Source organism: Lethenteron reissneri, chromosome 7 (genome assembly GCF_015708825.2).
Source record: "Lethenteron reissneri isolate LAM-NWPU_2019-01 chromosome 7, ASM1570882v1, whole genome shotgun sequence".
Taxonomy (NCBI): domain Eukaryota; kingdom Metazoa; phylum Chordata; class Hyperoartia; order Petromyzontiformes; family Petromyzontidae; genus Lethenteron; species Lethenteron reissneri.
Window position 1 is genome coordinate 13650397 of NC_083785.1, and position 144179 is coordinate 13794575.

A 144179-nucleotide genomic window follows, 5' to 3' on the forward strand; every position below is an offset into this window, starting at 1 on the left:
CTTTATGTTAATATTTTTTTCTTATAATTGCTAATATCTATTTTCATTTGCCTTTTCAGATGAAATTAAAAAAATGGAAATAAAACTGGTGAAAGGTGAACAAGTGCAATTAGTTATTATATATGCTTTTTATATATGCAGCTGTAATATTTTAAAAAGTCCTAATTCATTTCAAAATAGAATTCATGCACGCGTTGATGTGAATGGAAGTCAATTTGAACGTTTGTTAAAATAAATATAATAACCTTGTGTCCTAACTTTTGGGCCACCCTGTAACTCCGATTAACACAGTTGGCTATGTACGGTGCGAAAGAAGTTCAACATACATACATAACACTGCGTGCTCATGTGTGTGTGTAGAGCTACACATCTAATCGTACTTGAGGCGAAAGCGTAGCCCTAATAAAGCAATTGTACAGCATTCATTATCTCCTTTTGCAGCTCTGCCTTGTCGTGGCAATACCACATTCCCATAGTTAGGATCAGATCTCTCTCGGATGACCACCCACTTTGTGGGCTTCACACAATGTGGGATACTTGGTGTATTGACCCAAGAGAGATGATGGGTTTAGCTGACCCCCAACTTGGAATTGATCTCACAACTATCCCATTGTGAATTGTTTCGTCCAATTATGTAAGCCAGATACAATATATCCACTGTGGGATGAAGGACTCCCTAATCCAATGCCATATCTCACGGCCTAGCGATATAACAATCTGATTCCTGCACGTGAGCTGATTTCATCATTTCATTGTGCCCTGGTGTCCTCTCAAGTATGTAGGTGGAGGAAGTTGCAGAGGTAGTGATGGGCAAGACCGTGGATGGATTTCAATGCGAGGACAGGGATCTTGTAGTCCACACGCTCGTGGATGGGAAGCAAGTGAAGTGAGGCCAGGACTGGAGTGATTGGACTGCAAGCAAAGAGGGCATTGGATACATCTATCCTGGATGTGATTAAAGTATGGACCAGGGCCTAAACAGCAGTTGGGGTGTAGTAAGGATGGAGGCGGGCAATGTTGCGGAGGTGGAAGCAGGCGGTCTTGTTGACTGAGCAGGAAGTAATCTCAGCTTGGGGCGCAATCTTTAAATCATTCTTCTAAAACCGACTTGAATCACAAACCGATTAGCTTCTTATTGCACACAATTCATTGTTCATGACAAACATTTAGGAACCATACAACAGACAATTGAGAGGTCAACCAACTGCCACAAGCAAGCTGGATGAAGGACATATTTCTCTACCATCAGCCACATTCAATCAATCAAATTCTGGAGAAAAACGTGATGAATGTGAAATGCCATCATACCTGTCCTTTGCAGCAGGCTATGAAACAGGCATTTGACAAAGTAGAAATTGATGCGGTCTTACAAGCTCTCGAAAGGCAAGATCCATTAATATATGTTAGTGTGTATATATGTGTTAGTTTCTATCGACAGATGGTTTGTCTGATTTGACTCTCTAATGTTAAATGCTCATGATGTAATCATATGTATGATTTTTGTGAATGTATTTTGCAAAATCTAACATTATTTTTTATTTTGCAGTGTTCGTTATGTTATTTAAAAGAACAATAATTATACAGGACGTAAAAAGGCTTAAAAAATGTAAACTAAATAGAATAAATGTACACACATATCTACCAATATGTACTGCGTTCACAACATAAAAGCAGCAACGTCGCACTTATATAATGAGCACATAGATCTTGACTTAAAGCTCTCGTGACTGTAGGAATTCAAATTCTTGGGTCTTTCGGTAAAATCACGTTGATAGAGTTTTGATGAGGGAAATCTTTTGGGATGGATAGTGGTGGGAGTCAGGTTTTAGGTAGGCATCCGTATGGGTGGCTTTCCTGTAAACATTGTCCCTTTGAGCCATCTGGTCTCTTTTCGATTAAAACATCCAAGAATGGTAACTTGCCATCCTTTTCCACCTCCATGGTGAATTTCAAACTTGTGCTTTCTTCACAGTTGCTTCGTGCGCCGACCCCGTGGTTACGGCGCTGCAATCCTCCATTAACATGCTAATCTCTCTTCAACATGCGAATTTTCACCTGGCAGCCCTTTGATTGGTGGAAAACGAACCACCGCCGGGCTGGCTGCCGAACACTTACATTATCATTGATTGCTGACATTTGGGCTACGCTCATTCCAAACCCTTATAAAGTTTCTCTTGGAAGCTAACCCCCCTTTTCCTGAAGACGACCGCTTGCGTTGCGATGGAAACGTAGTAGTTTTTTAGTTTTTTCTTTGAACCTATCTACGTGACTTTACCGAAAGACCAAAGACTATGAGCACATATATGTTTTAAATGCAGTTGCATGTACATATGCTACAGTTAATGTTAATGCACATGCTATGCATATGCTGCATATGCTATGCATATGCAGTATTCCCTCGTTATTCGCTAGGGGATACGTTCCGGAGATGCCCGTGCATAGCAGATTTTACGAATAATGATATTGGTCTAAGAAAATATATCTTTCTCATAAATTACCTTCCATAAATAAATATGCAAATAATCTATTAAATACGTGAACATTATTGTAATAAAAAAATGTTATAATAAACAAGGTAAATACAATGTAATATTAAAGTATTAAATAACAGTTAATAAATAAACTTAGCTTTAAAAAAATAAGGACATCGAGAAATTGCTTTATCTCATCACTTAATCTCATCACTTTCTCTCTCCTGATACAATCGTGTAGAATTGCAGATGCGATTCGCGGATAACCAAAATTGCGGGTTGCAAGTTTGTGAATAACGAGGGAATATTCACATTATGCCATTCTGTGTATGAATGTAGAATAGTATTGCTACGTGCAAACAAACAATTGAAAAACACCATTATCAAGTTGCATATCAAGCCATGGCCAAAAATGCAACCATCATGTTTTCAATACATTAATACGAACAAATAATAGACCGCATGTAAGCACATCGAGAAATTGTTTCCTAAGCAGAATAGCCTAGTGCAAAAACGGAGCATAATGCAAATGACAACACGTCGGGAATTCTAAAAAAGAGATGCAAATTGCAAATGCGTGGCTATATATCACTGGAGACCCACCGGATTCAAATTGCGAAAATGACACGACAAAGTACATTGCTATTTAGTTTGACATGAGCCTTCGTGACAGATATGTACAAGTTTTAATTTAACGTTTGAATGACTGACCTACAGGACTTGCATACAGTCACGATACAAACACAATTTATTCCATTTGTAAATTAAAATGAGATTCTGAAATTTCAGCATCCTTGTTCCATCTTCATAAATCATTTTTATTCGGACACTTGGTTTGTGAGTACCTATCTGACCGTATAACTTTTTAATTATTCAACTTTTCATAGTCTACATAAGTCAGGTACAATGGTATTGCAATGCATTTATCCTTTATTCACAATCTGATTGATAGGATGTATATGTCTAATGATATATATTTAAAAAATCCACTTATATATCCAGCTTTATTGCTTGGGTGGCTGCCCGCGGAAATGCTGATTCTTTCATGTGATTATTTGCATGGTAATGTACCTTTATAAGAAAGTCTAACCATTACACCACAGCGACATCCAACGTAATTTTATCACAAGTAAATTTAAATAGTACTAATAATTAATTGTGTTAGGAAATTAACAAAGAAGTTGTTTCTATGTAAGTAATGAAAAAAATATTCTGCTTAAATCCACGATGGGAAAATAAATACAAACACTTACCTACGTGCTCAGGAGGGTGTTCGTCGATTCATTGCAAAACCATTTTGAAGAGGGAATCAGTGTGATATATTGCCATGTGCATATCGTTGAGAATTGCGAGTCACGTAGAGAGCCACTAGAGTTTGATCTTTCTGAAAATTCGCACTGCAGTCAAAACCATAAAAAAGTCACAATCGTGCACCCTTTTAAGGTCAGGGCAACACCAGCCCAGCGCATCAACAGCAGTCCATCTTTCGCACACCCTTAAATCAATATATGCACGCAATTCTCATTGTCTGCTCACTCTTGTGTATAACTCAGTGGTGGTCAATACACCAAACGCTGTAATCCATTTTGAGGCGCCTCCTTCCCCCTCCTCGGCGTCAACTTACAACCCTCACTACAAAGGCAGAACCCTCACGTCACGTGATCTCCGTAACGCTGTTGAGACATCAAAGTAAAAAGGACGTCATGATGAACAAGGGGTTATAACCTTTAAATGAAATAAGTCCGTGTCACCGCGCCCTTACAAATTGCACACGAATGGATGCAATGAATACCACGTCGCGATCTGCTTTTCGCTTGCAAGTTTCAGATTTACTGCAATAAACCCGTCCTTGGACGGGCAAAAGGCTAGTTCACAAGATTAACCCAAAGCCCACATTTAATAAACAAAAACTACTGTATATAATAAAATTACTGTTCCTATATTACTATACATATAGGTCTCCATTGAAAAATAATTCACATTATTGGCCTCTCGTCTCATCATAATATCATCACCTCATTCATGGCCATGACCAATTCACCAAAAAGTTACAATTTCTTGACATAGCTCAGCTTTCAGCATCATTTTTTTGTTGGTCCCAGTTCACAAACCCACACATGTGGAACAATGAATTAACAAGAAGGGCTGTATACATACATATGCGACTTTAATCTGAACTTTACTGTGCTTGGCAAAGCCTCGCTGCCCAAAATAACACCTGAAATTACACTAAGCTAAGAGGGGTTTCCCCCTTTTCTCTGGCAACAAAACTGACACCTTTTGCAAGGAATCATGTTCACATTGACCACAATACTTGCAGTAAAATGCAAATAAAAAACAATACTCTGATAATTTATGCATTGTCCTTGAAACTGATTGGTCCACACCAGAGATAGCAAAAGGGGAAAAACCCTATTAGTATATTTTGGTACTGGCAAAGGAGGCCTCATGATGTTTACACTAAGCTCTTCCTGCTCTGAATAAGGCTTCTTCCTCACATTTTTTTGCATTTATGGTAACTAAATCTGCGACAGACAAACTGCACCTATCATCTTTCTACGGTCAATTAAATTAATATCACATGCTGAGAAGTAAACGGCCATTGTTCTATGCAGAGCCTGGTTCCAAATTACAAGAATGTATGGAATTCTCACCAATGGCTCAATTGAACCTTCATTGTTCATTTCAGTGGGAAGACTTGTATCAAGATAATTTTAAGATTGCATAAAACCACGGGCTGCTTTTCAGAGACATAAAATAAGCTAATTCACAGAATCAACTGATCTCAAAGAATCAAGTTAATGCAAGTCAGCATCATAGCCAAAGTTTACTTTAAAATTTTAAAACCAAATTTAATATTATTCCTTGGTGTTGAGTGGGCACGGCTTTATTAGATGTAAGTATAACCATCGCAGATGGATAATACGAGAATAAAAATTTATTATATTTATAATAGAGGTTGTTTTGGGTTAGATCACGATCTAACACAAAAAATCTCTATTATGGATGATATTGGTCGCGAAAGCCTGTGTTAAATTACATTTAAATAGCTTTTTATTTGCCTGTAGTCCTGTGGGGAAATATACACATTCCCTTCTGGCGAAAATGTTAAAGTTAATAATTATATTGCATCACACATGTCAAAATTGAGTCTGTGGCTTTATGTAACACGCAAAATAGATAATGAACCAGTTTAATAAGAATAATGGTTTCTTTTATAAAGCATTTAAATGCAACGGCTACTGCCTTCTTGCAATAGTTAGTACACTGCACTTACGATCTCGAGGTTGGTGGTTCAATCTCCTAGTGTGGCATTTAAAACGATGCCATTTTCTTAAATTCCCACATCTCTGTCCACCCACCTGTATAAATAGGTACACCACATTCAATCTATCGGCAAATCCCGTGTGTTGCAGTGAGGTGCGGTTACTCCCAGTTCTTTCAAGACGTCTGGCCCAACTGGTAGAGTCAGCCAAAATACCATGTACTGGTAGTAACCACATGGTTCCACCAGCCCACAGGGGATTATTGTGTCCGTCCGTCGTGCATCCAAAAATGGGAGGGGTCGGGCTGGGTGTAAAGGGGCGGGTGGGGAGGGGCTGGGTGGGGATGGTGGGGAGTGGCTGGGTGGGGAGGGGGGGGGTGGGGAGGGGCTGGGTGGGGAGGGTGGGGCTGGGTGGGGGGTGGGAGGGGTGGGGCTGGGTGGGGAGGGTGGGGCTGGGTGGGGGGTGGGAGGAGTGGGCTGGGTTATGAGGGGCTGGTCACCCCGTGGTGCCCTTATAAAACTCAACGTTTAACCTACTCACGCCGGCTTGTGCCCGCCCTCACAGTCGGGCATATTTGCGGAATACACCACGCCGCAGTTGACCCTGGCCATTGACCGAGCAACCCAACGTTCCTACCAGCTCCCTCCGTAGGAATGTGTTAAAGAGGCTCTCTCTGGAGCTTCTTATAGTGGAGGCCCTTCTGCCAGGAATGGCATGAGAACATTATTTCAGGGCACTGAACAATAGAATACATTAAAAATACTTTTTTTAAACACGATTTTATGAAATGTGCAAAAAAGTTTAAAATAAATATTTTCTGCTCAAGTACTTTGCATTGTACATGCTTCACATACTCTTGTTGTAACTGACTCTAAATAAAAGCGTGGAGCGTACGTACTATTTTTGAGCAAGTATGTCTGTATTCACAATGGGAAGTTAGTGTTCATGTCTTGTGAATATGTTGTAATTTGAACGTAAAGGTTTTCAGCCGTTTATTTTTGGAAAAGTCTGCATTGAGAATGTATTGTAACTATTCATATGTAGTGAATATCGTATTATTGTAACGTACAGCTTTTCATGTGTTGATGTTTGTGAATGTCTGCATTGACAATCGCAAGTAACTCGTGATATGTTGGTCATATGTTGTAATGTAAACGTGTAAGTTTTTAAGCCGTTTATGTTTGTGAATGTCTGCATTGACAATCGCAAGTAACTGGTCATATGTTGGTCATATGTTGTAATGTAAACGTGTAAGTTTTTAAGCCGTTTATGTTTGTGAATATGTCTGCATTGACAATGGAAAGTAACTGCTAATATGTTCTTAATATGTTGTCATTGAAACGTACAGTTTTGATGCCGTTTATTTGTGTAAAATATGTGTGCATTGACAATGAAAATAACTGCTCATGTTTTTAATATGTTCTAAAGGTAACATTTTTAAGCCCTTTATTTTAGTGAATATGTCTGTATTGGCAATACAAAGTAACTGCTCATATGTTGGTGATATGTTTTAATATAAACGTCAAAATTTTACGGCGTTTATTTATGTGAATATGTCTGCATTGGCAATGGAAAGTAACTGTCATATATTTTGGTAATGTGTTGAAAAGTAAACGTTAAGTTTTTATGGCGTTTATTTTTGTTAATATGTCTGCATTTAGCAATGAAAATTAACTGGTCATATGTGAATAAGTTGTAATTGAAACGTTAAGTATTTAAGCCGTATATATTTGTTAATGTCTGAATTGGCAATGTAAAGTAACTGCGCATATGTTGTTAATATGTTCCAATTACAAGGTAAAGTTTCTTAAGGAGGTTTGTTTAGTAAATATATGTGGATTGACAATAGGAAGAAACTGCTCATATGTTGGATTTGCTACAGAAAGTTTTCAAGGCGTTAATATGAGCGCCCCACGCTTTTATTTAGAGTCAGTTACAACAAGAGTATATGAAACATATCTACATATATATAAAAGGCAAAGTTGTGATTATGTGTGTCTGTTTCAAAATGTTTAGCATACTTCCCAAACTTGAAATTTGCCATGTGGGTACTTTCCAGACTGTACACCATGCTAAAATTATGAAAATCCACTTTTATTTTTTTGGGGGGGCGGAGCTCAATAATGCATATATTTTTTGCACGGCAAGTGAGCTGTGACGTCAAATCTGTCACGTGACCCGCGCACGTGGAAGCGTAACGCATTGTCGTGAGTGGTTCGCGCGCGACGCTACGAACCCGGCGACCCGAGTTCGATTCCCGCTCACGGCCACCACCAGTGACGATTATTTCAACCGGTCCTGGGCCTCCCCTAGGTCGACTCAGCCTCAAACGAGTAACTCGTGTGGTGTGAACATCACCACTGGGGAGACAAAGACGGCCGGGCGTGATGGATCCAAGTCCCGGGCGAAGCCGGGTAGTACAGCTAGTACTGTATAATGCAAAGTACTTGAACAGAAAATATAAAATAAATAAAATATTTTATTTAGTTCTTTTTAGTGGCATCGAAAATTGTTACCAAATTATATTTGTCAAATTATGTACAAAAGTTAAAACATTTACAAGTATTAAAGCATTTGAGCGAGCATCTATGAAAGCTGACAAAGCACCACCCAGTACAACACTTAACACAGTACCACCCAGTACAGCACCCAACACAGCACCACCCATTACAACACCCAACACATCACCACACAGTACAACACCCAACACAGCACCACACAGTACAACACCCAACACAGTACCACCCAGTACAGCACCCAACACAGCACCACACAGTACAACACCCAACACAGCACCACCCAGTACAACACCCAGCACAGCACCACCCAGTACAACACCCAACACAGTACCACCCAGTACAGCACCCAACACAGCACCACACAGTACAACACCCAACACAGCACCACCCAGTACAACACCCAACACAGCACCACCCAGTACAGCACCCAACACAGCACCACACAGTACAACACCCAACACAGCACCACCCAGTACAACACCCAACACAGCACCACCCAGTACAACACCCAACACAGCACCACACATTACAACACCCAACACAGCACCACCCATTACAACACCCAACACAGCACCACACAGTACAACACCCAACACAGGACCACCCAGTACAACACCCAACACAGCACCACACAGTACAGCACCCAACACAGCACCACACAGTACAGCACCCAACACAGCACCACCCATTACAACACCCAACACAGCACCACCCAGTACAACACCCAACACAGCACCACCCAGTACAACACCCAACACAGCACCACCCAGTACAACACCCAGCACAGCACCACCCAGTACAACACCCAACACAGCACCACACAGTACAACACCCAACACAGCACCACACAGTACAACACCCAACACAGCACCACACAGTACAACACCCAACACAGCACCACACAGTACAACACCCAACACAGTACCACCCAGTACAACACCCAACACAGCACCACACAGTACAACACCCAACACAGCACCACCCAGTACAACACCCAGCACAGCACCACACAGTACAACACCCAACACAGCACCACACAGTACAACACCCAACACAGCACCACCCATTACAACACCCAACACAGCACCACACAGTACAACACCCAACACAGCACCACCCATTACAACACCCAACACAGCACCACACAGTACAACACCCAACACAGCACCACCCAGTACAACACCCAGCACAGCACCACACAGTACAACACCCAACACAGCACCACACAGTACAACACCCAACACAGCACCACACAGTACAACACCCAACACAGCACCACCCATTACAACACCCAACACAGCACCACACAGTACAACACCCAACACAGCACCACCCATTACAACACCCAACACAGCACCACACAGTACAACACCCAGCACTGCCGACTTGTCATCCCATGAATCCCCGCGTCTCCCCGCACCTCCCCCCCGGCCAACTCCGAGCTCCCCCTCCCCGTGCTCCCTCCCCCATCGCCCCTCCCCTCCGTCCACAACCCCCGCCCCTCAGCGAGCCACACTTGGCTCCGCACGAGCCTCTTTACAGGCTCCGCGTGTCCCGTGTCTCCACCACGCCATTAAAAACACAATGAGTAATATTAATTTTTTTTTAAACACGCTTTAATGAAATGTACCGTACTCGTAATGGTAGAACTCCACGACTCCAGGAAGTGGCCCCGAAGCTTGGCACAACGTAAGGGTTCGTGATTATTTATAGCCAACGTCAGTTGAGCGTGGACAATTAGACCCAAGCCGAAACATAACATTAAAAAATAATGTTTAATTTTTTTTTTCATTTTGAATTATAGAATATAGTATTGTCATCAGTATGACATACGTATACCAAGTTTGCAGTCGATACCACATTGGGAAGTGGCTTAAAATTGAGTTATAAGATTTGGGGATACGACGACAACAACAGACAGCGTGAGTTAAATAAAAGCGCGTAAAAATAAGGGAACAAATGGGAAAACAATGAAACGGGGGCAACTTCACGACACAACCCAGGGCTAACGAGGAGGCACAGCAGTAGCGAGATGTTAACTATCTCGCCAGGCATACATGAGGTTGTGGGTTCGAACCCAACTGTAACGCCTGTATATTTTATCCGGGTCCTCTGGTTTTTCCCTTCACATTTAGCAACATGCTATACATTGGAACCTCATTTGCCAGTAAAAATATGATAATTGTTTTTTTACCCTTCTATCTGGCAACAAAACTGACACCTTTTTTTACGAGGAGTCATGTTTGCATAGACCACAATACCTGCAGTCATAATGCAAACAAAAAACATAACTCTGATAATGTGCACTATCCTTGAAGTTGATTGGTCCACACCCGAGACAGCTTTCCTTCGAGCCTAGTCTCACATGGGTTGGACCAGATGACTGCAGGTATTGTGGTCTATGCAAACATGACTCCTCGTAAAAAAGGTGTCAGTTTTGTTGCCAGATAGAAGGGTAAAAAACCAATTATCATGCTATACATTTGTAATAAAAGGACTCAGACACTTCTTTCTGTCTTCGTGTCCTTTATTGGGTTCTTGTCTTCTCCCACACGGCACTCTGTGATAACACTGTATTTGTAGCCCCCGGCTGTTGACTCTCTTTTATAGCTTCCTTTCTCTTCCCGCAGACTCTCTGCTTCATCTACCGTAACCTCCGTTCTCTCCCTGCAGACTCGCTGCTACCCCTTTATGCAGACCCTCTTGGCTGCTACTGTATGCAGACCCGCTGCTGACTCTGTATGCAGCCCCGCTGCTGACTCTCTATGCAGCCCCGCTGCTGACTGCAGCCTCCTCGCTGCTTCGGGTCGGTCACCGCTGGCCAACGGTGCCGATCCTCGCTCCCCCGTGTTCGTGGCGATCTCGCCACCCTCTGCTTCGCCCTTCGTGGCCTCTCCCTGTTCCTGGTTCCCCGTCACTCCCGCTGCTCTTCCGGTTCTCCTCCTTCTATAGCTTAACCCCTCTCCCCCCACGTGACCTAACTCCTCCCCTCATGACGTCACCTCCGGAGGGCCGTTTACGCCCGCATTACATCACCCTCCCCCATAAAGAAAATCCAGCCGACCTCGGCTGAATTGCAACCTGACAAGCAATGCGGGTGTAAAGGACCAACACGTAAAAAGACACGAAGCATGCAACAACAATATAACAAGAACACAACACAACACAATTTTAACGAAACGTGAGGGATTTCGAGCGAGTACGGGTAGCCGGGCCGTCCCGGACGGTCGGCAGCCCACCCGCTGAGCGGGAACGTGGAAGGGTTTTAAGGGCGACGGGAGCGAGTTCATCCGTCGCCATTGGAGGCCCGCCACTGTCCCGGTCGCGTCCAGAGACATCCCGTAATCGCGTCCGCGGAGGGATAGGAAGAGCTGCAGGTCCCGTAGGTTCAGCGGCTCCGGTCGGCATCCCACGAGCGGAACGTCCTCCTCCCTGCGGCGTCACGGCCGGCTTGTCTGTGCTGGAGGGTCTTTCTTTGGGGCGTCCGCTGTCGAGGCCTCCTGCTGGGGCGGCCCCGGAACCCGGGCCCAGCAGTCCCTGGCATAGTGGCCCCGACGGCCGCAACGGAAGCAGTCGACGTCGGGGCGGCGCGCAACGGGCACCCCGTCCCGACGCGGCCGCACCGGCGGCGGAGCCCGCGGCCCCGGCCCGCTCCGGCCCGGCCACGGAGCAGAGGCAGCCGACAACTCCTTCTGGCCGGTCGCATCCGGCACGTACACGGCCTTTGTAGGGTCCCACCCTACGGCCCCCCCATCGACAACAGGACCGCCCGTCCACGCCGTGACCTGTTTCCAGCGGCGGAGATTGAACTGGGCGTCAAGACACTTGGCTGCGGCCCGGGACGTGAGTTTTTCGTGACCGCACGCTGGCATAGGAATGCCAAGATCTCGGGACAACTCCAACATCTTCCCCAAGATGAGAGGTTCCAGCAGGTCAGGCTCCGTCTCCGGGTAAGCGGCCATAGCGAGTTCCAACACGGCGCCCCTGTACGCCACAGGTGACTCCTCAGGTGCGCGTTGCCGCTGCACGAATCGGCGATGGGCGTCATCCGGTGGCTCGTACGCGTCCGCCATTTCCTCGAACACCCCTCGCAGAGTTTTCTTCTTCGCAGCTTTTATAGAGCGAAAAAAACGAACGGACTCATCATCAAGAAGAGTCGGGAGCACCTCCAGTGCCTCAGCGTCCGTCCACCTTGCCGTACGTACCGCCGCCAAAAATCTACAGGCGAACGCACTCCAATCGCCCCGATGGAGAATTCTTTGACGGTTGTAAGGTGACGACTGCGACTCCTTGGCTTGCTTCCGTCCGTCGCTGACTCTTCCGGCGGTAAGTTCAGCAAGGCGTCGCAACGCGGTGTCGCCAAGATGGCGGACGATCCTCGCGGCGGCCCCAAAATGGCGGCTTCCCGCCTTCCGTGGTGCGCCACGCCCAAGATGGCGTCTTCACGCCGCGTGGCCGATGGCGGCGCCATCGAAGACACTCCGGGCTCCTGCCGATCACCACCCTCACCTTCCAACGCCGCCCTTGGCGTGACAAGCTCACACAACTCAGTGATGACGTTTTTGAGAGTTGCCAGTTGCTCCGCCATCCGAGTCCATCTTAAATCCTCGTCCTTCAACGCAGATGGGTCGGACGAAGCGGCAACCTCCTCGACACCCGGGCCCTCACGGATCTCTCCCTCCGCCGAAGTGAAGCCGACCGCAGGAGGAAGATCGTCGTCGTCCGAAGATGAATCCGACGCCGGAGATGGAATATTCTTTTTCCTCAATTGTTTCGCCATGCCGTTTCACTTCTGACTCCAGTGTAATAAAAGGACTCAGACACTTCTTTCTGTCTTCGTGTCCTTTATTGGGTTCTTGTCTTCTCCCACACGGTACTCTGTGATAACACTGTATTTGTAGCCCCCGGCTGTTGACTCTCTTTTATAGCTTCCTTTCTCTTCCCGCAGACTCTCTGCTTCATCTACCGTAACCTCCGTTCTCTCCCTGCAGACTCGCTGCTACCCCTTTATGCAGACCCTCTTGGCTGCTACTGTATGCAGACCCGCTGCTGACTCTGTATGCAGCCCCGCTGCTGACTCTCTATGCAGCCCCGCTGCTGACTGCAGCCTCCTCGCTGCTTCGGGTCGGTCACCGCTGGCCAACGGTGCCGATCCTCGCTCCCCCGTGTTCGTGGCGATCTCGCCACCCTCTGCTTCGCCCTTCGTGGCTTCTCCCTGTTCCTGGTTCCCCGTCACTCCCGCTGCTCTTCCGGTTCCCCTCCTTCTATAGCTTAACCCCTCTCCCCCCACGTGACCTAACTCCTCCCCTCATGACGTCACCTCCGGAGGGCCGTTTACGCCCGCATTACACATTTCTAGATATTAAGTCACTTCGTTGAACTATCAATTGTGGCAAGGTCACTTTTGAAAGAGAGCAATATAGCTCACCTTACCTGATGAAGTAGAAAACTAATATGTAGACTCGGGCAGAAGCCAGAAGTACCTCCTATCTGGCTGGAGCAGGAGTTGGGCGACAGGGCCTGGAAGGGCAGCAAGCAATGCGCAGAGTCGTACCCAGGCAGGTGACAGCTGGCCCTTTGAGCGCACAGCAACAGCAGCAGCAAAGTCCAGGAGCCCAGTATCAGTGAGGCCCCATGGGCCAAATGCTTAGAAGGTCTATCATAGATGAGGCCCAGAGGCACAATTAGGGTTGCTACCGCTTATGTACAAAAAAACTTGCAAGAAGAATATTTCACAAGGTTACAAGAGGCGATAACTACCAAGGCCTTGAAGGATGATTTTTTTTAATGGAAAAGGAATTTGGGGCACTATTGCAAATTACGAGCTTAATTCAGATATTCACATTGTATTAGAGAGTATGTATCTCAAGAGAGACAATTGCAATAACATAATGTTCAGTGATTACGGCACACAAATTAGACATTTTTAAGTCGTGTCATTAAACGGAATAAATAGGCATTTTTTATTCATTTTTTTTGCACGTCATAAAGTCGCTATTCTACTGCAATGTTGACACATCTGTTATGCTTTGCTCAAATATTTAACAACAAAAAAATCCTAATTTACTGCAGAATATCTCAATTGAGTCTCAAACCCTTAATTAATCTTAATCCTGGGAGGAATTTTACACCAACTCCTTCATGAATATTTTTCAAATGAACAAAAGTCAGAGTACCGAGTGAAAACCCATTCATTCGAGGGGATAACAATGAAAAATACACACACCTAATCCATCAACATGCTAAATTTGCTTTGGATGTGGGAGTCTATGGTTAACACCCCTGAATATCTCACAATACCGGAATAGGGGATAACTATGTGTCAATGTATTTTGTTGAGTGGTATATTATTAGATAACCAACAAAAAAGACGCGACTTTTTCCAAGGCCTTGGAAGACGTTAACAGATTCCCCACGACAGCTGCTTCAAAAAGATGCCCCTGAGGAAACCAAGACAGGTGGTAGCCCTAGGCGCATTGCCAATGAGATCGAATGCCTACAAAGACTGGAGACCAAGCTCAAATGAAGCCAACGGCAGGCAATGTAAGTGGCAACAAGGACCAGGGAGGTGGAGAGAGGGCCAGGCAAGGGTTGGGATGTGCTGAGCAGACAGGCCAAACAATTGAGGGAAAAAAAATACAAAAGAGGAAATAATTGGCAAAAAACGAAATAAAGCGTTAGAGAGGTGACTGTAAGAATTAGGGAGAAGGTTGGGTTTGACAGCAGCAATATATTCAACACTTAATAAGCTCAACCCAAGTGGAAGATGGCAGACATTTCCTGCAGTTAGCATTAAAGAAAGGTGTATAAAATGATGGATCACATAACGACTCGCATACTTTGCATTAGACATTTGTCGTTGTCAGAAGTCAGTAGTCAATGATGTTACTCCGACGCCAGTTTCACTGTTGATGCTTCAATTCCTGCAGCTTTCCAAAATGAAAGTAAATGCCTCAAGCAGTCGGCTATCAACTAGCTGTTACAACTCGTATGGCATTATTGCTCGCAAGCCGACAATGTCTTTTGTATCAAAGTGCATTCTCCAAATTAGAAAAAAACATCCACAGTTTCATAGATCTAACAACTACACAAATTGCCATTATTAAAATGCCCTCCACAATAGCATAATATAGCAGGCAATGTTCCTTTTTCAAAGCAGGAAAGGCCATTGAATTTTAAAAAAATCCCATCACTGTTTTTAAGTAACATTGCCATTTCCAAAATGCATGTATGTGTATCAAAGGACACTTCACACGTTTTCCACTAAGCAAAACAAAAACCCGAACCCATTTCCTACAGATTTCGCCACATACCAATGACTGTAAAATATTGGGGGAACATTTTGTCATCAAAAGATTAAACAATGCAAAGAAAAATAAGGTTCTGCGCACGAGTTGAATTAGCGCATATACCGTTAGAATGTGTGCGGTCGATTAGATGTAAGTTTTAGTATTTCTCGGAAAACATTTTGTTATTCCATCAAAATCTCTAAAAAGAATTGGGGTTCTCTTATTGGACAGACTCATTATCATCGTCCAGGGTCTGTCTGAAGGCCTCCTCATTACAGTTACCATCCCACATCATTCTGTGATGGCACAATCCATCTCACTCCAGATCATGAGCCGATCTCATTCTTTCTCTTCTGTGGTGGCTGTCCTCTCAGGCATGCTTATCACCCTTGATTTCCATGGCCATTACCATTTTCGTCCATTGGCTATCATCCCTTCTGTCCACTTAATTTACTTAACAGATTGAAAACGTTCTTCTTCACGCACCATCACATTCATTTTTCTGAAAGCACGTAATTTTCCTCTTTATTACTTAATAATATATATCCTAATCAAACATCAATCATTGCCTAGGTATATATTTTCTGCTGTGCCTTCTATGTGTGTCCCTCCAACAATTATTATGTTTGGATATAGAATTAGTGGTATATTAAGTTTGATTTGCTCTTATTTATCTAAAGCCTAACTTTTCAGACAAAATTTTTATGCTTTTCAATGATAGCAATTTTATGACTGTAGGTAAATCTGAGATGAATATTTTTTCGATATATATTTGCAAATGTTGTGGATTTCCTGTGGGCTGGAGTAGTAACTAATTGGCGCATTGTTTACATGACAAACCTTACTGGCTGTGTCGGGTGGTGGAGGTTTACGACACATTTATACTTACGCGATCTAACTCAAAAACCTTTATTATGAATAACAGTGGTCGTGAAAGCCTACGTGTTAATCAAACACACACCAGAGACAGCTTTCTTTATGGCATTGTCTCACCAGTGTTTGACCAGGGAACGCCAAAAAACGAACAGTACAAAGACAATGCAAGTATAAGAACACTTATAGCTCGGGTCGAGCAGTTATATCTTTGGGATCTTTTTCCCAGTATCCAAAATAATTAAAAATAAGAATGCATTTTACCCTTTCTGGCAATAAAACAGGTGTTAAAATGTTCAAACACTTTTTTGCAAGGCATCAAGTCTGCATTAACCACACATACTTGTGGCAAAACATGCAAGGAAACATGCTTTCAAAAAGGTCCCATAGATTTAAATTAAATTGATATCCTTAGTCATTCCATCTGGTTCGAAGCGCTTTTTTTTTATCTTTCATACAGTGAAGAGCAATGGTGGCTTCTTCAAGTGTGACATCTCGAACCTCTTGTTTTTTAAAATGAAGATCTGCATAGCCTTCCTCCCACATTTTCACAAACATGTCTCTAATCGTGAATTATGGTTCAATCTGGCGAAGGAATATTTGTGATTTACCAATCACTAACTTCCTTCTTGCTGTTCTCATGCGCCTCCATTGCTTGTTATGACATCTTCAATTATTTTGGTGTTGTTTTTCTCAAGATTTTTTGCCTTTTTTTCAAAATGGTTATACAGAGTTCTGTGAATTTCTTTTATTTCACATTTCCATTATTTTGTTGTATGTTAATATATTACTTTACCCTGCACCTCGAGTGCACTGTCTAAAACAATGATAGTTGTTGAATTATTTCTAGTGGTGACATCCATTTCGTTATTTTGCTTATCTATAGATTTGAATCTATTGCTAAATCTAACTCTACATTATACTACCATAGTGTTATGTTTAGTTTGAAGATTATAAAACAATACTTTGTCGTGTGTGTATATATACGAACTAATAATGTCAAATGCCATGAGCATGCTTTGCTTACACTGGAGAATGGCAATTAATTCCACAGATAATAACGTTTGGAAATTAACTCTGGTATTTGTGACCAAACGATAACAATCAAATTGTCCACACGGTCACAGTGTGAATTGGAAAGTTTATGATAGCCACCCTTTGTATCTGTACTTACTAGATACGACTTCAGCATCTGATAAGGCTTAAAACATAGGCCAACACACACCATTATTGGATACACACAAACACAAATTTGCTATCGAGCCATGTTATGTATGCAATTTAATATCTGGAATATCTTCTTTTTCACCACTGGGTATAAATGACACATTTGAAAAGTGAACAAAATAATATTTGAATGCATAGTTTTACATTTCAATAAGTTAAGCGTGTACTTCGTGTTTATAATCTTTCATTGATAAAATAGCATAATTTCTGGTATAGCAAATTCTGTGTATATACCAGTTATCGAAAGCAGAGATACTACATAGTGTGTGGTACCTACGGTCTTTATGGAGATGGGCAGTATCAACATTCTAAGTAATTTAGATGTATCATTTATTTAATTTGTATTATTATTACGCCTGTTTTTTTCCAGGAAAGCCTCACTGAGTCTCAAGACTCTTTTTTAAGAGGGTCCTGCCAAGTTTTCACAGTAGGGGGACGATGTTGCTCCGTGTACTCCAAATTGAGTAGTTTAGAGGCGATATTTCAGCATTTAAATGTTTGGCCCATGCCAGTTATATTGTATCTTTATTTTTGCTATGGGAGGAAACCAAAGAATACAGAGGAAAGCCATGCAGAATTGAGAGAGACCATAGCAACTCTATACATAAAGTTGCCCAAGTCGGGAATCCCAGGCCCTTCTGTGAGGCTGCAATGTTACCGTCGCTTCACTCTACTGCCCTTATACATTTGTAATTTCTTTTAAAATGTAATTTGTATCTAAAATAAACACGAAAAACGAATTGGCAATTTGTATCCTCATTACACAATACACGGTTAATTCGTATCTCCATTACATGACTCTTGTCATGTTAATTTGATTGTATTTTGCTACGGAGCATAACAATGAAAGGTGGTATGCTGGGCTGGCACTGATGTTTTCCCTTTAAATATATATATTTAACTATACTCTCGTTCCATACCTTGTTACCATGAGCCTCCCAGTTTAAATGTACAATTAAATAAACATTCCGAGGCTAGATGACCACAGGCTCCCAGCGAGCGAGCACAGGTGGGTGAGGTCTCCGATGTGTTTTTGAGTTGTACCGAGTGTTTGTTTGGCAAGATGTGCAATGTTTCGCTCTCCGGAACTGAATAAGCTTCCAGCACAGGGTAATGAAACGTCCAACATGATGCAACAACGTGCGGTAAAACTTGAAAACACATCAGACATCATGTGGTACGCGTCAACAGTAGCAGGTGGCAAATAGGTGTTTGAGTCACAGCAAATAAACAAACAGACACATGGGATCAAATGATCAATTTCAGTCATCGGAATAACAGCAAAAAAAGGAATTGTGATTGAACGGATGTGAAAGCCAGGTATACACAGATAGCAACATCTAATCATGGCAATTCGAGCAAATTCTGGATTCGGAGTGGATCAAAAACATGGGTAAAGATAGTGAGGATTAGGATTATGGAGAAGATGGGTGAGGAAGAACGGATGGGTCTGTTAAGGGAATTAATTATGCGATGGGAAATGCTGGGTGGCAGTTGGGAGATTTGGATAAAGAGGATGACGCGTTTAAATGAGTGCAAGGCTGAGAGAATGAAGAAGACTTTTATTTATGTCCTCAATTTTGCGAGGGGTTCATATGTGTGTATATACGTTGAAGTAATGCAACTTACAATTGTGTTCCTTGTAAAGGCAACACATGCTAATCAAATGTGATTAACAATCTATTGTTATATAATTACAATAAGCCCCTCCCCCCGCTGCTCTCCGCACCTGATGGGTTCACAGCGATGAAGTCATCTTGCTCTATTTAAGATCGGAAGCAGGTGGATTGCTTCACTATTCTGGCAAATCGCCCGATTATGCTGTATGTAATTACCAGCGAAACGTCGTACTACTCAAATTGTAAATGTTGGGGGTTTACTCTTCAACACACCGGTGGGCTGAAGTAGTAACTAATTGGCGCGTTTTGTTTACGTGACAAACCTTACTGGCTGTCTCGGGTGGTGGAGGGTTACAACACATTTATACTTCGGAGATCTAACCCAAAAACCTTTACAGTGATACCTCGGTTCACGAACTTAATTCGTGAACTGACTCTGGTCGCGAACCAAATTGGTCGTGAACCGAGGCACATTTTCCCATAGGGTTCAATGTAAATCCGGTTAATCCGTTCTGACCTTTTTTTTTGGTTTTTGAAGCACAAAAATATGAAACAAATTACAATACACATTAGTACTGTACAGTATAGTAATGTATAAAGAGAGAACACTAACCTTGCTTGAGATGACTTCAGTAAGCACTCAAACGGGTGAACTGTACAATACAGTAAGTACAGTATTGTACAGTACAGTACAGTAGTACAGTACTGTACTGTATGTGCTAAAAAGCACACCAAAAAGCAAAAAGTCACTGAAAGTGTCTTCACAGTACTCACAGTACTTCTTTCTGTGTCTCTTCTTCTCTCCACGATCTTCCTACAGGAAGTCACGACCATGTGATAGCCTGGAAATAGTATTAAAATGGCCGCGGCTCCTGTTCGTGAACCGAAGCGGAGTTCGTGAACCGGAGCATATTTTTTATGAACTTTTCTGTTCGTGAACCGAGTTGTTCGTGAACAGAAGCGTTCGTGAACCGAGGTATCACTGTATTATGAACGCTGAACTCCTTTCGAACCCTTCGTAGCCAACAATGCAAATCGTTTGGCTAGGTACGGCTTTTTACACGAGCGGCATATCTCGCAAAGCCCTTGAGTGTAATGTGGAGGCTATCGTCTTCATTAGAAGCTTCATGTTTGAAAAAAAATGGCATGATTAAGTAAATGAAAACCCAAGCTGCCAACCCCATGCAATCGTGGGTGGGACTTTGGGCTAAGAAGTGGAATTACTGTTGTTATAGTTATAATTGTAATTAATAATACATTTCGGGTACATTATCAATCCACTGCTGGATACAGGTCCTAACCACACATGTCCGTCATTGGGATTGTTTGACCATACTTCACAATTCTGGTCAGTATGGGTTAATGAAAGGTGGGGGGCGGGGGCGTGAGGACGTTCAGGACTGGTTCAGATTTCACTTGCCACTGATGTTAGCCGTGGAGGGGGAATCGAACTCATATAAACTCTCCCTCTATGAGGTCGCCACTATTCAGAAGGATTACTTCCGGTATTCTCCCGATTCCTTCTTACCTTGCCAGCAACTCTATTTTACACGCCTGGGGGCACAACTGCAGTGATTACAGGTTTCCCAGGTAATCCTTGCAATTACATTTTCAGAATATCTCCTGTCCTCATTTTCCATGTTCTGCTGTGTACAATGTGAGAGACCACTACCTTGATCAGGGATGCTCACTGTTATGTATGGGTATGTTCGCCTGAGGGGACACGGGCTGCGCTCTTGAGCTCTGCTGGCTGAACAAAAAATTCCCTTCACAGGAAGCAATTTTCCCTAGGGTTATGTCAAAGCAGTAATCACAGTTGCCCAGTCACCTTAAGGGATGTTAATGTACCTTGCGGGTTAGTTTGTGTGTATGTCAATCATAGTGATTTGAGCACTGTGTTAATTATTTAACTTTTTATTTTACCAGGTAAGGTCAACTGAGCTATGTAGGTCTTTTTCAGAAGCGAACTGGCCACGAATTATAGCTTAACGAAGTGGCTTATCACATGGAAATGTATAACGTCTGACTACTCTAAGGGCATGTTTCTAAGTGTGGAGTGAAAAACTGGAGAATCCGGAGAAAATCCACACCACCACGGGGAGAACATGTAAATTCTAAATATACAGGTGCTAGGGTCGGGACCGAACCCAATGTCTCCTGCAGGCCAGGCGAGGCAGATAACATCTCGCCACCATGTTTGATTCCTGGACAAGAACATTCGTGGCAAGTGAGATCTGAGCCGTACTTGGGCCGCCTATATGGCAAACTTATCCTAAAATAATCTCTGATATCAAGAGTCAAAATCCACATTGGAGAGACAAAGGTGGCTAAGTGTAGTGCTGGTTACGCCACTTAGTTGTGGTCTTAACAGGTGCTTGCTAACAAACACATGTACCAGTAGTCCATAAGGTATACGTGGAATAATTTGACTTGTGTGCACATACAGGGATGCTGCCGTGGTGCAATAATGGTTAGCACACCAGATTTTCGTTGCAGAATGTCACCGGTTCATTCTACAGTTGACACAATTGGAGAATGTCTTAAATCCCCCCCACCCACCGCTTCTGTCCTCGCAGCAGTAAAAATGGATACGCCGCAGTCAGACAGTCAGTCGAGAAGGTTGTGTATGTATGTGTAATGGGTTGATAGAGGCGCTTACACTCGTGTGGAGGCAACACTTTATTTAACACAACTGAAATACAACTGCAACACACCCTACACATAAGGTGGTGACCACCGTCCTACTCTCGCTAACACTCGGGTACTATGATAATTGTTTTTTTACCCTTCTATCTTGGAACAAAACTGACACCTTTTTTACAAGGAGTCATGTTTGCATAGACCACAATACCTGCAGCCATAATGCAAACAAAAAACATAACTCTGATAATATATGCACTGTCCTTGAAGTTGATTGGTCCACATCCGAGACAGCTTTCCTTAGAGCCTAGTCTCAAATGGGTTGGACCAGATGACGCCAAAAGGCGCACAACTCAAAGACAATGCACCATCAGAGTATGAGAGCTCGGGGTAAGCATTTCCAATAGTGTAAATACTCGGGTACTACTTGGCGTGGCCAAGCCAGGTGGGCTTCTGCTTGGCCACCATGACTAGAGGCTTCTTTCTTCAGGGTCTTCATGAGACGGCTTCATCCCAGGCACCAACAGCCCCGCTCTCCGTGCTGAGCCCGCTTATAAGCCTCTCTGGTCTGGCCGGCCACACCCTGGCCACGCCCCCCTTCTCGAACCCACGAGAAGGCTCCACTCCCCAACCACGTGACCCCCAGTGTCTCCCAGGCACCCCGGCCCTCTCCTGGATCAGGTCACGTGCCCATCCGGGGTCACTTGGAGTGCCACGGCCTGACACAACCCCCGTGGCACCCATCAACAGCCTCCATACCAAACTGACAGTGACGTCACGTGTACAGACCCAACATAGCAGTGTCTTCATGTGTATACAGACCCGACACAGTAGTGACATCATTTGTCACGACATATGTATGTTGAACTTCTTGCGTACCGTGTGTTTGGTGGGGTAAAATGTGGGTACTCCCACCATTTTCCAAGATGATTGGCCATTCTGGAAGAGTAGGCAAAACATGCCTGTGCTCCATCTAGTGTAGACATTCCTGCCAGTAGTGGCCTAAGTAAGCAAGCAATTGCGTTAAGAGAGGAGGAATGAAGGGATAGGGTTTACAAATTGGATATACAATAACGTATGTGTGTGCATTTAATAGTGTATGCTCAAAAACCTATTGATCGCCCTTCATGCCTGGGTTAATGCCGAAAGCGCATTGCCGAGCAGTTCTCAGACTTCCCCAGCAGTACATACTATGCTTTCATGTAGGGATTTCAAGTTCAATACTGCATCAACCATCAGCTAAATATGTCAATTTATCTACTCAATTATGCAATTAATTCTACGATAATATTTTAAGAAATTATTACAGATATTAAAATAGTTATCGATGTTTTTACAATTTTTTATGTATCTTAATACAACTTCTTTTTAAGTCTTTTTGGGTTAATTTGTTTTAAAGTAACGACATCCAGTGGGTTTAAGTTACATGGTATTTATCGTTCATTAACATCACTGGGCTGTAACGCATACATCTGCAAACACGTTTTTGTTGGTGGCGCAATGGATCATTTGTTGTGATTTGAACACAAGAAATAATGATGATGACAATGATAACGAATGAATGAAGATTATGATGATTATTAAAGTAGCCACGATGTTGGCGATGCTCGTTTGGAATGGTAAGAAAGCCCTGAAACCCTGTAGCGCAGTGTTCTTCATTACAAGGCCCGTGGGCCACTGGCGGCCCCTGGTGGCCTTTAGGGGCCGTCCATAAATTACGTCACGAACCTGGGGGGGGGGGGGGGGAGTCAGACATTTGTGACGATGTGTGACGAGGGGGGGGGGGAGTTGAGAAATGTGACGTCACATCAAAATGCACAATTTTAAATAAATATAGAATTGTTATAACAACACTAATTTTGATTAATTATCATTATTAACCAAGGCCGTAATTATAATATATATTGGGGGACACACCCCCCCCCCCAATATTCAAATATGCTCAAAATTGTCCCCCCCAATATATTGCTATAAAAAAATTGCTATGCTATGTAAAACAAACTAACAATTTGCTAAACCTTGGCCACAATATCTGGACTTGTCTTCATATAAATCAATGCATAGATTTCTGTTTATATGATTGTGGTTATGGTTGTACTTTATTAATCCGTAATCTTTGCCATTACATACAATGAAACAAGAAATGGTAAAAAAAAGTAAAAGCAGAGCAATGTAATACAATACACTATTACACATTATTGTAAAAAAAAAGTCTATCCCGTGTGCTAGTAATTTTTTTAAAATATTAGGCAGGAAATTAGTTTTCTAATTTAGATATTCTAGGTTGGGACCCTGGAAGATTTGGTCCCCCCCCCAATGTTGACTCCATGGCTACGTCCTTGTTTTTTTCTTCGTGGTTCTTGTCGGTACAGTCACGTAGAAGGGAAGTAATAAAATAATAAAAATAAAACATAATAAAATAATTCTCACGACGTTTCGGCTACAACGCAAGCAGCCGTCCTCAGGTGAAGAATGAAACACTGCATAATGCACGGGCATAATATTAATTTGAAACCCCCCCGCCCACCTCCTACGCATTTTCCATATGCTAAATTCCTCTTGATATGCAAATTATGTTGTCAAGGCGCTCTTCTTCCCAACCTTCCCCCCTCCAACCCAGCTTAAATATACGCTCCAAGCTTGGTGGTGTTTCATGCTTCACCTGAGGACGGCTGCTTGCGTTGTGGCCGAAACGTCGTGAGAATTATTTTATTATGTTTTATTTTTATTATTTTATTACTTCCCTTCTACGTGACTTTACCGAAAGAACCAATAAGATGAATCCCTGCAGTCACGAAAGCTTTAAATCGAAATTTAATACGGCCTTGTTATTAACTATTTGGTTATTAAAATTTACTAAGGTCACCTTTTATTTATTCCATGAAGGAGCATTTTGCTTCTCCATGGGAGAATGGAGAAGCATACATTTTGAACATTTTTTGATGATTGTTATTCAACATTTTGACTCTAATGATTCTCCCAAGGCTTTTCATTCTGTGGAATAAATATGTGCTTGTGATAATTGTACTCTCAATTTTGCTTCGTTTTACTACAAAGCTTCAAGTATTTTTTTAATAGTTATAATTACTTTTAATATTTTATAATTATAAGATAATTTCAATATAATTTTCTGAACATCTGCAGTTTTAGTTAGACGAATATTTTCAAGTGAATTTTATGCTAAATTTAAGCTTTCCAACGCCTCCTTTTTAATGCGTGTTTTCTTCTACAACATCAGAGTGCAGCGCCACATGAAATACACACTACAATGACAATAGTTTAAAGCGATTTAAAGCATGTTTTATTTTTAAAATGGAAATATGGTTTGGGGGGGGGCAGAGCTTTGTGACATCATATTTCAGAGGGGGTCTGACTTTGTGTGACGAGGGGGGGGGGGGGGTAAAAAATCGTCCAAAATCGCGTGACGTCATTTATGGACGGCCCCTTAGTGCGGTCCCTGACGCGAGGCCCCCGACAATACACAACAAATCGTGGCAGGGTGGCGTAGCGGCCCTCACACTGATGATGTCTTATCGGCAAAAGTGACGCCCCTCTGATAACGAGTGAAGAACACTGCTGAAACGGGTCCATGTTTAAAAGGGCGACATCAACAGAGTCGATGTTAATCTAAATTTCAACAAACGTTACACTCCCAACTGGTGAACGCTGCAGAAAAACCGTCACTGGTGTTAATTACGATAGTGACATTTTTTAATATGGGGACTCAGCCACCATACAGTACCAGCCCCCTCCCTGCTCCCTGCTGCCTGTCATGCAAAGAACCCCCAAACGAAGATTCCGAGCACCGCGATGAGCAGCGCATTCATGTCGGCCACACGTCGCCACGTCCGCGTCTCGCGGATGGACTCGGGTCCGACGACAGCTCTGGGGTCATCCCCTCCGCTGGACGGGGCCGTCGAGGACCCTGAGAGGCCGCAGAACCACGTGCCGGCGTGCAGAAGCCACCTGGCCACTCCTGGGGGGTTGGGGGCAATTGGGCGGGAAAGCGCAGCGTGTAGCAATAGTGACCGATATGGTGGAGTGATGGTGATGGACAAAATAGGGGTTTGGGTAGTGATGGTGATGATCACATGGGTGTAGGGTGGTTTTGTAGTGTTGGTGATTGAGTAAATGGGAAGATAGGTAGTGATGGTGATGATGGTGGATACAGGGGAGTTATGGTAATGGTGAGAGGGAGTAGTGATGGTGGTGGAAGTGATGATTATTGTAGGCAGGGCTTAACTTCTCACTCAATATTTTATGGAACGCCGCTCGGCTGGTTTGGAGTAGGAACTATCGGCGTAAGGTACTACAACTAGAGTGCACTGTACGACTACCCATAATAATTCTATATTATTATATCCTACATTCCTAAAATCCGATGAACAAGTTTATAAAATATAGTTGGAGTATCATGAAAACAAAGTAAGGCGAGATGGATGGGGTATCCACAAATACTCCTGACTGTTCTGGCTCATGACTGTTCTGGCTGACATTAAGCACCCTGAATAGGGGAGTCGCAATGGTGCCAGAGGTAGTGGTATTTGTGGTGAAAGTGGTGTCAGCGGTGCTGATTACGGTGAAAATGGTGATGGTGAAAGTGGTCGTGGTGATAGTGACGTCACCACGGCGCCTGTGCCAAGTGCACCTGGCCTGGCACAGTCGCCGTGGTGACGTCACCGTCACTTAGTGGTGAATGGCGGTTATTGTTATTGATGATAGTGCGGCAGTGGAAGTGGTGGTGGTAGTCAAGGTGGTTATTGTGGAAATTAAGGTGTGAAGCTCGTGTTGGTGGTAATGATGGTGGATGTGGTGGTGGAGGTGGTGGAGGTGGTGGAGGCAGTGACAGTGGTGACAATGGTGGTGGTGACAAACTCAAATGACATTTTTCCCACCTCTATCCAACTTTTCACATCTGAGAACATACAAATAGCTCTCAGGGTGAAACTGTGTGTGGTCAGAGCAATCAACCGACTTTTAGAAAGTTGAGAAGTAAATAAAAAAAACTGATTTGGAGTCGACGTAAGACACCATCATCATCAAACAAAGAAAACGATCCCCCGTGTAGACTTAACAGACTGTTGGGGCAAGTGCTGTTAGCAAGCGCCTCGGAAGGCCTGCATGGTACTCGAGGGGGTGGGTGGCCAGCACCACACCCCAGTGGTGATGTTTACACACCGCACCAGGTGCTCATTCGACCTAGAGGAGAGCCTAGGACCAGTTTTAGATAATCGTCACTGATATTGGCCGTGAGCGGGAATTGAACTCAGGTCGCAAGGTTTGGAGTGCATCTCGGTAACCACTACACTATACCTCCATCATCATCATCACCGCTTCTACCACCAACACCATTATCATCGCCACCACTACCACCGTCATCAGTAAAAATAACCTGTGGTCAATCAAATAATAAGTGGAAATCCAAAAGTGGTTGTTCCATGGACACATCTGTTAATGGGCTGGGAATGTGGATTATTCACTTCTGGCTCAGGTGCTACCAACAGAAGTTATTACAAACCCCCACACATGTTTGAGGTTTGCATTCTGTTTAAGAGGGTTTTTATGTAAATCTGATGATGACAGTGGCAATGATGATAGTGATAATTATTACCTGGTCGGCTCTGCTTCCCTTTGTCGGTGTCGGCATCTGAGTGGATGCTCAGTTCGAGCTCCTGCTCTCCGAGGGTCTCCCGGTCTTTGCCGTTGTCCTGTAGGTGAGCTGCCGAGCCACTCACGTCCATCGTGAATGTGGGGTTGTCATCGCCATCCGTACGGCCGGGAGAGTCCTTTCCAGACGCGTCCGCAGAGGTGCCCGCACCTACATTCCATCGGCTCCACCATGTCAGACCGGCCAGCTGCGAACACAAGGCACACTTTACAGAAATCCTTGCACATTGAGTGATTATTAAAAATGATATACATTTGTATGAGAGTGTAGAGAAACAGATGGATTCATATTTATATTTCTAATAGCATACTTGGTGTACTGACTTCTACTGGCCATCTCTAAGCCCCTGCGAGTGTATATTTGGTGGATTGCACAAACATTGTTCTGTATGCGTGCCCCACCAACACCTCGCCTAAAGCTCTGGATTACAGGCTTGCAATTCAAGTGGTGTTGTGGATTTGAGTGGTTCACTCACAATTCTAAGGTTAAGGCTTCAAATCCAAATCATGGATCACTTCAGCCTATTATAAAATGAGTGCCACTCTGTGGGCCATCCACAATCATTGTCCCAGAGAACAGAGTGGTCTCTGCCATGGAAAGGTGTAATTTCTACCAACACTGACCGAGGGTCACCAGAAGGGAAGAGTGCCGCCTCAAACCTCATTCGAGTGCAGATTAATTCTGAAGGTGCGGCTTTAATAATGTGGACTATTTTATGAACCATCACTGCACAAAAACAAATGTACATTTGTCATGCTCCCATAGTGTAACAAACGTCTTAAAGCAAATGCGTTTACGTGCATGCATTAGAGTTGCTACCTGTCCTGGTGTCACATGATCATTCTCATTTTGACAGAGCTGCCATGGTAAATCTGTAAGTCGTCTTCCTATGACATTTAAAAGTCCTCTTTTTGTCAGTTGCATAACAATGCACCACTCGAGACGATGCGTTAACTTGTAGTTCTCCCTGCTTCCAGTGCTGCGAGATATTCACATTCCCACGACGTGGCCCAGATGTTTTTGAACCCCAGCGGTGGCAAAACGCAAGTGTGCATTGCGTGGAAACGCACGCTGGGTGACTCACGTCCCTCTTCGTTCCCGCCGATCGCCGGGTAACAAGCGACACGGCCACCATCACGGCGCCCACGAGAACGAAGAGCAGCACCGTGAAGTGCAGGAAGTGCACGCGAGCCAGCACAGGAGGCCGCGGATCCGGGTCGCCACACGCCGGCGTTCCGTAGCCAAAGTCAAGCCCCATGCGGATGACGCCCGTCAGAAAGCCAGCCATGAGACCCCAGAAGGCGCCCTGCCACATGGCAATGACACAAAAATAGAAGATTTAACACGTTCGTCAATGACACTGTGTGTGGCCTTAAAAGGAAAAACAATTAATAGGTGACAGTTGTTTCATTAATTATTTTACCCGAGGTGTCCTCACATGGCCCTTACATACGTGGTACAGGTGACATACGGGCAGATATAAGTAAAATATGGCCGTACGATAATGGTTTGTCGAGAGAAAAACTGTGACGCACGATGGCCATCTGGGAAAGCAACAGCTTCACGTGTGCAAGCTGTGAATGCTGTGACGCTGCACAATTTGTGACCCATTGTAAAGCGTGCCTTTTTTTAAAATAAAAAAATATCCAATCACAGTATGGGTCATGTTATGTCTATTTAATCATGTGTTACTTGGTAGATGGATGAACACAATGTTGTTACATGTGCATTCTCACATACCCCCTCTGCTGTACTGTCTGCTAAAATAATCATAACTATGAATACTGTTGTTCAGTGGTTTTACAGAATTGCATATTTCGATAAAAGTGTACAAATGTTGAATCTCTAGCAAAGGGATGCTTTAATCACAAATGTGTATATATCTATGTCAGGCTATATTCACTGATTAATTAGGTCTTCCAATGTGGGCAGCATTGTCTATGGTCTTTTGACACTGCAAATTACAATGAATCCCGTGTGTGTATATATACGCATGTGTAGTGCACATAGCAAACACCTTTTTGGTTTCATCTGTCATTGAAAAACTCCTCACGGTTTAATTTTGATCTTCATATAGTGAAGCGTGATTAGCACATTGCACTATGAACCCTGTAATATGAATTCAATTCCCTGTCACGGCTAACATTATATCTGAACTGGTCTTTCCTGCACCTCCGATTCGCACGGTAGCTGTGAAAGAAATTATACATACATGGCCTTGCACCTAACCTCCCTTTAAGCAACCCACACAGCTTAGTGAAGTAGGGTTCAACAACCAGCATGATTGATATTGCCTTCATCCAGCAGTCAATTGACAAAGGACAGCATATTATTTCAAATCTTTGATAATGTCTCTATAATGCTCATAACATTTAAAGAAACACATTACAAATACCATCTGGTAATGTAGTTAATCTGTAAAAATATATCAGATAAAAAATTACGCAAAGGCTTTGGAAAAATGTCCTTTTTCATAACGTCCTATTTCAGTCGAAGTGAATCAAATGACTACAAATTATCGAATGGTACATTTAATGATGTATACAAGTTCATAATGACAGAGCACATTTGTGTTTTCATAAATACCGCGTCTTAAAATGTAATGGAGCCTCAGCAGTATTTGGGCATTGTGAATGAGATGAATGGTTTCAAGTTGTCGTAGACTTAGCTGCCACTTTGCTCATACGATCCATTTATCCTCCGCTAAAAAAAGCAGAACAGTGGTGGATCTACAGCAAACAACTTAGGTCAATACATTCAATCTCAGTGGCTGCATTTCAGAAATATCACCTATTGAGCCAGCCCCTCCAGAATCCTGCTTTCACCCTTCAAATTTAGAGATTGAAAAATGTTTTACGAGTACAGAGTTTGACGGCCTAATCCAAATGCTGACAACCATGCACACACGTTTGCACAAAGAGCACGAACCTGTCTTAACTGTTCCACTGACCACTCACTCATGCTCAACTTTAGAGCCATAGCTGGATACTTTGGCACTGCAACGGCCCCACCACAATTCGAGCCTCTAACCGCCACTGCTTGTTTGGTCCAACACAGTGGTCGGGAACCTATGGCTCGCGAGCCATATATGGCTCTTCCAGTGACGGCATATGGCTCCCAGACAATTTTGAGTTGAAAAAAATAATAATAAAAAAATAAAAAATCAGTTTGGAACTGATTTTAAAATACTTGTGATATTGTTTCATACTACGGTGTCATTTTAAAGTAAACAGAAATTAGTTTTGAAGATAAATTTCACGGGTCACGCCTGCATGAAGCTCAACCTCACCACGTATGAACCAGACAACAAGGCCATCAGCAAAACCATATAGCACCAGAAGTCGCATTAAAAGTAAGACATATTTAATTTATTATACGTTAAAAATACTATATGGCTCTCAATGAAATATATTTAGAAATATTTGGCTTTTATGGCTCTCCCAGTCATAAAGGTTCCCCCGACCCCTGGTCCAACAAATCTGGCTACACATGAAGACGGTGCCCCACCAAAAGGGTGTCCGTCCAACTGCTGCCACCCACCCACTCCACCTCCGCCTTCTGTCTCCCCTCTGTTGTTCAAAATCAATGAGCAACAGGATTCAGTCTAGTGCTCCAAATTGGTGTAGCAGGGTGACACGCGCTCTGAATGTATGAGCTAAACAAGCTATCATTGACTTTGTAACGTGAGAAATTGTGCAGTGAGCATGCAATTGCTACCTCCGAATTGGGCCTGCTGGTCTCAAAGTTTGTGCACCTTTAATTGATTGGCCCTCGCTCACAATAATCAATTCAGTGATTCTAATAAGCTAGGGGCACATGCATCTGCAGGTCTATACTTCCATACCTCGGTCACCATCTGTACTGATGTGTTTGTTATGACAGAATGCATTCTCATGATCATCATCGGCCACAGGATTCCACTGCTTGGATGAAGGCTCACCAAGCCGCCACCATGTCGCAAGATCCTGCGATGTAATAATCCACGTAACACCTGCACATAAACTGATTTTATCGTTCCATCTCGTCGATGGCCGTAGTTCGCGGCTGTATTCCATTGCAAGGATTGGTTTTACTTTTGATTAGTGCACATTTTTTTTACGACACGTGAAGATGTGTCAGTTCGTTCCGTGATGATGTTATTCACGGCACCATTTAAGGCATCATTGATGCCATCATGAAGTGCTTCTGTGCGAGAATTCTACCTGAGCTATCATACACATCAATACTTGTTTTATTCAGAAATGTATAATGTAGCGAAGCATTTATACAGTGTGTCTCAAACTCCAATTATCTCCACCCAACTACATTTTACTTCTTATTTATCCAGGAGAGCCACACTGACTTGCCAAACTTTTTTTGAAATTTAAGTCCCGCATTGACTGTTTTATTTTACGATGTATTTATACAAATGTGAGGAAACCGGAACGCCTGGAGAAACCCCATGCGTGCAAGGGGCAACACTCTTTCCCTGTACAGATGGAAACAGATGGCGATAAGTCCACTTGCTGCACTGCCTTGTCCTGGCAGGCCAGGGTATGGCACCTTGCTGCACACGGGAAGGAAGTTTAATAACACTTGTGCGATCCACCGACCCTCGCCTCTACAGTGCTGGATTACAGGCGTGCGCCGCTACCACCAGAGCCGGCCCAGCCACTAAGCGACCCTTGCAATTGCAAAGGGCCCCGTGGCCAGCAGAGGGCCCTCTAGAGTCACTGCTAGTTAGTGGGTGAAAAAAATCATACATCAAAGGGGCCTCCAACCAAATTTTGCTTAGGGCCCCCAAAGGTCTAGGGCCAGTTCTGGCTACCAACACTCGCCTTTCCGAATGAACGGTATTATCCATATGTACGCAATTCGATCCGATACGTGTTGAACACGCCTGGTGAATGGTAGCTGCGCCATGGGCAGGGTGCAAGGAAACGATGTAATACTTATAATGTACTTGTGGCACATTAGGAATGGATCACTCTTTTAAGTGTGTCCTTGTGCAGCAAGGGAGTACAGTGTGGTTCTGTGAAGGTCCTGATGTGCTGTGCAATGCATCAATGCATGTGTCTACAGCAGCATGTAATGTCTGAGTCGGGCCTGTAGGTGGCTGGCAGGGTTAATGAATAACCGCACGTGTAAACCAGCCACACGGTTAATGGCGTCTCGGAAGGATTGCTGCGTGTAACACGCGCTGTTGCATTTTACAGAGTGACGGTGCTGTTCTTCCCAAGATTCATATGAACCACAATAAATAAATGTGCTTGCCCTCGATTTGGAGCACCTGCCCACGTCCTTCATCTCGAGTGTGCAACATACTAGCTTTACTACCCGGCTTCGCTCGAGAATGGATTCTTGTCTTGGATTAATACACGGCCTACGCGGAGGGTGGGGGGGGGGGGGGTGACGTCAGCAGGCACACCGCGTGACGCTGCCTCATGCGGGTGACATCACAGATGTGACGCACCTTTAACTTGCCGTGCAAAATATATCCATTATTGCGCCCCCCCCCACCCCCAAAATACAAAAGTCTCTTTTTATACTTTTTGCATTGTGTACATTCTGGAAGCTACTCACATGCCAAATTTCAAGTTTGTTGCATGTTGGAAAGTATGCTAAACATTTCGAAAAGACAAACATTAACACATTTCCCTTTTATATATATAGATAAACAGCACACTGGACTTGCAATCCAGAGGTAGCTGGTTCAATTAGCAAGTTTCTTAAATAGCCCCACCTCCGTCCACCTACCGGTATAAATGGGTCCACCGCAATCAGATGATCGGCAGGTCGTGTATGGTGTTGTAAAAGTAGACCAAATAAACCCTTTAGAGGGAGCTCTAGAGAGATCCCTCTAGAGAGGCTCCCTAGAGCTCCCTTTCGTGGAGACCCTGTTACCGGTAGTGGTGTGAGCCAGCAATTGCAGGGATGAACCTTTTCCCTTTCTTACTGACATAGTCAACGCATGCATGCATTAATTCATTCATACTGACAGTCCACAAACCGCAGCAACCGTGGTAACAGACCTGCTCATTGAATCCCTCCCAGAAGATGGAGAGCAGGTAGACCATGAGGATGGGTGGAGCGAAGTATCCTGTCACAGACTGGATGTAGTCAAAAAGCTGCCCGCTCTGTGAGGCTTGCAGCACGGGGATCCACGCGATGCTCAGCCCCACCAAGACCAACACAAAGACCCTGCGGGGAGGTGGAGGAACAGCGCCGCTTTGTTTGTCAAACGTCAAAGTGTCTCCCTGTTCAAACGAACATTCGTGGCCCAAGGGGTCGAGTTGGGCTTTGTGAAGCTGAGGTTCCTACTGGGAGCACGAGCCATGTCGATATTGGCTTGGGTGGTTGGGGGTCTCAAATCAGTGTATGTGATTGTGTTGCAAATTAATTCAATAAAAACAAAACTGTTTCTGGTGACTGCCTCCTATTGTGACAGTATCACCATCATCATCTGCAGCAGCGGAAGCAGTCGCAGCAGCATTTTATAGCACTCACTTGTCCACTTCATGGGTCAATTCTGCTCGGTTCTCAGACAAATCTGGTCGCGGGATTTAACTTGTAAAAGATGCAGACACCTTTATAGGCCAATGGAGCACTCTCCTTTCTTAAATACATTAACGAAACATTTCTCAGTCTCATCTCTCATAACAGAGCTCAGCATGAGCTGAAAGGATTTCAAGGATTTGAAACGTTTCTGAATTTGTTTTGCACATAGCATTCCTGACTGCATGTTTGGGTATAATTTTCCTTTTATACATTTGTAGTGGATTTAACTGAGTCGCAAACATACTTCTTGTAGGCAACACATATTTATGAATACCAAAACATAACACAAATGGGTTACTGCTCCTTTTCCAGATAACCTATGGTGGTGGACCACCAGGCTAACTACGCTAGTTACTGGGAGTTGCTACAACGGACAGGACCCTCGCTGGGGTCCTCGTCCACGTGTTAAGGACTTCTTCTTGGACGTAGAACCTACATCGTAGATCTTCAGATGACGGCAGCAACGCTGACCCCCAGTCCATGTGCGGACCCCGGTTTATATGCTCCCGGGTCGTGGCTGGCCCCACCCTTGGCCACGACCACCTTCGAGAAACTTCTCGTCGTTTCTCGACCTTTCCCGTAGGATCTCACCCTGATAAGTGACCATCCCCTAGCCCCCACCTGGGGTCTCTGTGTAGATCTTACTGGTCACGTGCCTCCCAGGGTCAACCAAAGTGTCATAGCCGAGGGTAACCTCATCCCATGGCTGACACTGTCACACTCCTTACTGTAGGAGTCAGCACTACACGCCACGCATGGTGCCACTGAGCGCTATCCCAGCGCTCATCGAGCCCCCTCTAGGGCTGGTACTACACCCACCTATGGGGTGTCCGCGATAATAATACATCGCACGCCGTGCATCGCTAGAGCCGGCATTGCACAGTGACATACACGATTTCGCTACATACATGATGTCCGCGATGTGAGTACATCGCACGCCGTGCCCCTCTAGGGCCGGAACCATACAGTGACATCCGCGATGTCACTACACTGAAAGCAGCGAAATTAAACTTTCGAAATATTTAAGCAACTAGTCTTTCATTGTTTTTAAAGAAAATAAGAATCATGCAAATTATTCACCCTAGGAAAGCCTCACTCAAACTCAAGATACATTTTCAGGACAGTCCTGCACGAGGATGTTTGGCCAATTCTATAAATATGTTCACCTTTACTTGTTTATACATTCATAATTTTATTTTTTGGAGGAAATCATGCCCACAACACCTGGCAATCTCTCATCATCGCACATTCAAGCTCTAGCCAGGCATATATACCCTGTTTAGCTTCTCAATACAGTAAGATCAGGCACATTCAGGGTGGTTAATCATGGTGATTTGATCACAGAATATGTTTTTCTATGTAAACAAAAGCGGAAAAATTACCCAACGTAAGATAATCATTATCCTTTAAATCAGAGATGGAGAACGTCCGGCCGGCGGGCCGTATAAGGCCCGCGAAATCATTTGGTCTGGCCCTGCCAAGGCAATCGCAGGCGGGACTCGAAATTCAATAAATCTAGGAGCAAACCTGGAAAAGCAGTTGCGAGTAACAACATCATCAATACCAGCTAACATCACACGCCTCACCAAAGAGAAGCAGTTCCAGCCATCACATTAGGGGTGAGTTAATTAAATGTTTGACCAAATTTAACTGGCTCATTTTTAGTTGATAATTTAGTATGGCCCTTAACTGTCTACAACCAGTGCTTCTCAAAGTGTGGACCACTGGTGGTCTGTGATGATCCTCATGGTGGACCGTGGAGTTGTGAATCAACTTCAGGTTGATCTGGAAATAATGACATTTTCATTCATATTTTACTTATGATATATGTTCCATTAACATGAATCATTTAGTGTGAGTGGTATTTAGAGAGATAAGTGCATGCGTTTTGTCACCAGGAGTTGGAGGCTGGATGGTCCACAAAAATGTTTGCATCGGCTGAATGGTGCGCAGGCCAAAACACTTTGAGAAACACTGGTTTATAAGCATCACCTAGGTCATTAATTCTCTGTGTGTACATATATGTGCAAAAAAAAATCTTTCAGAAAACGCAATTAGCTTTGATATTAAATGTCCCCTTTAATGGGCTGGCTTTTGGCGAGCAGGCAGAGTGGCTGCAGATGAAAAGGACAAGTCCGCTGCACTTTGTAACTTTGTAAAGAAAAACCTTTGAAGTTATTTTTGGTTGACCCTGTCAACATCCCTTGGGATGGATCGGCCTACTGAAAACTTTTGGCACTTTAGAGAAAGTGCAGAGCTGATTTGGAAATAGATTTTTTTTTACCTCTGCTCCAGTGCTAATTCACAGTCCATGTGTGCAATGGCGCACACGCTCCAATGCATGAAATTACTACGGATGATCATATATTTTCCCTACATGGGTGGCAAAGTTTTCATATTTTAATCCTACTCCTAAACTTATACAAATATGTACATAACTAATAGCTCTTTCAAATGATCCAATTGGCATCATCAGAACGTGACCTATAATGAGCTGAGAGCATCTTGTATTATTCACAATTTATTGTAGTAGCTAAAGGTCCTATAAAAGGTGAAGGCAGAAAAGGTGCAGCCCTGCAATTACTTGCTCAATCCTGCTACGAGCGGAAAAGGCCTCCGCTGGAGGAAGTTCTTGGTGTGCCCCCAAATGGTATTTTAGCCTATTCTTCCACACTTGCCTGACGTTTTGGATTAGGTGGGATTACCCACACTTTACCCCACCGAACACGACCGGCCGATCAACTAACCTGGTGGTACCTATTTATACTGCTGGTGGACAGTGTTGGGGAGGGCTTTTTAAAGTACTTATTTCTTCAACTGTGGCACGAGGGAATCGAACCTGTGTACTAACCATTACCCCATGGCAGCGTCTCTTGTGGACCTTGGATTATGGAATTCCTATGGAAGTGCAACTTAGCATATTGTACTTGAGTATATTACTGTGTACTTTAACGTATATTGTACATACGCATGTAAGTCAGTAAACAGGTGGATGGTCAGCTCTGGTGAGGTGGTAAGCGAATTGTGCTGTGAATCCCACGACCTGAGTTCGATTACCAAGACGAACATCTGTGATGAGTGGCATCTGAACTGTTCCTGACAAAACCCCTCCTTCACCAACCCACACTGACCAATTATGCTAAAATAACCTCCATAACTGTCACAGCATGGGACCATAAATTACTATTATTGTTAATTATTCATTAATATGTGTGTGTTATGGATGGCAACAATCTAGTCACAGTAAAGATCAAGACGCCACCACAGACAATGCCCTTGAATACTGTCATTAGACAGGGTGCTTTAAGATCCATGAGGACAAAGGCCATATAAAATGAGAAATATAAAATACGAACATAAACAACAATAACAAAAAAATGTTCACGATGAAACAAGCACGGACCTCAGGACTCGTTGCCACTGGAGGTCTCAGACAGTGGTGTAAATTCCGCACCTCTATGATGTGACCCCCAGAGGTAAGATTATTGGGATTAAAATCCAGTGACTCTCCGATTATTAGTCATGTGTTTAACTACAACATGGAATGGCCGGCTAGTTTCATCATCATCATCATCATTGAACCTGCTTCGAGGCGCCCTGCAGCAGGTGACCCCCAGTGGCAGCTGTCCCTGTGCAGTCACAAGGTGAAAGCAGCACCAGCCAGCAACTGCGCATTCGTCTGTCAGTAGGAGGAGATGTTGCTCTCTGGCTTCCTAATTACATAACTACGAGTAATTTATCATATTTGGACCATGATGCCTGCACACAAGCACTTTTATTTTTTCACATTAATTAATGGGATATTTTAATCGTCACTGTGAAGCAGATAACACATATACATATAAGGTCAATACATCTGCAGTATTGACCAGGGTGACTGCCGGGATCAAACCATGAACCCGTGCAACCTGCAGCAAACGTGCCACTGCTGGGCCACATCATTGCAGAGTCTTATTGTTGGCACCATCTCCTCTTACCTATTACCACGGCAACTCTTTCTCCCACTACAGCGAAAGAAAAACATGTTCTTGCTGTGGTTTTCCCACCTGATGATGATTGCTTGTGTTGCAATCGAAACGTCGTGATTTAATTTATTTTATTTATACCTACGTGACTTTACCGAAACAACCAAAGAGTATGGATCCCTGCAGTCACGTTAAACTTCAAATCTAGAATGGCACCATCTTATTTAGCTCCAGCCCGACGTGTGTGCGAGTGAGGACTGCGGTCAGGACCTGCCGACGATCATGAGCTCTCGCTCGCTCGCGCGGGGCCGTAGGCGAGCCCACAAGTCCATGGTGAAGATGGTGCTGCTGCTGTTGAAGACGGACGTCAGCGAGCTCATTAAGGCAGCCATCATAGCCGCGAGCATGACACCCTTCAGCCCTGCAAGCAAAGACGTTGCACAAGTGCACAAGACAACCTTTCCCACCCGTGGCACGTAACAGACTGTTAGAACAAGCGCTGTTAGCGAGCAGTACCTATGAAGGCTGGCACAGCACACGAGGGGGTGGGTGGCCAGCACCACGCCCGGCCGCCTTTGTTTCTCTCGTGGCGATGTTCACAGATCGCATCAGGTAATCATTTGAGGCTGCGTCGACCTAGGGGAGGCCCAGGACCGGTTCAGATAATCGTCACCGGTGTTGGCCGTGAGCGGAAATCGAACCCGGGTCGCCAGGTTCGTAGTGCAGCGCGCTACCCGCTACACTACCGTGTGTGTGTGTGCACAAGTACGTGTGTATGTTGAACTTCTTTCACACCGTACGTAGACAACCGCGCTCATCGGAGAAATAAGTTTTCAATCTAGATTTAAAAGTGCATGGCTCCAGTGGCTTCCTAATATCGGAATGAAGAGCGTTCCAGACGGCCGCAGAGGCACATCTGAAAGCGCGCGGTGGGGTGACCGTCTGTGTTTGATGGTTCGCCAAAAGCCGCTGTGAGGATGACCGCAGTTTGATCTATACGATGTAGACATCCATGCATGCACACATACTCACACATCAAAGATAAAGGGCGCTTTTTGTAGCCATGCTGTTGTTGGGGCAATTGCTCTGAGCGAGCATCTGTTAAGCCAAGCATAACACGAGTGGGTGGTGACATGATTAGCAACTCTCCCTGCCACATGTCTCCCTGGTGTTGATGTTTACAAAGCACACCAGCAACTCGTTCAAGGCTGAATTGACCTATGGAAGTCCTCGGACAGGTTCAGATAGGACTTGTCACCGTTGTCATCATGTCCAGGAATCAAACCCAGGTGGCTGAAATTATGAGTGCACCAGCCACTACTGCTCTTCTGTACAACTGCGCTAAAGGGTACAGGAACACAAATACGTACACATGCACACGCAATAAAGCGTACAGCTTGCACGTGCACACGAAAAAAAAGATCCCCGTATAGCCTCTCACATGCTGTTGGGGAAAGTGCTGTTAGCGAGCACCGATAAAGGCCGGCACGGCACACGAGGAGGTGGATGGCCAACACCACGCTCGGCCGTTTTTCTCTCCCGATGTTTACACACCGCACCAGGTACTCATTTGAGACTGAGTCAACCTAGGGGACGTCCAGGACCGGTTCAGATAATTCTCACTGGTGTTGAAAGTGAGCAGAAAGTGAGCAGAATTCTTAGCGCGGCGCGCTAACCACGACACTTGCGTTCCCCACGTGCACTTTCACAGAAAGCACACACAGCGAAACACTTTATCTTCTTTATAGTGTGTTACCACATTCCACACTGAATGGGATTCAAGGTGATAGTGAAATGTATCATGGCTGAAGTCCAGAACAGTGTCGTTGGTATTATAATTTTCTTTATTCCATGACTCTCAAGCGGCGCTCCTCGACAGAATGACAAATGACTTCACCTCTGTCATTATCAAGGCTAAGGCAGAAGGCATTAATATCATGACATCCGGTGTTTGACACTGCACAGTCATAGAGCCATGACCGCTGTGTTGTGACCAATCTGGCGCAGCTTTGCCGCCGAGGGCAGTGCATGGAATGGGGCTAATGAGATACGAACCAAGAATTCGCCCTAAGCACCGGCTTAATAAGCGACAGGCTGTCCGACTTTCGGTCATGTCGCCTTATTTTGAGCTCATGGTCCATATCAAGAGGCCATCATGGCCCATTGATAACACCACACCTCGCCGTTGCTTGCTTGCTTCCTTCCTTCCTTTCTGCTGTCAGTCCCTGCAGCATCAGATTTTACAATCTTATCGTCGTCGTGTTGCTGTAGGTCTTCCCCACAGTTATCAAGCACTGGGTGCGACTCCAATGTACGTCTTGGTAACCTGCCCCCTCTGTCTTGAATCCGCCCCCATACCCAAAATAATCTCCACAATGGTTTCATGCTATATTGTAACCTACTAGCTAAACCCCCCCCCCCCCACAGTTTAACCCGTATTGGCCAAATATCCCAATGCTGGAAAATGCTGGTCATTTTGGGAATACACATAACAAGGTTGCCCCTCGCCACCGTGAAAACTTTGAAGGATCCTGCTGAAAAAAGAGTCTTGAGACTCAGTGACGATTTTTTAAATAATTATAAAAAATGCTTACCTAAAGTGGTACAATATAAATGGGGATCCCTCTATGTGTTTCTTTATAGAAATAGTGTAATAAAAGGACTCAGACACTTCTTTCTGTCTTCGTGTCCTTTATTGGGTTCTTGTCTTCTCCCACACGGCACTCTGTTATAACTCTGTATTTGTAGCCCCCGGCTGTTGACTGCTATTATAGCTTCCCTTCTCTTCCCGCAGACTCTCTGCTTCATCTACCGTAACCTCCGTTCTCTCCCTGCAGACTCGCTGCTACCCCTATGCAGACTCCCGCTGCTACCCCTATATGCAGACCCTCCTGGCTGCTACCGTATGCAGACCCGCTGCTGACTCTGTATGCAGCCCCGCTGCTTCGGGTCGGTCACCGCTGGCCAACGGTGCCGATCCTCGCTCCCCCGTGTTCGTGGCGATCTCGCCACCCTCCGCTTCGCCCTTCGTGGCCTCTCTCTGTTCCTGGTTCCCCGTCACTCCCTCTCCTCTTCCGGTTCCCCTCCTTCTATAGCCTAACCCCTCACCCCCCCCACGTGACCTAACTCCTCCCCTCCTGACGTCACCTCCGGAGGGCCGTTTACGCCCGCATTACAATAGTGTAAGTGTGGTTTGCTTATGAGGCCCCTATTTGCCGTGGGTTTTCCACAACACGTATATGTACACGAGCAGTCCATATTGATTCGAACGTTAAACACTTACCCTGTTCTGAAATTCACAGGACAATATATTTGTCGGCACATAAATCTAAAGAATGTGCACCTATAATCAAATAACTTTTCACACTTATTTCAGCTGAAATTTTCTTTGTCCTTGTTTCGGACAGCAGGTGATCTGTACTGATATCTCAATGGTATCCAGCTGCGGATTAATCATGGTTGTTGACGATAACGTTGTAGTGATAGTCAAAGGATCTCCAAGTGAGTGGCATTCCATTGGAAGATCATGAGAATGATGGTGATGATGATGGTGATGATGAAAAACTGTAATGAATACAACTATAATTGTTTTTAAATAGCAGAAGCAGCCTTGGATTCAGACTGGGTGACTTACCTGCCATGTACATCCAGTGCTCGCGGAGCTGCATTGGCTTCCGGTTGCCGAACGAATACATATGGACGTACTCATTACACACAAAGTGCTTGCCACAAATTAACCACAATACCTTGCTGATCTCGTCAAGGAGCTTAAACCATCAGATGAACTCCGGTCATCCTCGCCGCGGCTTTTGGCTGGCCATCGAACAAAGACAGTGGCTACCGCATCACGTGCCTTCAGACGCGCATCTGCGGCCGTCTGGAACACTCTTCCTTCCGATATTAAGAAGCCACTGGAGATATGCACTTTGAAATAATTTATATTGAAAAAAATAATTGTTTTAGAACAGTTTTTTGTTTAGTTTGTTGTCCTTCCCCCGCACCTCCGATTAGCACGGTTGGCTATGTACGGTGAGAAATATAGTTCAACGCACAATTTTCAACACATACATACCTGGAGGCATGAGCTCCACCACCAGCTTGGGATAGGCAATGTTGGTGCAGCCGGCAGGGTTCCCACAGGCCTCCAGGCAGGTCTCCCGCGTCGCGCACGCCACCTCCTCTGCACGTCGGCACACGCGGACGAGACGCTGTAATGCCGTGATAAATCTACCGCTCCGAACAATGGGTTTGTTTCAACAACTAATTGTGTCTGACCGTGTGGTAAACCGCGTCGAGATCTCAACTGGGAATCAGAAAATCGCGAGTTCAAATCGATGTCATCTGTAATGCATCATTGTTTAACTCGAAAGTGACTGTGCAATGCCAGGAAGGCCCACCTCTCATGTAGACTCAATTTGTCTCTGACACATTACCCGAATTAGTGTTTTCTTTATATTAGAGAAACTGCTCCTAACTCTCAACTCAGCACAACTGAGGAACGTGAAAGAGTGTTTAGATTTTTCTTGAACCACATAAGATTAGCATGGTGAAAATTCAATATCTTTTTTTACTAAGGTCAAATGTCATAGGGTTGGTGTAGCTCATCATCAACAACACTCGGGGTAAGGTTGGTGTGTATAGGGGTAGGGTCGGGCTATGTAGGTAGGAAAGGGATGTGAATGGGTGGTTAGACTAGTGTGTGTTGAGATATGGTAGGATTAGGTAGGCTGAAGTGGCTGATGGATAAGCTGTAGGAGTAAGAGATACCGACATGGGTCTTGTATAGCAGCAGAGAATATTGAGGTATACTGCTGCTCATAGGCCCAATGAGTTAAACTATAGTTAAACGTAACTTAAATACAATATATAAGTAATAGTCAAAATAGGATCAATCGTTGTAACAGAAAATTAAACAAATAATCCAGCTCCAAACGAAACAACTCCACCTTTAAACCGAAGATCTCAACAGTTACAGCGAGGTAATATTACACGGCCATTATGAGCCACCTGAGCTATTAAACCGCTGCAGAGGTCTCTTAATTTGTACTGAATGAAAAAAAAAACGCTTTTTTGCGAGACTACCTTGGCAGTGGTGCATAATCACAAATAATACTGCATTGAAATGTTATTTAAAACTATAAATCAGAATCAGAATATTTATTTATACTGGAGGAATCCTATGAGCTGTAAAATTATTTTCCACGGATGTCCAGTAGGTGCGGGTAAGAACGTTACAACAACACACAGCACAACAACATTATAGTATTGCAAAGTACAAAAAAGGTAAACAAACCAACATAGAACATACAAATAAAACTAAACCATCCCCATTCCACCAGGCAAAGCCCACTGAGGTATTAACTTATTTTTCAGAAACGGCCCATGATTTGGACATTTATAGGTCCGAAATAATCTCATTAATCTCCATGCGGTTTTCTAAATGTGGAGGGAAAAACCGGAAGACCCGGGATTAAGAAAATCCACATGACCAAGGGGAGAACATGTAAACATGCAGGCATCAGGGTCGGGATCGGGATTGAACCCTCGAACTCCTGCATGCCAGGCGAGGAAGATGAAGATAACATCTCACCACCATGGCGTCCCTTAAATAAAAGACATAACATATATACGTTCAAATTGCATCACTAATTCCAAAGCTTCGGAAAGGCAAGACAACACACACAGTCCGACAATAAAAATTGTACATTAAAATGTAACTCTCAATATATTGTTCAGGATTATATTTACAAATCACATTTGCGAATGCGGCTGTATTCGGCACTAATCTTCTGCTTCAAATATTTTTGAAGGAAGATGTATGATGTTAAGGGAGGAAACAAGGTTGTTCCAAAACGTTAGTGCTGCAATGGCAAAGGCTTTGTTACCTATTCCAATTATTGTTCTTGGGATAGAGAAAAGGCAATTAGATGGATGTCTTAGGTTTCTTGGATTTGACAATGGGGTTAATGAATTAGCTCAGTATAGCGGAGATTTACCAAAAAGGATTTTATGGATGAACAGGGCCCAATGTAGATTTCTTCTTGCACCAAGTGATGAGAGCTTGGATTTTAAGTAGAGGTCACAATGGTGGGACGTGTATGGTGCATCCAGTGCAAATCGAAGAGCAGAATTATAAAGTGGGTTTAGTTTGTTTAGTGATTCATTTGGAGCTCATCTGTTAGCAGCATTACCATAGTCAAACAGTGGTAGAATGAATGATAGCTTCGACAATTTGCAGGCATAATTGAATGGGAAAACAATATTTTATTCTATATAAAAATCCTATTTTCTTTGTAATTTTCCTCGAGATGTGATCAATATGGGGTTGGAATGTACGTTTATGATCAATTAGTAAACCCACGTGTGTGAAGCACTCCGTTTGTTCAATCATGTTGTTTTTGATATCAGTAATAAGGTGAAGAGAATGAAACTGGATTTTTGTTTGAGGAAAAGACCATGATCTCATTTTTTTTATTTAGTAGCAATTTTAGTCGTGACAATTGATGTTGAATTAAATCAAAATCGTGTTTGGAGATTACGTTTATCTTCTTTGTGAGATTTACCTGATACTAGCATGACAGTGTCATTGGAAAAGATATTTCATTCTGAATGATTTAAGTTTAATCCAAGATTGTTTAAAAAAAATGAGGTCAGAACTGGACCCAGCATGGAACCTTGTGGAACACCCTGTTATTTGAATATTTATGGACGAGATGTTATCACTGTATACCATTTGAGAACGGTTTGAGAAGTGGCTCTTAAACCATTTTATTGTACAGTATGAAATTGTTAGTTGACCAAGTCTTGTGAGTAGAACATCATGGTCAACAGTATCAAAGGCTTTTGACAAGTCGAGGAATAGTGCAGAGCAGCAGTTGCCTTTATCCGGGTTACTGAAAGGAACAGCCACCATTGCTATGAAACATTATGCATCTCTTTGCTACAAAGAAGAAGGGCCATTGTCTGAAACATCATCCGTTGTATTTTAATATACGCATTTAGTTATTTCTTTATTTTCATTGTTGGCCTATTATTGATGGACGTGTTGATAAAAATAAACAGAACACCACGAGGATGTCAAAGAATGAACCAGATTGCGTGGCAGGTGGCCCCTCGCAATTGCTTGACATTTCGGTCACTTAAAAAATCTATTCCAGACCTCCATGGATGGACAAAGAGAATAGAAGCTGCTTCTAATAACATGTTTCCATGAAAAAATTGTTGAATAAAGAGTGTACTTTTTGAAATTCCTTTTCACCGGACAAAATATAAAGAAGAAAAAAACGTTATTGCTTGGCTTATATTATCCAGTTTTTGCTAGAGATATTTTTATGCGTGTGCATTTACAAGCCAATGTGGGGGGAAATTTCACGGTGCTAAGCCAACATCTCTGAGAACCTGAGTTCTCATCCAGGTGTCAGCCACCTATGATTGAACTGGGTTGTCAGAAGAATCAAGTTGATCTCGGTCCAGTCACCAATGACTCATCCCATTACAGTCAGTGTGTCAGTTAATTAACCACATTTCAGCTCTGAGGACGAATCGTTTTTGGTTTGTCATGAGGAGGAACAGGTTTGGCAGGGCATATGAAAGTGGGTACTGCATGGTGTCAATAAGAAGTCTATTTCCTTCACAAGTAGTTATGTGATGTCGTGTTTCAAAGAGAGGAACAATGCTCACTGTGAGACTTAGACACGGATACTTATCCATCTCATGGTGCGACGCTCATACACCAGTGGGAATTTAATTCATATAATAGAATAACATCTGAGATGGTTAATATGTCCGTTCATTTGTGTCTACTGATTCTGTTACACGTGCATCTGTACGATCTTTTTGCTTCAAATATGCACGTATTAAAGTGGTTATATTAACATTTTGAAAATGTATTTTTTATTAATTGATATAAAACTGCACAAGTAAACGTAAATGTCGTGTTGATTCATATTATGATATCTTATTACATTAAAAAAAATCTATATATATTCATATCATAAAAGCGGATGATCATCCAAATGATATGCACCCTGCAGCAGATAGCTCTAACATTGGCCACACGCGTGCTATCAATCAGATTCTGGTGAAGATTGATGAATATAAAATGCCATTATGCCTAGCCTTTGTAGACTTATCAAAAGGCATTTGACTCAGCGAAAATTGATGCGATCATCCAAGCTTTTGCAAACCATGGCCGAAATAATATATATGTATTTTTAGATGTAATGTGAAAAAATATGAAATGGCTACATTGAGATTGCATGAATAAAGTAACACGAGGCATATTTTAGGGGTGCCACGGTGGAGATATGTTAACTATCTCACCGGGTAAACAGGAGGTCATGGGTTCGATCCCAATCCCGACGCCTGTATATTTGGAGTTTGCATGTTCTCCCTGTGGTTGCAGGTATTTTCTCTGGGTCCTTTGGGGTTTCCCTCCATATTTCGAAACATGCATTTATAGTATTTGGCTGCGAGGAATTTCCATATGATAAACCACTTCGTTGAGCTATCATTTGTGACCAGGTCACTTCTAAATAAACGATATAGCTCAGTGGACCTTACTTGGTAAAATCTAAAGTTGAGTTTATACTATCGGCGATCAACCCATCCAGCGAGATGCCCTGTCCATTCCCACGTATTACGCTTCTTAACAGTTAACGTCATAGTATTTAACTTGTGTACATACTTTGGTCATTGCCTTCCTCTTTGTTTTTCGGTGTGCCTCTTCATGCTTTAATAGCCCGTGGTTGAGACTTATAACCTAGTGGCAGCTCAAGGGTAGTTCACGTCGAAGATTATTGAAATCGTTAAGATGGAACAATGGTTTCAGTTGGTGCGCTGCAGGAGCTAAAATGGAAAATTGCAAAGATAAATATATCCAGCAGTAAATACATCATGACTGATGATGTTCATGATTTTTTATTTATTTAAGTGTAAACCTGTGGGGAGTAATAACGACACAGCGTTCACTCAATGCACTATGATCTCAGAATCTTCACGTGGCTACGTGGCCATACACACCATTCGCAAGTTATATCTTCATTTGTCCTGGATGTCTTGTAAATTGATTTGGACTACAATAAGTACCTTCATAATAAAGGTTTTTGGGTTAGATCGCGTTATTTATAGTGTGAATCCACAACATTTAACATTTTTGTAAATGTTGTGGATTCACTCTTCAACACACCGTTGGGCTAAAGTAGTGAACTATTTGTCTTTTGTGAACGTGACACATTTTTTACTGATTGGCCGTGTCGGGTGGTGGAGGGTTGCGACACATTTATAAATAACGCGATCTAACCCAAAAACCTTTAATGAATAATATTGGTCGCAAAAGCCTACATTTTAAATTAAGTACCTTGTTAGGTGCTGGCCACACCACCCACTCTTTTACCATGCTGGCCTTAATACACGCTAGCCACACTTGTCTCCATAGGCAACACGACTAAACGGGAGAATTTTATAGTTTTGTATTTGTGGCTTTCTAGGATCAGTAGCACCTGACTCAAACTAAAGTGGAGGAATGCACATCCCCATTGAGACCTGAGCCAGTAATTAAGATGGCACAGTTCTACAGCAGCAGCAAGGACCTCCATCGGATAATCACTATTGACATATCACAGAGTGGTATTCATGTTAACAACTCTGGAGGGATAGTGGGCTGAGTTGGTTATCAATGGCAGTTGAGAGCTCTAACTGCAACACAACCTGGCCATATATGTGTAGTGACTTAAAAGGAGTCACTATAGCGTTTAGCGCCAGCTACTGTCACAAGAGTGGAACTGTACGTCTTGAGCCTCTCTCTGGCACCAGAGTAGGTATGGCATGGAAGCGGGCCCTAGGGGACATGGTTCTGGTGACGGTCAGAGAGAGGGCAAGTAAGGACGTGACAGTCTGGGTGAACCCCAGAGGGCACGTGACAGGGACAGGGTAGCGAGGGGGCCCAAAGGGTGGCTTCAAGTTCATGTGATGCTTGGTCGAGAACCTTCTGGTGAAATCCAGAATGGGGCATGGCCGGCCGAAGGCGGAGTGAGGCCACGCTCGGGAGCATTAAAGGGAGGTCCCGAGAGCAATCGCGGCTGTCTGCTGGAATTGAACCCTCGGTGCTATGTCTCTTCAGTCTTCGGTCGTTACGCTCGGCATCGTGGATCAGGCAGTGTGTTGCTGACCTGATCCGTTTATATCGTTACCCTATTGGGTAACTATGTACGTTTATGTAGAAACCCTGTTGGGGTGTTATAATAAACGCGTTGCCTCCAAGTCAAGTGTGTGCCTCTGTAGAACCCACTACATATGTATATATTGTCAGTTCCCTCTTGCAGCTATTGCTTTCAACGGTGTATGTGTTAGAAAATATATGAATATGTTATGAGGCCACTAATGGATTCCATGGCCTCAGCTATGTTAATGCAGTTTAATAGAAACCAATTAGGTAACAAATAGATGCATATTGCACTTCTGTTATGTAGCTAAATAATAGAAATGTGCATGCCATATATATGTTATGGTTTTTGTAAACTGGTCCAAATAATGCACACGAGGCTGAGAATAATTAATTGGAGTAATGAGTTAATTTTGATGTACAGTATGGTGTGCATATGCATGCCACCTAAAGCAAATAATTGCCTATTGTTAAACTATTGCTGGATGAAAGACTCTCACGCTGTGTCAGCCACAGGGGCTGTGTGACTATACTTTATACTCTTAGTTCTTTCGGTAAAGTCACGTAGGTAAAAAATGAAATTAAAATTAATAAAAATAAAACACTTGATGCAGTAATTCTGGCTGTGACGGTCCCACCTGATGACGGAGACTTGTGTTGCCTCCGAAACGTCGTGATTTTTATCGTTTTATTTTTATTAATTTTAATTTCATTTTTAACCTACGTGACTTTACCGAAAGAACTAAGAGTATGAATCCTTGCAGTCACGAAAGCTTCAAATCTAGAATGAATGACTATACTTTGCCACTCTGGGCAGAGTAGGTTAGCAAAATGGGGGTATTGTGTTGTGGGTCTTTTAATATATATATAACTCGCCATTGATGTCTTTCATGGGTGTGTAGACAACTTACATTTTGTCGTCATGGTAAAAGGGGCGGAACCATTTTCTTCCCTCCATTTTAGACAGTGATGGCGGAGCTCTGGCATGGGTTGCAGTAACCTGTGTTTTGTGGTTGTTCCCGTTTTCATTATTATGAAAGAGCTGTATTGTTACCAGACCATCCTGAGCGCGATCATCTTTGACCACACACGTTAGCAAGGTTCCAAATAAGGAAATAGACTATAGACTGGAGTCAAATTCCGAGCCCAGGTTCATGAAGAAGCACGCTTCGCAACCATGATACCCACTCATTGTGATCCATTTATGTCATTCCATATTTAGTTGGGTGGTGCTATGGCTAGAGTGGTCACCTCACAATGAGAAAAACGTGAGTTCATATCCTAGTTCAAAGGCAAACTCCTCTTTGTGGAGTCAATAATATAAGTGCCACTTTATTGGAAGTTAACAGTGATGGTCCAATGCCTGCCATAGTAATGTGGAATTTCCATTACTGCCTTAAGGCTGCGAATGAAGATGACCACCACCCATTGTTGAAGCAGGGAGATGTTTGACTTTTTTCACTACATCAATACCTCTATAATAATAAAGGAATTCATCTTCTTGGTTCTTTCGGTAAAGTCACGTAGAAGGGAAGTAATAAAATAATAAAAATAAAACATAATAAAATATTTTTATTATGTTTTATTTTTATTATTTTATCATTTTATTATTTTATTACTTCCCTTCTACGTGACTTTACTGAAATAACCAAGAAGATGAATCCCTGCAGTCACGAAAGCTTTAAATCGAAAGGAATTAATGCCACCTCAGCTTTTGTCTGTCTGGATATTTTATAGAATGGATATATAAAGTAAACAACACTTCATCAACTCGTATAAAGACTGCAGTGGCACCTGTGAAAAGCACACGGCTGATCATTCCTGGCAAGATGAGGAGGAAGAGAGGCAGGAACTTGCAGTAGGCCGCCAGCACCGACCCGCCTTTGGCGTGCGTGAGGTTCTTGGCTGAAATTGACCTCTGCACCAGAACCTGGAGACCCACAAAAAAACAGGGTTCAGAGCTTTACAAGGCTGACTGCAGCCAAACCACATACTATACCAGAGAAGATAACCAATCTGGAGACGGAGAGATTAGACCCGTTCATGTGCTGTCGTAAGATGAGTATGGAATCGCATAACCATGAGGGATGGCAATCACATTCAGAGGCCTTCATCCAGCAGTGGATAGAGAATAGTTGTTGATGATGAACTGGTCAATGTACTTTATCTGGTACACAAGGAGGTCCAGTTAAGCATTCGAGGAAGTTATAATAGCGTCCTTACCCAGCCCTAATACATTCCTGCCAGAGATCACATGGCTTCTGAAAGCAGACCTAGACATTTTCGACTGGAGTGTCTCTCAGTTGCGTCATCGCATGTGCTTTCACGTTCTCAATATCTTAAAAAACAACTCCTTACAAAGTGATCTTTAGCTCATTTCAAAGTGATGTTACGCACTGCATTATCTGTGCAAAGCACATTGTAACGTGGACTCGTTGTGGAATATTCGAAGGCAACTTGCCCTTAAAACACATCGTCCGATGTCACAGTCGTTGCTCTTTCTCCACGACAAATCACAAGGTGACAAACTCTTAATGACAGCCCTTGTTTGCGCAATTGATGCCCTGAATCACTGTGTGTATAGAAGAAATGCGGAGGACTTAATAATAATTTCAGGTAATTTTCTGTACAAAGCACAATTCATATCCTCCCTTCAATTTGTATAAAATCCTTCAATTATCTTTTTGACTGGACAGAATGTATATTCCAATACAATTTGGATGTATATAGCATTTATATATAAAAACACATATTAAGGCAATGCACAAAATAGTGATACGTTCATCATCGGGGAAAAAGGAGATTCTGATTTACTGTTTAACAGTGGAGACAGTCATGATCATGAACTTGGACTTGGAAGAGGGGCAAGGAATGGACAGCTTGGATGTCCCGTGGCAGGGAGGAGAAGAAGCAACGCAAAGTGAAGATCCTCCGACAGAACACCTCTGTTGCGGGAGTGGTGAACACGTAAAGTGGAGTGGGGTGAGATGAGAGGGAAAAGAAGGGCAGGGGCATGTCCAGGATGATCATGAAGGCAATTAGGGCAAAAGAGCCAGTGGAGGGCTCTGAAGATCGGAGTGCTTATGTCACGTTTACCGGTGTGGGTAAGAAATCTTGCATTGGCATTTTGACGTGTTCAACAGAATCTCGCACTCAGCACCTGGTCAGTGCAGAAGTACCAGGCAGAGAGGATGGGGATGCCCAACACTACACCAGGCCAGGGATAGTCTCCATGGGTGGCGTCGCGGAAGATGTGGAAGGCGTCGGACCGCGGGGTTCCACAGGTCGTGTTCCCTGCGAGCGTGACGTTTGGCATGGCCCTAGAGTAGCGGAGTTGCAGCTCCTCAAAGCTGCCCACCTTCATGAAACCTGTGGCAGCGCAACCGGGTTATAAGGTGGGTTGTCGTGGTGTAGTTAATGAGTGTGCAGGCTCTGCAGCTGCATCGGGATGCATGGGATGGAGGGCCCCAAATGCTGAGCTGCAAAGGTGGTTGGAGGAAGTGGAGGGAGTAATGGGATCGGAGGACCTATATCCTTCCTCGTCTCAGGGCCCGTGCCAACCATGGGTATGCCACTGGATAAATGGTTTAGGGTTGGATTCTTACAGCCAAATAGATTCATTATTGTGAATATGAGAATTGATTTAATTTGCTAAATAAATGGATCCTTAATATGCCTATAGGTTATAAATAGTCCATATATATTTTGATTCGAAAGTACCAAGCGTGAGACACATTGTGGATTTTTTTAGAAAATTCAGACAAAATGTCTGCATGAAGTCTGTGGTTTAGAGGGCAGCTTACTGAGGATCATGAGGACAAAGCTGCCCACGAGCATGATGACCAGCTGGAAGGTGTCTGTGTAGATCACAGCCTTCAGTCCCCCTGGAAAAATACACATGTTTTTGCTCTTAATCATAAAGAATAGGTGTGGTGGCACACATCTGTTATCCAGCAATTTGGAGGTGAGATTGGTGGAGATAATTGTGTGAATGCAATTCACAGACTTGCTGGGCTGCAAGGGTGGCCAGTGCGTGGCAGTACAGAAAGCAGGATGCCAAACTGCCTGGATATTTTATTGTTATCCCTATGCATGCGTGGCTTTTCACTGGCAACCCAATGCAAACACCCCACATTCAAAACAAAATTAATTAACAAACTGACCAAATATCCCATAGCAGAGCCATTCTTAAAGATTCTTCACAATCAGTGATGCTATCTTGTATAAATTACGAATATTATTATTGTTATAAATGGCGATGGCACATTACCCTATCATAAAAGTAATGAATAACAGAAAAAAGCCCCACTTTAAACTCGGCAAATGAAAACCTGGTTTCGGCAACAGAAAGACCAACACTGGCATAGGGACTGGTCGCGTAAACTCCACATGTTTGTATTAATACCTTGAAAACGTTTGGATGGATTATGACCAGATTGCAGCATACAGCCGCAGGCCACATCTAGCCATATGGCACACTGCTGCATGAGGTTTACCACTTAGTAACAGTCCACAAACAATATGTATTCATCACTCAATATTGAGATATCATAATGGCCAATGTTGTGAATGTCACCACACGTCGCCAATGCTTTTTAAATCCTTTATATTAAGTTCGCTTGCTTGCTTACGACCGTGCAAATCTTTCGGTCGTTTTTTAACCCACTTCCCGTGATCCAATCGAGCTGACGTTTTGCACATAGACTCGTTGTGCGTGACAATTAATTTTCGTGAAAAAAGCCACGCATATAAAGGATTTATAGTGAAAAACTTTGTTTTTACGGGTTAATTTTAAATCCTTTATATTAAGTTCGCTTGCTTGCGTGCTTGCTTGCTTGCTTACGACCGTGCAAATCTTTCGGTCGTTTTTTAACCCACTTCCCGTGATCCAATCGAGCTGACATTTTGCACACAGACTCGTTGTGCGAGACGATTAATGTTCGTGAAAAAAAATTCAAAAATTTTACACTGTTTAGGGAAAACAAATTAAATATTTAATTACCAATTGCTTAATACTGGCAGACAATCATCTGACCCATAGGTGGCAGCCATCTCAAGCCAGAGGACGAGAGGACTCTAGCCGCCACGCATATAAAGGATTTATAGTGAAAAACTTTGTTTTTACGGGTTGTACTTATTATCTTCTGCTAGATCCCACAGTTGCTGCACAGCAGACATACGACCTCCAAGATCCGTCACTGCCAACATTTTAACCCCACTAATCGGGTACTAGAGGGGGAATATTTTCAACCTGGCAACATTGTGCTTATACTTACAACATGCTAACTCACTTTTGTCATTACACGTGACTGAGGTGTGTGTTCATGTGTGGCCTTCCAAAAGTATTTGAAAGTTATTTTTAGCCCTCAATAAGAATATGGTTCAGATTCCCACGTGAGAAAATGGGTTGCTTCGTCGGATTTTTGGCACAGAACAAACTTGCTAGTCTCTCCACTGTTTCGTTGTGAATCTGACCCATACGCATTATTAACACTAAACTTTAGATACATTCATTCTCAGAATGAGTATTTCTACCTGAACTGCCATAAAGATGTTGCGATTGAGCATTTGCTGTCGCAAAACCATGATATGATAAACCAATGTCAATTCAAGGGGTTATGATGGGTCATTTAAAGCAACTTGAAATCATGATTATATATTTTTTCGTGTTTTTTCAATAAGGTGAAGCTATTGATATAGAGTGGGGGTTTTTTCAGCAGGTTGTATCTATTTATTATAACCAAAATCATTTACTTGTTGATTTTCGTCGAAAATTCAGGTGGCATGCCCATCTGAGTAACACCGAACGCACCAGGATTGCATCCATATTCCTGCAACATTGACTCCAGGAGTGAATTTGATCAAAAACAGTCATGACAGATTTAGCAATCGCTTTCGTCCACAAACAACACAGCATGCTTAAAGTGTTGAGTATTTGGTTCTGTCCTTCATTGGTATGTTTGTGATTGAAACTGAAAGTGAAGAAGTCAAACTTTCTCATCCGTATTGGGACTGTAGCTGCAATAGCTTACGCAGACATGTGCCTGACCTAAGCACCTATGCGATTTGTCATGACTCGAGGCTAGATAAATATAGATGGAACTGATCGCGTATCGTGCACAATGGATCCCACCTGTGATTGTGTAGAGAGCGGTGATACCCAGCAGCACAAGAATAGATGTGTAGAGGTCCCAGCCCAGTGTAAGTTGAATGAAAATAGCCCCTGCATACATATCAGACTAGGGTATTGGAATGAATATGCAGACACACACATATAAATTACAAACACCCCTTCATATAGCCTACATAGAGTGGGTGGTGACATGGGCTAGCGGTAGCGTGTTCACCGCTTGTTGCACGGTTTGAATCCAGAGGCCGTCCTGATCACTAATGTGGGTGTAATAACGGTGAGGATAATGCTTTACTCGTAGTGGACGTTAAATATCCCGATGACCTCATTATCAAGAGTAGGCAATTACGTGCTATCCCCAGGGTCCAAATGTGGGATTATACATAGTCATCAACACCTCCTACTTGCAGACCAATGCCCCAGATCATTCTTGCAAATGAGGCTATCCTGGGATTTTGATTTTGTGGTTAAACAAAATAAACTTGAACTTTACTGTTGGGGCAAAAATCTCTAAGCAGCACCTATTAAAGCTAGTGTGTTACAAAGAGGGGTGGTGCAGTCAACACCACACCTGGTCATCTTTGTCTCCACAGTGCTGATGTTCACATGAAGTAAAAAGGTATCCATTTAAGGATGAGTGAACCCAGGTGAGGTCCAGGACCTGTTCAGATATCACTGGTGACTGATGTTAGCCATGGCCAGGAGTCTAACTCAAATTTCTAGGTTCAGAGAGATAATGACTGCATCAGTTTCCACACACGCTCAAAGACAAACATAAACACACGTGAAATCATTGTTATAATATCTTAAGTTTTACAGAATTTACACTATGGGGACCTCATTTGCCAGTAAAAATATGATAATTGGTTCTTTACCCTTCTATCTGGCAACAAAACTGACACCTTTTTGCAAGGAGTCATGTTTGCATAGACCGCAATACCTGCAGTCATAATACAAACAAAATAACATAACTCTGATAATGTGCACTGTCCTTGAAGTTGATTGGTCCACACCTGAGACAGCTTTATGAGACTAGGCTCGAAGGAAAGCTGTCTCGGGTGTGGACCAATCAACTTCAAGGACAGTGCACATTATCAGAGTTATGTTCTTTTGTTTGTATTATGACTGCAGGTATTGCGGTCTATGCAAACATGACTCCTTGCAAAAAGGTGTCAGTTTTGTTGCCAGATAGAAGGGTAAAGAACCAATTATCATATTTTTACTGGCAAATGAGGTCCCCATAGTGTAGATGCTTGCCCCGAGCTCTCAAACTCTGATGGTGCATTGTCCTTGAGTTGTGCGCCTTTTGGCGTCATCTGGTCCAACCCATATGAGACTAGGCTCGAAGGAAAGCTGTCTCGGGTGTGGACCAATCAACTTCAAGGACAGTGCACATTATCAGAGTTATGTTCTTTTGTTTGTATTATGACTGCAGGTATTGCGGTCTATGCAAACATGACTCCTTGCAAAAAGGTGTCAGTTTTGTTGCCAGATAGAAGGGTAAAGAACCAATTATCATATTTTTACTGGCAAATGAGGTCCCCATAGTGTAGATGCTTGCCCCGAGCTCTCAAACTCTGATGGTGCATTGTCCTTGAGTTGTGCGCCTTTTGGCGTCATCTGGTCCAACCCATATGAGACTAGGCTCGAAGGAAAGCTGTCTCGGGTGTGGACCAATCAACTTCAAGGACAGTGCACATTATCAGAGTTATGTTCTTTTGTTTGTATTATGACTGCAGGTATTGCGGTCTATGCAAACATGACTCCTTGCAAAAAGGTGTCAGTTTTGTTGCCAGATAGAAGGGTAAAGAACCAATTATTTTACAGAATTGTTGATGTTACTACCATTTCATAACGACCACATGGGGAAACACTGTGCCATAAAACCCACAATGTGGATAGTGCACACGTTTGCCATCACGTTGCACTGGATGGTTGGATGTGTAAATTGATGAACACGTGGGTTCTGTCACTCCATTAACACAGCCAATATATAGCAAAGCCTTAGCTTTTTGAGCTGCACAGCAAGACCATATGATAGCAGAATCTGAGCACGATACACACAAAAACAGAATGCATATCTATTCAGAACTAAAATAAAGATGATCCATTTATAATATCCCCACAGATGGAGGTGAAAATTAATCGATGAAACAATAATTGTGTAGTGACATCGGGGATGTCACTCACTGTATGGTGCCGGCCCAGAAGGGCCGTGCTGTTCAATGTTCCGACATCGTGGACAGCACCGTGTGGGTGGCTGTGTGTAACACCAGCCCTAGCGTGGACAGCACCGTGTGGGTGGCTGTGTGTAACACCAGCCCTAGCGTGGACAGCACTGTGTGGGTGGCTGTGTGTAACACCAGCCCTAGCGTGGACAGCACCGTGTGGGTGGCTGTGTGTAACACCAGCCCTAGCGTGGACAGCACCGTGTGGGTGGCTGTGTGTAACACCAGCCCTAGCGTGGACAGCACAGTGTGGGTGGCTGTGTGTAACACCAGCCCTAGCGTGGACAGCACCGTGTGGGTGGCTGTGTGTAACACCAGCCCTAGCGTGGACAGCACAGTGTGGGTGGCTGTGTGTAACACCAGCCCTAGCGTGGACAGCACCGTGTGGGTGGCTGTGTGTAACACCAGCCCTAGCGTGGACAGCACTGTGTGGGTGGCTGTGTGTAACACCAGCCCTAGCGTGGACAGCACCGTGTGGGTGGCCGTGTGTAACACCAGCCCTAGCGTGGACAGCACCGTGTGGGTGGCTGTGTGTAACACCAGCCCTAGCGTGGACAGCACAGTGTGGGTGGCTGTGTGTAATACCAGCCCTAGCGTGGACAGCACCGTGTGGGTGGCTGTGTGTAATACCAGCCCTAGCGTGGACAGCACAGTGTGGGTGGCTGTGTGTAATACCAGCCCTAGCGTGGACAGCACCGTGTGGGTGGCTGTGTGTAATACCAGCCCTAGCGTGGACAGCACAGTGTGGGTGGCTGTGTGTAACACCAGCCCTAGCGTGGACAGCACCGTGTGGGTGGCTGTGTGTAACACCAGCCCTAGCGTGGACAGCACCGTGTGGGTGGCTGTGTGTAATACCAGCCCTAGCGGGGCTTTGTCAGCACTGGGATAGTGCGGGCACCACACACAGTGTGTGGTGGGGGCTCCCACAAGGAGGAGGGGTGAGTGTCAGGCCAGGGGCAGGGTGCCCCGGGCCATGGCACTCTGGTTGACCCCGTAGACACGTGATCCGGAGTGTCCACACAGGGGGCCCTAGGTGGGGGGGCTAGTGAGTGATCACGTGTCCGGGGAGAGCTCTTGAGAAGGATCGAGAGGGGACGAGAATGCTCGAGAAGGCGGGCGGGGCCCCCGACCGTAGGGGGATATAAGGCGGGTCCGTGAGAGGGACCGGGGTCGCTGCATTCTACAAGCTGGAAGCTCAACACCTACAAGAGGGAAGCTCTACGCCTCAAGTTGGAAGCTCTTCGTCTTACGAGGCAACCACGTGGTCGGAGACCAAAGTGAGGGTCCGACGCTTCGTAGCAGTAACCCATCTGTATAGCGTAGTTAACTGGGTGGTCACCACCCTCGGCTGTATCGGGTAAAGGGGCCGTTACCCCTTTGTGTTACGGTGTTACAATAAATGTGCCTCTAAAAGGAACAACGTCTGTGACTCAGTTGGTCTCACTAACATTTGTATTCAAAGCATTTACGTGTCTATGACCAATCTCAATATACTTATTTGGCATGGTGGTTTGCCATCCAATCACTGTGCAGGTTCGACCTCACTTCGCTTTTGAGATATGACGAGATCAGGTGCATTCTGGGTGGTATGATCATACAGGGTGTGTTTCTATGCGCAGAGTAGATGATCTCACTGCGAAAGCAAACAAAACTGTATTTTCCCTAATATTGAATAAAAAGTTAAACATTTTAGAACTGGATACTTTCCCTACGAGTTTCATGAGATGCTGTGCAAAGTATTTGGGTTGAGTCAGGGCCTAAGGTGGGAGATGCAATGTGGGCTGCAAAGACATTGAAGGATGATTTTTAAAATTGCAAAGGGCTTCGGGGCATAATGCCAAATTACGAGCATAAATCAGGGATTTACATCGTGTCATGGAGCATGCATCTCAAGCGAGAAACATTGCAATAAAATAATGTTAATTCATTAGGGCAGGCATAATTCTCCACTTTAATGTCACGTTATTAAACCCCATAACTAAGCGTTGTTTATAAATTAATTTTGCACATCGCAAAGTAGTTTAATTTATTCCCATTGCAACTTTGACACATCTGTTATGTTGCGTTCAAGTGTTCATGAAATTATATCCTTAATTACTCAATAATATGTCAACTGAGGCTCGAACCACTTATTCAGGTAAAGTATTGCTAGGAATGTTTGGCCAATCCTTGATAAAAAAAAATCACGAGCAGAAGCATCAGTACCAAGTGGCAACTGATGCATTAGAGGAGGTAACAGCACTGAAGAAGATGCACACCAATTAATTCCACCTGTTGTAACACAGCTTAACTGTCCTTTGCATGTGGGAGTCTATGGTTGCCACCTCTGAATACATGCATATAGGGAGACGGTAGAAATACGCGTCAATGCATTGTACTCAGTGGCGTATTGTTACTCAACTGACAACAAAGACAGGTGGCAAGCGTATGGGAATGGGATGATATTTGACAATACGCAAACCCAGACTTTAAGATGTATCTACTTGTGTTCAAGGCTTAAATGGACTTGCTTCACCATACTTCAAGGGGTTGATTTAGCCACACACTTTCCACTGCCGATCGTGTCCTACTCTGCTCTAACCAAAGATTACGAAGACTAGGATGATTTCGGTAATGTTAACGATGGTGATGGCAACGATGACGGGCACAACACAGACAAAGACTAAATTCCATTTTATTTTGTTCAACCAGACGAGGCCTCGCGAAATTAGAATCGCATCATTTGCAAGAGTGACCTGAGTCACCAGAATGACAATAATATATATAATATTATGCATTTAATGATGTTTATTATTGTGATGATGACTGGGATCATGATGATGTCGATAACAATGAGGCTAATGTTGATTTTGACTAAATCGATGAAGAGGATGATCATGATGATCGTGATGTTGCTGCAGTTGCTGCTGGTATTGTTTCTGTGACTTCTGATGATGACGATAGCAAAGATGAAGATGGCACGAAGAGGCAGAGTGTTCCTTGTACATGGAAGGAAATCGAACCATCCAGAGAAGATACACACATATACGGGGATAACACGGAAATGTCCACAGAGGTAGAAACAAGAACCCACTTCCTGTAACTGCTCGCTATGTCATGGCCCAGCGGTGTTTGGGAATTTCATATATGATCCACATAATACTCTTAGGTTTTTTCGGTAAAGTCACGTAGGTAAAAATAAATAATAAAAATTAAAATTATAGAAATAATAATAGAAATAAAATTATAAATCACGACGTTTCGGAGGCAACACAAGTCTCCGTCATCAGGTGGGACAGTCACAGCAAAATTTACTGTATCAAGTGAGGCAAAATTCCAAGAGACAAGTTCTTAAATACAAGTTAAGGGGGGGAGGGGCTTATCTGAATGTGGTAGCCAATGAATGGAACGTGTTGGGGGGTGGGCGGGGCTGAAAGAGAACAACAGGTGTACAAGTTGTCGTTTTACCCAGTGTTGGTTGACAATCCCAATACAAAAAGGAGAGTACTGTTAAACGCTGGGGATGTCAACACTCGGTAAGGTAGAATAGTACCTGTCAAATACGATGGTCCAAATATGTGTAGTTAAATCCTTTTTGTATGGTTAATAACATATTTCCAACGATTACTCAGTTTGTACCCATCATCACGGTTGAAGTTATGTCTGTGTTTGTACATAACTTCAACCGTGATGATTATTATTTCTATTATTTTTATTTGCATTATTTATTTATACCTACGTGACTTTACCGAAAAAACCTAAGAGTATGAATCCTTGCAGTCACGAAAGCTTCAAATCTAGGATCCACATAATATCACCTGCAAAGTTATGGATTACAAGCGCCACTGAACCCAATTGAGGCTGAGAATTTCTGGCTGGGCAGATTCACAAATCACCAGCTAATTGGGGATAGCCATGGCCAGAAATCAAACTCAAGTAGCCAGGTTTGTAGCACAGTACCATACACCACTGTGCTACCCACATTACACACAGCACGCACACATAAAATTCAAATTTACATACAAGACAAAGATCCCCCGTATAGCCTGAACAGAATGTTGTGGCAAGTGCTGTTTGCGAGTACCTATGAAGGCCGGCAAGGCACACGAGGGGGTGGGTGCCCAGCACCACGCCCGACCGCCTTTGTCTCACCAGATACGTATTTGAGGCTGATTCGACCTAGGGGAGGCCCAGGACCGGTTCAGATAATCGTAACAGGCTTTGGACATGATCGGGAATCGAACCCAGCTTGCCGGGTTGGTAGCGCAGCATGCTAACAGCTACATTACCGCTCCCCGTTTACATACAGACACACAGACACAAATTCGCAGATACCCACACGCATATGGACAAAGAGAAAAACCACCCGTGTAGACTGCGTAAACTGTTGGGGCAAATGCTGTGAGCACTGCGCCACAAAGCCCGTCAGCTTGGTTGGGTTTGATTGCTGGCTACTGTTCACGACATCAGCAATCAAGGCAATGAAGGTGGGCTGGCTTCGTCTTTTGATCTTTGCCGTTGACATTTGTGCCTGTGTCTGTAGATATGTGGAGCAGGGCCAGATTATTTTTGCACACAGTGTTGGTGTACGGTGCTTTTTCTGCAATATTTAGCTGTCTTTTCTTGGATTTTTAGTTTGCACATAGTCACTTTAAGATGTTTTCTTGTTCATGTTTTTGTTTTTTTGTTTGTTGCAGTTGCACCCGATTCAAGAGCCGAATGGGTCACAGGGCTATACCTAATAAATGAAACTTGAAACTTGAAAACTTGATTTATCTAGGTGATTTGGCTGCTTTAAATTTCTACGCGATAAATCACTTTGGAGCTATCATTTCTGGCCAGGTCCCTTCTGAAAAATAGGCTAATTGCTCAGTGGGCTTTATCTGGTAAGATAACAAATTGTCCCTTTTTTCGTGATTTGTTTACCTTTTCTATACTTTGCACTCCTATCATGTTTTTTGTACTGTTTTATTGTTAACGTTCTGACCCGCCGCGACTGGACATCTGTGAAAAGGAGGTTCGTGGCTGATCGGATTTCTCCAGTACATATATATAAAATAAAAATCTGATTCTGAGGTGTCTTTTTCCCCGGGGCACCACTGCTTTCGTGGATTTAGGGTTGGTGGACCATCAACTGCAGCAGCGTCATCATCATTATCGTCATTAGCACCATTAGCATCAGTATGAATATCGTCCAGAGATTCGCCATAAATATCATCATCTTGAACTTTATCATCATCAACATCATCAATGTCATAACCGCCATTCCTGTTGCCATCATTGTCGTGGTCATCATCTTTCTTATCACTACCAACATTGTCATCATCATAATCAGCCATAGTCATCATACTCTTTGGTTCTTTCGGTAAAGTCACGTAGTCATGAAATAAAATAAATAAAAGCACTGATTTAATTAATAAAATGAAATAAATGTAATCACTGATTTAATTAATAAAATAAAATAAATTTAATAACTGATTTAATTTAGTCACGTTGGTATAAAATAAAATAAATTAAATCAGTGATTAAATTTATTTTATTTTATACCTACGTGACTTTACCCGAAAGAACCAAAAAGTATGATTGCCTGCAGTCACGAAAACTTCAAATCTAGATCATAGTCATCATCTTTATCTGTTATCATCACCAACAATCATTATAATTCCAATCATTGCCATCATAATCGTTTTACAGGAACGCTAAGCTATCTGTGTCTGGATACGACAATTCTGCACCGCAATGGTGGGCAGAACGCACCCAGATGCATTAGCATACAGTATGCATGGATTCAAATGTAAGCACATTATTTGGCGATGCTGCGGTGTTGGCAGTGGTGCACAAATTGCAAATAACAAACGCACTCCACAAATTCGTGAATAACAATGTGGCCTTAAAAAGAAAGAGTACATACTCTATTCAATAGGTAACATTTCGGACAATTAATCTTTATAGCACATAGAGAGGGCAGAGAAGTAGATTGGATAAGAGAGTTGTCTCTAGAAACATCATCCATTTTTACTTATATATAAGACAGTGTTATTGACGAATGTGTTGATTTTTTTTGTTCCTGTATATGTGTTTGGATGAGACTGATGGAGCCTGATTGGTTGACTTTGTGAGTGGGGCGTGCGTCCTGACATCGTTAGCCGCTTGGGACCATCTCCCCTCATATTTACCGGGAAATTCTGTCCAACGCTGAAATTCCACAAAAGCAAGTGGTGACAATGCCATTTTATACTCATTGGTTCTTTCGGTAAAGTCACGTAGGTATAAAATAAAATAAATTAAATCACGTGTTTTTAAATCACGACGTTTTGCACCCGAAACGTCGTGAGTTAATTAATTTTATTTTATACCTACATGACTTTACCGAAAGAACCAAAGCGTATGGATCCCTGCAGTCACGAAAACTTCTAATCTAGAATGCCATTTTACCATGACAGGTTCAGTATCCTAATGAAAAAATAATTGGCTGAGTCGATCCCTAATTAAGAGTTAAACTTGCCACCAACTCAATTGTGAGCCAAGTTGTCAAACCAACTATGCCACTCGGGTCACATTAATTTTTCGAGTGGTACGTGAATGAATGTATGCATTCAATAACCTATTTATTATTCAATATAAAACGTCAATCACTCAGATATTAAAATGGATAATTGAGGGGTTGGCATATAATCCTCACCGCTGCGGAAATACCGCGAACACAAAGCCCCCGGTTTTGATATTCAAGCGAGCTGGCCTGATTTGTTTTTTTCCCCCTTGGTCTTTTTTTACATCCAACTTAGCAGCGGACACGTGGCATCACAGCCAATACCCCCCCCCCCCCCGGGCCAGCGTCTATTTAAGTCCCCCCCCCCCCTGCACCCAAGGCGACACGGTCACACCACAGCTCTCGTCTCGCATTTACGTCACGGATGCAGGTGTTAGGCCTTTTCGCCTCCCCCTAAAGCCCCCTCCCACCTTCTCTGTGCGAGACCATGCACAGCAGCAGATGGTGAAGACAAAGTGAGCGCCGTGGAGGTTGTGGAGGTTGTGGGGTGTGCCATGGGTGCGTACTTCTTATTCCTCCTCGTGTCAGTGCATTTTCTCCGCACGGCATGACTAACAGCCAAACTCCACGCAGTTCAGATGCCAAAACTTTTCTGCTTTGTTTCGATTGAAAGCTTTCGTGACTGCAGGGATTCATCTTCTTGGTTCTTTCGGTAAAGTCACGTAGAAGGGAAGTAATAGAATAATAAAAAATAAAACATAATAAAACAATTCTCACGACGTTTCGGCCACAACGCAAGCAGCTGTCCTCAGGTGAAACCAGGTCTTAGAGTCACGGCATCTCTTCAGAAAGGTGAGAGACTCGATTAGCTGAGCCTTCTTATCACGGAGCTTGTTGAAGGATCTCAAAGTTATGTGGAATCCCTCCCCGTAGAGGCGGTTAAATTTCGATTTAAAGATTTCATGACTGCAGGGATTAATCTTCTTGGTTCTTTCGGTAAAGTCACCACGTAGAAGGGAAGTAATAAAATAATAAAAATAAAACATAATAAAACAATTCTCACGACGTTTCGGCCACAACGCAAGCAGCCGTCCTCAGGCGAAAACCAGGTCTGTCGAGGCTTTGTTTTGAGAATCCGTCTGTGATCCACGAATCCGCACCGCGAAAGTTTATCCGGCAAAGCAACCCCTTTTATGGATGAGCATCGACAGACAACCTTCTGTCAGATTGAATACGCTCTCCTCACTGCGCTAAGTAGCTTTGCCATTGCACTGTCTAAAGCGACAGCTGCATTGAAGCGATACCCTTTAGTAAAATCAAAAGGATATGTCTGAGAAATGAGCTACCTGCTTTGTTACGCGAGGCAAGGCCAAAGAACGTTCAATCTGAATGAGCCCTCGCTGTCCATGTTATTGCGAGTGTTTGTGCAGACGACATTGTCGATGTGTTTGAAGCGCCGTGCAGTCGCCTGGAATGTAAATCATTCAAACCCTCCACCCACCCTCTCCATGCTCCATTCTCCCAGCTATTTAATAAATTGTCACAATTCCATTCACCCAATGTGACATCGATGTTTAATGTTCATACACTGTGAGTTATTATCATGCGCACAATTGTATACATTATCGTAAGCATAATTATTGATTTTTATAGATACATTGATGCATCATTACGGTGATCAGTGATCGCTAGTGAAGGTTTACTGTTTCACGGCATTCATCTGTGTTCGGTGATTGTGGTGTCATCTGAACAACACCGTTGAGGGAGGGAAGGAGAAACCACTTCAGCTGCGGTCTTTCCTTGGATATGGCTCCAGAACAGGAGCATGGTGTGGTGAGGTGGAGAGGGTGAGCGGAATCAGATAGAAGAGAGGGAGCTTGAGCCATGAACCTGTCCTTGGGCAAGGAACTAAATAAGAGGACAGACATAGATTGAGATACACGTGGGATGCGAAACTACCTTTGCAATGTGCCGTGTCAACTATTCAGAGACAGAGTTTCTAGGAGGCACTTTCTTTATTAACAACTTCCATGGGTCTCCTCCACACACTCTCCACAGTAGCTCAGCCTAGCCTATACATAACACGAGCCGTCTAACACTGACGGCGATGACTGAGATAGCCAACTGCTATCCTTCGTAGAGGAGATGTTAGCGACAATGACGACGAGACGACAGCGACGACGAGACGAGTCCACTCCCAGAACCGGCAGCCTCGAGCTCCCGCTCTGGGCTCCTTTTATGCTCCCAGCGCGGCCTGGCTCCGCCCTGACCGCGCCTCCCTTCTCGAACCCGCTAGCAGGTTCCAGGAGCCTCCAGACGGGGTCTTCCATGACCCATGCCCTAGTTCCTCCCCTTTGTTCATACACCGTGCACACGCTCACCGGCGTGTGCGCTGTCTGTCCACCACAGTTGCCGCTGCTGTCCACCAGCCGGCGCTATTACACTACACATGTATACACGTTGAACTTCTTTCGCACTGTACATAGCCAACCGTGCTGATTGGAGGTGCGGAGTAAGAACAATAAAATTAACGAAAAAAGCAGTTGTAAAGAAATGAGTTTTCAATTTACATTTAAAATGCATAGTGGCTTCCTAATTTGAAAGCGTGCAATGCAGTGACTGTCTTTGTTCAATTGTTAGCAAAAAGCTGCTGCGAGGATGACCAGAGTTTGCGTGATGGTTTATGCTCTTTGACGAGATAAGCAAGGTATTGTGGTTCATTTGTGGCAAACGCTTTGTGTGTCAAGAGCGTGACTTTTTAATGTATTCGTTCGGTAACTGGAATCCAATGCAGCCAGCATTGGACGGACATGATCTTGCAGTACCCGTCACAACACATTTTTTTGTACACGCTGCAACTTGGTCATGTTTTAACCTGGAACAATACTTTATTTTAGTACGAATGGACTCTGTTGCCTTTTGAATTACCTGCACTATGTGAACATAAACATGTGTAGATAAAGCTAAAGGTATGAAATGTAATTTCAGAACTGCACTCAGTAAGTGAACATTGCCAAATGTTGAGTGATAATGTCTGTTGTTGAACTTACGTCGCACAGTGCGTAGCCAACTGTGCTAATCGGAGGTGCGGGGCAAATCGGAGGTGCTGGTAATAGAGCGCCTCCCCAAGTCACGACTGTGTATCACCATTGGCACACTTGTTTTTCACCACTTACCACTGCTTTGAGCCTCTCCTAAGGTCAACTCAGTTTTAAAGGAGAACAAGCTGTGCTGAGCAAACATTGGCACTTGAGATACAGATGCAACAAGCAACATGTCATGCTGACCATACAAATCCCGTGTGTGTTTGTGCTTCTCTTAATTGGTGGTCACTCCCACCACTTCCCTTGACAGTCAATATGGTTGAAACAATATTCTCTTGAATCCTTTTGTAATTCGAATAGTCCAACGGTATTTATCATTTACGAAAACGTTGAATCTAGGGCACTTGAACAATCACGCAGTGCTATTGAGCACTATGCCACCACTCCACACAGACACTACTATTATTGCGACAAGAGCTTTTAGTGACTATGCAGCCATTAATGCCAGAACCGCTTACCAAGGGGGTGATTTACAGTCGCTGTCTCCTCAGTACTAACGTACTGAGGTGTTAGCAGCCATAGCCAGGAATTGCACACAGCTGCTGTATCTGGTCTTGTAGCAAAGAGTGCGAATCACTGCACCACTGCTCCCCATTTCACATACACACATACGCATGCATACGTGCACGTATATCTACAAAACTCTGAATACCAAGTTACTCACGTCACCTGACCCTTTTTTCTTCTCTCCAACATAAAAGCGTTTCTCATTTCGCTTGCCTGATCCTGTGAAACTGGCCACTCGTGGGAACATACCCATCACTCACTGACCACTCTTGTGCACACAGGCGAACAGCATGGTATTTACAAAGGGTGAGACGTGCACTCACGGAGATCTTGGTGAAGATGCAGAGGATGAGGTTCAGGAAGGAGAGGTAAACCCGCAGCCTCTTGCCTCCATGTCTCTTCTGCAGGTACTCAGGAGTCGTGACCACCTCCAGCCGTATGGAGCCACATAAGTTACAAATTACTTCAGTGGCAGATGTTGTTTATATCAAAAGGGCATGTAAGTACACATTAATTAAGTGGCAGATGTAGTTCATATGAAAGGGGCATGTAAGCAGTGTTACAAAACGATACAAGACTATACGAGGCTTCAGTGAAGCATTGTAGCAGCAAAACAATAAAAAGGTAGACAAAAGTTTGCTCACTTGTTAAACTGAAATTACATATCGTACATCAGCGGGTAAGGATGCTGCCATGGTGTATTGATTAGCACATTGGACTTGAAATTCAGAGGCCGCTGGTCTTTTTGTTCTCCTGGCGCGGCAGTTGAAACAATTAATACTTTTTTTAAATCCCCTTTCCCCGTTTTTGCCCACCCAGGAGAATAAAGGGGTTCGCCGCAATTAATTGATCAGCAAGCCACGCGTCGTGGTGTAAATGTTGGGTACTTCCACATCTTCCATCGTGGAAGATCGGGTAAAAAAATGTGCCTCTAATGGCACTCGCTAGAGCCCCTTCTAGACCACATTGTTTAATTGTCGTGCTGGGAGATCCACTCATACTGAACAACTTGCAAGTCCAGTGTGCTAAATATGACACCACAACAGCAGTATCTATACATTAGTATCGTGTGAATGGATATGTGTCAGCACTAACCTTACTTCTGGCTAAATAATTCATGTCGCACACATTATATACATAAAACAAGAGAATCTGGGCATAAAAGTTTAATAGGACAAACCATATCTGAAAATCATTGCACATGACAGTGGGTGTCGGGGTCATTGACATATGTTATGTTCTAGAATGTGTTTGCTCTGATTTATCCAACCGAACTATAATTAGATTTTGCTTCATTAAAGATTTGACATTTACGGCATCGCGTAATGGAATATCGACTGCTTACCCCAGATGTGATGTACACAGGAACGAATATCCAAGCCAACAAAATCAGCGTGAAGAGACCCTGTAATAGTAACAGTGGGAATTAATAAATCACGTGGAGTTATATCACGTATGTAAGTGTGGATGCACGAAGAAAAGTTGTATGAAATACATTGGATCGAGTATAGCACAGTAAATGAAGCCATTAAATCACTGCTAAATACAGTCTTCCCACACTACTGCAGTCATGGGGCTTGTGTAACCAGTCTTCTCTACGCTGGTCAGTGTGGTTTGGTACAGGTGGGGCCCAAAACTCGTTCAGCTGTCACTCGTCAATGATGCAGGCTGTGGCGGGGAATCAAACTCAGTTTACCAAAATCATAATGTACTGTGCTAACCCGTGCAACAGATCACAGTCGCTAAGCAGCGTTGGGCCGACCACCATGCTTAAGGTGTCATAGGCAGTGGCAGCAGAGAGCCCTGAAGAAAACCCCATGGTTGTAATGTACTTTATATTTCCACATCTATGCTTCCCACCTTCACCAATCTGCACTGTTCAGCATGGTGAAGTATGGTGTAATAACCCTCCATGTCCCACATGGCATAGGGGAGTGGATTGACAATAGGGCTGCACAGGTGCATACATGTATTCGCCACAGCAGAACTCAAATCATCCGTGGTGATATGGGGGGATCATATAGCTGATTCTATCATCTGTGGCACATCGTTGAGATTAGTCTCGTAATTCGCAAAAATGTATGCCGACGCGGTATGCGGCAGAAATTAACCGCGCGACTCCGTTAATCCGGGAAAACTTTGCGTATTACAGGAGAAGTGCATTACATGACTAGTAGCTCCATGAATCCATGATAAATTAGCTAATTATTATACAGTTACGATTTTGTCAAAACCCACATTGAGAAAATCTGCCAGATGGTTTACGTTAAAGTTTTTTTTTCAATATCAAGTCTAAACATGCAGCTGGACATATTTGTACACATCATGGAGTGTGCATTGCAATGAATCCAGTGGGCTCTTTGGAATGCCCAGCATTTAAAGAAAACATCCTTACAGAGTTTACATTGCAAAGAGGCTGCCGGTTTCTTTGCATTGCACAGTGCTGTAAACTAATTATAATAAATATGGAAATGACATTGATACATTTATAAGACAAAGATCCTCTCCGAGAAAAGAGCCATCAATTCTCAAGGATTTCACAAATATCAGGATCAATGGTCCCATAGATTATGGAAGCGTTCATGAACCGCCGATGATCCGCATATTACAGGGATTCACCGATTGGAGTGTGGATTTTTAGAGTTCTACTGTACATATATATGCATATACATATTTGTTCAAACACCTGCATACCTTCTGACGCTTGACCTGTGATGAGTTCAGTGCGATTAGATAATGCTGCCTGCTGTTGACGCATTACCATCGCTACATATTACTAATTAGGTATACTGGAGCTGGAAAGGTAAAAACGATTCTTTCCCAACTGCGCTCAGCGTGTTTTGATTGACAAAACACATGAAGACAATGTACTTTCTTCCCATGCAGCATCCCCACCGCTTCGTTCGTCATGCGCTCGAGTTTTGGGCAGCGACGTCAATATTTCAAACACAGCTCCAAGACCTGTGCACTCCCACTGACCTCAAACCTTACCAGAACCCTCCTCCCAAGAGACCGTCTGTTATTTTGGATGCATACGTCTGCACTCCCAGATACATTATACGAATGGTGAGGTCAAATACGCGCATTCTCTCTAATTAAAACAACCAGACACTACTGGCTTGTGTATAGTGCATTTGCAATATTCATAGCATAAGGGAGGTGGGGTGAAATAGGTTGGAGAGGCCAGTTGGATACGAATGTTTTTGGCCTGGGTTAGTGAGGTTTGGGAGACCGACAGTGCAAGTTGGTATCTAGTCCTCCAAAGACAATACAAAATCTAATTATATGAAGTACCGGTGAGGACGCTTGACGCCGAGGTTGAGGCACACGTATGTTTATTCACAATATGACAGTGGGCATATACACACTCGAGGGGGTATCGGCCCCCTCACCCGTATAACTCGGGATACACCCCTAGCTAACTCTGTCCTAGCCCCGAATCCTCCACTAATGGGCTAGGGGAGGCTAACTGGCCCGACACTGGTAAGTCGGGCCCGGTACCCGGAGTTCCAGACCAGCTCTTACAAGAGCACCGGCTCTGGCTTTCGGGACCACGCCGCTGGCTCAATCCTGTCCGGCCCTGAAAAGGACATCGAACCAGGGGAGTCCAGGGCTCTATCTAAGACGTCTTCAATCTTCTTCCCTTAGCTTAAACATAACTCCTTTGAGCCCTTTGAACATCCCCTTTTATACCCAACCCCTCCCTGAGGGGTGGGGCCCCGGGGGATCATAACGTTCGAACCAGCCCCCCCCAGGGTGTCTGGCTCGGACGTCGTAGAGGGCACTTGCTCGTGCACTTACGTAGCCCCGCCCACTGTGTTTGTTTTCCATAGGCTGCCATGCATAACGGGCCCTCTCTTTAACACCCCTACATCACCCCTCCCCGCATAGCTTGCAGCCGTCCCGGCTGCCAACATACAAAAATGACAATAAAAGTGCATTTACACCTTGACCGCGCGTGTGCCTCACTATTTTTCAACAATAACAAGAACAGCAACAAGAACACAACAAAATGCAACAGCAAGAAGAGAAAACAACCCGACGCACCCCCCCTTGAATAAATACGAATTCCGTAAAAAAAACAACCTATATACAATTTGCAGGGAACCCACCATACACACAACACCAGGTGAACCCAACGTATGTACATTTCAATGGGCAGGGAACACACCACCCACACAACACACAATGAACCCAACATATGTACATTCACTGGGCAGGGAACACACCACCCACACAACACACGATGAACACAACCTATGTACACATCTTCCGGCCTCATAACAGTCTGCGCATTTTTGCGCGCGTCCTTGCAGCGGGCCCCTCACACGGGGTAACCCCGGGTGGCGGACCGTCAGGTGGCAATTGTCCGTCCCGGAGTGAGACCTCATCCGATGCCGCGCGACCGTCGGTATCCCCAGGAGGGGTGGTCGGGCGTGAGCCCGTCAGTCCTGATGCACCTGGACGTGGCACGGCCGGCAAGGCATTAGGTGAGAACGACGGAGACGGACCCAATGAGACGGTCGACCCCCCCCACGTTTGGCCACGCATGTGTGAAGTGGGTTTGTGTACCGCAACGAAGGGTTTTAACCTAGAGGGGTGCACGAACCATCGCCGCTTCCCCCATTTAATGCGCACGCACTGTGGTCGCAAAACTTCGACCACCTCCACAGGGCCCCGCCACGGCCGCGCCAGCTTAGGGGAGGTAGCCAGGGGCACTTGGGGACAGTGCAACCATGCCTTGTCCCCCGGCTTCCACTGTATCACGTGCGCCCGACCCAGCCTGAGGCACTCATTCGCCTTTTGACGGAGGTCCGAGTTTAGCATAGCAGCATCCCGCGCCTCTGTTAATTTGGCCAGATTAAATTTGACGTGGTCAGCCAATTTAGTTTTCCCTTGCGGGTCGGGGATCTGCAGCTGGGCGCGAACAGGCAGGTCGGGTTCGCGACCGTACATGAGGTAAAAGGGGGAAAATCCCGTAGCTGCATGGGGTGCCATCCGGTATGCCGCCAAGACCCCTTGAATATGCAGGTCCCAGTCAGTCTGTGAGTCCGAGACCTGCTGTGACATCATTGACGTAATGGTGCGATGCAGGCGCTCGACCATTCCGTCAGTTTGCGGGTGATACGGGGAGGTACGAATTTTCTTCGTGCCTAAGAGGTCACAGACTTGTTTGAGTAATTTACCGGAAAAATTTCTGCCCTGGTCGGTCAGCAGCCGCTCCGGAGCACCTATGTCCAGGACGTATCCCTGAACAAAGGCCTCCACGATGGCTGCTGCCGACTGGTTGGCAAGGGGCCAGGCCATAGGCCAGCGCGTAAAATACTCGACACCTGTCAACAAATACCTATTGCCCCTGGGGGTGGCGGGAAATGGGCCCAAAATGTCCAGCGCGACAAGCTCATTTATTCTGGACACTTTGATCGATTGCAAGGGCGGGTTAGACTCCCGCGCCGGCGGTTTCCGTTGCGCACACCGAGGGCATGATCCCAATAGATCCCCAACATCCCTCGTCATACCAGGCCAAAAAAAATCAAGTTGCAGCAGTGCAAGAGTCTTTTGGGTCCCCAGGTGTAATAGGCGCTCATGCGCGGCCCACACCACCTTGCCTCGCAACTCAGAAGGGATCACCAGCCGATGTCGCTGGGATTTGCCGTCCCAATGCATCAGCAGACCTTGCACCATTTCCCATGCATCCGAATCACCCTTCACCCGCCCAGCACCCCCGACGCGACGACGCCACCCGAGGAGGGAGGTATCCTCCATTTGGAGGCGCCCCCATTCAGTGACGGGCAACCCCAACAGGGAATCTCTTCCCTGTTGTTCGATCGAATTAGTAACTAATGGTTCGTCGTCGTCGGTGGCTGCCAAGACCGGAACCGATGCGTCCCCTGAAGGCCTGCAACGTCCCGACCCCAGGAGGCATGCACATTCGGAGGTGGTTGGCATGCGCGACAGAGCGTCCGCATTTGTATGGCGAACGCCCTTACGGTAGGTGGTTTCAAAATCAAAGTCCTGGAGAACCTCCAACCATCGAGACAACTGTCCCGATGGTTGTTGAACTCGCAGGGCATACTGTAGTGCCGCATGATCTGTGCGGACGGTGAAATGCCGACCGTACAGATATGGGCGATACTGTTGGATGAAATAGACAATTGCCAACAGTTCCCTACGGGTGACACAATATCTTTGCTCCGCAGGAGACAACACCCGACTACCGTACGCGACCACCCGTTCCACGCCATCAACCACCTGGGAAAGCACACCCCCAATACCCGTGTTGCTCGCATCGGTGTCGAGCAAAAAGGGCTTAGAAAAATCTGGGTAAACCAAGGGAGGGGCTTTTACCAGGGCGTCCCAAAGGGAGCAGAAAGCAGCCTCCTCCTCTTGACCCCAGTGGAACCGAACCCCTTTAGATGTTAAAGCGTGCAGGGGTTTTGCAATTGTCGCAAAATCAGCGACGAACCGTCGGTAATACGACGCGAACCCAATGAAACTCCTGACCTCTCCCACCGAGGTGGGAGTCGGCCAGGAGCTGACACACTGCGTTTTGGCGGGATCGGTAGCAATACCTGAGCGTCCCACGATGTGCCCCAAATAACGCACCGAATCGCGCAACAAATGGCAATTTTGGGGTTTGAATTTCAAATTAGCAGCCCGCATCTTTAGGAAAACCGCCCGCAACCTCTGGAGATGTTCATCAAAAGTTTTACCAAAGACGATAACGTCATCCAAATAAATGAGGCACGACTCCCATTGCAATCCAGCCAAAACCAATTCCATCAAACGCTGGAAAGTTGCCGGCGCTGAGTGTAAGCCCATCGGCAACCGGTTGAATTGGAACAGGCCGTGCGGTGTACGGAAAGCAGTTTTAGGCTTTGAATCATCGTCCAGAGGAAGCTGCCAGAATCCCGAAAGTAAATCGAGTGTGGAAAAGAATCGCGCTCCCGCCAAGGCGTCCAGCGATTCATCCATCCGAGGGAGCAGGTATGCGTCGGCAACCGAAATTTTGTTAAGGCGCCGAAAATCAACACAAAACCGCAACGATCCGTCCTGCTTTTTAACCAGGACAATCGGCGCTCCCCAAGGGCTGGTGGACGGAGAAATGATGTCGGCGGCCAACATGTCATCAATAGCCGATTTGACATGGTCCTTTTCGGCGGGACTCAACCGAAACGGATTTTGGCGAATTGGCGCGCTGTCACCCGTGTCAATATGGTGACGCAGCAGGTGAGTACAACCCAAATCGTATTTATTCCGACTAAAAACGTCGGAAAATTCCCGCAGTAGTGTTTTAAGTTGTTGACGCTCTGAATCTGACAGGTCCGTCGATCCCGCACAAAGCGCCTCGAGCCACCCTTCATCGCTGTCCGAATGCGGTCGCGACGCAGGGACAACGCTGACGTGATTTGCGACGGGTTCCTCACATGGCACCGGCGTTGCGTGAGCAAGCACGGTCCCCTGTGGGACCACCACCGTCTGCGAGCCCACATTGAGGACCGCGATGAAGGGTTCACCGTCCCCTCTTACTATGGTCTGGGCCGGAAGTAATTGAGGTCCACTAACCTCGGCCCTAGACGGCCCCAACAGAACCCCTTGGGCCCCAATACCCTTAGCGAAGGGCCGCCGAAGTTTCAAAGGAATCAACATTTGCGCCCCCGGAGGGACGCGCACCGTTCTCTCCACGAATGCCGGCACCGTCGCGAACGCCGTCCGAGTCGTAACTGGCGATGGCAGAAACGCCATGCGTCTGCCCGACGGGAGCTCAATACATCCCTGGTCGATTAATATCCTAATCGGCATTTTGGCCAGGAAGTCCGTCCCCAGCAGGCACGGAACCGCCAGCGAGGAGGAAACAAAAATCGGCCCAGACAATTTAATTTCCCCAATACAAATTTGGGCACGAATTTGTCCGATGATGCCAAGTGAGCCCCCGTTAGCCGCATAGAATGGTACGTTAACAGGCATCAAAGGACGGCTCCGGACAGGGAGAATATTGTAAATTAACTCCGAAATAATGGTCGCCGATGCTCCCGTATCGACCAGGATGCGCACTTCAACCCCGTCGATGTGCCCCACAACGGCCGACGACCCCGACGATGCGGCTATCACACGATCGGCCAGCACGGACCACTGGCCGGGTTCGATATGAGTACCCGGAGTGGTGCGTGATGGTGCGATGGTGCGCGATATCGGCCCCCCTCTCGTTGCGGTGTTTGAGTGCGTGACGGGCGTGTGTGTAGGCCAAACGTGTGGGGTGCCACGACTCGCCGGGTTATGATGGTGGAGCTTGTGATGAGGCCCGTCGTCCCGTTGAGGTGTCGTCCCGCGCTGACGAGGAGAGCGGCACCCCGAGGCGACGTGGCCCCGGACGCCGCAGTTAAAACACCGCGGGAGCGCCGTCGGAGGTGACGGATGGTCGGAACGGCCCGACCCGTCCCGGCCCGACCGTGCTCCCGTCGCCTGTTGCCGTCGGTGGTCGACGGCGTAGAGCTCCTCCGTCGGAAGGGTGGCTGCAGCCACCGCACGCCCCGCCGATGCCCTGCTGGCTTTCCGCCGGAGCGACAGGAGGTTGGCGTGGAGGAGCCTTGCCGCCTGGAGCGATGTCATCTCCGCGTCCTCCTGCGCGACCACAGCGATGTCAAGGTCGTCTGCCAGGAGGAAGATTTTCTCCGTGACCATAGCGTCCACGCCGTCGTCGTCCATACGAGGGAAGGCCGACTTAGCCATCGCCAGGAGGCTCGTCCGATATGCTAGGGGCGACTCCTTCTCACCCCGCTTGCGGTCGTAAAATTGCTGTCGGCATTCAGCCGATGGTCCATAGACCCCGCCCAGCAGCTGTAGTGCCATCGGTAACGTAGACCGCTTCTCTCTCGGCGCCGATGTGAGGGCGGCGAGCGCGTCGCCGTCGAGGAGCGCCGGCAGCGCGCAGAGAGCCTCCTCATCGGACCATTTCGCCATCTCCTGATGGGCGAGGAAACGTCGGCGAAAACCGGCCCAGTCCCCCTCCGCGCCGATGAACTCCTTCAGCGGGGGCAGTCTCTGATGAAGCGCAGCGGTCGTTGTAGACTCCCGCAGGCTGATGTCACCACCACTCGGCTGTGCGTCGGTGCGAGCGGCCGATGGGATCGCCTGTCGCGGTTGTGATGACGTTGCAGCTTCAGCGACGGCGATGTCGGAGCAGATGTCTAGGCTGGCCACGCCCCGAACAGCTGTAGCGTCGATGGCGGGAATTTCAAATTCGGACTGCTCCGAAATGGCGGGAAGGCGCCCTGGTCGTTGGCTCGCCTCGCCCCGTGTTGGATCACCGGCCCCTAGTCGCGTGATGGTCTCCAGCGTGGCGGCAGCGGCATACAGCAGCTCCGCCAGCCTCCCGTGAGCCAGCCGTAACGCGTCTGGCTGCGGCCCCTCTTCATTTCGATGCCCCGGTAAGGAGGCGTCAGGCCCCGGCTGCACCTTGTCTTGTGGAGCCGTCTCGGGCTCGACGATCTCGGCAGTGTCTTCCTCCTGCGGTACTTTGGCCCGCGCTGTTTTCCGCGTGTCCATGTTCGAATTACTTCTGACACCAGTTGAAGTACCGGTGAGGACGCTTGACGCCGAGGTTGAGGCACACGTATGTTTATTCACAATATGACAGTGGGCATATACACACTCGAGGGGGTATCGGCCCCCTCACCCGTATAACTCGGGATACACCCCTAGCTAACTCTGTCCTAGCCCCGAATCCTCCACTAATGGGCTAGGGGAGGCTAACTGGCCCGACACTGGTAAGTCGGGCCTGGTACCCGGAGTTCCAGACCAGCTCTTACAAGAGCACCGGCTCTGGCTTTCGGGACCACGCCGCTGGCTCAATCCTGTCCGGCCCTGAAAAGGACATCGAACCAGGGGAGTCCAGGGCTCTATCTAAGACGTCTTCAATCTTCTTCCCTTAGCTTAAACATAACTCCTTTGAGCCCTTTGAACATCCCCTTTTATACCCAACCCCTCCCTGAGGGTTGGGGCCCCGGGGGATCATAACGTTCGAACCAGCCCCCCCCAGGGTGTCTGGCTCGGACGTCGTAGAGGGCACTTGCTCGTGCACTTACGTAGCCCCGCCCACTGTGTTTGTTTTCCATAGGCTGCCATGCATAACGGGCCCTCTCTTTAACACCCCTACATATACAAAACAACAAAACAGAATCCCATTGCTGCAATTATAACGTGTCTAGACTTTGTTTTGTAACACTTTGCCATGTTTTCTCTTTGAAACTCTGTGTTTGCAAATTTGGGTAGGCACCGCACGAGAAAAGAAGAATTGGTCTGTACAAAAGAAGTGAACATATACCTGAGAAAGTGATGAGGAGGTTTAGAAGTCAGAATGCTAAATTGGTTCAATTTCAGCCACCTGTCTGTGGTGCGTTGATTGTCAAATTAGTTGAGTATATTCCAGCTCTAGAGACTATTCATTTTGTATTGATTGTCATGTTATGACATGACTTGGCAGGGCATATTGAAGCATACGGCACATGGTATAAATAATAAGCCTACTGATGCAACTTGAGAAACAGTTCCGACATGAGGTAATGTCACAGGGCTCCTTGTGAGACTTCTGAAATGGAAGTTTTTTTTAAATGTCTTCATTTAATGACAGCTCTGAGAATTATAAATATTAATTTGCCTGTCGTGTGATAGGCATTACTCTTTATAGCAGGGCAGGTGCTGCCACTATAGTGGATAATAAGTCATTTACGGGTTGATTGACTGCTCTGTGGGCGTTTCAAATTTTGTTTTGGTAAAACGACAAAAAATATAGTGGACCTTAGAAATAACAATATGGAGCCATCAGTTGCCTTCCAATTGTCAGAGGAGGTAATAAAGTGGACGTTGAAACAAAAAATCATATCATGTCACATGTGATCCAGTTTACATTAAGGGATACACTCCATTTGCACGAACAATACTAGGCATGCGGTGACTTGTTATTGGACCGCTTTATAGTAATTGCAATTACAATAATAATACGTTGTTTATCCACCGTACAATCACCACCTTCCACTCCACACCCACATAAATAGCTCTCCTAATCGACTGAACCACATCCAGAACGTTCCTGCTGGTGCCTCTCTCACACACACACACAAATACAAAGTGCCCTCCATGAATCCCATTAACTGGAGGGGATGGTGGGAGGGGTGAGGAGGGGGGTCATGTGGCCAAAATCACAAATGGTTTAGGTCCCTTTTGTAACTGATGTTTACATACCACATTAGGTACTTAGTTTAGGTCACATTTACCCCAGGGGAGGCCCAGAACAGGTCCAGATACCATCTGGTACTCGTGTTTAATTTCCATGACTACAGGGAGCACGGACTCTGCCAGCCCAATTACCAAAATAACCCAAGCCTTCGGTTCCCATACCCGATATTTAAATAAAGGATTGTTGGGCTGCGCCATTCCCACTCCATTCTGCCCACTGCTTCTCTCTACCCTTACTGGGGAATGGTGATTATGAAACTATATAAATAAATAGATTTTATCAATGCTTATTTCGTTATGAGTATAGACATCCCTTTGTCAATCCAATGCTGGATGAAGGCATCTCCACATTGTGTTGGTAATGTTTTTGTTTAACCATACTTTATCAGTCTTGATTTGAAGCTTTCGTGACTGCAGGAATCCATTCTCTGTGGTTATTTCGGTAAATTACTTCACCAGGCTGGTCAGTGCAAGTTGACCTAGGAGTGAGGTGAGGGCCAGGACCAGCTCAGATGTCACTCACCACCGTGCCTGGGATTCGAAATGTGCTCACCACTACACCGCCATTCTATACTCAGAGGAATTGGTTAGGTGAGGTTTGTTTTAGTTTAAATCAAGTAACTTTAATTTTCGCCCCATAGTTTTAAAAATGACATGGCTGGGTGGTTATGCATTGCTCGTGATTGTATGGAACACATCCCTAGTTGCTGCACCGACTGCAACGTCACGTATGGGTTGAGATTCAGCCTAGGAAAAAACAAATAATGCTTAGCAAAGGGTGCCAGACAGCCAACAGACGAGGCCACCGTGGGGACACAGGCTCTCTGCTCCAACCTGATTTCAGGGCAGTGCCAGCACAGATTGCACCAGTTTCTAAAATGAGGATTAATGTTGGTCGTGGCTGGGAATCAACTTCATATTTATAGTTTTTTTAAACCAGGTGAGAACTCTAGAGACCAAGATAGTATCATTTGCAAGAGTGACCTAGACCTACCCAAGTTGTGCTATAATCCACAAACCACTGTGCCACATAACTGGTGGGGCGAATACTGCTTGAGAAAACCATTTCGCGAGAACCTATAACCACCAAGTTCATTCTTGCAAACGAAACTATCCTGGTATCTTGAGTTTTCAGTTGGTTCAACAAAAATTACTCTTTCAATGCTGCCACAGAACACAATTGGGGCATTCCTCCCCAATGCCAGGTACTAATTTTAGGCTGAGTTGACCTAAAGAAGGCTCAGACTAGGTTCATATACAAATTGTCATTTTTCGTTTTAATTGCCAGTCGGATATAAATACGGTTTTGACCATGGCAGGCAAAAAGGGTTTGCTGTTGTTTGCAATACACGTACTACTGTATTTTTCGTGAAAAAATGCACTCTTTTCTCTTGTTTTTATATTTAGCATTCACACATTTACAATCCATAAAAAATATGGAACGGTATTTATTTTAAATATGTTCGGTATGTTAAACAAATGGCAAGAATGTCTGAACTTATTTTGAGATTATATTGCATGCAGTCGCTGAATCAGCGTGCTTGACATTCCTGAAATGCTACGTATTGTACGCATACATGTAGTACACGCAATTTTTTGTTATTTCTATGCATAACATATAAGAGTGTAAGCAATTTGATTTTAAAGCACATGCGTTGAATTGTACATGTTTTGTGAGTGCTTTTGCTAAGAGGTCTGGACATGTTATCTGCCCACAGTGGGTTAAGGTGTCCTTGACATGATTATACATTTGACACCTCTTAGGATCTAACCTGGATAAATGTTGCCATAAATAAGGAAATAAACACGGCAATAAATAATCCAGCTTCTGTTGTGACATATAGAACTATCCTGTGAAATTAACTGATTTATGATAACAGTGATGATAATAATGCTGATGAAGATGAGTGACAGGGTGGCACATTGGTAACACTTGTGCCTCACAGCAAGATGGCCTTGGGTTCGAATCCAAACCCGCCTTTCTGTGCGCAATTTGTTCTCCCCATGCGGTGGGTTCTCTGATTTCCCCCCAAAGCTAAACCAAAAACAAGTAAACCCGTAAAAACAAAGTTTTTCGCTATAAATCCTTTATATGCGTGGCGGCTAGAGTCCTCTCGTCCTCTGGCTTGAGATGGCTGCCACCTATGGGTCAGATGATTGCATGGCAGCATTAAGCAATTGGTAATTAAATATAATATTTTTGTCCTAAAAAGTGTAAAATTTTGGAAAAAAAATTTCACGAACATTAATTGTCACGCACAACGAGTCTGTGTGGAAAATGTCAGCTCGATTGGATCACGGGAAGTGGGTTAAAAAACGACCGAAAGATTTGCACGGTCCTACGCAAGCAAGCGAACTTAATATAAAGGCTTTAACAAGTAAACCCGTAAAAACAAAGTTTTTCACTCTAAATCCTTTATATGCGTGGCGGCTAGAGTTCTCTCGTCCTCTGGCTTGAGATGGCTGCAATCTATGGGTCAGATGATTGTCTGCCAGTATTAAGCAATTGGTAATTAAATATTTAATTAGTTTTCCCTAAACAGTGTAAAATTTTGGAAAAAAAATTTCACGAAAATTAATTGTCACACACAACGAGTCTGTGTGGAAAATGTCAGCTCGATTGGATCACGGGAAGTGGGTTAAAAAACGAGCGAAAGATTTGCACGGTCCTAAGCAAGCAAGCGAACTTAATATAAAGGCTTTAACAAGTAAACCCGTAAAAACAAAGTTTTTCACTCTAAATCCTTTATATGCGTGGCGGCTAGAGTTCTCTCGTCCTCTGGCTTGAGATGGCTGCAATCTATGGGTCAGATGATTGTCTGCCAGTATTAAGCAATTGGTAATTAAATATTTAATTAGTTTTCCCTAAACAGTGTAAAATTTTGGAAAAAAAATTTCACGAAAATTAATTGTCACACACAACGAGTCTGTGTGGAAAATGTCAGCTCGATTGGATCACGGGAAGTGGGTTAAAAAACGAGCGAAAGATTTGCACGGTCCTAAGCAAGCAAGCGAACTTAATATAAAGGATTTAAAAATATATTCGCCTGTGGAGGACGCGGGGATCGATCCCGCGACCTTTGGCATGGGAAGCGAGGGCGCTACCAACTGCGCTACTCCACCACGGCCTGTGGAGGGGTTACGCTCTGGGCTCTTGCACTGTGATGTTCAGCCAAAGCCGTGAATGCGTTCTATTTGAATATATGTAAAATACATTTTTTTTGCCTAAAAAGTGTAACATTTTGGGAATTTTTTTTCACGAACAATAATTGTCTGGCACAACGAGTCTGTGTGGAAAATGTCAGCTCGATTGGATCACGGGAAGTGGGTTAAAAAACGACCGAAAGATTTGCACGGTCCTAAGCAAGCAAGCAAGCACGCGAACTTAATATAAAGGATTTAAAAACCAATGCATTGCACTTGGTTGGGCCACAAATCGCCCCTAACACATTGCTGGAAAATTACTCGATTGGGATTGTACCTAGCAACATCGCCTCCTACTGGGAAAAAAATATTGGCAGGACTATCGTGAAACAAAAGGCTTTCCTGAATAAACAAGCATCGTAATAAAAAATAATTTGATTACCATTAGGACGTGAATATAATGATGATGATAATCGTAATAATATGGATATGCTGCTGCTGATAATGATGTGTTGGTAATAGGTGAGTTGATTTTTTTATGATAATGGGAATTACAATACCATTACTTAATTCAATAATATATCATTTATGCATTCGATAATTTAGCCTAATATACCTATTTTAACTGTTTATTTGGTGATGCAGCATTGGCAATAGTGCACACACACAATTAACAATAAAGTCAACAAATGTGTCGATAATGCTGTAGCCTCAAAAGGAAAAACACATAACCATGCTAAAAAAGGTATTGCAATAATACTTATTTGTCCAGAATACCCTCACTAAATCCTTCTCAGAAAAGTCTCTCTAGGAATCTAGAGGTAATTAATTATTTACTCGATTTATTTGAACAAGGAAACTCGTGTGTCCAGAGAAAATTTCATACGGACTGGGGGGACAGCTCTCAGATGCCATTAGCCTACTTGACGCACTGCCAGCTTACAACCCTGCGGAGTTGAGTGTCTCACAAGATATGTTCCCAACATAATCCATCAATCTTGCGTGTTTATGAAGGTCCTCATAAATGGGGTGAGTGACCATATTGGGGGCTAAACGACATCACGACAAGACGGAGTGGTGGGGAGGTGGGGGTGATTTAGGGGGCTGGGAGAGTGGGGGCCAGAGTGTGGGGTGAGCCAATCCACGCAGATGTTTATCATCATCAGCCATGGCCAATCCACTGCTGGATGAAGACCTCACCAAGCCATCGCCATTTCTCATAGTTCTGCGATGCGACAATCACTCTGGCACAAGCTGACTGATGTCATCGCTCCATCTCCGTGGTGGATTTCCTCTCTGGCGTGTTCCTTCCTTTGGCTGCCACTCTGTCACAGGTCTCGACTGTGGGCCATCGTGCCCTCCAGCCACCGTCTCTTGTCCACGCCCACATATCTCAATGTCTCTATCTCGCGTTGTGGTCTGTCTGTCTCTCAGTGCAATTCCAAGAATATATATTTGCATAGCAGGAAATTGAAATAATTTAGAAATGCTCCCTTGTTCCCTTGTCATTCGTAATTTCAGTTATCCGAAGGCACTGGACCTGTTTTCATTCGCCTCTTTATTTAATAAATTGTGTTATCGCCTGCATTCATTAACCGTCCTAGCTGTACGGACAGTTGACACGTAGAAGTAAGGCAGCATTTTCTGCATGAATGTGCAGTGGCCATGGGGATTGACGCATGAAAGTCACAGGTTCAAATCCCTGGCGTAGATTACGATACTTTATTGCTTGAATTATGCCCGTAGACTAACACTCTCTCTGCCGAGTGACGCTGTTTTTAGTGTAAGTCATCTATGGTCCATTGCATTATCAATGCGATATATAGGCGAATATGTGTAGAAGTTGGATACGTGAACATCTATAGTAAATGACGATTACACCGCGCACAAATACAATGCAGTATTCCCTCGTTGTTCACGAACTGGCGATCGGCGGCTTGTGGCTATCCTCGAATCGCATTATGCATCGAGAGTGAAAGAGAAAGAAAGTGATGAGATATAAAGTAATGAGAGATACAGTCGTGAGAGAAGAAGCGATGCGATCAAGAGATGAGAGAGATATACGTAATTTTAACGTATTTAATCGCTTATTGATGAGATACAGAGATGAGAGAGATATACGTAATTTTAACGTATTTAATCGCTTATTGATGTATTTATTTAAGGTAATTCATTAAAAATATAGGTTTCCGTAGGCCACTATCATTATCCGCGAAATGTGTTATTCACGATCATCTCCCGAACGTATCCCCTCGCGAATGTCGAGAGGAATGCTGCACTGCAATGGGTGTGGGTGATTAATTAGCCAAGACAAAATTGCGACTTCGTACCGCGCTGCAGATGTGAGCGTGCATGGTGTGTGTGAGCGTGTGTTGGCGAGATGTTAACTACCTCGCCTGGTATACAGGAGGTCGTGGGTTTGATCCCAACCCTGACGCCTGCTGTATATTTGGAGTTTGCATGTCTCTCTCACCGTGGATTTTTCTCCGGGTCCTCCGTTTTTTTCCCCCCTCCACATTTAGAAACATGCGTTCGGAGTATTTGACTGCGACTGTCAATCTCCACGTGATAAGCCACTTCGTTGAGCTATCATTTGTCACCAATTCGCTTCTGAAAAAAGAGCTACATAGCTCAGTGTGCCTTACCTGGTTAAAGTAAATTCCAAAAATGTCATGCAAAAGTTATTGTCAGTGTGTGCGTGTCGGAGTTTTCGCGCACGCTCAGCTCATATGCGGCCACTGCGATGCCAGATGCTGCTCCGGTGCCGGCCAGGCCGATGAAGCTGCCGCTGCCGATGTTGCTGGCGAAGAGCGAAGCCCCGACCTGCGATCGGGCATACACCGTACATTCGCATAGCGCACACGATCATACAGGACATCGACAAAGATCCCTCGTGTAGCCTTAACAGACTTTTGGGGCAAGTGCTGTGAGCGAGCACCTAATGAAGGCCGGCACGGCACACGAGGGGATGGGTGGCCAGTACTACGCCCGACCGCTTTTGTCTCCCCAGTGGAGATGTTCGCACACCGCACCATGTTCCTAATTTGAGGCTGAGTCAACCTAGGGGAGGTCCAGGACTAGTTCAGATAATCGTTACGATTATTATAATCGTTACGATTTTAATCGTCACCGGTGTTGGCCATGAGTGGGAGTTGAACTCGGGTCGCCGGGTTTACAACACACACACACAAGCACTCCACACGGGAGATCCATAGCTGTCCACGCACGCACGCTGATCTCCCACCCACTTACAGTCGGAGTGCTGTCAGGCACAACTTAGCATCGAGGCATTGCTCATTTCCTGTTTACAGCCCTGGGTGGAAATTCCACAGAGCTATGGCGAGGGCCGAGACATTAGCCTTGTCTTTCATGCAAATTGCATGTCATCATCACTGGGGAATCACCAGACAAGCTGGAAGGCAGTAGCCAGGCGGTTGGCGTGCGCCAACATTCTCCTAAGCTTTGCATTTTTTCTATGCAATATATGAAGATGTATTCAGCGAATTAATTTTCATTACACACAAAGTGCTTGCCACAAATGAACCACAATACCTTGCTGATCTCGTCAAGGAGTTTAAACCATCACGCGAACTCCCGTCATCATCACAGCAGCGACTTCTGGCTGGCCATCGAGCAAAGACGGTCCCCGCATTGCGCGCTTCCAGATGCCCTTATGCGGCCATCTGGAATGCTCTTCCTTCCGATGTGAGGAAGCCACTGCAGCTATCCACTTTTAAATCCTGATCGAGAACTATTTTCTTTAGAATTGCCTTTTGTGTTTAGTATGTTGTCCTTCCCCCGCACCTCCGAGGTGCGCGGTTGGCTACGTACGGCGCGAAAGAAGTTCAACACACATACAATGAGTGTTTATGCAAGTGGGTGGAAAGCGGAGAACCTGGAGGAAGCCCACGTGTGCACTGGGGCAACACTCTATCCCAGGGGTCGGAAACCAAAGTAACAAGAAGAGCCATTTGCTTAGAATTCGGTACAAAACTCAATATTTCAAGAGCTGCACTACCTTTGACTTAAAACTTGCGTGACTGCAGGAATTCATATTCTTTGGTTATTTCGGTAAAGTCACTTAGAAGGGAAATAATAGAATAAGAATAAACAAATAAAACAATAAAAATTCTCACGACGTTTCGAATGCAACACAAGCAATCATCATCAGGTGTGACATCCACAGCAAGAAACGTCGTGAAAATTTGTATTTTTGTATATTTTTATTATTTAATTAATTCCCTTCTACGTGACTTTACCGAAAGAACCAAGAATAAGAATTAAAATAATAACGAATAATTAATATAAAAATAAAAACCACGACGTTTCGATCGCTTGTGTTGCGATCGAAATGTCGTGGTTTTTTATTATTATTTTTATTCACTTTGTTTTTTTCTTCTATCTGCGTGACCTTACCGAAAGAACCAAAGAATAAGCTGCACTACCTGTCAATACATACACACATTACGTCACGAAGCAGTCTGTAAATAGGCACATCCGGCTCTGGACCCGCAAATTGCCAAACCCTCCTCTGTTCGATAAAGAAGGGACAGTTGATATCAATCCACACTTTGCTGTGCCGATTTCTTCCGTGTGAGTCTGTGTATCACACGTCGTGGCTGAGAATGATTCTTGCTACCTGCTGAGCCTACCCACGAATGGCCACTTGCTAATAGCGCCTCCTCTTACGGGCCATTGTATGAATGCTCCTCTCTGAACGACGGCATGTGACCAAATTCTATACGTATACACATCAACCAAATTGTTATAATTTCTGACAGACTCCATGAGAAATGTATTTTAAACCCTTTAACAATCCCAGCATTTCCCTTTGTTGAAATCATGCTTAAATGTAAAGCACTGCGGCATAATGTGTGAAAATTGGTTGCTTTTAGAGCACAATCACCCATTTACGTGGCTGATTGACACGTAAGGCCAAATGGCCTAGAGGGTTTTCTAGTTTTCTATCCCAGGACAACATGTTTCTGATATGATCACATAGCATCATCTTTGGCTACATGCACACGCACATATTAATTATGTAAACATTATGCTCTCTCAAGCATCATGCGTGATTCCCAATCTGAATGATGACAGTCTCCCATCTGTTAATAGGTTTTTCCCCTTTTTTATGGCAACAAAATAGGTGTTAAGATGTTAAAACACCAAACTGAAACCTTTTACAAGGAATCATGTCTGCATTAACCACAATGCTTGTGGTCAGAATGCAAACAAAAAAACTCTGATAATATATGCATTGTCCTTGAAATGGATTGATCCACTTGGTCCATACCAGAGACAGCTTTCTTTTGAGCCTCGTCTCAAACGGTGTTAGACCAGAGGACGCCAAAAGGCGTACAGCCCAAAGACAATGCACGATCAGAGTAATGAGAGCTCGGGGTGAGCATCTACATAATCTCTTTTGTCTGTCCTTTGAGCCAGACCACCTCATTGTTGCCCATATTCTCACTTCTTTGTCTCGCTTTCGATCTCTTGCCCTCAATTTTCCCAGTGACGCAACACGTTTTCCAAGCCCCTTCTTGTCCCGTCACATGTCCCAGCAATGTCGCCTTCCCCGTCGCTATTACCTTTGCAAGTGTACGATTTTGCTTTGTTCTATTTAATACTGTGGCGTATAAACGATGCAAATAATGCACGCATATTATTGTGATAACGATGCATTCATGTACACGTGTGTAATTTTGACGCGGATATTTTAAAATTTAGCGTGTATAAATATGTAATCTGTTTTTTTGTATTTCATAGCTAGTGTATATTCACTATATATTTTAGTTATGCATGACGCATTGGTTCATTATTAATTATTCTAAATGTTAACCAGACGTGTGTCGGAATGCTTTTCTGTCTGTGTAGGATGGCCTCCAGTAGTCAATCGACGAAAGATGTTTACGGGTTCTGTGTATCATGTGCCGCAATGCCTTAATATAATGGCAGCTACGAGAGGCCCACTACATTCACCACAAAGTAAAACAAAATTAATCTTGAATCGAAATATCACTCTGAATCACACCAATTCAATTAATCGCGAAGGTGGTGAAAAAGTTATACCCACGGTGTATTTGTTTTATATATATGTTGCCTAACATTTTGTAAAAAAAACAATTATATTACAGTACAAATAACATTACTGAAACCAATAGAAAAAATGATGTTGATCTCATTGATTCAACCAAAATGTATCCACGTAAAGCAAAATAATGTGGCAGAGCCTATCTCTGCGCCACCTCTGAGTCACTGATGTAAATCCCACATTCCTATAGCGGGGTGCCTGTATATCCATATGAGACCCACTCTACACTTTCCACGAGGCCTAATTAATTTAATCGCCAATGCATGAATGATGGGGCAAAGTCATTCACCATCCAGAATTTCAAATCTCAACCTTCTCACTGTGATCCGTCCTTGATTAGGCCGTTTCCGGAGCTGTCATTTCCCGACAGCAATTCCACGTCTTTATTTTCATTATCGCGGACAATACAGCTGTTTTTGAGTTTAGGGGAGGCGAGGGGAGACAGAGTGAGCACACCATGCAGTGGGCAGGAGAATGTACTGCAAAGACAAGCTTGAAAGGTTCATCTATAGCTAGCTCAAACAATGCCGTTAAGACATTACACTTCCAATACGTACGATATATATAATATACGATATTTAATATCCTTCAATTTAATATTTGGCCAGGGGGGACTGTCGTCAGGTCACCTGGCTCACGATGAAAAGGCTTTGAGTTCAAATCTGGGGTCAACTGGCCATCTCCTAAGTGGACATCCGCACGGACACCGATCACTCAGCTGCCATGAGATCATTATTCCATCATACCTTTTAGCAATGAGCCTACTTACTTTTTCTAGCAATTAGAATTATGTATTTTTATCTGTGTGTTTTCTCCGAAACAATATGCTCATTTTTCTGTCTCTCAAAGGAATCCCGGCATGTGTCTCTTCGTAATTCTTTGTGCACTTTTCTTCATGACAGCACCGAAAATGACACAGTCCACTAATGTGTTTGGCTGTTTCGCCAATTGATGAATCTGCCCCCAAGATTGTATCCTTGTTTGAAGGAGCAACGGGATATGTTGCATTTGTGACTTTTACCAAAAACACGTATTGTGATGTTAGAGATAGAACATGTGAAAATTCACTCCCATGTAACCTCATGTTATTCCTTGTGGGATGTGAGGTGACAAATGAAAAATATATTTAATCCTTGCAATCTTCACATTATACAAACTGGGACACCAATATCTTGCCCTTACCGAATGTATGTTGTGTGCGTTTGCATTGGCTGGGCAGGTTTTTCTTTATGTTGTTAAATTGTTGTAACAAGGGTAGTACAAAATGTTAATCTGAATACTGTCTTACATTTTAGCCTAATTAAATAATTTAGATTAGAAGCGACTTTTAGGTATCTGTTGTGATTTTATGTATCCTGCTCCATGATACAATAAACATATCCTTCGACAACGAGACAGCGAGCACCATTAATTATAGCATTAGTTATTTATTAAGACCTGCTCATACAACGGGTCACACTCATATGCATAGTTGGTGTTCAGCCAGAGTGGTGGAAATTCTACATGCCCATGGCAGAGTGCAGAATATGCTTGTGACAAGTTAAGTTGACCTCTGATCTGAACTCAAAGCCTTCTCATTGTGAGTTCGAGTTCCTGGCCGCAATTGCTTCCAGCAAATATATAGTCAAAGTGTCGTGCCGTAGATGGGCCACGCTTACCGGTAGTGGTAGATGAGGTCCATCTACAAGGGTGCCCCGTACCGCCAAGGGGAGGGGGGCTGCGGGGGATCTATGATCCCACACAACACCACCCCTCGATGGGGACCCCAGACAGATAATCCCCTCGGCGCCACCAACGGGGGGGGGGGGGGGGCTGCGGGGGATCTAAGATCCCACGCAATGCCTCCACTCGATGGGCAAGGGGGCATAAAAGGGGACCTCCCCAGCCGATCGGAACCAGTCGCAGCTCAAGACCCAAGACCAGCCAGCTTAGGACCCTGGACCCCCTCGTCTTTTTAAGGACCGGGACGCTGTGCGGGCCAGTGGTGGGACTCTATGACTCCTGGCTCTATGTCCTTGTAAGGGCGAGTTCCGAGGAAGCCAGAGTCTAGATCCGCACCTTGGCTGGGTCGGGTCAGGTAGCCTCCCCTAGGGTAATTGTAGCCGGAGGACCCGAGAGCGTAACCAGAGTCATGCACGCTAGGAGTAGGCTGTGTCCCTAGGCTGTGTCCAAGTATTGTTGGAGTGGTGTATCGTAATAAAGAAGTTACTTCTACAAGTGTCTCCGGAACCCATTACATTTGGTGGCAGCGGTGGGATTAGCTGCCTGGGGTCCCCATCGAGGGGTGGTGTTGTGTGGGATCGTAGATCCCCCGCAGCCAGCCCCCCCCCCCCTGGCGGTACAGGGCACCCTTGCAAATGGACCTCATCTACCACTGCCGGTAAGCGTGGCCCATCTACGGCACTACAGTGAGTTCGAGTTCCTGGCCGCAATTGCTTCCAGCCAAATATATAATTAAAATATATTAAAATATAGCATGTACACCTTACATATCAAAATCATAATGTCCCATCGTACAGTTGTGTTTTGATAGTTCGAATATTGGTCATGGTGGTGCTGGTGGTGCTGGTGGTGCTGGTGGTCCTGATGGTGCTGGTGGTGCTGGTGGTCTTGGTGGTCCTGATGGTGCTGGTGGTGCTGGTGGTGCTAGTGCTGCTGGTAGTGCTTTCTCTTACCGGCCACCAAACAATGTCCTTTCCAGCCAAAAAGTATCCACTCACGTTACTGCGGTTGGAGCGGCACATGGACTACAAAGACACGGTGAAACGATAGTGTCAAGGGAAGAAAACATGAACCCTTCCCTTTAATGCACTGAATTCACAATGTGAAAAATCTTCCTCCCAATGCATCTGTTGTTGTGCACACCGGCGTAGCTCTATCACTCTCATCCATTTGTTGTCCTTTCAGGCATTTTTCTGAAGGCTGTTCCCGTACCCACATTTATTTCAGTAAAAGCATTTTGCATAGGAAACATCTCACCAGCACACAAATAACTGACAGTCTAAAATGCACCTGTAAGTGCTTTTGCAAACAAAATCATTCGGTGCTCTTTTAAATGCCTCCAAGAGAGAGAGAGAGAGGTGAGATATTTATATACACGATGAGAATGCAACTGAGAGTCTAAAGTTGGAAATATAGACAATGCACACAAAAAACGAAGATCAATAACCGATCAAAACCATAGGTCATTTAAAAAAGGCGTTATACCCTTTAAAGTGTAGTGTTTGCAATTGTAAAGAAAGGTTAAACATTACAAAATTCCCTTAACCCACCGCCCCCACTGGAAATCCTCTTGGCGTGACACGATGTTAATGTATACAATTTGTCTTACACAAATTAAGTGAACTGGCTGGAATGGCAATCTATTCGTTAGCAGTCACTTATAAGTTGCGGAAAATGTCTACAAGCTACTGTATATGGAATCAAAGTACACGTAGAGGTAGCGCACCATTAAGGGAACTTGCACAGGGCTGGTTTGTAGGGAGTACATTCTTAAGTTCCTGCCACCACTCTGGTCATTTATCAAATAATGCAATGTGCTTTTTGTGAAATAGACTCGAACTAAATACTCTGTGACATCAGTTCACAATAGTGTGAGCCCATGCCGGCATTTTTTGGCAGAGCGACAGCATTTTTCGTGGACAAATTGGACAAAAAAATACAATTCACTTGTGGCCAATTTCACACAATACCTCCCCCACTCAGCCGTAACTTGTGCTGCAATTGTGGAATTACCTGATGGTGAAAAATTGTTTCTGCTATTTTTTTCCAACTGGATTTCGACACAATTAGAAAATGCAGAGGAGGTTTGTGTTGCTCTAAATGTTGTAGCAAGTGGCAGACTAATGCGGGCTCACGTGCAGTACAGGGAGATGATCACACTGATAAAAGTATATATGTATCTTGGACTTCTTTCAGACCGTACATTGCCAACCGTGCTAATCAGAGATGCGAATACGAAGACAAGGAGATAAAGACAAGGAAGAAGATGATGATGATTGTGCATCTGCCAGTCATCTCATGGCACCTAGCTCTGTCCAGTCACCTGTCAGCGAGCCTTCGACACTTCACGTGGCCTCAACGTGCACCTGGCCTGGCACAGGAGCCGTGGTGACGTCACCACCACTAGCTGCGAATGACGGCTGTTGTTTATGCGGGGAGCGGTAGTGTAGTTGTTAGCGCGCTGAGCTGCAAACATGACGACCCGGGTTCCAATCCCGTTCACGGCCAACATCAGTGACGATTATCTCAACCGGTTTTCGGTCGATTGGCACACGAGGAGGTGGGTGGCGATGTTTACACACCGCACCAGGTACTCATTTGAGGCTTAGTCGACCTAGGGGGAGGCCCAGGACTCGTTCAGATAATTGTCACTGGTGTGGCCGTGAGCGGGAATCGAACTCGGGTAGCCTGGTTCATAGCGCAGCGCACTAACCGCTACAACTACCGCTCCCCACTGCCACCCACTCATGTAGTGGGCACTGTATTAATTTCCCATTCAAATTTCAGCATGAATAATTAAAGCGAGCCCTGCTATTTTGAGGCACTGTTGCATCGTTATAAGCAGCACTTAATCACGCATGATTAGAATTGGGTACAATTTTAATCAGTCACTCACATGCACTATGCAGATATCAGCCGCTAATGTCAAGGTATTGGACGTACAGCATTCCAAACTGGAAGCGCTTGATTTTGTCTATTAGCAGAGGGAATCTTAATAGCCTCTCTTTGTAATGTTCATGGAAAAAAACACTCAACACATTTGTCAATAATAACACCGTGGCCTTAAACGGAACAGGAGTATGTCAGGCGATGTTTCAAGCAACGACCCTTCTTCACAGCACACAGAGAGAAGAGGCCAGAGACGAAAGGGCATTAGCCCAAACGTCGCCCATTATACACTCCTTCATTTTAAGGCCACGGTGATATTGACGAATGTGGTGAGTGTTTTTGTTATTTTTGTGCTTGTGCAGGACAACTAGCGTAGCTGCGTTAAATTTTGTGCAAGGCAATATGCTAATTGAGCCGCATTCATGTAACGGTTAATCCCTCACACCTCTAAATATTTTCTACTTCGCATTTTTCAAACGTTTAAACATTTATTGCTCCCCATGTGAATCTTGTTCCATTAGAATTACGTGCACGAGTTGTTGAAATGCGAGCAACCTGCTTGTCCTCTTTGGAGTCGTTCATAATAGGTGCAATTTCTGGCAGTGTGTGCACCGTGAAATATAAGGCTGCATACTTATATGTAGAAGGGTAATTTTGATAGGGATCTAAAAAAGACATGTAGGTTCAAATGTTCAATTGCTCGCGCTGGGCTTTGCAGACAGACAGCGTCGGCTTGGCTAATTGAAGAAATGCACTTTATTGGTTTTGAAAAATTTATTTTGGTCTTGAAAAGCAAAATGCATTTGTGTCTCGAGTGAAAACAGTCCTTGATCAATACAGGCTGCCAGGTGTGATATGTGGATCACACAGCTGCTGTTCTAAAGTGATAATGTTCTATTAGAACTGAAAATCACACGAAACTAAACCTTTATAGAGATGTGCGTTAGAAAAATTCTGAATAGACAGGGAGATATAAAAAAAAACATGGCTTGGATTTAACAAAAAAACACTAACATTAAGTGCTGAAAAAAATCAATTGAACAAAGCTGCTGTAACTGTGGGAAGGCAGCTGAGAAAAACAGCATACACGTAGGGACTTGAGGTAGCCAAGAAAGACACAGAGTGAAGGAAATGTTCGTTGTGGCTTTACCGGACCTTGGGCTATGGAACGATCTATAACGCATACAGTTATTGGCGATGATGGTGACGGTTGATTTTAGAATGTAAACGCAATGCGTGCGTGCACATTGTGTTGAAACACTCCTCAAGCTACGGAGATTGCTTTAAAAAATGTCTTATGAGCAGATGCCCAGCCAATTAAAGTCACATTTACAAACGCGTGTTTGCATGAACATTTAAGCAAGTGAAAAAGTTTTTATTTTCCCTTCAAAATAATATACAACACGTTTATTGGCAACAAAGTATGGTATTCTCTGCATTATAAGCCATACTTTTCCCCCCTCTGTATGTATAAAAAAAGTAGAGAGTGCATTTCATAACCCTAATCGGCTACTGGGAGATGGGCTCATCCGTAATCTATTGATTATATAACATAAAAAATACCACAATGTTTGAGGTGCGTCTTACTTTCCGGAGCAGCTTCTAATCAGTAGAATACAGTACTTAGTGGACAACATACACATTTAACGCACGTGTTTATGTATATATATATTACAGTTGTCGTTGCTGAATTTCTAGAGAACGCAGAACCAGGCTAAATGGGCAGGACTATGAGGTAAAGGTAAATTTAAAGAGGTGAGTTTTCAAGACACACTTAAATAACTCTAACGACTCTGATAGTCGCATTACCAAAGGCAAAGCATTCCACAGTCTGGGAGCTGCACTGGCACTATCCCAATCACCGCAGGAACAGAGCCTTGACCTCGGAGCACATCGAATCAGGCGATCCGAAGATGTCAGGGACATCAATGGAGTATAAAAACGGATCCGTCCCTGCAAATATTGTGGGGCTAACCCATTGAGAGCCTCGTAGGTAAGCATCCTGTCCATAAGCGCAGTCACGCAACGGTGTGGCACTTACCCAAATACCGACAGCTAGGACCAGAACAAAGTAGACCGCGATCACCACTATGTCAACCGTATCAATTGTAGCTTTGCTGGAGGAGGCCATTGCAGTTGGTGTCTGTGGCGATTAGCTTAACAGGTCCCAGAGTCCAGAATATAAGGGCGAAGTGGAGCAACCTTTGATCAACTCCAGCTTTGTTTTTGTTTTACACGCAGTTGTGTTTATTGCTCACCGGGCCTTTAATTTTTAACCCAGTCATGCTGTAGAAAATGTAGATTTGTTATTCTGTTAAAAAAATGTTTGCACGTTTAAAAAGTACAGCCTGGATCGAGGGAGTTTGTGCCTTTGAGCCTGAGGTTCTTGTTTGAATTCTGAGATTCTTGTTTTAGTCCGTTGTCCTTCGCATCGCACCTCCGATTTGCACGGCTGGCTACTTGCGATGCGAAAGAAGTTCAACATACATACGTACATGAACCTTGTGTGTGGCATTACCACCTGGTGGAACTGTGTGTTCACTTTGCTCATATTTTGAATTCTAATTAACATAGAGGAAAAGCCCGTGACCAAATCACCAGGAAATGTGCATGATCTCGTCAGATCTCAATAAGCCAAGCAGGCTTGAGCCTGGATCATGCTTGGATGCGTGACCACCATGCATTGTTGTGGGGCCGTGTTGTCAGCAGATAGCAGTGGGGCAAAAGCATTTTTATACTGTACTATGTTCCAACATATGTGCTCCTTTTTATCCAGCACTAACCAGCGTGCAGAAGTATGGTTAAATAACCACCATGACATACACTGCGTGGGGAGGCTCTCATCCAGCAGTGGAGTGCCAAAAGGGTTCGCACATGTATAATAGAGTAATAATAGTAAGTAGGTTTTTTTACAGACAATCTGGGTTTTTATCACTTAAAGCGTTCCTAGCAGAACCATTCTGAAACCCATTCTTTTAGATATAAATCGTTTTTTTTTTCTCGAATACTGTTATCCACATAACAGCAAGAGGACCAACATATAATGACTGCCTGTTGGTAAAACATCAAGTGACTTCTTGTTCAAACGATCCATTGAGGTGGCACTCATCTTTATTGGCAGAGCTTTTACGTAAATTATAGTGTTCGTTTATGAAATGCTGCACAGTATTTAAAAGGTATTCAACATTGTTGAGGACTAAGTTGTCATATTTAATTACACTGACAACATTTTGTACACCGGCCTGTATTAGCCATACATAAATTATAGCATATTCTGTTCGAGTGAATGAAAATATCCCTTTGTGCGATATTTTTTGTCATTAGTTATTGTATTTTTTTTTACACGATGCTTTGTGCAGCACCTTTCATATCACATTAATGTGATTCTTCATATCCATGGCATCATGGCACATAATTACATTACCCCATTGTAAAAAAAACTAAATACGCTGGTGCTATTAGTGTGACAGGGCTCGGTCAAGAGTTGTCTTTTCATTTTCTGTTGATTACATGCATCATATCAGTGGTCCACTATTTCAGAATACAACTATTTAAGGTGGTAGAGATTGGAGTCAAAGTTAGACATTCATAAACGTGAGTTCTAGATGGTATAGCTTCCTATCTTGACAGCAACTGTAGATTGCTAATTCTGTAAAAGCATTTTCTTGCACTTATTTTCACAGTGTTTACGCCAGCAATAGTTCAGTTGAAGGCAAACGTATTTCCCTGCTGCGGTGTAGGGCCGTGTTCATCTCCATTGATAGCCTTGAATTACGGATTCCCAAGGCAAAAATTGGCCTCGCCTCGTGAAAAATCACCATTGACCTCCTCAAAAAGTGGGAGTCACTTTATTTATTAATCCTATCGGTGGCTAACCCTGACTGAGATTTGAACTCATGGATTGCAAGCTGAGCAGTATAACTGCAGCACGATTCGGAAAGCAATAGGTTACAAATTACAAAGTGCACTGTGGTTGTAGCTGAGTCTGGAATGGTGATAAGATTCGGCTTCACCTTTTGCACTTCACCATTATTCGTTGGTACTTCTAAAGATGCTGCTTCGTCATCATATCATCATTTGCTTGAATGAGCTGCATCGGTTTGAGTAGTTGCGTCATCAAAAAGACAAGGCGGTGGAGGAATTATGGACACTATTAAAAACAGATTTTCAAAGAACACATCATTATAATGGAAGGCGTAGATTAATGCGTTTTAATGTGAACGTAACATTGGTGGCATTGCTCTCGCCAATCATCGCCTGCCCTCTATAACCACGTTAGGACCCATTGAGAAAAGCCTTTTTCACAACTAAGATTTGGGGGAAATGTGCATTTGAGAATAAAAAAGAGCTGGTGAAAAAAAACATTGCAAATAAAAAAGCTTGCAAAGCGTGATATATCGTCCATTAACTCCGGTAAATTAAAATACATCCAAAACTCGATTATCTGGGGGAAATTTCTGGATAAAAGGGCTGGGTGGCCCGTGTAAAACAAAACATACAAAATAAAAAAAAACATGTAGAATAGGATATAAAATTATATTCATTGTTTAATTCGTAGAATTGGGGTGAACACGTAAAATGTGTCGTCGGATTTGTATTGCTTCTTAAAATTGCCGACGTGTATGCGGTCACGTCGACACACTGATTGACTGCCCTCGATTAGTAGAGAGCGTGCAAAATATTTACATCTTTTTTTTACAAAAACGCCATCTGGATAATCTGCCCACAAATATTCGAGAGCTAACTATCTATATACATATATACAGTATATAAAATTACAAATAAAACCCTCTCGTAGTTCCACTAGTAACGCTCATTCCAAACCGAGGTCATTATGCACGAGCTGCAGTATCTTTTACTCAGAAACCCCTTCACCTCTGAGAGTTTAGCGGGGTCGACAGCTGACTCACTTCTGCAGCCCCTGTACATTCCTCACCTCCAAACTCCAAATGACTCAGAATGCCACTGCAAGACTCCTCACCCACACAGGCAAACAAAATATCACTGTTCCAATCCTCTCTAGACTTGCTCTCAATCAAGTCCCACATCGGCTGCAATATCACACTTACCATCTGTAAGATTCTCCATGGATTCGCTTCTGCCTACCTCTCTCCTCTCATCTCAGTCTTCCTTCCCATGAATTGACTTCGGCTCCAGCGACCAAAGACTCCTGTTTAAACTCCAAGTTAACCCATGCTCAATGGCAGGTCGCTCCATTTCAACGAACTCTCTCCTCTACAGCCCCCCTTTGACCATCAACACGTCTGATTCTATCCACATGTTAATCTCCAGTCATTGCAATTATGTCTTCTACTCTGCCTTTTTGAGCATGAACCATCTGACCTAGTGTCGCATTCCTTACAGAAGTCTTCTTCCCCTGTGTGCTTGCTTCTGTCCGTAATTTAACTGAAACAAAATAATTATCCCACCGATTCCCCAGTCTCGCAATTAATCAAGCCTGGCTGAAGCCCCTCTTGGTTGGTCGGGGTGGTGGGGCAGTAGAGCTGTTGTGTGGAAGGGGCCACCATCACAGTGATTCACCGCTAAGGAGAGTGAATTTGGATCAGAGGGGGTGGGGGGCAACAAACGGACGTTTGGCGATGCAGTGCCCAAGCCAGCAGACCCGAAGCATCGGCCCTGCAATGAACGAATCTTCATTTGTGTGCAACATCCGGAGATGCAATCATCACATTCAAACAGTTTGATTAAATTCCAAATAATATTTACATTTTAGACATTTAAACAATGTCAACAATATGGTATATGTTGTAAAATGTGATAATTATAGTCATTTATGATTGCACATGTTGTTGGTGTTAATTTTTGACTTGATGTTCACATCACATGTATGCGATGACCTACATAATTTTACGGGTGCCTTATTTTGGACGGACTAAAAAAAACCGATTGATTAATTGGTTGTCTCCTGGAACAAATTGTCACTGATTGTGATTACTCGTAACACTTTTGGCCCAGCGTATAATTGCATGGGCAAAAAGGATTGGACGGCAGTGTGAAACTGTGAATGAAGTGATGCATTTTTCAAGTCACATTTAATATTAATCCATCATCATCATTCATGGTCTATTCACTGCTAGATGAAAGCCTCCACAAGCCACTGCCATCTCCCATGATCATGCAATACAAAAATCCACTCAGCACCTTCACATCAACCATTTAATAATTAACAGTAGCAAAAAATAGATTCCACCGATCTTTGCGCCACCCGACCATTCTGGCTCACTCCACGTTTTATTTATGGCTTTTCAGTCAAGATATTGAACCCACCATAAAATGCACTCATCAACATAGCATGACTTTTATTATAGTTTGAGCAATTCAGTTAATTATAATGTTTAGCCTAAAACGTTGTCTTCCAACAAAGCATTTCTCTAAACATTAACCAGAAAGTATTGCAATGATCTATTTGTATTTTACCAGGCACACTCCTTTTTTAATTGTTTGACAATTATTGTAAATTCACTGATGAGGGAAAGAGATTAGGTGGCAGCAGTAAGGCTAGGCAAGTATAATTTCTCATGCTCCTCTGCATTACACTATGAATATAGTAGACTCTAGATTATCCGCACTAATGACAGGGAGGATGGCCGTGGTTAATTAAAAAATTGCGGATAATCCAAACATATCAATTTTCCGCGGATCTCTATGCCAAAAACACTAATATCGCTAAAATTATGTTGAAGTTGAAGTTAAGAAAATTGAGAACGAATATTAACAATCGACCGATCAATGCACATGCTCAGTGATTACACTTTCCTGCTTCCACGCAAAGCCACGCCAATCAAAATCAATCAAACTCTGCCCACTGTTGTAAAAATATGCAACTACTGTACTGTAGAGGCGATCACGTGGATTTAAGATTATCCACAGCAACATATTTGTTCAGTTTAAGCACGCGACTTGTAATAGAAATTTCAAAGATTAACAATATATAATTGTTCATAGCTAGTTAATTTGGGCAAAAAGGAAACTCCACAAGATGTTAATTTATGTCAAAATCTCAGATGCGCGGTTAATCCGCAAATCGAAATAAACCACACGCAGATGATCGAGAGTCTACTGTACATCAATTTGCCTCCTCGATGTAACAACATTGGGTTGCAATCATACAAACACGCAGTTTTATTTGTGATACTGCATTGGCAGTGGTGTATAAGCATATGTAACAAAGAAGTGAACATATCCATCAATAACACTGCCCTAAAAGGGAAAAAATGGCAATGGTTCAAGCAATGGCTCTTCTGCACAGCATCAGTTGCATGACGTCCAGACATATGCTTGAAACCCTTTAAAAGGATCGCAACCAATAGGCACATTGCAGCCAAAGATTTAACAACCTGGCCTTTTCGGTGTATAGATGTTTACAACCTATGACGTATACACTTGTCGATGAACTTTAACCGCCCTCCAGTGTTTTTACAGATTTACTGTCCTTAAAATGTGTATTTTAGTGTTTTATTTGTTGTAATATTTGTGAAGCTTTAGAAGGAAACAACACTTTCTCAAATTATTTTGTATCTTCTCCATTATATAAGTGCAATGTTCATTGTTGACAGTCCAGACGTGAACTTGAAATAAAACACTTACATCACCACGACCATCAATACCATCAACGTCATCATCATCATCTATAATCGTCAGCGTCTTGCCTGATCCATAAAATGCGATGGAGACAACACAGCGATACACTCCGCTACTCCTAACGTGGTAATCTGGCTTGGCACCTGAATGTGAAATTGTAGTTGTTGCTCTGCAATTACATCAGCCGTAAGATAAGTGTCTTCTTGATCAAACAAGCAATGGGTAGAACTCATATCCATTGTTATTCTTAGGTTTTTTCGGGTAAAGTCACGTAGGTAAAAAATTAAAATTAATAAAAGTAAAATAAAATAAAAAATCACGACGTTTCGGAGGCAACACAAGTCTCCGTCATCAGGTGGGACCGTCACAGCCAGATTTGCTGCATCAAGTCACCTTAAGACGGTGAAGGACATTTACAATCCATATTTATATATATATGTGTATACACATGTATAGTAAGCCACCTGGGCTAATGTTTTTAAATTTGTATATATATGTCAAATGTGTTCACTTTAAACCCGCAGCAATTTTCACAGCAATTTTAGAAAAAGAACCGATTGTTGGATAAAATCATGATCCTGAACTGTGGCAATTTTTTGAATCGCTGAGGGCAGTGGGGTGGTGAAATCATTAACACTCATAAGTACATTTGACATTCACATCATTCATATAACACAAGGCCACTATGAAGTCGCTGTGTTTCAAGTCGGTATCGTCTGCCAGTAGGAGGCGATGTAGTTATGTTATTTTACCGAATGAAGTAAGCGGATCGTTTTCTAACTTGGCAAATTTGGACACACATGGCGCAATTTCCTAAAATAGCATTACGGGATCTGTTAACATCCACTGTGAAGCAGACAGTGCGCATTTTTTTCGTGAATCCACATGCAGTATTAACCAGGGTGGCCACAGAACTTGAACCACGAACATTTGCAAAGAGCGGCAACGCGTTCAGCTCAGCTATGTCATCGCCATTCCTAGTTTTAGGAAGTTCTCCTTCAGGATGAAGATGGGACATTGACAGAAATGTTAGGTTATGGTATGAACCGTAATGACAGAGGTGGCGAGTTTTTAGTTTGTTAATAGTGTGAGAGCCTTAAGGAAGTGGACGATGAAAGATCAATCATCGTGTGATTATGGCAACCTTCATGTAGATCACAGAGGACCTGCTACGGTCCACAGGAGGGCACTATTGCACCAGACTGCCCATAATACATCAGTTGCAGGACGTTTAAACATATTGAAGACATGAACTTGCCTTTAGGCTGCTTTACATTCACGTTAATATCGATGTGAAAAATCACTTCGGGTGAGTAGTACAATTCCTGGTCACAGACAAGTGCAGCGTTTTGCTTCGCTTCATGAGTAATTCATGAGTACAACTGGAATCTTGTACAATTGAGACATTCAAAAAAGACAAGCGAGGCTACTTTTCAAGGTTGTGCTATGGGTTGAGGGTTTCTTGTTTCAAACACTTTCCACACGCTGCTGCTGCAAAAATCATTAGGAGTTGAATAATGTGAAAATCGCATGCAACATATCCAATTTTTACCGACACTATATATTATTTTAATAGAGAGAATTCGTTTTTCACATTTTTAAAATTCGTCTCAGTTTGTTTCAGTTGACGAGTCAATTTTTTTTGTCCCATTATCATCCATTCCAGTTTTGCTTTAAAGGTGATGCTATGGTGACTGGCTCTGGAATCTTGCCGCTATCAGCGGCGACGTGAGATTTACGAGTAGGACAATGGAAAAGAGACAAGCAAGATAAAGAAGGACACTTTGGGAAGGAAAAAAAACTATCCAGGGTGGGAAGTCTAGTTACCAAAATGTGCCCTGTTATTTCCATTCATATTAACACGTTTTATTTGACTAGAAAACCTCGATGAGTCTCAAGGTTTGCTTATTAAGAGGAATCTGCTCCATTTGGATCTTTGGACAAATTCCATTCATTAGCGTTTGGTGCATGGCAGGAAAGCGGACTACCTGGAGAAAATGAATGCTTGCGAGGTAGTGACACATGCAACACATCCACACAGATAGCACAATCAGAGTGACTTGGTCATAAGCCAATTAATTGCCGTGTGTATTATTTTCAGATTTATGGATATGCCATTTAATTTTAGCAAAACAATGGCCAGGACTGAAATGTTACGCAAGTACAACAATTATATCAAAACAAGATTACAATGTGGAAAATAACTTGTTTATATGTCATTTTGTATACAGCATATTCTATAATTAATTCCTTAAATACCATAATAAGCATAGCATGTTGCCACATTTAAAGTTGATTATACATTCATTATTTAATGAAAACGAATTAAAATTGATGTATAATTATCGTCCCATTGTAATGAATTTACTTTATTCTAAAACAAAAGAGAGATTACATTTCATGTCTAGCTGAAAATTAAATGACATCATGTTTTAATTGTAATCACATCAAGAGAGGACATTATGTTATACATATAAGAATGGGGTTTTTCCCCTTTTTTCTGGCAACAAAACTGAAAACCTTTTAACAAGGAATCATGTCTGCATTAACCACTATACTTGTGGTCAGAATGCAAAAAAAACACACTGATAATATATGCATTGTCTTTGAAATTGATCATGTGATTCGATATAATATCGATATAATATCGAATCACATGATGGTGTGGTTAGAGCACTCGACTCAATCTGCTAGTTAAACTCTCAGTTGGGGGTCAATTCAGCAAATCATCCCTCTGGAATCAAAACAATACAGATATCACTTTGTGAGAATTCAACAGTAGCTGACCTATGGATGGATGTCCTGGCCCCCACTATGGGAACATGTAATTTCCACGATTGTCTCGGAGCCAGAGAGAAAGAACACTTTTGACACGACACTGCTTATTATCACAGACGCCCTACGTTCAAGTTGACGTGCGTACCCTTTAAAGCGCTTGTCTCCCGGTGCGAGAATGAAGCCAAGGGGAAAGCGATTAACTCTGGAAAACAACACTGCGTCGTCACGTGAACCCACTGGGGTCATGGGAAGAGACGAAACCTCGCAGAGCCACTTGAACAAGCTGGAGCATTCTCTGTAAACAGCATGCCTAAGCAATAACTAAAAAAAATACTCACTTTGTTTACAGGACTGGTGCAAGACTTAGTTGGGGTTTCATGTTGAGAGGGTTTGTCGGGAGAGGGCAGGGGTGGTACAAGAGAGAGAGAGAGAGGGGGAGCAAGGGTCCCCAGGGTGTTTGGATGTCGTTTCATGCCTTGGTAAAGATTGACGTCACCTTCGGCCGAACGTTAAACATGCACTGTAAATAAGGGGCGCTCTTGCAGTTAACTACGCTGACCACACGCGCACACACACACGCGTGGCTCTGTCTCCTTCAGTGACCTAGCAGACTTTGAAAGAGGTATGCAGAGAGAGCTGTCTCACCCAGTGCATGCGCAGTGTATTCAATCAAGTGGACGCACTGTCTGCGAAGTCACAGATGTGTGAACACATCCAATACATACTTGAACACAATTTAGGATTTTTGTTTTATGCTCCAAAACAACCTTTTTTTAAAGTGGAAGATCGCTCCTTCACTCCTCTCTTGCCCCACAAATGTCTGGAACTCCCTCCTAATGACTCTCCGTGCTGTCAACTCCCTGCTCGTGTTCAAGTCCAGACTCGTGACCTTCCCCTTCTCGAAAGAAAAGCGCAGCTTGCATGCGGCTCGTTATTTTCCACGATGCACTGTTTTGTATGGCGCTTTGAGCTGTCGTGGCATTTAGCAGGCATATAAAATCCCAGTTGTAATCGTAAACCGTATTAACTGCCGTAGGCTATTGTATGCCTGCCTAATTTCAGAGTGGCCGGGTGGCACTGTGAAAGCATGCCCACGTGACAATCGCAATGTTTGCAAGGTTGAAATCCTGATCTGGGGTCAGCTTACCGTGCACACCTTTCTGGAGCTAAATAATAAGTATAACCAGTAAAAACAAAGTTTTTCACTATAAATCCTTTATATGCGTGGCGGCTAAAGTCCTCTCGTCCTCTGGCTTGAGATGGCTGCCACCTATGGGTCAGATGATTGCATTCCACCATTAAGCAATTGGTAATTAAATATAATATTTTTATCCTAAAAAGTGTAAAATTTTGGAAAAAAAATTTCACGAACATTAATTGTCACGCACAACGAGTCTGTGTGGAAAATGTCAGCTCGATTGGATCACGGGAAGTGGGTTAAAAAACGACCGAAAGATTTGCACGGTCCTAAGCAAGCAAGCAAGCACGCAAGCAAGCAAGTGAACTTAATATAAAGGATTTAAAAAGGGTACCGCTTTGTGTCAAATGGTTTTCCATTGGAGAGACTGCTCTGCAGAAAAGGAATTTCCACCACCAGTGCAGGACTGCCAACGCATATGAATAGATGAACACAACATAGACACCTTGTCAATGATCGTAAAGTATCGCAAACATACTCTTTGGTTCTTTCGGTAAAATCACGTAGATGAAAAATAAAAATAATAATAAAAATAGTAAAATGTAAAATGTAAATAACTAACTTTTTTTAAATTATTTTTTTTATTTTTTTTCATCTACGTGAGTTTACCGAAAGAACCAAAGATCCTTGCAGTCACGAAAACTTCAAACCTAGATTGTCGCATACATGAACGGTAAAAGTTACAGGTGCAGCCCTGCAATTTCTATATTTTTTTAGGCAATACGCGGTGCCCGTTACGGCCCGTTGTGTCGCGCGTTAGATCGGATGGCGCGAGTTAAGCCCCTTTAAAGAGAGGTGCGGGGTGGAGAGCAAGCCTGCTGCCCCAATCAAGCCGTAGGGGTGAGGTCGGTTTTTAAGGTAGGAGGGGGGACAACGAAAGGAAGGGGTGTAACAAAATCACTCTAAAATATAAAAAAAAACACGTAAAAGGCAGCTCATGAGCGTTTGCACTTCCACTCCAAGCCCTGCAATTTCTTGACCACACCACTGCTGGCAGAAGGGCCTTCACTCTTGGGAGCTCTCGAGAGCCCTTCTCGAGAATATGTTGGCCTACTCTTCCACGTTGGCCATAGGGGCCGTCCATAAATGACGTCAAGCACCTGGGGGGGGGGGGGGTCAGATATTTGTGACGATGTGTGACGAGTAGGGGGGGGGGGTTTGAGAAATGTGACGTCACATCAAAATGCGCAACTTTAAGTGAACATAGACAACACGTTCTACTTAAATAAATAGATCTTTAAATAAAACAAAATGATCCTACAACATCAGAGTGCAGCGCCACATTAAATACGCACTACAATGACAATAGTTTAAAGCGGTTTGAAGCATGTTTTATTTTTTGGGGGGGCGGGGGAGGCAGAGCTTTGTGACGTCATATTCGAGGATGGGTCTGACGAGGGGGGGGGGGTAAAAAATAGTCCAAAATCGCGTGACGTCATTTATGGACGGCCCCATACGTCGTGGAAGAGGTGGTAGTACCCACGCTTTCCTCCACCACGTGTAACCTGCCAATCCGCTATGGCATACCCAATTATACTGGCGGATGGACAGAGGCGGGTGTTAAAAACTCGCCTGGTTGTCTCCACTGTCGCCTTGTGTGCTCACCATTCCACCCCTTCATCATTCCTATATGTACACACAGTATTTACTAAATATATAGTGCTATAACACACGATTTATAATTATCTTCTTGGTTCTTTCCGTAAAGTCACGTAGAAGGGAAGTAATAAAATAATAAAAATAAAACATAATAAAATAAAATATTATATTATTTTATTTTATTATGTTTTAAAATAAAATATTATATTATTTTATTTTATTATGTTTTATTTTTATTATTTTATTACTTCCCTTCTACGTGACTTTACCGAAAGAACCAAGAAGATGAATCCCTGCAGTCACGAAAGCTTTAAATCGAGATGTATAATTAATCAATGAAAAAGAAACGGATGTTTTTTAAAAGCCGGATACCTAATTCTCTGCCTTTATTTCTATTGCTCCAGCTATCTCACTGCTCCAGGAAGTGGGGGGTCTTTGTCTTTGAATGTATGGGAGGCTGATCGATTCCCGGGCGGGGGTCAAAGGATGGCTCCCTATTGCTCAACCATGCTATTTATGATGGTGATTGGTAATTGCTGCTCACTCTAAGAAGGAATTGGAGATGCTACTACTGAAACTAGAGCGTGCAACTAAGAGATGGGGCCTTTCCATCACCCCCACGTGAACTAAACACCTGTCTGGGTATTTTACGTCACTAAACACTCTACCCCCTCAACTCTCCATGAGTGGATGGGGCAGTTGCGGAGAGAGTAGAGACATTTCCATACTTGGGCACGGTCTTTAGGACCAGCTCTGGTTTTGCAGCAGAGCTCTCCGACCCAGTCGAGCGGCATTATCCATCAGCTACGTAACGCTGTGTAGAAGCGACGTTGTTCTCGGCCAGTTATGCCCTCCATTCGCAATGCTTGTGAAACATGTAGCCCTTTAAAGGAACATCGGTGCCTGTTTGAAACATTCAGGCGATCCTGCCTTTGCTTCATTCTGGGTTTAACCAGAATAGATTATGTGAAAAGCTTACAGATCATTGAAATATATGAACACAGCCCCATCCGACAGGCAAGGCTGCATTGGTTGGATCATGCAGCCCACATCTACAACCACGCATGCTCAAGCAATTTTTTTTGGCCGTTTAGAGGGGGGGGGGAGGGGATAAAATGGTGCGGCACATGCTTGAGAAGAGATGGAATGATGTAGTACAGAACGACGTGGAGCTGATTGGATTTGCTAATGACTGGTACCAGCAGTGTCAAGATCGGCCTCTGTTGGAGGTAGACGGCGTCCAACAATAGTGAAGGGCAGTGGAGCGACGCAATGAGGGGAGTGCCAGACGGCTGAAATGCAGTAAGTTGGCAGTGGGGAACATATATGATGCTTCTGCTAGTACTGGTAGGAACCTCCTGGTTACACCAGCCCACAGGGGATTATTGTGTCCGTCGTGCAGGGAGGGGCTGGGTGGGGAGGGGAGTGTGGGGAGGGCCTGGGTGGGGAGGGTGGGGCTGGATGGGGAGGGGAGTGTGGGGAGGGGCTGGGTGGGGAGGTTGGGGAGGGGCTGGGTGGGAAGGGTGGGGCTGGGTGGGGGGTGGGAGGGGTGAGACTGGGTGGGGAGGGGCTGGTCACCCCGTGGTGCCCTTATAAAACGCAACGTTTAACCTACTCACGCCGGCTTGTGCCCGCCCTCACAGTCGGCCATATTTGCGGAATACACCACGCCGTCGTTGACCCTGGCCACTGAGCGAGCAACCCAACGTTCCTACCAGCTCCCTCCAAAGGAATGTGTTTATTTATGTCAGTCAACCCATGGCACCTGGGTGTGTCCCTTGACCTCCAGTCAGAGAACTTTGGACACTTCACATGGCCTCAAGGTGCACCTGGCCTGGCTCAAGCGCTGTGGTGACCTCACCGCTACGACTAGCAAACGGCAGTTGTTGTTGTATGAGGAGCAGTGGCTCAGTTCATTGTGCACTGCGCCACGGACCTGGCCACCTGAATTTGATTTCCAGAAATGGCTAACATCAGAGTGGTGAATGGTATCAGAGGCAGTTGTGGGCCTAGCCTCTGTTGATTTTACATTACGTGAATACCTGGCACGGTGTGCGAACATCAGCACTGGGGAGACAAAGGTGGTGCTGGCCACACCACCAGCCCCTTAAATAGGTGTTGCTAACAGCTTTTCTCCCAACAGTTTTCAAGGGGCTATTCAGGCAAATATGTATACGAGACATTGGCAGGACAGCACACTGCAGATCTTCCAGATGTAAAACTCCTGCTGTAAACACGTAGCCCGTTTCACGCCCACAGCCTGTGGGTCTCCAGATTGCATTTCGCCCATGCACGCGGAAAAAAATTCCAGCGTTATAAAAGCCCCAGGTGATGTTCTGTAAAAAGAAAAATAAAGAATAAAACGTATACAATGTACTATTATAATGGCAGGCCGTTATTTTGGAAAGCATGAAAGCGTTTTGCCAGAGAAGTAAAACCTCATTTTTTTAAATAACGCAGCCAGAAACTGGGAACGCAGTTTCGTTTTAGCAGATAATTACCATTGAAGGAGCGCCTGATGCTTAGTGCAGACCTGCCAGTGTGAATGTGCACCTGCCCAGATATGGGCCCTCCAGGTATTGGGCTGTCATAAATCGTCTGGCTTTGAACAATGGCACTTTGTCCTTGCTGCGAGCCCTCTGCTTCTCTTACTTGGTTGCTTTCTCTTTGCCGGTCTGTGAATCCACCTCTCCACAGTAAATGTCCTTACTTTAAGCATAGTCCTGTAATATGACCGACTCTGACTGGACATCTGTGAAAAAGAGCTTCATAGCTCATTGGGTTCCTCCAGTTTAAATAAAGATTCAGATTCTAATAATGATCATTTGCAGCCTTTAGTCAATTCACTGCTGGGTGAAGGCCTCCTCATGCCGTTTCGGTCATGGGGGTTGATTGACCATACTTTATCATGCTGCTTAGTGCAAGCCAATGGTATAGTGGTCGGAAAATTGGGCAAACTACTTATCGGTTCAGATGTCACTCGCCACTGATGTTAGCCACGGACTGGAATAGAACGCTGGTTGTTGGGCATATGTCACGGTGCACAAACTGTGTCAATGCTCCACCATTACTCGACCTATACTACCCCAGTTTAAGCCTCTTTTGCAAAAAAAGACATGTGCATATATATGCTGTATGGTTTCAGGTATACAAAGACAGAATGTCCTTTATTTAACGAACATCCCATTCCTAGAAAGCTGACATTCTTCGTACATAGCAGGACATTATATATATTGTATAAATGCAATTTAGTTATTGGAATTTGGCCCATGTCACCGCAGCACAAGGCAAACGGTCATGTCACAGGGTCTTTAACAAATGTCAAGCATCTAGACAGATCAAGTATTCAAAACGGGACAATGTGACACAGTAATTGAGGAAAATTCTCCGAATTTGCCTCTAACACAAGGCGGCATATCAGTTGAAAATTGTTCTTACAGGGAATTATCAGTGACGTGCAGGGTGACTTTGAGCACATGGACCCTGAAACCAGAGTAGATTCATTTTAGCCCCAGACCACACAGCTCTCCTGTGTGTATGCGTCGCTGCACACTTATTGTGGGGAGTGGGGGCGTCGTGTTTATCACACTGCACTATGAACCTGGTCGCTCGGGTTCCATTATTGGCTGCGGCTAACATCATTGTTGAGTGATGCCTGAACTGATATTGAACCTCCGACTGATTGAATCAACCATAAATAAGTACCTGGTGCAGTATGGAAACATTAGTACTAGGAAGACAAAGGTGGCCGGTTATTATGCCAACCATACCATACTCCCTCGTGCACCGTGCTGGCCTTAATAGAAACTCGCTAACAGCACGTAGGCCCAACAATATGTTAAAGTCTACAAAGGGAACTCCGTCTTTGTATAGCTACTGAAGAAAGTGAGATTGGTTTTGAGCTAACATTATTTAGACTGAATGCCGAGAATTGTACAGTGCAAAGTATTCAATTATTGACTTTTAATCATCTGAATTCTACGTTGGAGCAATTTTTTTTTATATATATAAAACTCCATTGTGAACAGGACATTGCCCTAGATTTGAAGCTGCAAAGATTCATATTCTTAGGTTTTTTCGGTAAAGTCACGTAGGTAAAAAATTTTAATTAATAAAAGTAATGTTTTACCTACGTGAATTACAAACCTAAGAATAGGACATTGCCCGTTTACTCACGTAATTTTTTTTATATTTGCCACCAAACAGCAGATGTATCATGTGATCAAAGATGACAGCACCCGTACACAACTTAGGATTTAGCGTCATGCGACATTAATCAAAGCATGAAGCTAAATACGGTGACAACCGTGTGAAACATTGGATTTTTTTACAAACTAGTATAATGGCTGCAGTGAAAATGTGTGTTATGATGACGCAAACAGCATACAAATTGATATTTCAATTGTGACATCACTCACGTTGAGAGGTTGATGTTGGATGACAAGCAAGTAGATATGACACACACATCAGTGGTTGAAGGGATACATATTCCAAATGTATATTCAGTAATCTATGACAAGTTGCATGTTTCAAAGGTTGTTGGGTACCAAACATGTGATGGGAATATCATGCAGCAAACCTAAATAGTGTTTGCTGTGCCTTTGCTGTGTCTTATAAGCCACGTGTTTCAATAGAGAATATTCCACGGTTCTGTAAACGTTTCAACAAATTATTTTCTGTCATCATATTGCAGCTTACTTCTCCAATACAATTTAAGTTCTCTCCAAATCCGTACAGAGCAAAAACCGAACAACATATTTCTGCTTTTCAGATGTGCAGTTGTGCAAGGGTACGGCTATCTATGATTGGATGATACATTTGCCACCTGCATGAAATTGCTGCAAACCAAAATTGTGTATGTGGGCATCAAGGTTATGCCCCATTTATTGTACATTTTGTTTAGCAAAATTTTCAGTGAAATGCTAAAAACGTGTTACCTTCATTGATACACCATATAAAGTACGGTTGTATTCAACTCAGAAATTGGTTGCATAGAAGTTAGCGCACTGTGCTATTATGCAACCTGCCCACCTGAGTTTAATTCCTGGCCATGGCTAACACCTGACCATTGGCCTGCATGGCGAGGTATGGTCTGACCCATGGGCAATACAGTATTAGAAGACTATTATCGAACAGTGAATTCATGATTATGATGCTTTGACAAAAGACTATATCATACTTTTGTATTAGTCAAAGTGAAAAAAGCCAAAGTGTCTCCCTACTCAAATGAGCAATGTGGTGATGCGCCTGTTTGTTGGTGGCCGTGAACCAGAGCAAAATGACCGATCCACAAATACGAAGCAGACATCACAGTGATACCCTCCATTGCTCCTAACGAGGTTATCTGGCTTGACCACCTGAATGTGTAATTGTAGCTGTTGCTCTGCATCTACATCAGCAGCCGTACAGAAGAAGAAGTTGACTTCTGACAGAGGAGTTCTCTTTTTATGAACTCCAAAGGAGCGATAGGCTGATTTGACCCCTGGCAAAGATTTTAACTTGTTGTCAACCGCTCTTTAGTTGAGTGCTCTAACCACAACCGGCCGGATGTTTTGATAAACGGGGACGTCACAATATACAGTAAACGCACACACAGACATGTGCGTGGCGCATGTGTCTGTGTGCGCGTGCATATTGAGTTACACTTTCACTTACAGCATCGTTTTTATATGTTAGCGATGCGCGCATTAATAGGCTCTCTATGTCCTGGGGATTTTACAACACTGAAGTGCAAGTGAGTGCCATTACGCGAGGAAATGTACATGCAGTGGACGGACGGAGAGTGAGGCATAAGGCTTCCCTCCGCTCCCTGGGGCAGCCAAACCAAGCCTGCCGTGTCCTGCAGAGCATGCAAGCCTCCCGGCCTGTGTAACGCACACTCTGCCCTAATGACTTCAGCTTGTCTTTCCATTACCCCGTGCCACTACAATGCGAACAGCGGCAACCGGGTGTAACGGATCCATGCAAACTGCTTTTTTGCAGTGGACGTTTGCAAAAGTGGAGTGGCTGGCAAAAACTCGACACCATCAATCAACTTATTCTTACACTTCAGTCCGAATCCGAAGCCAGCTTCAGTGTACACCATTGGCGACAGCGTTATGATCATGTTCAGAGGGTCCTGTTCATGATCGTTGGCCAATTCCTTGTTGAGTATTCTTGCGAGTGGGGAAACCAATGCCAGGGCAAAACTCACCAATGCAACAGAAGAACAATAAAACTCTTTATAAGATTAGAGTTTCCCCAAGCTGTCACTGTCTCCCATGATCCTGAGATATAATAATCTATCTAGTATCTACTCTACACACAAACTGATTTTATCACTCAATCTGCTTGGTTAATGTCCTCTCAGACACGTTCCATCCTCTAGCTGAAATTCCATCATCTTCCGGTGCCGAGGTGGCGAGATGTTATCTCTCTCGCCTGGTATACAGGAAGTCGTGGGTTTGATCCCGACCCAGACACCTGCAGTATATTTGAAGTTTGCATATTCTCTCCGTGTGGTCGCATTAATCTTTCTCCGGGTCCTCCGGTTTTTCCCTCCTCATTTAGAAACATGCGTTTAGAGTGTTTGGCTGCTAAAAAATTCCACGTGATAAGCCACTTCGTTGAGCTGTCATTTTTGGCCAGATTACTTCTGAAAAGAGCTATATTGCTCAGTGGGTCTTACCTGTTCGAATAAAAATAGTTTATCGTTTTAAATTCATCATTATTCTTGACAATAATCCGCCATCGCTTCGAGAGATGTGTCCATGCCTAAACCCCTTTACTTTTTTTAAATATTGTTAATGATGTCATTAACCTGTGTATGCTATCCTATCCCTCTTACTTTCTATCAATCTTTGACAAGCATGCATTTCCATGCTTTTATATATACTTTTCAGTTTTTGTTCAATACTATTTGTTTATGCGATTGATTCTGAAAGATTTGTCACAGCAAGTAGTACACACTGATTGAAAATATTCTTATTTAGCCACATGCGTAGGTTATTTTTCATTCTATAGCCTTCCAAAAGCATGCCAAGACCTACTCGTCCACCTCCGATAATGTCCTATATCGGTTTCATGGGTCGAATTGCTCTTTTTCAGCAGGATTCTGTAAATAAATATTTGGTCGGTTATATTGATCAACGGTTTGCATTGAAGAGCAAGAAAACAAACTCTAAAACATTTGTAAAAGACAAATAATCCATCGCATTTATGTGCTGCTTGTCTATTGGGCACATCGCAACTTTTGCAAGGTGAGATTTTGACGCATTTTACCTCCATATCATCCATTAATCGCACCTCCAATTGGGCAATAAACAAGTCAAAGTGTCCCTCCGCTCAAAAGAGCTCATGTATGAGTGTAACCTCTGAGGCTGTGATGGAAATTCCACGTTCCTTTGGCATGGACCAGTCTTTCCGGAGAATGACCATTGTGGAATTCCCACACAAGCGGTGCTCACGGTGTACGCTCCACATAATCTAGACCACCCATTAAGGGCATTTATGGGTTCACATTTGTTGTATTATTTTCACTCTCTATCATCAGGCACGTCACTAAACCCTGTTCATTAAGCCGCTGGACCATGTACACATCTCACAAATCGTGAGAGCGGAAGAGAGGGATTTCCTCGGAAGTGCGGCCCTCTCTTAGCGGTGGCCAGGATGGCCCCCCTCTGGCACTTGCTCCCGCCTGCAGCTGCTTCGGAAGCGGCAGCAGGATCAGCGCGTCAGCAACCGCCCTCCGCGCATCCCGCAACAGCTGCTGCTGCTGCTGATGGGACGCAGCCTGCAGCCACCCGGGCCATTTGTAAATCCATGAACATCCGGCAAGAAATGACGGTAAACGCAACGGAGCTAGAGTGGGACTCCAAAAAAAAATCCATGGTGATTTGGGGGGAGTGTCTCTCGGACCCAGTCATTCAAGTTCAAGTTCATTTATTAGGTATAGCCCTGTGAGCCATTCAGCTCTTGAATCGGGTGCAACCGCAACAAACAAAAAACAAAAAACATGAACAAAAAACATCTTAAAGTGAATATGTGACTAAGTGCAAACAGAAAATCCAAGAAAAGACAGCAAAAATATTGCAGAAAAAACACCGTACACCAACGCTGTGTGCAAAAATCCCAGTGGGATGCAAGTCAAACAACAACAACAACCACAAGACAACTTAGATTAAGGCCATTCACGGCAAACCGTGGAGTTTAGGAAAAACCCAGGTTGAAAAAGTGCGGATGTTAAGATCTCTGCCAACGTAGAGGAGTTTCCACAAACCCCGGGTGCGCCGCGGATTGTAGGAGTCGCGAATTTTTGGTGGGTGGATTTTTCCAGAGTTCTACTGTATTTGAAGTATTTTTTTTATTTCAACCACAACAGAAGACAAAATGTGTCTCCATACGGAATTGTAGGCAATGTCACAAATGTATTGATTCGTGGATAACAAACATAGTCTAAAGCTCATGCCACGTGCCTCAAATCTTGTCTATTGGATTTGGCAAGGACACAGCCCCACTTTTTCACCCAGGCAACCGGAGCGCACAGACTTGACTAATCGCTATAACAGCATCAGCAAACAATTACATATATTAAAAACGCTGCAATTTAAACAAACAAATAAGTAACGAATATATAATTAAGAAGAATTAAAATACCATTTTTTTTCAGAAATTGTTATCAATGATTCTCAAACTGTTCGGGATATCTAATGTATAATCATTAAATATCCTTATACAAAAATATATCCACAGTATATGCAAGGTAATATGAGAATTATATATATAATATATATGCTGATCTTACACTTAGGCTGATTGGGTTCACAAAACTGTAGAAACGCGACAGAATTAGAAGCGACACAAAAATAACGCAAAAACGAGACGAAAATAATATTTGTTTCTTGCATCTATTCCACGAATTGTGGAAATGTATAAAATGACTGGGGAGTTGATAATTGGTTTTTTACCCTTCTATCTGGCAACAAAACTGACACCTTTTTACAAGGAGTCATGTTTGCATAGACCGCAATACCTGCAGTCATAATACAAACAAAAGACATAACTCTGATAATGTGCACTGTCCTTGAAGTGTTGTTGCCAGATAGAAGGGTAAAAAACCAATTATCATATTTTTACTGGCGAATGAGGTTCCCATAATGACTGGGGAGGTTGATTTTAACACATCTCCTCGAAGGGCGAGGGGCTGGTGCCCATCTCCAGTGGAAATTCAACACTCATGTTGGGGACCAGTTCCTCCCGAGTGCAACATTCTAAAGGAATGATGATAATAGGTTGAGTCGAGCTCCAAACAAGATTTAAACTTTGCGCCATCCAATTGTAAGTTGAGTCCTTTATACATAAACACAACTCGCCCAACTGTAAACATATCCAATCTGATCTACTGCCTCAAACGCATAGTGTGCTGAGTCGCATGTATGCCCCGTGCAGCCATGTTAAGATTTAGCACACGCGCTCTGCGGTTAAATCAAACACGCTTTAAAATGTTAACAACGTGCTGCTTTGACAGAGGCGTGCACTGACATACACCTGCAGAGTGGCCCAGACACTTGTTTGACTGAAAAGCCAGACCTAAACTAAACGCCGATTTATCAACGTCTGGTAAATAAGCGAGACGTTCAAGCAATCTCTCACAGCAGCACCGCATACTCGCACGGCGAATCCCGCAAGCGTGACCGTCGTGTGAACACCAGCGTTACACCCCTCAGCAGAAGCATTCCCATAATATTCCACAATATTATAAGAATTCCCATGGAGCTCGAGGGAGAAAACAAATATACGCATGTCCTCTCTACAGCATAAGGTGTACGGGCTTGATACGAGTCAGGCTGAATAATAAGGTCGCGCTTATTACACACAAAGTGCTTGCCACGAATGGACAACAAAACCTTGCCTATCTCGCCAAGGAGCATAAACCATCATGCAAACTCAGGTCATCCTCGCAGCGGCTTTTGGCTAACCATGGAAGAAAGACAGTCACTGCTTTGTGTGCTCTTAAACGCGCTTCTGCTGCTATCTGGAACGCTCTTTCTTCCAAAAATAGGCCACTGGAGCTATCCACTTAAAATATAAATTCAGAACTCATATCTTTAGAACTGCTTTTTGTGTTTAGTTTGTTGTCCTTCTCCTGCACCTCCAATTAGTAAGGTTGGCTACGTACGGTGCGATAGAAGTTCAACATGCGAGCAATGGAACTGCATGCAGCGAGAGAGCTTGACTCACAGTTGCATGGTTGCAAATTCAAATCCCAGTTGGGGGGTCAACTCACCACATCATCTCCCTGGCCTTTTAAAACAAGCGGAGTTAATGTGTACGGGATTCTATTTGGGTAGTCGGCAGAGGTTCTCCTCATGTATAACATAACTGCTGGCACAGGGCCACTAATAGAAATGGAGGTGAGCGTCAACCCATATCAATTGTTTAATATAAAGGAAACATGACGAAAGACTCACTGTTATTGCATTCTGCTTAGGTGATCATGATTTTACAGGGTTAATACGGAACATTTGAATCATTTTTTTATTGCAACCTCTCACATATTACGTGTAAGTTAAAATACACAAGGCCTACAAAAATGTGATACCATTGTGACATATTAGGCACAGACGTGTGAGCAGGCAGCGTTACACGCAACCACTGTTCCTGCTAAACACTTTACTAATGGGGCAGACAAAACAAATTATGCTACAATGTTTTTTTTACATAACTACATGTTCATGCCAATTACTTCATTAACTTTACTGAACCATGTTTCAGTGTTCAGGAAAAATCCATGATCTTATAAAACAAAATATATTGGGCTGAATTGGCAGTGGCACACGAGTACAAATAAAAAAACTGACATCAATCATCATTAACTCTACTTAAAGAAGGGTTACTGCCTGCAGTGGCAGCCAATTGCTGTATATATTTTTCTTTTATAAGGCAGTATTAATGATGGATGTGGTGACTTTTATTTTATTTACACCAATGATCTTAGAAGAGTATTTTTGTCTACGGCCTTCAACCCATTTGTCTGAAATATATCGGTTTATAATATGGTTTCACAGTGTACTGTCTGAGAATTATAAACAGATGTAAGGTATAGTTCTTACATAAAGATGGATATGTGTAGGCCTTGGCACCAATCACGGCCATTACTGACAAGTATATTCTCTGGGCAATCACCAAACCGTGAAGAGTCTCCACTGGATCACTGCCAGGGACCTCCACTGCCACCTTTAAGAGAGAGTTGAGCTCTCCATAATTCACATCTCAACACCCATCGGTGTGCACCATACAGTTCGAAGCACCGCACACACCACACGCAAGACCTTCTGACTTTTCCTGGTTCCTCCTCCCTCTCATCCGTCTGATCCTGTAGGGGTTCCAGACCATGGGGGCAGCAGAAGAAACCTACACCAGGCTACTGCCACCCTGCAGAAATGAGGAAGTGAGAGGGATCCATGTAGGGGCTGCCAAAGCCTACAAAAAATATCTTTATGTAATTACTAAATCTTAAAATGCTGTGTGGCCTGGCAGCACCCACAGTCATAACTGACAGCTATGCAGTACCTGGGGCAGCAGGGTGGCACAGTGGTAACACTCGTGCCTCACTGCAAGATGTTCCGGGGTTTAATTCCCAACTCGTGTGCCTTTTTGCGTGACGTTTATATGTTCTCCGCCTGTTCTGCGTGGGTTTCCCTTGTTTCCTCTCGTAGCAAAAAAAACTCCTCTGTAAATGGCATTTGCTAAACATCCCAATATTGAACTTATTACCTGTAAATAATTCAATTGGGATTACACACGAAACAACATTGTCCCCGACTCCGACTATGAAAACTTGGCAGGACCCTCCTGAAAAATTGTCTTGAAACTAATTATGGCTTTCCTGGGTAGACAAGCATAGTAATAAACAATAAAGGCAAATTAGAGGTGTGGGAGCAGTGTCCCTTACTCAACCACAACTTTTGCTTTTGCCAGCAGGAGCTGTTCCTCCTGGACAGGCTGGGCAGTGTCTCTACGCCCAGTTGAAGGAGGTCAGAGAACCATGTATTGCTGGCCACCTCGCCACTGCGTTTGTATGTATGTTGAACTTTTTTCGCACGGTACGTAGCCAAGTGTGCTAATGGCAGGTGTTAGCTTGGTGTGGATTTGGATCAAAGAGTGAAACTGAAACTGAATTAAGAGTGCATATATACCTGACACAGGTGTGTAGGCAATGATTCGAGAAATAACCATGACTTAAACTGTCAGGATTACCTATGCCCAGGTCCCTCGTGATTTTGGCCGACGCCCATGGAATCGCAGCGAGAGGAAGATATTCGTAGAGCAATGCGGGATACTACAAGTGGGAGGTGGATGCTGAACGTGTCCACTCGCCGATTTCTGTGCACCGTGGCAACGTTCTAGCTACTGTGGACGCCAGCTCCCTCGCATCCACTTCCTGGATAGAAACCCAACACTGGGTCTGCTGGCCGAATTGGGGAAAATTCACGTCGAGATTTTGATTCTGACACTTGAATGATGTGAGACCAGCATGGGGTTTCCCACGCGTCATCAAGGCAGTGCTGAAGAAAGAGTATGGTCCAGAGCGTGGACTTGAACAGGGCCATATAGGTGGGCTGAGAAAAGAAGTTATTGAATGTGTAGACGAAATGGTGTAAACAAAGCAAGCAGCGGTGGCTGGTGACTCAAAATGTTTTGTTGGGTAGTACCAGCGCTGCACCAGAGTAGGGTGGGCAGAGGCGTGCTGGCAAGGGTGGCATCTTGCCCTGGCTGCTAACATGTCTAGCTATGGCTCTGTCCGCAGGTGCTGTTGCAAAGCTGGGAGCATTGAAAACAAAGCAAAGTGTTGCATCCTCTCCGTACATCAAACATTTCAGCAGGCGGCACCCTATCTCTTGGGAGGGTCAGACCCCCGACGACCCATTTGGTAAACAATATGTCTCAGAGGAGGGGGAAGGAGACCTCCGACGTGAAATGAGCTTTGTCATCCACACTATACACGATATTCAAGCCCTAATTTAGTTCATAAGCCTTAGCCATTTCAAGCCAACGAATATTGCTCTGGACTGCCGATGCAGCCAAAAATATGAAACAATCTGACCACGCTACAGGTGCACATGATTAGTGCGTTTTCTTTCCTTCCACCTCCAAAAGAAAAAGGGCAGAGCTGCATTATTTTCCATTTTTTCATTCGAAATTCTGAATCTTGTTCCAAAAATCTTCTATGATTTTTCGTTGTTGTTATAGCCCATTGTCAATCCACTGCTGCCAGGCTACAGTTAATGGTGTAGGTAAGCACTGTGATGTTGTGCGTTATTGTTTTCCGATCCTTATAAATAGAAATAATGATTTCCAGTTTTTTCTTCACCAAATTCTAGATAAAGGTCTCACCAATGCCATGCCAGTTATGGGCGCTGTTCTACCATAAATCACTGGTCAGTGCGGAATTGTGAAGAGGGTGGCTCAAGACGGGTTCAAATATTACGATACAATACAATTAGGATTTATATTGCATCTAAATACAGTTTTCCCTCGTTATTCGCGAGAGATACATTCTGGATATGCTTGTGAAAAGCACATTTCACAGATACTGATTTTACCTTTAATAAATAGCTAAATAAGCTATTAAATACATGCAAATTATCATCACTTTATCTCATTAGATTATGTTATCAATTTCTCGCATCACAGTCTCTCTCATCAATTTATCTCATTACATTATCTCGCATCGCTTTATCTCTCATAACTTCATCTCATCCCTTTATCTCACAACTGTATCTCATCACATTCTCTCTCATCACTTTATCTCATCACTTTCTTTCTCCCTCTGTCTCGATGCAGTCGTATAGAGTTCCAGATGTGAAAGCCGAAATAGCGTATCGCAAGCTCGTGAATAACGAGGAAATACTGTACAGTATTTAAATATGATCACATCTGAAATGCTACGAACAAACAATGGAAATATGTATTTCATAGATACAGTCAGTCAGAGGCAGAGAAGAGGCAGATCTTGAGCCTGGACTTGAACCAATAGCATGGATGGCTGGGGGGAAATAATTTAATGGGGGCAGCAGAGGAAAATGAGTGATCTCCCACTCAGTGGAATTGGCGAGTGTCATCATAAAATGTATCTGGGATTGGATCGGGGCAATGTAGGTATTCGAGTGTTGGAGTGATATGGTCTCATTTAAAGGTGAGAAATCTGGCAATGGCACATTCTGAGTTTTAAGAAGAGGGATTTTGAAAATCCATGGAGTATTAAGTCAGGATGCCATGAAGATATGGATGCGTAAATGATAGATGTGGGAGATATTGTACAAATGGAGGTCTGAGATTGTGCAGAGTTGAGATCTGTGGTAATCGAACAAGTGCTCTTGACAACTTCAAGGTTTCATCCAGTTTGACAGTGTAATGTCGAGTATTAAGGACGTGATACTCAAACTAGAGTCTTTACTGAGAGTAGACATTTTTGCTGATAAGTAGCATTGTACCTTATTTTTCGCAATATTTAGTTAAATGAAGTTAGAAGCAATGAAATATGAGACCAAGGCAGGACGTGAGAGTGGACATTGAGGTTGGGTTTATAAAGCCATTGACGATGTCGTGCTGTGCACCATCAGTATGGAATTGTTGGTCGATACTAAAACTGGAGATTGTCTTGCCAAGTGAAAGGAAATATATTCAGTTGAGTCTGAGCGCAGAGAACGGAGCCTTGCAGGACATAATATCACAGGAGTTTGTGAAATAAGATAGTTCTTGCGTGGAAACATTAAAGGAGCTGTTTTAGAGGTAAGAGAACAAAGAGCAGCATGCTGGAGACTCCTTCTCAGCCACTTGCTACTAATGGCAGCCACGAAGGAGAATTGCACGTGTTGATTTCAGTGTTTAGTGTGCCAACCACAGTGACACTTCTCCACTGCGTATATATGTGTTGCCACATGCAGCAAAATGGCAGAAGCAAGTGCTTCACTAAAATAGTTTTAGTGGCTCCTTCACTTGGCCTTCCAATGGAAAAAACATTCTTCAGAGTCTCTGCCTTTCTCTGTAAATGATGCATCTCATAACACCTGATAAACATATCTATAGAACCATTTTTCAAAGTAATGTATCAAGAATATTAAAAAAAAGTATATTCTCTTTCTGATATGCCAGAAAGGGTAAAGTTTCCTTTTTATTTTTCATATAAACCTGATTAACAGTTCGTACATATATGCTACAGCCTGATTACCTACAGTACAGGGATGGACCCGACTGAAAGTGAGCCGGAATAGAGCCAACTTTAGATTTCGCACCAGCCTTTAAACTATGAAACCCAAATCTGAATAACATTACGTACTCTATGACACGATGGTAATACATCAATTTCGTATATGCTCTCACTCTGTTATGTGAGCCAAACACATGACTGGTTTTATTAAGAACATTATGTAATACGCAGACAAAGCGCAATGCAGTCATTTTAGACGTTCAGAAAAAAATTGCTCAATAGGGTAGGAGAATGGGTCAGAATTCATTGATGCTAGAAATTCCCCAGTATTGTGACCCGCTGTGTGGCCACGAGACTCAACTTTATTACCATTAATCATCTATAGAGGGTTGGATATGGGGTGGTTAAGTATGTCTATCGACCCCCCCCCCCCAAAAAAAAAAGTCAAGTGATTTCACGAGGATTGAAATGGTCATCGTTTCCTGTTTATAGCCATGAGCCAGTTGTGGACATTTCGCACTTCTATAGTGGGGGCAGGTCCATCCATAGGGCACCCACTTTTAACTTTCCTACAAAGTGGTACGCAAATTTATCGACCTCAGAAGAATGGATGGGCTGAGACAACCCCCAAGCAGAATTTGTAATCTTCTGATTGTGAGCCACTCACTCTACTGTTGGGCAATGGGGTTGAAAATATGTTATTGTGAATTATTATGATTGTATAAGTAAAAATTCGCAGTATGCATTGTTTTCTCGGTATTGTACGTGGAACTTTAGGGACTACTTTGGCATTGGTGGTGTATAATAATTAATGAAAATATTTGAACAGTCTCGTCATGAGCACGACATGAGTTAAAAATCAAGCCACTTTCAGTGGGTGTTGAACAGAACAACACATTCGACCACAGGGAACAATCACGAACTTGAGCTGTTTAAACAGTGACGTCATTCATATATATCCCATAATGCAATGCACTGATACTTGGGAATTGGAATTAACGTTACTTTATTAGTTAGTTTGTGGTGGTTCTTTAGTTAGTCAAATATTTTAGTACTTCTGTACAAGTATGATTTTTTGTCCAATATGAGTTATATTTCTTATATTCTTCTCAGAGACCTACCATTTTTTTTAAACAGATAAATTACTAAATATTTTCAACCCATTACAAACAAATGGAACTATATCTTCTTATTTTCGTTGATAAAAAATTACAATTGGCAAGAACATGAACTGATGCATTCACTTTTATATCTAAGGCTGGATTATGATAATGTTAAGTAAAGCATTTCCAGCACAAAATATAAATGTTTCACTCCGCAAGGTGATCATTATGAGACCTTTTTGAATCCTTGCAAAAGGTTTGTATTTGGTGTTTGAACATCTTAACACCTGTTTTATTACCAGAAAGAGTTAAACCAATTTCAAATTTTCACAAGATGATAAATTACAGCAATGTAAACAAGTAGTGTTTTTGAAAATACTGGACATCTGTAAAATATCGGATTCCTCCAGGATAACTAAAAATTCCGATTCTAAATATTAACGGAGTGCAACATGAATATGTGCTATCTTTCCTTGGGACTCCGCTAGGCTCACTCAACGTAACACAAATATACACTTGGTGCAAGGTTTCAACGTTAGTGTTAAAGAGGCAAACGTGCCTCAACATCGCTCAAAACTTATCCATTGCCGGTGTTCACTAAGCGTACACAGAACAGTAGCTATTCCTTGGTGAAGAGACGATATTTGTCATGTTACATGCGGGTGTCTGGAAATGCCCCACCACTAACAACTTCAGCTTCATCTATCTAGGTGTCCTCTAGATGTACTCGTGCATAAATGGAAACTAGATTCAGCTTGTAAAAGCCAGCATCGGAAGAAAAAAAACACAAAGGTGGTCAGGTATGGAGCTGATACCATTATCCCCTAATCTGTTGACGAATTAGTATTTAACAATGAACTGTTTTGTTTTATTTTACCAGATAAGGCCCACTGAGCTATGTGACTCTTATTCAGAAGCGCCCTGGCCACTAATGATAGCTCAACGAAGTAGTTTATCACGTGGAAATCTATTGCAGAAAAAATACTCTGAGCGCATGTTTCTAAATATGGAGGGGAAAACCAGAGGACCCGGAGAAAAATCCACGTGACCACGAGGAGAACATGTAAACTCCAAATTTACAGGCGATATGGTCGGGATCAAGCCCGCGACCTCCTGTATACCAGGTGAGGAAGTTCACATCTCACACCGTGGTACACCGTAGTTGTCTGACTCACAGCATTATTTTATATCAGCTCAAAAGTTGAATCTTTACACGCCGGTTCGGGACAGACCATCGTGACTCATAAGCAAACAACTGAGACGCATTGTTCTATTTCTGTTGCCAAAGAAAATTATTCAAATGTTTTCTACAGAGAAGAAAGCCGGAAAGGAGGATAACGGGGTGGGTGCGGATAAAGAGGAATAGTTCGTGGAAAAAATACCCCAAGATTCGTAGCATTTTGGATCCCTTGTTTTTTTTCATGTGTGTGCATCCTCTGTGTGTGCTCTTGATGTATTAACCACCGTGTGTTCCATACCTCTGTGATATCCTGTAATACATCTCAGAATCGAGACGTTGCAAAACAAGTATTTTCTCCCCCTACTTTCATAACAAAAGCACCGTCGGTTTGAAAAGGCACGATAGAAATGTTTGTGTTGCCGTAAGGTGGGAGCAAGGCGATTTATCAAGAGTGTGTGCATACAGCCACCTCTGTAGAGACACCCTTGGGGCCCAATGGAATGACCGCGTGTGCAATTATCATTTAATAAAGGGTCAGCTGTGAAAAAATTCAAGCACCTTCATCCTAAAACAAAAATCAACTGCAGATGTTTGACATTTTGAAAATGGATCAGAGGTAAGGAACGACTGGCAAATGTCCCAGATAATGGTGGGGAAAAACAACATGTACAATACGGAGTAAGCGATCGGTTAGATTTGTCTTTTTTAAGGGTGAGTTTTTATTTATTTATAGGAGCCCGGAATGGTTAATGCGAACATTGAAACCGAAAGTAAAAAATATACGATCAAGAAAACGAAGTAAATATGTAAACGTAATAAAGTCAAAAAAACATTTTACGTAAAAGATTTTCAGGTTACGTGACGTGTCTATAACCATCAAATTGCTCTCTATTTTATTGCACGAATTATTTAACTAAATTGGCGAACGTGAATGCAGATGTTTTGAAATCGGACAATACAGACGACTGTGACATTTACTCGAATAAATGTTGTTACTTAAATGTTGTGACTTTAAATATCATTACGGTGAAAAAACAACGAGTCGTGATCTAATTTATTACCAAATTTACCCTAGCAAAAAACACTTTTGTCCTCAAAAGAGGTACTCACCTGATTTAATACAAATCAAAACTGCCATTCAAATGAAATTATATCCCAAGATATGTAAGAAATATGTGATAAATTAAAGAACATATGGCATCATTTCCTGTCTCCATACACCATGTGTACAGAATTCATAACCACTTGCTCTGAATACCATTGCCTGGGAACGACATCTGAATAAATCTTGTAAATACTGCATTAAAATAAGCATATACATATATAACAATTGTGTGCATATAGCTCAACTGCTTTTCCTAGTTAGTTTTCTGCATGATGGAAATTAACTCTGCAAGTTTATTGCATGAAAGGGTTTGTTGAATGTGCAGTTGATTGCTATGATGACTGGTTGTACGGGGTGTGTTTTGGAGGAATGATTTAGATTGTTATTCAAGTGATTGTAAGGGGGAGGAGGGAATGGGGATTTGGAAGAGATGGGAAGGGGTATTTGATGGTTGGCAGCCGGAGAGGGGAGGAGGTGATGGGGGGTAATGCTTGTATTTCTTTGGAGTGTATAATCCTGAACATCTGGAAGTCATCATAACCAACATCGTGACCGGACTAAAGCCAGGAGCTGCAAAAGAAACACACGCGCGCGCACAGACTAGAACTCAAAGACAGACGCACACATACACACTGCAACACACACGTGCAACATACACACACAAATGCAAAAACACTATCACATGCGTACGTCATTGCAGTCACATAGCAGACACAACGAATAATATTTTTTCAATCGAACATCACAGGCATGTGGACCGAGAGTGCCAACACAATGACAGTGAAAAGGCACTACTAGTACACTTAGGTATACATTCTGAATACACAAGTGCAGACGTACAATACATAACCAGAAGTTCGGTACTCACGGCTCAAGGAAGAGTGGTGTATCGACGTGATACACCAACAAATACAAAGCACCAAATCTGTTTACCAAGCCGCAGCGGTTGCACATGAAACGTGTTTTTCCCATACTGCACAAGGTTACTCATTTAAGGCTAAGTCGACCTAGGGTTTGCTCAAAACAAGGTAAGATACCAAGGACCCACTGACGTTGCTTCAAAACAAAAGTCAACGTGATTTTCTGCTTAAATTGGCATGGAGGTATTGCTCATCCTAACACATAGGCTTTCGCGACCAATGTTATACATAATAGAGGTAACATTTGGTTAGATCGCGGAAATATAATGTGATAAAATGTGTCGTTAAACCCCCCACCACCCGACACAGCCAATTAATAAGGTTTGTCACGTAAACAGAACCCGCCACTTCGTTACTAGTTTAGCACACCGGTTGTGTTGGAGAGTAAACCCACAACACTGACAATTCGAGAATTGGCATGCTTTTTTACGTGACAAACCTTACTAATTGGCTGTGCTGGGTGGTGGGGGGTTTAACGACACATTTATATTTACGTGATCTAACCCAAAAATCCTCTATTATGGATTGTTCATCCTGTCTACAGTTTACAACCCTGAGCAAGTGGTGAACATTCGACATTCCCATGGCAGAAGCAAGTGTATCCATAAGACAACCACTGTTGACTTCCGACACACATGAGTACTTATTAGCATCAGAGGGATGATGGACTGCGTGAAATCCTAACAAGTATTTGAACTCGCAACTCTGCAAGTCACCAATTTACCATATTCGCAGACTTTCCAATTGTGAGATCCTCCCTCTATGCCTGAGCCACTGATGTTGTGTCACAGCCAGCAAGCAACCCAGGATAAAGAGGATCACAGGAAGCGTGAACAACTATACGAAGTAGATTCGAAGCTTTCGTGGCTGCAGGAATGACTCTTTGGTTCTTCCGGTAAAGTCACGTAGAAAAAAAAATCAAATAATATTAGAATACGACGTTTCGGTTACAACACAAGCAGCCATCATCAGGTCCGGAATTCCACACTGCTCCCTCCTTGTCCCCTCGTCTGTCTGCCTCCCCAGTCCTCTCTTGGTGTGTGTCTCGCTCGGTGTGTCTCTACATGTGTGTAACATTGTCTCTCTTCCGGCCACTGTGTTCCGGAATTCCACACTGCTCCCTCCTTGTCCCCTCTCGTCTGTCCGCCTTCCCAGTCCTCCCTCTGCCCCGGCCCCTCCCCCCTCTCTCTCTATTTAAGGCCTCGGCACAGATTCGTTGTTTGTCTTGGTATGTGTCTCGCTCGGTGTGTCTCTGCATGTGTGTCTGCCTATGTTGTTTTCGTGTCTGTGTTTTGTCATTCATTCTTACCTGATGATGGCTGTTTGTGTTGCAACCGAAACGTCGTATGCTATTGTTCTTTTATTTTCTACGTGACTCTACCGAATGAACCTAATAGTAACTATACGAAGACAACAAATGACGAAGATCCCCCATTCAGCCTTATACATTAGAGCAACAGGTGGTGTTAGCGAGCATCTAGTACGTCCAGCATTGCAAAGTCAAATGTGGCGTGGACAGCACCATTCTCTGAAAAATTGTTTACTCCCCTGTGCTCATATTTATGCACCATGCCAGGTAAACATTTACGGCTGAGCTTACCTAGGGGAGATCCCGGCAATATTCAGATATTACTTGCCCAATGATGTTGAGCATTTCAAGAAGAAATCGAACCTGGGTACTGTAATGTAAAGAGTCATTTAATAAATGCAAAATCATGCAAAACAGCATCTCTAATGCGCGAAGTTCATAGCGCAATGGATAAACAAATGCATTACCACTTCCGGCGAAAAACACAAACACACACAAGCGTGCAGACAGACACAGAGGCGCGTGCACTTACGCCAATTTTTTTACGAGTACAAATATATATAAAAAATAAGTATAACACACCCAGGCGAATGCACACACAACCCCTTGGCGTGAGGCCAAAGACTCCTACCCCCAAAACACAGTACAAGCACAGCCTCATTCCGGCATCATTAATTTTCTTTAAATGGAAATCTTGGCCGGGCGGCTGCCCCTGTGTTTTGACCACGGGGCAACGCGACAGTGTTTGTGCGCCAATGGCAACCGGCGTTTCTCTGCAGCAGACGCACACAGCGACCGCCAGGTTTTTTTTCGTGAAATATTTTTTTTACCCCGAAGCTCCGTGCGCGTGAGGCCACGTGTGCCCACACTGAGTACCGAAAACAACGCAAATGTAAAAAGGACAAAAAATACACTAAAAGTGCAATGATCGAAGTGGCTAAGAAATTTCTTCAATTGGAGTAAAGTGGTGGATTAGTTGCGGAATTCTGAGACAGGAATATCTAGCAATGAAGCTAACTCAGTGTTGTGTGGGTCATTATCCTAACAAAAACTAACTATTGTGATTAAACAAAGAAAATTGTTGGTGAAATAACAAATTGATGACAGTAATATAGAATATCATGCAATCTTCAGATGAATATATTTCTTCAGCCTAATTTTACAAAAAAAGTGAAACTAAAATATTAATAACTATTATATGTAGTCAGCTTTGACTTATTTTTAAGTTCAACATTGACATTGCACATGCACGGTTTTTGAAAGTTAGATTTTTTTTTCTCAAAGTTTATTGTGGAAAATGCTGAAAAATGTGAAGAATGTGACATACTTTAAATACATCTTCCAGTTTCAATTGCCCATAATAAAAGTACAACTTCACATTGAAAGCATCGTATGATTATAGATTGGGTTACGTGACTGCTTGTACAAAAACCATAAACGCGGGAAATACATCTCCACTTAGCCACTTATACCAATTCAATATTCACAGTTGAGGGCAAACCTACGGCACTAGTGAGAGGGTCGATTCTTGCTATCTATTTCGTGTTTTAATGCTAACTGGCCGATGGAAAAAAAAACTATCATTCCCACCTAAATGTGTTCAACATTATCACCTACTCTAGGTGACCATGAAAATAAAACGGAGCAGAAAGCATGCTTTCCCCAGAGTTGACCCACACACGCCCAACTGAAATAAACACAACATTAGCGGTGGTGGGGGGTGGGATAAATAATAATTGGCGCTCGGGCGAGTCTGGCTACTGCTAAGGACAAGGCGCATTCCTCACGAGAAGTAATTTTTGACGCGAGTGTAATAATTCAAGGCACGGAGAGCGCGCGTGCACATGCGCGCTGGTCGACTCGTCCGCAGGGTTTTGTCCCCCCTGAGCTGCCCCAGCCGGCCCACCGCCTCCCACGCCAGAGCGTGGCGCTTGGCTCGCGTCCACAAGACGCACCCCGGAGGACAAGGGCAAGGGGAGTTCGTAGACGCCTGACAAGATTGCATTTCAGTCTCCGGGAAACGCGGCAAGTTGCCACTGGGTCTCGTAGATCAGCGGCGTTCTTTGCAAATTTACTACGAGGCATCCAGACAGCCTGGTGGTCGGAGTATTTTACCAGCGCGTCGGTGTTGGCTGGAGCGGTTGCTCGAGTCCTGACACCACCCACTGCTGCCCGTTGCAACATGGATATTGTAAACAGCATGTGCCACTATTTTTGGGCCACTCACTGTGGTAGTGCTAAGGAAAGAGAGCGGACCCCATGATGGGATTTGGGAATTTACAATATTGGATCAGGACCATGAATATAGACAAGAACCATCTTACTGCTTTCAGAGGGACACTTTGAATTGCGTCTGAAAGTTGCATTGCCCATCGAGGATATATGTTTTAAAATCGAGAGAGACAGATTAACATATATAATGTTCAATTATGTTTTAACTGTTATTTTACTCTTTTTTATCACTTACATTAATCGTACAGGTAGTGTATTAATTTTGATCAGGCGTTCACTCATCCCATCAGCTCTCCGCTACCACATTCTGATAAGCTCACCCCCCCCCTCCTCCCCCTTAACTTGTATTTAAGAACTTGCATCTTGGAATCCCTCCCTCACTTGATACAGCAAATTTAGCTGTGACGGTCCCACCTGATGACGGAGACTTGTGTTGCCTCCGAAACGTCGTGATTTATTATTATTTTATTTCCATTATTACTTTTATTAATTTTAATTTCATTTTTTACCTACGTGACTTTACCGAAAAAACTAAGAGTATGAATCATTGCAGTCACGAAAGCCACAAATCTAGAATTGATAAACTACTTCGCACTTTAAAAAATTCAACGTTGAAACTGGCCCCTGCGATATGAACGTCGTATTTCCACCACTGGCACATGGCCACCACCCCACACCCTTCTGCTTATTGGTCAATTAACGTTGGCAATTCTTTGTACAAAGCTACTCTTTCTTGTTGCAGCTGGTGCGATACCAACCCATGCCCCAACAGAACCTTCACTCCGCACCTTCCTCTCCCCACGCCATTGTAACCGCCTTGCACATCGGCAGCATGGAAAAACAGATCAGCGGAAAAAGTGACGCCGATAATCTGGAGGAGGCGCTGAGCGAAAAGGTTATGATAACTTGGCATTCTAGATTACTCCATTAAATCACACGCAGGCTGAAGTGGGTACACTGTGCAGCCCAAATTAAGCAATGCACCCAAATTGGTATGTCCCATGATACTGTCAAGGGGACGTCAAGCCTCTGTTACTGACTGAATCATGCCTTCGTGAGTTGATAGATTAAAGCTAATCCCTTTGTAGAAATTGTGTCATGCTCTGTTTTAAAGGGCTTATGGTAATCCTATGTTTTGTGTTGAGTGATGCCGTTCTCCGGTGGTCTGACATGAAGGCCATTCGCCTTGAGCTATGAGAACCTCTCAGATGATGTCATGTAATGGTACGTTACGTTAGGTCCAAGGGTGTGCTGTGTGTTTTTACACGGGTGTATCGGTTGACATGAAGTAATGATGTAATGGTAGATTCTATTCCGTAGGTAGTATGATCCATTTACCGAACTGTCAAACATTACAAATGCATACCCACTTCTTACGCTCAATAAACGTGCAGCGAACCATCTTTGTAAGAAACGGCTATTTACAATTTATACAAATCATATACTTGAGTTACATTTTTGATCAGGCTGAGTTCCACGTGTTTCACAGAATTTACTCAAGGCCAGTTAACATCTGCCACGTGGTCTCTTCCATCTCTCCGGTTCCAACTCCACACCAAACGGGGGCAGCAGATGCAAAACCCGAGCACACCCTGAGGTTGATTCAACCACTTTTTACACAAATGAACGTGCACGAGAGATAGTGAGAGTCCAAGAAACGGACTAATTGTCAAAGGCGCATTTTAGGCCCCATGCGTTCACATCCACTCTGCTCCAATAGGGTTGAAGCTGCGGTGGAGTGGTGAAGCGCAATGGGATATAAGCCCAGCGACCTGGGTTTAATCGTGACCATTGCTAACAAAAGTCCTGGACCACCTCCCACTCCCCTTTTAGCAAACTGCATTGACCAGTGCGGTAAGGTATGGTCAAACAACTCTCATTAACGATGAAACATGGGAGAGGTTTTCATCTAGCAGCCGATTGACAAGGGGCTAGAACAAAAATGTGAACCGCTTTTTTTGTGTGGACCCTTTGCGTAAGTGGTAAGGCCACGTGGCCTTTGCTATGCACTATTAAGACACCGAGGTTTTACTTTCAGACTGCCATTGGATCTTTTGAGATTTCAAAAGATCACATAGATATATATGTTGCATTTTATTATTAATCGCATTTGGTTTGCAATAGAACATATACATCTACATGTATTGACACAATTAAGTTTTATTCACTGCCAATGAGGATGTGTGACAGTGAAGTGCAGTGAGAGTCAGGCAGCGACTGGCATGAAAAATAAATGAATGAATGAAAGAAAGAGAAATTTAACTTATCAGACAAAGAATATGCAGTCTGATACACAGTGACATCCTGAAATGAACTGTGCTTCGTGAAAATTGTACAAAGAGTCACTTCATTCCATTCGCCATTCAATCACCACTCTTAAACAAGTCCTCGTTTTTCTGGTAAATGGGTCAACAATGAGGTTAAAGACCTACTCTCGCCAGAATCAAACTGAATGGTGGCGAGATGTTATCTTCCTTGCCTGGTATGCAGGAGGTCGGGGGTTCGATCCTTACCATGGCACCTATATATTTGGAGTTTGCATGTTCTCCCTGTAGTCGTGTGGATTTTTCTCCAGGTCCTCTGGTTTTTTCCTCCACATTTAGAAACATGGTTGGAGATTAATTCGATTGTTTGGTGCTATAAATGTCCAAATGATGGGCCACCTTTGTTCAGCTATCATATGTAGCCAGGTCGCTTTTGAAAAATGTGTTAATACCTCAGCGGGCTTTGCCTGGTAGGATGGGGATGGTTTAGTTTATTTATTTATATGTATTTGGGTGATTTGTTTACATTTCTTCTACTTTGCACTACTATCATGTTTCTGTACTATTTGTTGTTGTAACGTTCTTACCAGCCCCTCCTGGACATCTGTGCAAAATTGCTTCATAGCTCATCGGATTCCCCGATTATTAATACAAATTCTGAGTCTGATTGCCTCCATGTCAGACTGCACTGCCGATGTTTTAGCTCAAGTGTCGGTTGTTTTATGCGCTTCTTCCAAATGCCAGGCGCTACGAGCGCATACCAACTTATTACGCTCGTGATACGCGCATTTAACCAAGCGTGTGAGAATCGAACGTTTAAAACTCATGTAAATTAAATACTCAAGTTACATGTTCACGGAGTCGAGAAAAACGAGACCACAAAAATGATACAAAAAAGTACAAAGGAAACGGCAAGAATGACACGGAAAAATAATTGATCCTTGACACTTATCGTGACCCCAAATTGCGGAATTGTATTAATTTAGTTGTTTGAGGGGGGGCATTGAATTAAGCCTTGCCCTATGAACATGAAAGAAGATCACGTGGCATTTTCACAACAGGTACAATGAGCAGCAAGTAGTTTCATGCATTTGAATCAGTGAATGGGTCACCTCGCCTCAGCATTCCTCCAGGTTCAGTATGCTCGTGTTACGTTTAAAGAAGTCAACAGTGGCCCATCCCTGAGTTAGACTGGTATCTTCCATGAGAATGACCCACATGTTTAAGGGCTACCATTGGAAATGAGTGGTCTCTGTCTGCACCAATCATGCACCAGTTCAATCAGAACCGCTCAGTGATATTGGAAATGTGTTGCTTACTTGTCTAAAATGCCACAGCCCTTTTGGCAATCCACTGACTGGATGAAGGCCTCTCCATGCCGCAAGGGTTGCTTGAACATACTTCACCAGCGGGTTGTTTGACCATACTTCGCCACGCTGGTCAGTGTGGCTTGATTGGTGAAGAGGAATAACTAGAACCGGTTGAGTTATCACTCGCTACTGGACGTTAGCTGTGTGCGGGAATCTAAGCACTGAAGCTCTTATCAAAATACTCTCCGGTATTGTAAATAGCCCTTTGTCAATTCACAAAAACCTCAATAAGTCTCAAGACGTTTTTAACAGGAGGGTCCTGGTTGGGATGTTTGGACAAATACATTACTTAGTGTGTAACGCGTGAAGAAACCAAAGTACCCAGAGAAAACCCACGCAGGCTTGGTAATTGCACTCAATAATCCATTCAAATTCGTCTGAAACACACTTGCTGTACTGCCACGTACTTATCATCTCATGGCCCTGCAGGTGGATTTCTTCAGAATATAACTAATGACCGATGAGCAATTCAACACAGCCTCCAAAATGTCGTGCCTGGAAACGTGACCTTGATGGAAAAACATTCTCAATGCTCGTTGTATCCCAACAGGACCTCCACAGAGACGCGCATCAAAAGTTCAAAGGTGCATGTAACAATTCACACATTCCACCGACAAATGTCTATACACAGGGGCTTTTATTTTTTTCCTTAACACAAAACCCCCCTTGCATTTGCAGACGCCGCGCAGGAGCAGATACCCGCACTCATGCTGAATTCATTTAAGGGGGTGGTGGATGGAGGGGGTGGAAAGAAGGAGACAACCCACGCGATTTTCATTTTGTGGAACACTGCCAGGCATCTGTAAGCCATTTTACCCGCGCCGTTACATTTATCAGCACTGGCAAAGATACGCGCAGACGGTCTCCAACAGCGGCGCGAGTGAGCAGAGCAGCAACATCCGGACACGGCGGCCGCAAACGCAACTAAATTATCCACTTCCTTCTCCGGCGAGTCGGCCAATAGGCCTTTATCCGGACGGCTCCCGAAACCGAAGCCCCTCCGAATCACTAACGCCGTGGTGGGTCCCACCGCAGGGTGTGTTCCAAGCATGGGCACTGTGATAAAAAAAAAACAACTCTAAGGAATCGAGATGTGGTTTCCCAGAAGGTGAAGTGGGTCTGCAGCCTCTATGTAGACTCACTGAGGAGTGCACATTTAAAGTGTATCCCTGTGCCATTCACCGTCACTGCTTGGTCTTGAGCTCAATAGTTAAAATGTCACATTTCCATGGTGGGCCATCTTCGGATTAACATGGCTACTCGTGACATGCCACAAAGTGGTACTAATTTTGATGGCCCCAGAAGAGGGTCTAATTACTCCTAACTACAGCAATGCAACCATGAACATAAAACAACTGCTTAATTCAGCCAGGTGCAGGCAATGTTGTAGAATGCTGAACTCACAATTGGATGTTGTGAGTTCAAATTCAGGTGCACAACTCATCCAATCATCTCTTTGGGGGTCACTAAGACAACCACTTTGTGGGAAGTCAACAGTATGGACTCTGATAATTGTTTTTTTTACCCTTCTATCTGGCAACAAAACTGTCATGTTTGCATAGACCACAATACCTGCAGCCATAATGCAAACAAAAAACATAACTCTGATAATATATGCACTGTCCTTGAAGTTGATTGGTCCACACCCGAGACAGCTTTCCTTAGAGCCTAGTCTCACATGGGTTGGACCAGATGACGCCAAAAGGCGTACAACTCAAAGACAATGCACCATCAGAGTATGAGAGCTTGGGTAAGCATTTACACCATTGGAACCTCATTTGCCAGTAAAAAATATGATAATTGGTTTTTTACCCTTCTATCTGGCAACAAAACTATGCAAACATGACTCCTTTGTGTCAGTTTTGTTGCCAGATAGAAGGGTAAAAAACCAATTATATTTTTTACTGGTAAATGAGGTTCCAATGGAGTGTGGACTCTCTTCTACAGATCAGTTGAGCTCCGATTGCCTATCAAGGATACGCTGGGTGACGCTATTTGTGACACGTCCTATATTTCAGCTGCCTCGCCAGATTTAGAAATCCAGCGGGCCATAATTACTCCCCCCCTCCCCAATATTCAAATATGCTCAAAATGTCCCCCCCAATATATTGCTATGAAATAGATTTCTGTTTATATGATTGTGGTTATGGTTGTACTTTATTAATCCCTAATCTCTGCCATTACATACAATGAAACAAGAAAAGGTAAACAAGAAAAAACAGAGCAATGTAATACAATACACTATTATACATTATTGTTAAAAAAAAGTCCATCCTGTGTGTTAATGAATTTTTTAAATAATTTAGGCAGCAAATGGCAGGAAATTATTTTCAAATTTAGATACATTTTTCTGGGGGGGAACCCCCACACCCCCTGGAAGATTTGGTCCCCCCCAATGCTGACTCCATGACTATGGCCTTAGGGCTAACCATTATACTACATAATTTTTTTAAAGGAGCTGGACTTATCTAAATCACACACAAACTCATCCATTGTTTTGACCCCATGTGAAAATGCCCTTGGTTTGTTCAGACACCATGCTCACAACAAACACCCACACACATACCACCCAAGTGATATGCTGCCATGCTGCCGTGACCACTCTAGTCTTGCAATCCAGAGGTCGCAGAAGTTGAACAAAGGGGCAAGTTTCGTAAGATCCTCTCACCTCTTACTGGCCAGTGTGGAAGAGCTAGTCAACATTCCCTTTAGAGAGGTTCTCTATAGCTCCCTAACACTATTTAAACTAAACATTTTTTTGTACCAGGTTAGGTCCACTGAGCTATATAGTTCATACTCTTTGGTTCTTTCGGTAAAGTCACGTAGTTAGAAATAAAATAAAGCAAATCACGACGTTTCAATCGCAACACAAGCGGTCGTCATCATTATTTTATTTCTAACTACGTGACTTTACCGAAAGAACCAAAGAGTATGGATTCCTGCAGTCATGAAAGCTTCAAATCAAGATTATATAGTTATTTTCCAGAAGCGACCTGGCCACAAATGATCGCTCAACGAAGTGTCTTAACACGCGGAAATTTTGTAGCAGCCAAATACTCCCTCTAGTGGAGGTCCTTCCACCAGCATAAATTGCAGGGCTGCTCCTTTACCTTTCACCCGACACACACGTAAACATTGTGTTCAGCTCAGCACCAAAAATTGCCTCTGGCTCATGGGAATTTGATAGAGCTCTGAAGCAGAACAAAGCTCCTTATCTGAAACGTTGCTTCTACTTGATAAGGGACCGTGTTCTGGCAGAGAAAAATTGGACACAAAGTAACATGAACCTTAAACACGCGAAAAATACGATAAAAACACAGAGCATACTTTCTTAATTTGATAGTAGATTGCATGTGACAGCATGACCATATATTTTGTCGTGGTTTTATGCATCACAGAAGAGTGGGCGTAAGCGTGTGGGAGTGTGCATGAATGGATGTGTACGACTCACTACACTCTGCCCAGTTATGTACGATCGTCTCGGCAATTTGCCAGCGATGGGCTGACAAATAACAGGTTTGTGTCAAATAGGGCCCACTCACCTCCGATGGCAGCCCACACCCACCCCGAGGCTGCAGGAGACTCAACCGCCCGGAAAGCATTACAACTTGGCTGCGTTCTCTAAGAGACTGATCTTCACAGCGATGTGAAAAGAGCGTGCAATCCTCTCCCCTCTTCCCAACGCATAAGAGGCCACAAACTCATTGCCCATGATGCTCGTGTGCATGTGTAGTGGGGAGCGATAGCGCCCGGCGATCTGGGTTCTATTCTCGCTCACGGTCAACACCAGTGACGATGATCTAAACCCGTCCTGGGCCTCTCCTAGGGTCGACTCAGCCTCAAATGAGTACCTTGTGCGGTGTGTGAACATCGTCATTAGGGAGACAAAGGCGGCCGGGCGTGGTGCTGTCCATCCACTTCCTCGTGTGCCGTGCCGGCCTTTATAGGTGCTCGCTAACAGCACTTGCCCCAACAGCATGATAGAGGCTCTACGGGGGGATATTTGTCCTCGTCTTGCGGCGTTTGTTTTACATATGTTTGTGTGTGTCTTGCGGTATTTATTTTGAGTAACCGCGCGCGCGCACACACAAATGTTGGGCACAGGGGCGGTGAAGTATGCAGTGCAGCTTTTTTTTTTTTACGAATAAAGTGTGCATTTTCAGCGTAAAGATAGTGGTTTAAAAAAATCTAACATTATTCCATCAATATAATTTACTTGATACAGTATAGAGAGGTGGCATAGTGCACTTGAGCCCATGCATTGCCCACTGCCTTGAACTGAAGGAAGGAATGATTAATTTTATTTGCACAATTAATAATCAGTCACCCTTGTTCCTATGCTGTAATAGCACGCCACGTACAAGCAAGTGCCCTCTAAAGATTAAACTATGTTTTGTGATACTGCGTTGGTAGTGGTGCATAAGCACACATATGGATTGAACGATGCACATAACATGTGTGCTGTGTGCACAAATAGCTCTCAGTCTTCCTTAAGCATGATGCAAAATCACCATTTCCAAAATAACTGCATTGTGGCCATCTTATATTTAATTACTGAGCTGCACTGGCTACCTATTAAATACAGAATTGCGTACAAATGATGCCTACTCTTCTTCAAGAGTCTCCTTCAATCTGCTCAGTCCAATCTCGCCGATCAGTGCGTACCAGCTTCAACAAACCCAAATCGACTCCGACGACTACGATCTGTGGCTCGCGACGACCTACTGCTGTACCCGTGTGTATGGTAAACCTCGTGCAATATGGTCAACGCAGTTTGGGGTTTTCTGGCCCAAAGATCTGTAGCACGCTACCAGCTCATGTACGGGATCCATCACAGAGTCTGAGCCAGTTTTGCAACAGACTCAAAACAGTGAGGTTCAGATATACTCACCTATAAACCCAAAAAATCGCTCATTTTGCCTTTCGAACTGTTGGGAAAAGATATTGTTAGCAAGCGCCAGTTAAGCGCCAGTTAAAGTCGGGCATGGCAAATGGGAGGTAGCTGGGCCAAAGTTATGCATGCTTAGCCTATTTTGTCTCCCAAGCATTGGAGTTCACACACTGCGCAAAGCACTCATTTATTCTGAGTAGACCTAGGAGAAGTCCCGGACGGTCAACTAACGATTAAAGATGTGCATGGTCAGCAATTGAATATGGGTCATGAAGCTTAGGGTGCAATGCTTGAACCATTACACGACCATTGTCCACTTATACACGTGCGAGTACACCGACAATAAATAGAGTAAATGCGATACACACATAATAATAATAGTACAATTTGTAACGCGCGCAAATTTGCAGACGTAGTGGCCGCAACTCAGAGGCGCGGAGCCAAGCTCAGAGTCGCTCAAAAGCGTGATTGTAGAGGTGAGTTTTTAAGTGTCTCTTGAAGGAGGCGATTGAGGTGATGCTGCGAATGTGCAGAGGGATATCGTTCCAGACTGTTGGGGCTGCCACCGAGAAGCGGCGCGTAGACATGACCATCCTGGATCTTGGTATCGAGAGGAGGTCGCGAGTCGCGCTGCGCAGGCATCTGCCGTGTGCTGAGCTGCAAGTTGTCAAGAAAGATACTGCAATGCTAAATTCTAAGTATCTATCTGCCAGTCTCACTTTGCTGAATGATTTCCATTGTGTTCATTAAACAAAACACAGATTGGTTGCCAGGATTGAAAGGGTTCAACGCAGCGCGCATGTCCAGATGCTGAACACACCAAGCCAGATGGATGGGTTTAAGACCTAGGTTAACATTTTTATTCAAATAAAACACTCGAGATAGTAATATTGTGTACTAAATATCAGGGGCGCAACGACCATGCGTTTAGGTACTACATTAAGCCCCCCAGCCTAATAAGGCAACGATTGACACAATAGCAGCTATGATGAATGTACGAAATGTAATGTAACGGTACTGTATATGCATTTGTACCCACATTCTATATTGAACACAGATCGTTTCCTGTATTATTAGAAACGTCTGCTTTAGTTTGGGCCCTCTCGGGAGACTGGGAGGCATGAGAACGCAGGGTGAGAGAGGGCTTCCAGTAGCCACTAACAGCATATTGCTTCCCACTTTATAAAGCACATCCATTATCCATCTCAGAGCACCAGCGTCAATCCTCGGAAGCAGCACACACACACTCACACACAATGTATGTATGTATTATATGCTACAAAAATGGTGTTGCACAAAAAATGCCTACTCTTAGTGCCAGTGAGCTTAGGCTACAATTCTCTCCCCCTCCCCCCCAACAACGAACATTGGATGAGGCTCTATTCGAGGAAATGACAACATCCGCAGAATTCTACGGCTTTTTTGCTGCTCAGGGATTTGAAGCAGCGATGTTGCATTTAGCCTTTCACCCACATTGAAGTCAGAAGTTAGACGATAGCATTGTTCCACACGGTTGGGTTGGAATTAGCGCATGGGTGGCTGGAATTTCCCTAAGTTGGCACGGCTCAGGTCGCCGCCACTTAATGTCACCCACTTTCAGGATAATGGCGAAGAATGGTCGGGGCAAAAGTTGGGAGGTGGTGCCAAAATGATGGACACATTTCAGCAGTCTCCCATAAGGCAGAACGGACCGATAACCCATTATAGACACTGCATGTGTCTGAAAAGGCAAACCAGCATACGCAGCATACGTTTGAATGATTCTCTCGAAATCTAAATTTGAAAAGAAAACTTTGGAAACAAAATAGTCATACTTTATGACAGGATACGTACAATACAAAGACAATGATCCCCCATGTAACTTTGACCAATTGTTGGGGCGAGTGCTGTTAGCAAGCACCTCTGAAGGCCGGCACAGTACTAGAAAGGAGGGGGTGGGTGGCCAGCATTATCTCTCTGGCCACATTTGTCTCCTGAGTGGCAATGTTTACACATTCCACCAGATATTCATTAGAGGCTGAGTCGACCTAGAGGCGGTGTTGTCCCTGAGCAGGATCTCTTTCTCGGGTCGCCGGGTTGGGAGCCGTCGCGCGCTAACCGCTACACGACCACTCCCGATACACATGCAGGCAAACATTCACGGTTTAGTTTAGCACAGCACACGAGGTGTGATTATCACCATACTAGCACCTTTATCGGCCCAGGGCCAATGGCTCTGTTCAGCAGTGGCTAGGGTTGAGTTGACACAAGGAAGGAAGCCAGGACAGGTTCAAATTCAACTTTGCCAATAATTTTCAGAGCCATAACTTGTACCCACGTAGCCAAAATTGCGTGCAAGAGCTTGAATGACTGCATCAATTTACACCGAGGAAAATGCCTTGTCATAGTCAAATCAATATTAATTAGCCTTTGCCAGAATCTCATCAATAGTGTACATGAGGTCGATGGTAGAAAAACACCCTATCTAAGTTCGGCTTTCTGACGTGGTCGGTGGACCTCTAAATGGTTTGTTTTTGTTGTTCCCAATGATCGTTGCGAACAATTTACCTGCATGTGATTAGAGGTTAATTGATTTGTAATTCCTCAATTCAGTTATCCCTTTTTTAATGTGCGAATAGTTGAGGCATCGTTTCATGCTTGAGGTTATTTTATTTATTTGTAAACATTCAGATAAATAAATACATCACGTTTAATTTTTATTTCACGTGAATATTATTTCACAAACAGGCTGAGAGTGCCTGTAGCCACGAGATACATTTAAGAAAGGTCGTCAGGCAGAAACACCATTTTTATTACCCGCTTTTATTTAACTCGGTCCGTCTGTTGTCGTATCCTCAAAAAATATTGTAACTTAATTTTTACCCACATCCCAATGTGCTATCGACTGCAAACTTGAAACACCTATGTCATACTAATGACAAGACTATATTCTATCATAAAAAAATCCAAAACATATATTTGTAAACATTTTATTTACACGCTTTTATTTAACTTACTCTGTTGTTGTATCCTAAAATCTTGTAACTCAGTTTCAACCGTATTCCCAATGTCGTATCGACTGCAAACTTGCTACATGTATGTCATACTGATAACAATACTATATTCTATCGTTAAAAATGAAAAAATAAAAAAATGTAAGCAATCATTTTTAAATCCTTTATATTAAGTTCGCTTGCTTGCTTAGGACCGTGCAAATCTTTCGGTCGTTTTTTAACCCACTTCCCGTGATCCAATCGAGCTGACATTTTCCACACAGACTCGTTGTGCGTGACAATTAATGTTCGTAAAAAATGTTTTCCAAAATTTTACACTTTTTAGGACAAAAATATTATATTTAGTTACCAATTGCTTAATGGTGCAATGCAATCGTCTGACCCATAGGTGGCAGCCATCTCAAGCCGCCACGCATATAAAGGATTTATAGTGAAAAACTTTGTTTTTACGGGTTATACTTGTTTTTTTACGGGTCTAATTGTCTAATTGTCCACCCTGAACTCACGTTGGCTGTAAATCACGTTATGGCAAGCTGCGGGGAGCCACGCCGAGGGGCGTGGGTTGTGGAAGGAGGGGAGGGGCGATGGGGGAAGAGAGCACGGGAGGGAGGGGCAGCTCGGAGTTGGCCGGGGGGGATGCTCCCTTACGTCATGGCAAGCTGCGGGCCCACTTCCTGGAGTCGTGGAGTTCTGCCATTACTCTCGTACGGTACATTTCATGAAAGCGTGTTTAAAAAAAATATTTAAAAATATTTTATTTATTATTAGCAATATTATTAAGATTCACATTCGATGGATTCCAAAACATTTGGTTGGAGAAATAAATGCATTAATATTGAGAAAAAAAAATCTGTATTGACCATCTCACACTTGCTAAATAGGAATGAAATAGAGGAGGTTTTTGAAGAGTGTCACGAAGAAGGCCGCACTGTTGTACTCATGTAAAACAAGTTCACTGAACACATGAAGATATATGTTGGAGGAACACAACGAGAATATACATCACAGTATGCACATCTAGGGAAATTATTGAATAACCTATGGCAATTATTTTAGTCATTTACCCTTGGCAATTATTGAATAGGACAGTGACGTGGCCCAGTGGTAGCGCATTCGCCGCTTGTTGCAGAGGTTTACAGTTCAAAGCCAGCGGCCGCCCTGGTTATTACTGCTTTGTGTGTTGACCGTCCAAATACGATGCGGTGTCTGCTTCACAGTGGACATTAAGGATATTGTGACATCCAAAGAGCCAAATTTGAAAGTTACCCACAAATTACTCAATTTGGATTATGAATAGTTAAAACCACCCCCATCCTGCCCCCTACTATAAAAACGTGGCAGGACCCTCATCATGAGACTCTGTGAGGTTTCCTAGGTAAACAAGTATAATACATTGAAAGTGGACTGGGATAAAAAAATATATAGATAACATGAATAGGTGAGTGAGAGCGAGTTGGAGTTCTTTAAAGAAAATGAAAAGCAATGCACCAATCCACGTAAAAAAGAACGTGTTTAATCACCTTATATAACATATCGATAAGAATCATGGACATTGTCACAGACAATGTAGCAAAAGATGAAAGGTGCGCAAATAAGCATGACGTGGCACATCCATGTGCAAGGACAGTACAGGGGAATGTAAGGATAGTACGGGTGGCTGTGGTTACAAATTAACGTGCCGGGAACAGACAGGGTCACGTAAGGGTAATATGGGGACCTAAGTGGTCGTTAATAGTAATTGGGACACAGACAGGGCCAGGTGCGGTGAGAGAGTGTTCTGGAAAAGGGGCGGGGCCGGGTCATGAGGGGGATAAAAGCCGGCGTGGAACAGGGCTCTGGGCTGCTGTTGTGGGGGAACCAAGGAGCTGCCGTCGTCGTCGTCATCTTGGAGCGGGTCGTCTTCATCATCTTGGATCGGGCACCTTGTTGTCTTGGAAGGCTAGAGTTGTCGTGTCTCCGTGACTACTACACGTCTGCTCCTGTGCAGCCAGCCAGCTACACAGGGAGCATTGCGTAGAGTCACATAAGTTACCCAGGTGTATATAGTCACTCGCGGTTACTCGTTAAGTTATTATCAGTGAGTCGGCGGACTTTATTCACAATGAATATACATATAACAGAACAAGACGGTGTCTCTGAGAGCTACACTACACTTGGAATACCACTGAGAGACGGAAAGTGGAACACACGGATTAGGGATAAGATAACAAACTCGTTAGAGACGTCGTATTGACTGTGGACATTAGGCATGACGCCTTGCTCGAAGTAATTATGGCTGATAGTTAAGGCTGAAGAAGGAGCGGAAGCTCATGGAGGGAACGCACGTTCACACCAGAGATGGAGCGATCGTTGAGATCAGCTGATGTCCAAGCACTGGATATCGACACCGTTTGGGATGCGAGACCTTCATCCAGCAGTGGATAACTATTACTGACGACGACGATAAGGCTACATCGGAGTGTAATTGGCAAACCACAAAGCACACAACTCACACACACACAAGCAATGCTCCACACACCGACTCCATGTAAACCTCGGTAGGATGTAACTTGTGTCTTGAGTTGTTGATGACTTTGTAAAAAGTCAACAAGTTGTGGTAAACAATTTTCCATCCGTGGTGGAATGGTTAGCCCACGGAACTTGCGATCTAGGGGTTACCGATTCGATTCAATCTCCCGGCACAGCAGTTGAAACCGCGCAAACGTTCCTTAAGTGTATCCCCTACTTCTGTCCACCCAGCAGTATGAATGGTTATCCCACAGTTACCCGATCCGCAGGCCGTGTATGGTAGAGTTGTTGCCTGGTGAGTGCGGCAGAGCTGGCCAAAAGCCATCTTTGGGGGCCTCTATTGAGCTCCCTCTAATGGAGGCTCTTAGGGGCCGTCCATAAATGACGTCACGTGGTTTTGGATGATTTTTGACCCCCCCTCGTCACACGGCGTCACAAAAAGTCAGACCCCCCCTCAAATATTTATTAAAAAGTATATTTAATTAAGTAGAACGTGTTGTCTATATATATATAATCGCAAATCTGTCTGTCTGTCTGTGTGTGTGTCTGTCTGTCTGTGTGTCGCCGGACCATACGCAGTTTCATTGGACGAAATGTGAGGGATTTGCGAGACACGATTGGTCTGTTTGGTTTTCCACGGCGGTTGCCCCTGGCAATGGGTAGCGACGCATTCGCTACGGGGTGGACACCATTTTTAATTCCCGTTAAAAATATGCGCACGCATTAACACGCGACTCTGAGATAAATTCATCAAAGTTTCACGTCCTCTTCACTCCCCCCCCACTCCAATGTGTGCAATTACTCTTATAGGGTCGGTAGATAATACAATTATAGCGATTAGACAGTATTATTGTAGCGTGGGGGGGGGGGGTAACGGCCCCAGTACCCAGCCTCAGCCGGGTGGGCAATTTAGGCGAGGCCGGAGGCTCTGCACGGTACTAGGCCTCGACACCCCACCACACTATAGGCCGTACATATCACTGCACAGCGGCCGAGGAGATCGTGGCTGGGGGGGGGCAGGGGTAGCACCCCATCTGTGTATATATGTAAGGTTATTAAGAAATATATTTTTCACCCGGGCAACGCCGGGTACTTCTGCTAGTATTTATTTAAAGTTGCGAATTTTGATGTGACGTCACACTTCTCACTCCCCCCCCCCCCCCTCTCGTCACACATCGTCACAAATGTCTGACCCCCCCCCCAGGTGCGTGACGTAATTTATGGACGGCCCCTTATGTGACCAGTGATGTGAGCGAATGTAAATTGCAGGGCTGTACTTTTACCTATCTCACTTATTGAGGAAGGGACGTGGATACATTCACACGCTCCACTTAGTTGAACAAAATGGCTCTTTTGAGATTGAGAATGAGGTGTCGTCAGGAATCGTAATATTTCCACAGACATTCAATTTGAAGGACTGTACCCAAATTTAGGAATATACACACTCCCATTACGGACCTACCAAGAAGCACGTACAACAGATGCACTCGCATTCCTACGTTATCTATAACTGTGATAAGGAACTAAATGTTTTCAAAGAAACACAGCAGTATGACAATTACCGTATTATTTTGGTTAATAGCATAACATTGCTCATTGGGATAAAAGATATTAACAACACATGTATGGAATGTTGCGATTTAATGACTGTTTAATAAGGCAATGCATAAAATGGGCTGCATTTTTTGTCAATAGTGGGGAGATTGTGTTGCGTGTTTTATTGTGGGACTTGCTCGCACACAAGATACACCAGAGAACACTCTGCCTCCCAGGTAATTAATGCAATAAAGCGAAATAAAATATATTTGTGTTGTTTAAAGCGCAAGAGTGGAAAGTGTAACGGTAACCCTTCCAGAAACCACAAAAACAAGTTTATGACTGTGGAGAAAAAAAAAATAACTTGAAGTTAAAAATACACACACAGGGGGGCTGTTAAAAGTATGTTTGGGTACAAATTAAACTTCGACAAGCGTTATTTAACCTTCCACTTTAGTTGCAAGCATATCCAATGTTCGTGATGTAAAATTCACATTTGCCTTCTTTCTACAAATAGTTATTGCTTGTCAAAAATGTACACCGATATATATGCGAAGTTAACATGCAAGGTTGGGCCAACATTGGCATGCGGTTGGAACCATTTAACCGACGTTAACCCGCGTTCTATGTTTACTGTGCGGCAGAG

At 43.8% G+C, this 144179-nt stretch overlaps 1 protein-coding gene across 2 annotated transcripts; it reads right to left on the reverse strand.

The window, feature by feature from the left end:
- Positions 1 to 24654: 24654 nt before the first annotated feature.
- On the reverse strand, positions 24655 to 93895 carry LOC133358451 (sodium/mannose cotransporter SLC5A10-like). 2 transcript variants are annotated; one of them, XM_061576743.1, is made up of 15 exons: positions 93797 to 93895; positions 89820 to 89891; positions 83772 to 83876; positions 68020 to 68079; positions 66998 to 67102; positions 54370 to 54475; positions 52040 to 52120; positions 51397 to 51605; positions 50031 to 50166; positions 42147 to 42254; positions 38345 to 38495; positions 33584 to 33752; positions 28657 to 28878; positions 27516 to 27759; positions 24655 to 25880 (listed from the first exon to the last, which is right to left on the reverse strand). In XM_061576743.1, exons 1-15 carry the CDS (start codon positions 93884 to 93886, stop codon positions 25675 to 25677), a joined length of 2064 nt encoding a protein of 687 aa, XP_061432727.1. In that variant the 5' UTR covers positions 93887 to 93895; the 3' UTR covers positions 24655 to 25674. The 2 variants fall into 2 exon arrangements, with proteins under 2 accessions (XP_061432727.1, XP_061432732.1); XM_061576748.1 differs by lacking the exons at positions 51397 to 51605; positions 52040 to 52120; positions 54370 to 54475.
- Between the last annotated feature and the right edge of the window lie 50284 nt (positions 93896 to 144179).

Bases quoted from the DNA above. Each gene is read 5' to 3' on its own strand.
- LOC133358451 (XM_061576743.1), bottom strand. From the start codon at position 93,886: ATGGCCTCCTCCAGCAAAGCTACAATTGATACGGTTGACATAGTGGTG. The intron at 83,877-89,819 runs GTAAGAGAAAGC...GCCCGATCGCAG, and splicing joins AGGACATTGTTTGGTGGCCG to GTCGGGGCTTCGCTCTTCGC. The intron at 28,879-33,583 runs GTCTGTTACCAC...GCCATGTGGCAG, and splicing joins GGGAGGGATTCAATGAGCAG to GGCGCCTTCTGGGGTCTCAT.